The sequence below is a fragment of the Gastrolobium bilobum genome, unplaced genomic scaffold, assembly GCF_033153095.1.
Source record: "Gastrolobium bilobum isolate Gb01-03AN ecotype WA unplaced genomic scaffold, APGP_CSIRO_Gbil_v1 utg589, whole genome shotgun sequence".
In the NCBI taxonomy this organism is placed as follows: domain Eukaryota; kingdom Viridiplantae; phylum Streptophyta; class Magnoliopsida; order Fabales; family Fabaceae; genus Gastrolobium; species Gastrolobium bilobum.
In genome coordinates, this window is record NW_026898229.1 from 284,914 (window position 1) to 429,092 (window position 144,179).

General features: G+C 33.4%; 10 protein-coding genes across 16 annotated transcripts; 4 read left to right on the forward strand and 6 right to left on the reverse strand.

Moving 5' to 3' along the window:
• The first annotated feature begins 23,956 nt into the window (after positions 1-23,956).
• On the forward strand, positions 23,957-25,868 carry LOC133314028 (dof zinc finger protein DOF1.4-like). The gene is made up of 2 exons (XM_061515454.1): positions 23,957-24,019; positions 24,211-25,868. The coding sequence occupies exons 1-2, from the start codon at positions 23,957-23,959 to the stop codon at positions 25,171-25,173; spliced, it is 1,026 nt and encodes a 341-aa protein (XP_061371438.1). The 3' UTR covers positions 25,174-25,868.
• A 16,048-nt stretch (positions 25,869-41,916) lies between these two features.
• Positions 41,917-42,732, reverse strand: LOC133314053 (dof zinc finger protein DOF2.4-like). The gene has a single exon (XM_061515489.1). It carries the CDS (start codon positions 42,730-42,732, stop codon positions 41,917-41,919), a length of 816 nt encoding a protein of 271 aa, XP_061371473.1.
• A 1,688-nt stretch (positions 42,733-44,420) lies between these two features.
• LOC133314037 (uncharacterized protein C6G9.01c) lies at positions 44,421-45,587 on the forward strand. 2 transcript variants are annotated; one of them, XM_061515471.1, is made up of 2 exons: positions 44,421-44,627; positions 44,861-45,587. In XM_061515471.1, the coding sequence occupies exon 2, from the start codon at positions 44,908-44,910 to the stop codon at positions 45,292-45,294; it is 387 nt and encodes a 128-aa protein (XP_061371455.1). In that variant the 5' UTR covers positions 44,421-44,627; positions 44,861-44,907; the 3' UTR covers positions 45,295-45,587. The 2 variants fall into 2 exon arrangements, with proteins under 2 accessions (XP_061371455.1, XP_061371454.1); XM_061515470.1 differs by having other exon boundaries at positions 44,892-45,587.
• Positions 45,588-48,560: 2,973 nt separating this feature from the next.
• Positions 48,561-50,620, reverse strand: LOC133314022 (small ribosomal subunit protein eS6-like). Its single transcript, XM_061515447.1, has 6 exons — positions 50,554-50,620; positions 50,409-50,473; positions 50,027-50,084; positions 49,823-49,931; positions 49,189-49,461; positions 48,561-48,931 (listed from the first exon to the last, which is right to left on the reverse strand). Exons 1-6 carry the CDS (start codon positions 50,557-50,559, stop codon positions 48,693-48,695), a joined length of 750 nt encoding a protein of 249 aa, XP_061371431.1. The 5' UTR covers positions 50,560-50,620; the 3' UTR covers positions 48,561-48,692.
• Positions 50,621-61,413: 10,793 nt separating this feature from the next.
• Positions 61,414-65,156, forward strand: LOC133314055 (B3 domain-containing transcription factor LEC2-like). The gene is made up of 6 exons (XM_061515490.1): positions 61,414-62,037; positions 62,153-62,227; positions 62,587-62,687; positions 62,816-62,862; positions 63,156-63,229; positions 64,710-65,156. Exons 1-6 carry the CDS (start codon positions 61,414-61,416, stop codon positions 65,154-65,156), a joined length of 1,368 nt encoding a protein of 455 aa, XP_061371474.1.
• A 2,737-nt stretch (positions 65,157-67,893) lies between these two features.
• Positions 67,894-71,306, forward strand: LOC133314039 (small ribosomal subunit protein uS5c-like). Its single transcript, XM_061515473.1, has 2 exons — positions 67,894-68,288; positions 70,800-71,306. Exons 1-2 carry the CDS (start codon positions 68,260-68,262, stop codon positions 71,047-71,049), a joined length of 279 nt encoding a protein of 92 aa, XP_061371457.1. The 5' UTR covers positions 67,894-68,259; the 3' UTR covers positions 71,050-71,306.
• A 455-nt stretch (positions 71,307-71,761) lies between these two features.
• On the reverse strand, positions 71,762-77,689 carry LOC133314033 (transcriptional corepressor LEUNIG_HOMOLOG). Of its 3 annotated transcripts, none has more exons than XM_061515461.1 (9): positions 77,522-77,659; positions 76,012-76,284; positions 74,827-74,939; positions 74,606-74,723; positions 73,909-74,003; positions 73,649-73,801; positions 72,722-72,838; positions 72,402-72,602; positions 71,762-72,000 (listed from the first exon to the last, which is right to left on the reverse strand). In XM_061515461.1, the coding sequence occupies exons 2-9, from the start codon at positions 76,034-76,036 to the stop codon at positions 71,824-71,826; spliced, it is 999 nt and encodes a 332-aa protein (XP_061371445.1). In that variant the 5' UTR covers positions 76,037-76,284; positions 77,522-77,659; the 3' UTR covers positions 71,762-71,823. The 3 variants fall into 3 exon arrangements, with proteins under 3 accessions (XP_061371445.1, XP_061371444.1, XP_061371446.1); XM_061515460.1 differs by having other exon boundaries at positions 73,909-74,018; XM_061515462.1 differs by lacking the exons at positions 71,762-72,000; positions 72,402-72,602; positions 72,722-72,838; ... (2 more) ...; positions 74,606-74,723; positions 74,827-74,939 and adding an exon at positions 77,281-77,438 and having other exon boundaries at positions 75,545-76,284; positions 77,522-77,689.
• Positions 77,690-90,181: 12,492 nt separating this feature from the next.
• Positions 90,182-91,125, reverse strand: LOC133314035 (VQ motif-containing protein 4-like). The gene has a single exon (XM_061515465.1). It carries the CDS (start codon positions 91,113-91,115, stop codon positions 90,282-90,284), a length of 834 nt encoding a protein of 277 aa, XP_061371449.1. The 5' UTR covers positions 91,116-91,125; the 3' UTR covers positions 90,182-90,281.
• A 19,555-nt stretch (positions 91,126-110,680) lies between these two features.
• LOC133314040 (uncharacterized) lies at positions 110,681-118,310 on the reverse strand. 4 transcript variants are annotated; one of them, XM_061515476.1, is made up of 6 exons: positions 118,140-118,310; positions 115,379-115,449; positions 113,688-113,760; positions 113,505-113,577; positions 111,854-111,919; positions 110,681-111,032 (listed from the first exon to the last, which is right to left on the reverse strand). In XM_061515476.1, exons 3-6 carry the CDS (start codon positions 113,732-113,734, stop codon positions 110,946-110,948), a joined length of 273 nt encoding a protein of 90 aa, XP_061371460.1. In that variant the 5' UTR covers positions 113,735-113,760; positions 115,379-115,449; positions 118,140-118,310; the 3' UTR covers positions 110,681-110,945. The 4 variants fall into 4 exon arrangements, with proteins under 4 accessions (XP_061371460.1, XP_061371459.1, XP_061371461.1 ...); XM_061515475.1 differs by having other exon boundaries at positions 115,379-115,501; XM_061515477.1 differs by lacking the exon at positions 115,379-115,449.
• Positions 118,311-137,862: 19,552 nt separating this feature from the next.
• On the reverse strand, positions 137,863-140,201 carry LOC133314056 (non-classical arabinogalactan protein 31-like). Its single transcript, XM_061515491.1, has 2 exons — positions 139,820-140,201; positions 137,863-138,158 (listed from the first exon to the last, which is right to left on the reverse strand). The coding sequence occupies exons 1-2, from the start codon at positions 140,199-140,201 to the stop codon at positions 137,863-137,865; spliced, it is 678 nt and encodes a 225-aa protein (XP_061371475.1).
• Between the last annotated feature and the right edge of the window lie 3,978 nt (positions 140,202-144,179).

Consider the following 144,179-nt stretch of genomic DNA (forward strand, 5'->3'; position numbering starts at 1 on the left):
CTCAAACTCTATAAATAAAGACTCAGACCCCAGAAACAAATAATCTTTGGCTGGGGAGAATTCTTGGAGGCTCACGTTGGAGATCGGGATTTCGATGGAGTTGAAGACTGAAGACCATTGATCTTCCATCTTCTTCTTCTTCTTTATTGCTTTCATGAATACTTTTTATTTATTTAATTTGTTTAAGCTAACTATGTCTGGCTAGTTTCTTTTTGTAGTTGGGATCACGGACCCAATGTGAATCCTTTATATTTTCTGTGTTGATATTTTATAAGTTAATTAGTTAGTTTGTTTTATTCTACCTGTGTTAATTTTTCATATCCTGTTTAGAACTAATCACTTTAAATTATAGGGTTTTGAGGGTTAGGACTCACAATAGACATATTGGGGTTTTAGTCTGGATAAGGGTAGAATAACAATTTGTGCATGACCTAGCTAGACATATTGGGGTTCATAGGTCCAAGATGAGAATGAAGAGTCAGAATTTCAACCAAAAACACAAATCATACACTCTTCTAGAATAAGATGACCTTCCTCTAGATACCTTCATAACGAATACATAGTTATTGCTGAAGATAGAGAACCCCAGATCTATTACGAGGTCATGACGAGCTCTTAGAAGAAAGAGTGGGAAAAGGCTATGCAAAGCGAGATATAATCCTTGCACGAAAATCAAACTTATGAGTTGATCGAGCTATCTGAGGGAAGATGAGCCCTATAAAATAAATGGTTTATAAAATTAAGCATGAAGAGAACAACCAAAGGTCGGGATACAAAGCCAAAATCGTGGTGAAAGGCTGCAACCAGAAGAAAGGAATAGATTTTGAAGAAACCTTCTCTGCTGTTGTAAAAAAGACTACGGTTCGAAGTGTATTAGTCATGACAACTTCAATGGACTTAGAAATTGATCAAATGGATATTAAGACCGCTTTTCTTAATGGTGTCTTGGAAGAAGAAATCTATATGGAGCAACTTGAAGGGCTCTGAGCTCCAGGGAAGGAAAATTTGGTCTGCCATATGAAGAAAAGTCTTTACGGCTTAAAGCAAGCACCTCGACAGTGGTACAAGAAGTTTGAATCCTTCATAACGTAGTACAAGTTCATGAAGATAGAGACCGACCACTACATATTTGTTAAATAGGCATGAGGCTCGAGACTTTCTAATATTTCTTTTATATGTTGATAACATGTTGATTGTAAGGCAAGATAAGATGAAGATAGCTGCCCTAAAGAAGACGTTGATTGTGTCATTTGCTATGAAGGATCTCGACCCTGAAAAGCAAATTCTTGGAATTAAAAAGAGACAGCCAAAGAAAACTGTAACACCGCGTATATATCCGGTAATTTTATCATACTATCGTATTAAGCTGCGCTTAATTAAAAATGCGGAATATCTTTTTCTTTTCAATTATGAAGTTATTATCATTACCAACTTGCTTATTAATCAATTAATAAAACATCGCCTGTATGCAATTGCAATAAAATAGCTAGCTGAAATACCTCATTAATTAAAACAACAATAAAGTATGTCTCTAGTCACGGAACTACAACACGTAGACCGAACCAACTATCAGTTTATACAACCAAACTCAAAAGTACAAACCACATAGTGGCATGGACAACTCTCATGCTCACCCAAATAAGGCAACAAAGCCCAACAAAAGTCTCAACATCAGCAACATAATAATAATAATGCGGAAAACATAAACAGCATCCAGCCCAGTCATGCTAGCAAATAAGCAGTAAAATCATCAACTAAGCTCTGGCCTCCTGTCGCCAGAGGCATCAGTCATCATACTACCTGAACCTGAAATAAGCATTCCCCAAATGTGGGGTGAGATCTCTAAACAAGAAATCTCAGTAAGGCAAGGGGTCCTTAAGGATCTTCCACCCAAGCTCACTTACATCTGCAATATAAGTTTAAAAGCAGTTCATCAATATCATTTCTGAAACAGTGTAATGCAGCAGATAATCATGTCATGTGTGTCAATACTATTCTACTGGCCAGAAAAATGCAGGAATAAGTATACATTTATTACCCACAATTAGTGCAAGACGCCACTTGCATTCACCCCATATCACCATATCGTATGACGCCACATACTCAGACTTACCGTCAAGATGAAACAACACATGCATATTAAAAGCCATTACACATAAGGCTCAACAGCATTTCAAATATTCAAAGCATGTAACACAACATGCATATAACCATACCCCCATGGGACATGGTGGAACCACAACATGGTTAAACCGAGGACACGAAAGCTTACCTTGCAAGCTAACACCCAAAGCCAAGAGTCCACAGCTCAAAGTCCAAACACAGCAGATTCACAATCTGTTATGGACCAACAATATATCAATAACATGCACCGCAAGCATAAAATATTAAGACAACGCCTTTCCATTACGTTTTACGTCTTAAGGCTTCTCACCAAGCCATAAGCCCTTGATCACTTGATTCTAACTTACATTAATTAATTACAGAAGTTCAACTTCCTCAAACTAGGGTCCACAAACCCATAGATCAGTTCTGGATGAACAGTACGCTACTGTTCCTCGCAAACTCAGAATATCCGGATATTCCTCGGGGACATATCCGGATATCCAATATCCGGATATCTCACAGGCAATATCCGGATATCACTCTGGCAATATCCGGATATCAATATCCGGATATTCCACGACAAATATCCGGATATTTCGCGACAGAATGCAGTTTTTGCATTTCGCGAAGATATCCTTCCAAGGTTCCATTTTTAACACTTTCAAACGTTAAAGTATGCATATTTGTACTGTTTTAGGGTCACACCACTGTTGGTTACTTGTTTAAATCATTAAACATGCAAAGACCCCTCTTTTACTCATCAAAACACATTATCAAGGTTGGTGACACTTACCAAAGTCTAAAACAGAGGCAAAGGGTTGCTCTTGGAGCTCACAACCAGCTCCCAAACTCTGACTTGGAAGAGTGCACGAAAATGCACAACAAGGTGGTTCCTTTCTTCACAAAGATGACCACTTGGAGCTTCAACGACCAAGAACAAAGCCCCAACACTCCAACCCACTAACTCAGCCCCCTCACAAGCTCAACACAGCCACCAACACTCAGAAGCAAGGCCACCAACACTCTCCCAAGGTCACTCTCACTCACACCAAGTGTTTAAGAGAAGAGAAATGAAAGGAAATGGCTTCAAACCCCAAGAATGAAGAAGAGAAGCAAAAAACAGTGTTTGGAAAATCTGGTCAGCCACCCTCCACGCATAGGAGTCTGTTTTCTAGGGCTTTATGCCCTCACATAAGGCTTATATAGGCGGTTAAGTCACTAACACACAGTATTAGCTTTAATTGATACGCTTAGCATTTTAATCCCAAACTCAGGATTATTAAACTACACAATTTTACAAGAATTATCATATTTTTCTTATCATTTCCCGAGCACATTTCCGGTAGGCGCTTTTCATAGCCAGTATCAGTTTCTGGCACCACTTCTTATTATTTTGACTTGAAACTCGTTTTCCAAGTCCTACATATTATTCTAGTAATTATCATGCACTTATTATAATTTTTCGGGATACTTTTTCGGTACGCATTTATACCGACTAGCAGAACCGGTATCTGCACTTTTCTTTCGAAAAGCGACTTTCAGCATTCTTACTCACTTACTATAATTATTAGAGCCTCATAATAATTATTAGGGTCAATTATGAAATCATTTCTTATTTTCTCATAATTTATTAATTAAATTCCTTAATTAACGGTGCAAGTTCTTACAAAAACTATTATGGTTTTCGCAAGTAAAACACATAGAGAAAATCTTAAAAAGGGATCAAGCTAAGACTGTTTTCAACCCCTTAGACAGACATATAAAATTAAACCAAAGGCAATGCCTGAGGATTGATGAAGATAAGAATGAAATGCTGAAGACCTCGTACAAATCCATCGTCGGAAGCTTGATGTATGTGATGGTATGTACAAGACCCGACCTGGCGTATATTGTTGGACTAGTGAACCGATATCAGTTGAATCCCAGAAAAGAACACTGGGAAACCGTAAATTGGATCTTCAAGTGCTTGAAAGAAACATCAAATCCATGCCATCATTTTGGAGAAGGTAAGGTCGAGTTGAATGGCTTTACAAACACTAATTTAGGGGGAGATGTTGACTCAAGAAAATCTACAAAAGGTCACTTAATGAAATTTGCAGGAAAATCTCTTGGCAATCAAAAGTATAGAAATGTGTTGCACTGTTACCAACCACAACCAAGTAAATAAAGACAATTGAAGCCTATAAGGAGATGATGTGGATAAAGAAGTTCCTCTTGAACTAGGGCATGAGGAAGGCAAGTACGAGCTAAAGGGTGATAATCAAAGTGCAATGCACTAGGAAAAAAACTCGACCTATCACTTTCTTACTAAACACATAGATGTGAGGTATCATTGGATTCAGGATGTGCTTGAAGATAAAAAACTTGAACTCATCAAAGTACACATAGATCGCAATTGGTCCGACATGATGATAAAGCTTGTGCCAACAAGGGAATTCAAACATTGTTACATGGGTATCGAGCTGCTGAAACCGGCGCATTGAAGTCGGAAGAGGAGATTTGTTAGGGTGTGTTCCTCCTTAATGCTTGGTGGCTGAGCATGTGCTGTATTTATTGGTGCATGACTCAATGTCTGAATAACCATCTCATTAAATGTTACCTATCTCATTACTATGGAAGATTCTATAAGGAGGTGAAGAGTTTCATCTCACCTCTATATAAAGAAATGAAAATCCTTTGTGTGGTGCTAGAGACTTTGTATAAGAATCCTCTAAAGAGAAAATTTAAAGAACTATCTCTTAAAAGAAGAATATTGTAATCACCATTGTAAGTGAAGTTTAAGTGCGAACCTATAGTGATACTAGGGAAACTTTGATTATTGTAATCTTACTATTTAATGTGGAAGATTTTCTAAATTAGATCTTATAATTTTTACTCCTCTGCATTAGAGGAAATTTTTCATATTAAAACCTTGTCGTGTCTTTCCCTCCATTTCTCTATTTTAGTATTTTTCTATTTCTGCGTATGAATTGACTTCAGATCGGCGTTCAAGTTCCTAGCTACGAACTCCACTTGATAATGTGAGACTTACTTATGCACTATTTGAGAGACGTCATCCCAACATACTTCTAAGTACGTACATCTCTTAACAGTAGAAGATTGAATCTTGCTTAAGCAATATTGGTTCCTAGCCAAACACAATTAAATATTACGAAGGGTGTTCTTCTTTTATTTTTCACTTTATAATTTCTTCAAAGTGTCTTGTTAAATTGAACTAACTTGCCACCGGTGATTAGCTTAGTACTAGTGAAGCCAGGTGACGTAAATTAGTTCATCTGACGACGTGGGATTGTGTTTAATATTGACGGTGTTTTTCTCGAATCATATTCACTATTAATTTGAATTCAGTCATATCAGTCAAACAGCAAGAGAATCACTTGATGAGGGAAATTATTGTCTCTTTTGCTATCTAGCTTTATCATCAACGAAATTGACACAGAATGTATTCATCACCAAAGTTAACATTGATCCAAAAACTAGTGGGACAAATACTAATGGCTTCCTTGAAAGTTGAAACCACATGGTTTCCCTCTTTCCTTTCCATTTTCTTTCCCATAAGTTCTACAAATGTCCTTTTATTCCAATTTCCACATTTGATGAGATCTCAAATCAAACATTGGAAACTAAAAGTTTATAGAATCTTACCGGCGTCTGGCTAGTCTTTTTTAACATACACGCGTGCTTGTGTCGGTAAAGGAAGAGATAAAGTGAGATTTTAAGTATATAAAAATTATAAAGTATATGAAAATAGAAATATAAAGTGAGATTTTAAGTCTGAAAAGATGAAAGGTTTAAGGGGACGAAAGAACCATTTGATTCTTGTTATTTTCGCTTTGATGGTGACTTCACTACTCTTAATTGCCATGCGTCATTTAGAACTTTGGAAAAAACTACAAATTTTTTAAATATATGTATAAAAAAAATGTAAAACGTTACAAATACCTTGAAGTAAAAAAGTTATATATATATATATATATATATATATATATATATATATATATATATAAAGGAAAAAATATTTGTCCTTTTAAATAAAAGACATAACTTATGTCATTTCACTTTAACAAAGAGGTGTGATCCACACTTTTTTTTTTGTCCATTCTCTTTCCTCCTTTATCTATTTCTTTATCTCTCTTAAAATGACATAACTTTACCTCCTTTAAAATGACACACATTTTTCTAATAAAAAAATGTTATAAATATATGTATAAAAAAAAGATATAAATATTTATAATGATTTCAAAACTTGGGTAATTTTATTTAAAACGATTGAATATTCTTGAAAAGTATTATGAATGACCTAACAGATTTTATAACGTTTTGAAATATATTTATTGGATTCCCGTCTATTTTTGAATGGAGGCCTAGCCTTTTGTACTTTTTTTTTTATATTTATATATTTAGTGAATTTCATGGATTAATTTTCCATTTTTTCAATCATTTGATGTTTGGATCAAGTTGCATTAATCTTAGCTAATATTCGGAACGAAGAACTTAAAAAAAAAATTACTTTTCTTTTTAACTATTTTAGTTCCCCGAATTAAAAATAAAGATTTTTTTTTTTTAAGAATGTTATCATGCACACACTAAGACCTATATTAATTTTGTTAAATTACACTAATAAAGTATTATATGTGTTGAATTTATTAAAAACAAAATACATAATCAATGATTTTTATAGCACCTTCAAATGAATAGCAATATGAGTTATTTTTTATAAAATAAAAAATCGCAATTAAATGTAACTCAGGAGAATTATTTCCAAATTTTAACATGTTCGAACCTAACCCAATCTTTGTGTGAGAAGGTGAAGCAACTTGATTTGTTTTATTTTAATATTAAGCTTTTAAAATGCGTTGAAAAGTCACAACCCCGATTTATGGCCCAGCCCTTTAGACAAAAAGGGTGGTCACTGATCCACTGACCCAGGAGTTTCTTTTCTACTGACTTAGAGGACCCCATTATCGTTCAATATAGTATTGTGGAGCTGCAAGTTGCTCGATAGTACGGCTTAATAAGTGGCTTTCCCTATAATATGAGAGTTTTTATTTTTTATTTTTTTGTCACTTATGAGCTAAATATAAAATTAACTAATTAAGGAATATAGCTTTCTATTTAGGGACATGATTCATTTACAAATTTTTTTGAATTTTTTTATAATTTACACTGTGTTCTTCCGGAAGAAAACAGTGTAGTTTATAAAAGTTTGTATTCTCCCGGAAGAATATAGTATAGTTTGTAAACAAAATTTTTTTATAAATATAACCTACCCCTTCTATATATTGCTCTATTATTATTATTGACCCCACACACTCTCATTTCTTAAAAGCTAATAAGCAGAGAATTGCTGTGGCATGCCAATCTGTTCCAGCATTGCTTATTTTATTAGGTTCCTAAATGTCGCATTGTGGTTTTCCCCATATTTAAAACTTTGGGAGGGCAACCTGGCACTATAAATCAAAAGTGGGAAAATTCTATTTAGCTGTTTGGATAGGGCACCAATGATTTCCTCGATGGAATGGCAAAGCACGATTCCCACTATCGTTACCATGACGGGACAAGTAATCTGTTTATTATATTTCCAAAAAAAAAAGTAATCTGTTTATTATTAAATAAAAAATTAATATAATTTATATAAATAGATCAATATTTCTTATATTATAGAAGATAACTACTCATATAAAAGTATATGACTCCATGTTGGGTCATATAAAGAGAAGAGAAAAAAAAAATAAGTCACGCACATTTTTATGTGTGTAGAAGATAAATTTATCTCCTACAACACGAGAAATACTAATCTTTTATACAAATTGGGTAGACTAGATTAATAAATACTAATACATTTAATGGAAAATAACTATTTACTGCATAAATTTGTATGCTTATGTAATAAAAAATAAGAATATGTCATGCATTTATTGAATTTATAATCTATATAACTTGAGTAAACTATTTCTCTACGATAACTTCTTATATTAAATACAGAAGTTGGTGGCCTGGTGGGTGATTGAGAAGTCAATCCCTACTTTACTATTTCTGCACGAGAAACTAGCAATTATGTAAGTAAATGTGTATATATTTTAAATTAATTTTAAATATATTATGATGTTAATTTTTTAAATCATTTAAACAGAAAATAATTTTTAATTTTTTTTTTTTCATAAATGTATTAATATAATGGCACTTACTCGTCTCGTGGTTAAAGAGAAATTTGGCCACCTGCGTTCCTAATGCACTATACATGTTAATATGGAGACTAGCGTAGCATCTATGTGAGTTAATTTCGATTGACAAAAAAATGGCCCAAGAATAACCTTAACATAAAAAGAAAAATTACCAACAAATTCCAGCATAATTAGTAAATAGTTAGGTTTCTTAAATATTCTGACAGAGGTTCGATTTTTGGTTATTGGTATGAAAAAAGTTTTGTTGAGAGAAATTTTTTCACTTAATGTGATCTACTACCTTAAAATGATTAGTCTTCCGCTGTCGGCCAGAATCTAATATTGATTGATATGTAAAACAGAGAAGTACTTGTTCACGTCACCATACCTCAAATATTTAGACAGATTTGGTGGAGTGTTCATACACAATTGTAATTGAGAAGGACTATTTTGGAAATGTATATTTCGTAAAACTCATGGGTTGGAGAAATTTATTGAACTTGAGGTAGGCAATTAGACTTTATCGTCAATAGGGAGGATAAGAACAGATTCTTAAGTTGGACCTGTTCATGAACAGATTTGTTTGCCATAACGGTTCATATTGCAGGCATGCAACTACAGAACCAAGTGCTTGTATCTATCTGTGGTTCATGAGATTCCAGAGTCCGCACCTTCCGGTTATAAAAATTAGAAGTTCTCCTATGCAGAAAATATGATTAGAGTCCGAAAATTTAGAACATTACAACTTAATAATTACTTAAGAACGATGAAAAGACTATAACCTTTTTTATACTGGTCATAATCTTCCTAGTCTTTTACTGGTTCTTTTTAACAGAAAACAATTGGAGGATTAAAGTTAGAAGGAAGTCTGGGATTAATGAAGTTTATCACAAGACATAGGAATATATGAAGAAAACTACAGTGGTGGACTGATGGGAGATTCTATGGTTCAACCTCAGTAGCGGAGCAAATTTAATTTTTTAGTGTTGTGGACCGGCGACAGCCCAGTCCTATTGTGGACCGGCTACAGCCCAGTTCTATGAGCCTATCTTTAAGGCTCATATAAGTGGTCACTTTTTTGTATTATTAAAGTGAGTTTTTTTTTATATATATACAAATAAAAATTAAACACATAATCTATTACAATCTATTCAAATATCTTACTATCAGACTAATCCTAATGATTTAAAGTGAAGTTTTTATACCTTCATCATAGAGAATTTCATTGAAGCACAACTCACACCTTACGTTTTAGGTGAATGTGCTTGTTTCACATATAGTGGAACCCACTAAAACAATCATTATGTCCCATTCTTTCACTAAATAACCCTTCATCTTCAGCCATTGAAGAACTCCATACATGAATCAACTCTTATACATATTCCCCGTTTACTCTCAATCTTCGTCTAAGATCGTATTAATGGTGACTCTTGACTGAGCTTTCTATAACACTTCTTTTTTATTGTTGTTACATTGGAATACTACACCTCATATATAGAAGGTGTTCAAGAAGACTCTCCTAGTGGGTCCCATAGCTTCTACATGTAAAGGACTAAGATAAGTGATAAACATAGGAAATAAGAGATATAATCTATTATCTTGCCTCCTAACAGTTTGATTCTCCTTAGAATTCTTCATCTAACCTTATCTATAAATAATGGGTTAAATCCTATGTTGCACCGACATCGACACGGGACATGGAATACAAAACAACACGACACTCTGACACGTTAATTCCAAAAAATGTTAAATTTTGATACGTTAGGACACGTTTTAATATTATATAGTTCTAATTTATGTTGTGTATATTATATTTAGTATTCAATAATTTAAAAAAAAAATAAAGCTAAACTTATAATACCCATCAATTTTGCAAAGAAACATAATATATCCCAAATGTTTATATTAGACTCAATAAAATCATAATCGTAATCTAACGAATCTAATAGTTAGAACTCAAAATGCAACGCAACGTAATCTTTGAACCTCTTTTGAGTTTTTGCAACGAGTATTGGAGTGTCGAGAAGTGTCGGAGCGTCGGTGAGTGTCGGGAAGTGTCAGACACGACACGCTAGGATTTTTGAAGTGTCAGTGCTTCATAGATTAAGCCTCTTAAATACACATCTTCTAATCATCGCTCTCTTAGTTGTTATGTTGTTATTGTACACAGATCACATGCCTTCGACTTCGTGCCTCATCACCATACACAATGATTTCTCACCTTTATGGAGTCTGTTTCATATATTACCGAAAATGTATAGATTCCATATTAATCAGTGACCTTCTGTAATACATATACTATCTACCCGGATTAATTTGATTACAAAATAGGTTAACTACAAAGAGTATAATTATTATGAGGATGATAGAGAATTTGTAATTTGATTTGCATCATGCATGTAAACATGAAAATTATAGAGAATACTATTCTGGGTTGCGAATTTCTTTTATGATTTGAAACCAGTTTGCGCAACTGTGCTTGGTTCGAGGTACAATTAATGTAATTATATGTGGCTTTTGTTAACAATACTTTTAGAAACTTAAGAGGTGTATGGTAGATGATAAATTTTTTTACTCAAAAATCATGATTTTCATAAATAAGTTGGGAAAATTTTTTCGAATTTTTTTACAAAAAAAAGCTGTTTGATAGATTGATGCTATGCTTAGTTAATTATAAAATATTGATGAGAATATGTGTCATTTTACAAAACTAACCTTCCATGCTTGTCATGTTATTCGAGCACGATATAGATCACAAAATACAGAGCTAGGTTTTCTACAACTAATGGCTTAAAGAAAACAACAATGTCTCGAGAAAAAAAATCACAAAGCTAAACATTTCCCATTTCCCTACACATTTATTTAGTCTAGACAAACACTACATATCGAAAAACCCACAAAAATAAAAGCAGATACACAAAATTTTCCATTTCCACAAGTGAGATTTTCTCTTCAGAAATTACAAGTGACATTGATCATTCATGTAAGATTTTCTCCTTCCAGCCTCATTATTCGAATGACCCATTTTAATTACAATTGGATTTGTTCCCAAATAACATGATCCACTTCCTCTGTAAAAATAGGCAGACGCGAAACTGAAGGAGAACGTTGTTGAGATGTCGGATTACTTTGTCCAAACACTCCTTAGTATAATCCACGCCATTCTTCCTCCCAAGTCCAAGGATTCGAAGAAAGAGAAAGAAAGCTTCACTGACAAGAGCAACAAGTTCAAGGCCTTGGCCATTGCAGATTATGGGGATCGAGTGAAGGAGCTTCAGAAGGAGATAGAAATCGAGGAAAAACAAAAACATGTGGATGAAGAAGATGGTTACAGTCTTACAGAGATAGAGATAAAAGAGAAACAGTGGCGAAGCCAGCCTCTGATTTTAGCCCGGGCCAAAAAAATTTACATATTAAATATCAAAGATTATATATCAAAGCAAACATAAAGGCACTAACCTTTTCGGTAAGAATTTCAAACATAAGAATTGCATTTTCCTCTCACATCATAATGAGTAATGAATCAAGCATTGCCCTAAGGATATGAAAACACACAAATATAATAATTATAGGTATAATAACATTTAATAAATAATTTAAAATATAATAAAAAATTGCATACCTAAAATTGTAAGCGACGCTATTTTAAATTAACGAAATCTTCAAGGATCGAATCTGTAGTAAAAGTTTCAGCAATATCTCTTTCAACATACACAACCAAATTATTTGCAAGAAAGTCATCCTGCATTTTGTTTCGAAGCCTTGTTTTCACAATTTTCATTGCTGAGAATGCACGTTCACCACTTGCTGTTGAAACTGGTAGTGTTAAGATAAGACGAATTAGCCTATCAACCAAATGATAAGAATTTGACTTTCCTGTCTTAGCTAATCCTTGACACAACTCAGAAATTGAAGATAAATTTTAAAGTTTTGGATGTGTTGGGATGTCCTTGTGGAAATGCTTCAATTGACAATTCAAATTAATTCTCTCTTTCTCAGAAAAATCAAGAGGATAATATTTCTCTGCAAGGCTACAAATATCATCAACATTAAATGCTTTGTAACCATTCTTCGGATCTAATGAAGAGCTAAGTGATAAAAGTTCCATTGTTTGCTCAGTAAACCTTCTATTTAATTCTTGTAATTGAAAGTCAATGGTTGAATTAAAGATATCAAAATGATAGTGATGCTCAATAATTATTTGATTATGCTGTCGACGGCCACGACCTTCAATATATTAAGCATTAAGATCTGGAACATCTATTTCATGAAACTTAGAGAAATTAACAACACTTTCAAGTATTCTTTTCCAACCATCATCTCGCAATTCTTGAATAAGTTCCTTTGTACTTGAAACTAATTGCATAGCATTCAAAATATCTTAATATTTTTGTTGCAATGCTTGACAAAGAATTTCAGTGATGCCCATGATCTCCTTCATCAAAAGTAAATTAAAGATAAACTCAAAGGAAGTGATCATCTTATAAGCTGCAGTAGCATCTCCTCTTTGAGATTAATTTGAGCCTTCGCTACGAATTTTTTCAAGTACTGAACATGATTCATTATACCCTCGTTGAAGACTACATATAGAATAAAAATGAGAACCCCATCTAGTATCACTAGCCCGCTTTAGTGTACCTACTTGGTTAGAAACTGTACTAGTTTTAAGCTCACCAATAGTCTGCAAACGTTCAAATTCAGAAATTTGGGCAGCTTGGAATTAATCATGACGTTTAGAAGATGCAGTGATAATATTAAGGATGAAATTTAAATTATGAAAGAATTGATAAATCGAAGAAACTTCCTTAGAGGTAGCAATCAAGGCTAATTGTAATCGATGAGCAAAAAAATGCACATAATAAGCACAAGGACATTCATTAAGAAATAATGCTTGCAATCCATTCCATTCACCACGCATGTTACTAGCACCATCATATCCTTGGCCACAGATATTCTGGATATCAAGGCAATGATGTGAGAGTATTTTACTAATAGCATTTTTTAGTGTCATAGATAAAGTGTCTTGAACATGATAAATATAAAAAAATCTCTCTTTTATGAAATCATCTTTGTCAACAAATCTCAAGACAAGAACCATTTGTTCCCTTTTAGATTCATCACGTGCTTCATCAACAATAATACAAAACTTAGAATCCCCAATATCTTTGCGAATCTATTTTCGCACTTTGTTTGCTAGAACATATAAAATCTTCTTTTGTATTTGAGGTGAGGTATACTTGGCTGTCAATGGAGCATTCTTTAGAACAACATCTGCAACTTTTTCATTGTAAGATGCCAAAAGTTTGATCATTTCAATAAAATTATCCCTATTTCTTGAATCAATAGTCTCATCATGCCCTCTAAAAGCATATCCTTGAATAGAAAGCCAACGAGTAACATCAATTGAAGTCTTAACACGCAGCCTGTTTTTTCAATTTGTTAGGAGCTTTGAGCATGCATAACTTTATCAATATGGCAAGACTGATTCATTAAGTCTACACATGAGATGAGTGCATTAGTATGTTGTGAACAAGGATCATCTCCCATGTGACTTATAAAAACACAATCCTTTCCACTATGAACTCTTTTCCAACTATTAAAACCTTTGATTGTGAATGTATCCCACCTGTGTCGCCCACCGACCTTTGTATTGAAAAGATAGCATGGTAAACAAAATGTAGCATCTATAGAAGGTGAATACTCAAGCCACGAAGAAAATTCTTTGAACCAAGAAGCTTGAAAACGTCGAGGATGCTTTTCCTTTGAAAATGGATAAGAGCATTGAGGTTGATATGGCCCAACTATTAAATAAGCTCTCCGTATCTCATCGACTTCATTAGCTGAATATTCCCAAATTGGCTTACGTTTGCCTGGATCACGTTCAAAATTTTTATTTTTGAATGTAATAATGTCATCAGTATGTTCAATTCTATGACACTTGGAAGGAGGTTGCTCATGAGAAGGTTCATCACTTTCAGAAATTATATTTGTAGGAGCATCACTTGATTTACTTTCAGAGACTAGTTTCTTTTTAAAGAACACATCTATACTTTTCTGTTTATCCTTACCCATACTTTTTCAACAGCTACTTGAGTCAGAAAACACACTGAATACAAAAATATAAATTACATTTAACTAACATGACTCAGATTAAAATTAAACAATAATTAACTCACAAGAAAACATAACAAGTTCATATTAAAAAGTACAAATAAGCTAAACCAAGAGTTTATATAATTTCATCTCCATGTAACTTAGCTGATGAATTACACATAAAAATATCTGCCATGTGCCCATTGTCCACTAATAGATGATTTAGTTCTCCCAAAACAAAAAAAATTAGAGTACTTGATAGTTATATGCTAGCATTAGAGTACAATGAGAACGACAACATTAGAGTACAAATATTGAAATCTTGTTTCCTTTTATAACTTGATAGTTATATGCTAGCATAGTTTTTGGTAGGTTGTATGATGTATAAAGGACAATAAATGTTCCTTGGTTATTATATTCAGACCCCATTTGCAAAAGAGATTAGGATTAAATTGATTCAGTTCTAAATTTTCTCCTGTCTGAACTGCAACAAGAAAAGTTCTATATTGGGCCACTTCTGAATTATATCCTAGTTAATTAAATTAATGTTTGTTAACTATCAAAAAAAAGTTAATGTTTGTTTTCACTGATGAATAATATAGGCATATACAGACAACAACTTCATACAAAATGAATTAACTTGTCATCACAAACCAGATATAGAAACCAATATTGGGTATCTGATAAGTGACCAGTGTGACCAAAATGCAGATAAAAGGACGCCATACCCTTGAGGACAGAGCCAATTTTGAAGCTGCCCATTATCTGCTCCTTTGACACCAGACAGAGCAAAGGAATAAGTGCAAAGGGATTTGGACTGACTGAAGAACATTAAGCCACTCATTCAGAACATCTAAAATAAAAAAATAGAGTTAGCATCATCCAATGCAATCCATTTATATATACTTTGTTGACCAATTTGTTGTTCAAAATGTCCACAAGTCTTCAGGCAAAAAGAACAAACAGAAACAGAGCAAAGATTATAATAAGGTCGGTGCCATAAATTAACCAATAAAAGTGATGATAAATTAAACATCTAAATGAAATGCATCTAAGCAGGCTTCAAGTTTCATATAATATGTTCTTCCTTCCTCCATCGCTTTATGCCCAAAACAAAGTAGATACATGTTTTTTTATTTTGGGGGGGGGGGGGGGGGGGGGGGAGGGGAATTGAAATAACAAAAATTCCTAAAATCTTGTTGGGTTAAAGGTAGGAGCCTTAGCTTAGCTCAATTGGCAGAGAAAAAAAGCCATGATACCTGGAGAGAGAGAGAGAGCTTGACCAGTTGACCTTAGAAGTTAGAATAGGGCAAGATAGAGGGATCAACGTGAAGAAGAAATATAAATTAAGAGAGTCAACGAGTGATAATCTTATTATAGATGTTTTAATCTTATTAAATATTTTTAATTTTTTTAATGCAAGCTGGAATTGAACACATAACTTGATACAACCAACGCAAATCCTTCATCAAATATATTTTAATATTAGCCCGGGTCAAATTAAAATTTTAATCCAGATCAAATTATAATTAATTATATAATTATATATAATAAGTAAAATTTGTTAAAATTTAGCCCGGGCCCAGGCACCCTCAACCTATACGTGGCTCCACCATTGAAGAGAAAGGGCATTTTTGTCAATAAAATATTTTAAAATATTCCCACCTCGAATCCAATAATACTATCCTATGAATGGTATTTTTCGGTGATATTATAGTTTATGATTTACGCATAAAATGAAGGGTAATATTTTTCTTATGTTACATAAGAAAAATATTATCTCCTACACTCACATTTTTTTAATGGGTCCCACAAGAATTTCTCTCTCTCATCTCCAACTCTTTTCTCTCTCATATTTATTGTTTGAGTAGGAGATAATATTTTTCTTATGCAACATAAGAAAAGTATTACCCCAAAATGAAATCCTGAAAAATCACTTTCTTGAAAAAAAAATTCTTTTTGAAATATGCTATCAAATATGATCTTCTTTGAATCTTATCATCACTTTCCTAGATATCTTAAAATAATTCTCCTATCAAACACCCCCTTAAATATTAGTAATGAAGAGTTCTTAAAAAATAAATTGAGGATTATATTAGTAAAAAGTGTCACGAACTTAATAATTTAAGATTTTTGTTTATTATAATACGATGTGACCTTGAAATATTTGGTTAATTCGGCAAAAGAAATTCAGAATGGACCAATGCAATATTTTATGGGTTTTATAAGAGTTATGTTGTAGAAATAGTGATCGTGTAATGTTATAGAGATTCGTTTTGCGTGCCGTAATTTTTATTTTTATTTTGTTTCAAAAAATGTGAGTCCCACAAATATTGTGTGTGTAGAATTTTTTTTTGTGTTATGTGAAATGATAAATGGAAACCCCATATTTTGTTGTCAAGCTAGCGTACAGTTTGCTACACTTCGGATAAACTATTTGGTTAGTTCAGTCAAACTTAAGACTCCTATTTTGGCCTATTAATTATCCTATTTTTGTTAGTAGTATCATTTGGAAGGCAAGTTGTAATTTTGGCTAGACAATTCCCAGTCATAAATGGAAAAAATAAGCAAATCACAAATCCTGCTTGATGGAGGGTAATTAACTACCGATTTTGAGAGGATTAATTACACCCCATCATCATACGAGTGTTGGATTTTCAATGGAACCTTGTGGACCTAACTTAATTCGCTCTCCTAAAAAATATATATATATTTTTTTTGGTATTGTAAAAAATCTTTATCCGGGCCCATAGCAAGCTGAAGGTACAAAATTTATTATAGTCTCTAAAAATTGCTCTGGCGACACATATCATGCTTCACAGGTACAGCGTATATAATAGGCGGGAAGAATCCTCAAGTAAAGGGAATGTAAGCACATAATTATGAAGGCATATCATTAAAAATTTGTACTAATTGTTCATATAACTATACTAATAGAAATTTTATATCTGCATATATTACCTTAGCTGTAGACAGGTTGGGAGCCTAGTAACCTTTCTGGCCACAACGCCACCACTGGTCGCTTCTTTTTTTTTTTTCTCCATTCATTCCCATACTATATAATGAACCAACTATCCTATGAATATTCTCAACGACGAAGAACCCCTAACCAAATTGATTTCTACCTCTAGTTTTGAGACTAACATCCGGGACTCCCACGCCCATTCCAAGGGAAAGAGGAAAATATTAAAATACTCGCTTATAATGTATCTCACTATATATAATACTGTAGAATAGTCCCTCCCCAACATTCTCAAGGCCCCACAGGATTGAATACTTGAAACTTCCATAAGCAACAGTCCAAGCCATAAGTGTTTGATTTAATTGGTAGATTATGTTATTAAAAGACCGTGTATGACCAATATTTTATGCTTGCTGCTTGTGGTCCAGTTGTAATGGGAATTGCATCTGCAGAAACGTTTTAGATCATTGCAATTTGGGATATAAACGGATCATTATTGTTTTACTGATTAACCTCTTGATGCGCAGATTTCGTGCACAATCTTCTTATGTATGATTATTCTTCACAAACTGTTTCACCTTAGTAACAGCACGAATAACCTTTGAAGTTCGACAGTAGTAGATCTTTCAGATTATGTCTCAAGGGGAAATAAAAAGTATGTGACCACTCTCTCACTTTCAAAAAAAATAAAAAATAACCTTACCTTAACCTCTGTAACTACCAAGTGAAGATCAAAGAGACTAATGACTATAAATGTAGAATATATATGTGTTCTAAGAAACTCTAGTCCTAAGCTGAATGAATTTTAGTTTTCTTGAACTCTTCTTATACATTAGGTTCTATTGATTTTTAGTGAAAGAGCAAAATTCAACACTAGTTCCTAGGTAAGATTGTTCACTGTTGACTGCTAATTAGTGTTAACTATGACCAAGTGGTCAATTTTTATATTACCGCCCAGATAGGTATCTAAACAATAAACAATAGCAAAAAAAATGTCAATAAAAAAAAATTCCATTCTTATAATAATTTATTAATCAAAAAAATCAAAATCTTGTAACAAGATTTTTAACTCTCATGCATTATCTGAAAGCAATACACAAAAATACAAGTAAGAATATTCCGAAGAAAATTCAACAAGAGACTTAAAGAAGAAAAAATAATGGATGCAAGTGGTTAATTGACAAATTTCCAGCTCTTCTTTTTATTGTTGTCATTGATGGCAATAAAAAGTTGATCGCATAAATATTCTTTATTATTGTATCTTAGGATAAGACTTTTTGTTTAAATAGTTTTTAGGAATTAGTTTTGGGCATCTAAGAGCCCGTTTGATACCCAATGGGTGCAGCTCAGTTGGTAACTTGGCGCTGAGTTAGTGGGGTTAGATATGTGTTCGATTCCCGCTGAATGCATTCTTGGGGAGAGGGCTGAACCTTTAGCCATCACTGTTCCCCCGCACTCCGGATTAGTCCCACAGCCGGCTCAAAGAGTCGAAGCTCGTGGGGATACCAGAGGGAGCCAACTCGTCTCAAAGAGATAATTAGAGTTGGGTAACTCCAAAAAAAGAGCCCGTTTGACATTTTTTTGAGCTAAAAATTACTTTTAACTAAAGTTAAAAAAAAAAGATTTTAAAAAATAAAGTTAAAAGTTATTTAGTGATTGTATAAAGATGTTTTAAAAGAGAAAAAATAAAATATTTATTATTAAAATGAATTATTAGGGTAAAAGATAAAATTTATGTCTACCAAAAAAGAGAAAGATAAAATTTATAAATGTAAACTTAGATTAAGGATAAAACTGTAAAATAAGTATAAGAAGTAAAAAAAATTGACATACATTTTATAGGCTCCCATAGAGCTTTTAACTTTTAATTTTTTTCTTTATTATAAAAAAAAACTTTTTTTTATAATAAAAGCTTTTATAAAAACATATATATTTGACTAAAAGTAAGACATATCAATCAGGCACTAACAGTTATCATGTGCAATACAAAGTCATGTTCGAATCACTTCGTAGTCATATTACTTTCATGGCAGCTATTTTTACTGTGAGGCTCCAGCTTTTTAAGGTTTGCAATGAAATCATATGATTTATGAATTATTCCCTGGGAGATATTCAATGAGTTGAATTATAGTTGGGATTAAAATAAATATTTTACGTAAAAAAATAAAAAAAAAATCATAAAACATATTATAACGTAAAAAAATTATAAAAATGTAAAAGCATTTAAAATATTGATAAAATTATTTTGATGAAAAAAAACTGTAAAAATATAAAAATACAATAACAAATCAAAATTTTAACTATCATAATTGAATCTCCATATTTACTTACCATCAATTTCCAAATTTTCCTGTTAAGTCATCATGAACCATGTCTTTTCCTCTTGTAGTTTAATACTTTTTGGGTTACTACCAGACAGTTATCACCGTCTGTGCATAAGTACTGGAGGTACATCATGTATGAGTCCACCATATGGAATATTGGGCTCAGCAAAAATCTATTCATATACTTTCTTCGACTATCATAAAATTTAAAGCCTTTGAGCGCAAAATATATGCAGAGAGATAAATGAGAACGCAAGATGAGTGATTTGGGTACCTTTAAACAGAAGAATATGACGATTATCCCAGGGGAATGGTCAATATTGTACAAGATCTTGCAAGGCGCAGATAATAGAAAAGGAGGGCAACATAGTCTTTTCACTTGCAGACATAAAAATCCGAAGCAACAAAAGTGGGTGTCCAATTACGTGGCCATAATCTAATAAACTCGATACTGAGCGCAAGATGGAGAGTGAGATTTCTGTCTACACATTGCTTCATGTGCGTCGTGGTCGAAAATTTCTTTGGTGCTACGGATGCACCGTAAATTCGGTGCATTTTTTATTCATATTGTGATACGTGTTTTATTTTTGTCAAATCAATAATAAATAATTTATTTTAAAATTAGGAAAAAAATAATTTAATATAAAATAAGACACGTGTCATAAAATAAGTGAAAGATGCACCGAGTTTTCGATACATCTGTGATGCCAAAGACGCGGTCACCTTTTGATGGGTACAGTTAGCTTGGATTTGATGCTTTGGTCCCCTAAACATCTTCTCTCTCTATCTCTTCTTAACGTGCGCGTTGGGTTTCTTTCATGCTTGCCAAATTGGAATCTCTTGTCCTCTGGTGATGGGTCCTGACTCCTGAGTCACTCACTGGGTGTGGGTAGGCAGGGGAAAATTTTAATATAGTCATATTTGAAATATCTATTTCTGAAATTATATAATATGAATATTAAAGTTTATTTAAAAAATATATATTATTGATTGACATGAAGAAAGAAAGAAAAAATTTAAAATTTATATTATATATTTCCAAAAATAAATAATATAAATATGACCGTCGCATTGAGTTCAATGACGGTGATACCAAAAATGGTCTTGTAGGAACGTCCCATGCCTCTAAATTGACTACCGTCACTCCCTCCAGAGTCTCGCGTGTTCCTTTGTTGTTACTTAACAGTTAACACAGTCACCACTCCCTCTAATCGACTTATTTAATTTGATTTTGGATTTGAGTTTTTTTGGTTCTACGAGAGTTATAATTTTTGAAAATTAAATACATTATTTTTCTTTTTGGACAAATCATATTCTAAGATTTTGTGAAGTGGCTACTTGACCAATAACTCTTAAGTACCACCACTCACTTTCTACGATACTGATATCGATTATTCTATATTAAAGTTTTTCAAACCTAAATTTAAACAATTAATTAAGTCTAAACTAGGATTTTTCTCCTTCTCTGTTATGTTTTTTTTTTTTGAAGACCTTCTCTGTTATGTTAACTACTGATTAGGCGGGTTAAATTATTTTCCACTCACATGAAAATAGTACTGCTTGAATCATGACCCATAGTGGCTGATCTCAATTAGTGAAGATAGTAGTAGTCAATATTTTAAATCAACTTCACCACGTTTACAAAAAAATTATACTGCATAAATAGATTTTTCATATGTAACAAATTTGTATCTCTTGTTGTATTTATAGAATCATATATATATATATATATATATATATATATATATATATATATATATATATATATATATATATATATCTGTGTGTGTAATTAATCATTTATGCGTTTATTATCTTATATTTTGTTGATAATTGTATATTTAGTATTTTATGATGAATGCTTATAATGAATGTACAACCTTGTATATACTTACTATAATCTAAAGTGCAAAATTTTAGAGACCAAATCCAAGGTTTAACATAGAATTTAACCGCTGAAGAATAATGATGGGGAGTTGAGAGGAATAGAAGATCCCTAGGAAGACTACAAAATCTGTTTTTTCACCCATGTTTGTGCTTTAATTTGCTTTATCTTTCTTTTATTCTTTTTCCTTTGGAGATGAGCTTCCTACCACATGGTTATGCACATCAAGGCTCCATGCCTTCATCCGATGACTCTCCCCCTGTCCTAAAATTACCACTTTACCCTTTTTTAATTTTAAAATTATCACTTTACCCCTATCCTAAAACTATACATCAATCTGTCTTCGTTTGACCGTTGTCCAAACCATATACTCGAGTATATGACCTTATACTCGAGTAAATCAAATGTCATGACTCACGAGTTTATACACGAGTATACGACCCAGATACTCGAGTATTTGTTGTTCCATGCAATATAACTTGAGTATATGGGCATGTACTTGAGTATATTGCACGAAAAAAATTTACGAGAATTTTTCAATGCATAGCTCTCGAAAAGTTATGTGGAATAAAAAAAGAAGTACCTAATTCAGATACTCGAGTCAAAAGTTATGGCCTTTTAAAGTTTTATTTTAAAATTTCCAAAATTTTGTAATGCCAAATAGGTTTTGTGATACCCACAGAGCTCCTTCTCAGGTTACCCGATTCAAGTCCAATATAATGAGTATATGACTATAGAAACTTGTTTGATCCAAAAAATCTCGTGGAAATTTTTTTAACTCATTTGTTAGTGTTGGAAAGTAAAAATTTACGGTTAAATTTTTTCCATGAGATTTTTTGGATCAAACAAGTTTTTATAGTCATATACTTATAATATTTGACTTGATTTGGGTAACTTGAGGAGGAGTTTTTCAGGTATTACAATTTTGCGGATATTATAAAACCTATTGGCATTACAAAATTTTGAAAAATTTTAGAGTTAAATTTAGAAAGGTCGTAACTTTTGACTATCCGAATCAGGTATTTTTTTTTTATTCCACATAACTTTTCGAGAGTTACGCGTTAGAAAATTCTTGTACAAAATTTTTGTGCAATATACTCAAATACATGCCCATATACTTGAGTATATTGCGTGGAATAATAAATACTCGAGTATCTGGGTTATATACTCGAGTAAATATTCAAAAAAACCCATATATTGAACATTTACTCGAATACAAGCTCATATACTTGAATATTTGATGTTATACTTAAGTATATAGATATGTACTCGAATATATTTCGCGGTAACAAAAACAAATAAGTGAAATATTTTAAAACACGAGCAATATCGTAAAAAAAGGCCCAATGGTCAATTAGCCCCACTTTCTTACTCTCTGACACACTCTCACTCCACTACGGTTTATTGTCTTTGTTTAAAAAATACATGAACAAAATTCTCTTGGTCAATATGGATGAGAGAAGAAAGAACAAGCAGAGCAAGAAGCTCTTAACTGAAAACCCGTTGTCTTCTTATGTTTAAGCTTGAGATGTAAGCAGCCACATGGTGGCTTTTTGTCCCTTTTATTTGGAACCTTTAGTCCGTAACACAAATATTAAGTTCTCAGTTCTCTGCTTCCTTATCATGTTTTACTTTCTTACTTTGTCTCTCCCTTTATAAATCCCAGCAAAAAAGAGCAAGCATCTTTATTGCCTAATGTACTTGTGTTTATGTACTTATTTATATGTAAATGGTTCATCCAAATGCCATATTGTCTCATTTTTTTGGGTCTAGATTTGATATTAATTCTCTTGACCAATAAGAAGAGAAAAAATAATTTATGACATTAAAATAAATTATATTATCGTTTAGGATTGGAGGCTTGGAGCAAATTGAAGTGGGATTTGTTCTTATAAATGCTTTGGACATTGGGCTCTTAGGGATTCCCTCTATGTAGTTATCTATCTGATTCTCTCTCTCTCTCTCTCTCTCTCTCTGCACAAAGGAATGTTACGTTGAATATATATGTTCTCTCTTTTCTTTTCTTTCTTGAACCACTCAAGATTCATCCCCAATTCTGCTTTATCTCTATGTCCCCTTCTTGGATTTCGAATTTTCTTTTTATATTCCTCTTCATTATTCCAATTACATTATATTAATCCTACAAATTCGATTTTAGACCAAACCCATCACGTGAAACTATACAATTGAGTTTTGAAATATATTATTCGTAGGTGATTTATTAATAACCATTCATCTTATCATGCCAACCCCTTTTTTTTTCTCTGTCTCTCACTCCCTCTGTTTATCCACAACAATTCACATACATACCCTGTACTTCACATAGCCACAACCATTTCAAGCCCATCAAGCGCCACTCAAGGCACCACTTGCTCTTTCCCTGTTCACTCCTTGTTTCAACCATTCCTTTTTTGAGAGCAAAATGTTGGGTAAATGTGAGAAAATGGTAGTCACCCCTCCGACAATGACTAAAAAATGGACACAGGCTCATCTCTCTCTCTCTCTCTCTCTCTCTCTCTCTCTCACACACACACACACTTTCAATTATTAGACAAATACATGACCACCCCAATTTTGTTGTTTTCCTTTTGGAAGAGAATATTTACACTAAAACTCTTTCTCTTTCTTATTTCTTTTTTTCTCATTTTCTTATTTCTCTTATTTCTCACCGTGTAGAGTGAGATAGATGATCATAAGCTCTCGATGGCTTCCTCTAGTAGGGTTATGGAAAAACCAGGTCAAGAGCTTCAACAGCAGCAACAACAAGCCCTCAATTGCCCTCGTTGTGACTCATCAAACACCAAGTTCTGCTACTACAACAACTACAGCTTGTCACAGCCAAGGTACTTCTGCAAAGCCTGCAAGCGATACTGGACAAAAGGTGGAACTCTGAGGAACGTTCCCGTTGGCGGTGGTTGCAGAAAAAACAAGCGTGTCAAACGCCCCACCTCCTCCACCATTGACAACACTGCTTCTCCTTCTTCTTCTTCCAATCCTAGTGCCAATTCAAACCCTCCTTCTCAACCCCAGATCGATAGTACCGCTTCCACCTCAAATCACATCAATCCATTTTTTTATGGGTTACCCACTAACTCTTATGATGTCATGAATCTTCAGTTTCCAAAGTTTAACTCTGGAGTCTCGAGTTCTGGGTATGATCTTCAGCCTCAGCTGAATGCCCTTGGATTAGGTTTCACATCAGGGATTATGTCCAGTGAAGTTAGTCATAATGGTTACCGAAATGGGTTTACTTCAAATAACACTTTCCTTTCTCCTTATAATTCAATCTTTGGTTCTTCTTCAACTTCTATGGTTTCTACTCCTGCTATGGCTTCCATGCTGAACTCTACTCTAGTACAACAAAAGTTCATCAAAGATGGTCCAAGTAGCAACACTTTCCGGTGCTTAGCCCCGCTAGAAGAGCTGCAAATGGAAGGTAATAATATTGAGGCAGGGATGATGGATTCAAAAGAAGTGAAAGTTGAAGAACAAAACAAGTTAGAGTTGAATGGTGCTTGCCAAAATCAGATCGAACATATGGGCCTGTCTGATCCTTCATTTTATTGGAACACAACAACAACTTTGAGTGCTTGGAATGATCAGCCTAATATTGGTCCTTCAGTAACATCTCTGATCTAGAAAGAAGAAGCATCGTTTTGAAATGTCTCTCTCTCCCTCGTTTAAGGTCATGTTTTGGTTCTTTTCTTTTTATTACTGCCACTTTTTTTTCTTTTGGGTCAAAATGGGTTACTTAATTACATTGAGAAAGAAGAAAGATACTTAAAGATGGGAGGAGTTTGGGATCGGAGTGATCATGTCAGCTGCAAATATATTACACTTCAGCCTCTTAATTTTATGTGTCAAGGTTGAGAATTCCTTATATTGCGCTGAGAGGAACCTCGGATCCTCTTCTTCCATCGATCATCGTCTGCACAGTCTTCCCTGTGGAGATCAAAGGAGATCCTTTGATGGATGCAAGTTCTTCATAGTTGAGTAAGTTGGTCTTTCATTAATTTTGTAATGTATATATATGCAATGACATGTCCTTTTTCCCTACTTTCTAATGTATTTTGATTAGTTCGATGGCGTGGGGGATTTACTTGGAATATGCTAGCTGCTGTCCTTAATGAAAGGAGCTAATATTGGTTTCATTTTTGTTAAATTTCTCATGTCTGTTAATGGGAGATTATTGGGGGTATAATAATGGTATAGGGGAGGGAGGTTATTTACTTGGATTTGTGTGATTAATGTAAGTGGGGTTGGTTTGGGGTCATATGTTCAACTTTGTGATTCCTCTCATCTATTGATGATTCTAATTAAGAAACTTTGGTCCAGGCAAGGAATATTGCTATTAATTTATTATCTATTTACTTTAGACAATCCACGTTAAAGAGAACTGCAAAGCATCCTCAAATGGTATATGAACTGTACGTTAAAAACTATTGCGCACAATAGGAATTTAAGCAGGATTCAGACTCATATGTTGTCGTTTAGTGACAGGGGACAATTCGTCCGTAGCATTTCAGGTGTATAGAACCAAGTAATAGCTAGGTGAGAGATTAACATTTCACACAAGAAATTCTCCCCTTACTCGTTTTGTTAGCATGACTTCCACTTATTGGAGAGGTAGGACATACTTCATCACTAGATTTTTTCAAAAAATTTCAAAAAGTTATTGACATGTTAGTTTACTACTTTACTCTTAAACAGATGAGTTTTTTTAATCCTTTTATCTTATTTAATAACTACTTTTTGAATATTATTAAATTATACTTTATTATAATTTTTTCTAGTTCTATACACTGCTTTGCAGATGTGTTGCTAACATTTTCAAGCTTTCATTTTGTTTACATTTCTTCAACACGATGTGCACCCACTTATTGCTCTTCTACTGTACTTGTTTTCTTTCAGTTTTTAAAGAAATAATGTTGTTTATGCACTTTCATGTACACTTTATCTTATATTCGTGCAGCTTTAATTATCCAATTATAGTTAATGTTATTTCATTTTCTATATACCGATATTCTTATTTTATCTGCTTATATAAATACACATATTGGGAGCGGTGTGTTTAGTGTTAATGTGCAGCATACATTATTCTTTGAGTGTACACGAATAATGGCTATATATTTCACCTAGAATCTTTGCCTCTATGCAGTATCCACGACCCTAACCACTTCACAAGTTTAGTCTTGCGTTAAATTTTACGTTTTTCATTTTTGGACTTATTCTCCATTTAATTTAGGACTGAAGTTTACACTTGCATGTTCACAGTACTATAAACTATGGACATGAGGGTGGATGTCGCGTATAGTTGTCGATACGCGCACCATAGGCACAGCAACATACAATAACTTTTCAAAAGCTAGACAAGTTTTTACTTTAATTGTCACTTTCAGATTCAAGTTTTAGGGCCTTTTTGGTTCAGGAAATTTTTTTAGAATAGTAAGGAAATGAAATAGATAGAGAAATGATTGGAAAGATAGATAAAGTGAGATAGGTAAAAAAATGTAAAAAAAAATTGTTTGGTGGGAAAAAACTTTACTGGGAAAATTAGGTAACTTTATGAAATCAACAGTGCATTAAAAACCAGATAACCGGTTTTCCGAAAAATTCCACCTTCAAATTGGATTTCTAAACAGTGCGGATATCTATGTTTCTCATAAATCTAGACAAATTGGATAGATGAGTTTTTGGTGAAAAACGTTGAAACAAACATGGTATTTCTAAAAGTCATACTTGAGAAAGATAGATATCCGCTAAAAAGCTTCCAACCAAACACCATCTTACGGTGTTCGAAATAGGATTCTTTTATGTATAGAACTAGTTCCTTTCAAAATGTAAGGAGTTTAGTGTCATTATGTATCCTTCCTTCAAGTAATGCACTAAATGGTAGATTGTATGTGCTAGTGAGCCCACTAACGATCTTGCATAAACTTATGACCTTTTACGTAATTTAATTTTATTTTAACATTGTTCATGATGAGTAGGTACGGTAACAATTTTTTCATTTTTTAAAAAATAACAACAAAAGTGTCTTCATTTTTAATGAATGAATGTTTTTTTATGAAAATATACCAATAAATGTGTAACACTACTTTTTAACATATTTATAAACTTTCTTTTCTTTTGTTTGTAATTTTAAAAATTCTAATAATAAAAATATTTGAATAAGTCAATTGAAACTGCTTAGTGGACAAAGTTGTGGACATGAAATGAGAGTTCCTGGCTTCAAATCTGCAAATACACTTCGTTTTCTTTTACCCTGGTCTCCTTTCTTATGGGAGCTTTCCCACGATCCACCTTTATATTGTATATTTCTTATATAAGAACAATTTTTTAATATATATATATATATATATATATATATATAGAGAGAGAGAGAGAAATGTTATATTTAACAAAAAAATTTGTTTACAAACTATATTATGTGCTATGGGTAGTACATACCACTTGAGCATGTACTACCCATTATACACAGTATAGTTTGTAAACAATTTTTTTTTTAAATATAACATATCCCATATATATATATATATATATATATATATATATATATATATATATATATATATAGGAAAAAGTGTTTGTCATTTTAAATAACAGAAAGTTATGTCATTTTAAGAGAGATACAGACACAGAAAATTTGAATTTTAAATTTAAAAAAACCACTCACTTTCTCTCTCCCATTATTTCTGTTTTTCTGTGTCTATCTCTCCTAAAATGACATAACTTATGTCATTTAATATGACAAACACCAAACTCATATATATATGGAAAAACATTTCTCAAGCAGCTTGAGATAAATTTATCTCCGGTTACCCCAAAACTACGTCGTTTTATTTATTTATTTCCTTATATTAATTGATTCACCTTTGAATGGTTGTGATTCCCTTTTTCTCTCTCTTCCTTTATCACCATTGTTCCATCTTTGTACGGTTATGATTTAGTAGCTGGAGATAAGATTATCTCAAGCAGCTTGAGTTATATATATATGGGATAGGATCCGTTTACAAACTTTTTTTCCAAATTACACTAAGTACGACCGGTCGTACACTGCATGATTAAAGTATGATCGGTCGTACTTAGTGTAATTTGTAAGAATTTGTAAACAAAAAAGTTTGTAAATATAACATGCCCATATATATATATATATATATATATATATATATAGGAATGTTATATTTACAAACTCTTTTAGACTACACTATGTCTGACCGGTAATACATTTTTGAGCGAAGTATTACCGGTCAGACATAGTGTAATTTACAAAAATATGTAAAAAAAAATTGTAAACGGATTATTCCCCATATATTACAAACTTTTTGTTTACAAACTACACTATGTTCTCCCAGGAAAACACTAGGTTACACTATGTTCTCCCGGAGTACATAGTGTAATTTATAAAAATTTGTAAAAAAAATTTGTAAACGGATCATTCCCCTATATATATATATATATGAGGTTTATATTTCTGCAGCTGTTGTACGTGCAGCAGTCAATTACTTGTCATATATATATATCTTAAAGCATTAAATATGAGAAATTATACCATACAAAAGATGAAAGCATTAAATATGAGGAATCATAACCATACACGTGTCATTGTTGTACGTAAAATGACTGTAGAAATGATTTTTTATATATATATATATATATATTTCGTTAATAGTATATAAAAATTAAATGGACAGATATTCCATGATAATGTTGATGGAAACCCCTTTTATTTAGAATAATCAGATACCCCATTAGCTTATTTAATTTTGTATTGTTTCTCATATCATTTTTTTTAATTATTGTAAAGGAAAAGTTTATAAACTTTCTTGTGGTTTTGTTTTTTTATCATTATTCTATTGTATTTTTTTTAATTATTTATCCCTGTGTTTTTTCATGTACGGTTCATTGAGATGGACTTATATACAAAAAAACATAGGAAGATAATTAGTAATATATATATATATATATATATATATATTTATATAAAGGAAAAAATAATTCTGAAACAAATCATAAGGGATTTTTTTTTAACTTTTTCCAATATACTAATATTGTAAAATTTAGTTTGTTCTCTTTTTAGGGTCATTTACTTTATATTTTTAGCCTTGGTTTTTTTTTAAGAGGTCATATCACCTCATTTTGTAAGAAAATGAGAGGGGTGGGCCGTGGGCGGGATTGATATATCTATGAGTGTCCTATCTACATATCGATTGAATTGAATCGTAGAATTAAATTACTAGGAAAAATATTGTTAGGTGCCCAAGAACATTAAGATTATTCTTTATTGAATAGACTTTCAACAATGAATATCTTAACATTTATACTGAGAGAGAGAGAGAGAGAGAGAGAGAGAGAGAGAGAGAGAGAGAGAGAGAGAGAGAGAAATTGTCACTTGAACCGAATTTAAAAACAAAAGATGTTCTAACTTGATTAGGCCTTGGTCCGTGCCCATATACTTGAGACCTGTATTCAAATCAAGTGAAGTATGAATGAACTAATGAGGTCTTTGACCCAAGATGATAATGTTTAAACGTCATTTTATTAGAAACAAAAAAGAAAGTATTGAACAATGGGAGTGTGGGGATGATCATTGACAGCTTCCCAATCAAGCAAGGCCAGTCTTTTCATTTGAAAAAAAAACAGAGAGAAAAAATGAGACCCGTGTCTGCTTCCAGGTAAGAGGCAATCTTTGACGACAATACTATACCAGGTGCTAATTTCTACAAACAGCATAATGTCATTCAGAAATGAAGTTACACAATAATTTGGCGAGTTACGAAATAGGAGTATTCCAACAGAGCCATTTGCTTAACTTCAAAATTGGAATCCACTTGGTCAAAGGGATTTGCCCCAGCAAACAAGTAGAGGTTGTCTGGCACAGAACAAAAACACGAGTTCGAATTCTAACATTTGTTCTTGCTGAGAATAACGTTCTTACGAACTCGGCAAGTGTACTGATCGTTCCAAATAATAAGTGAGTCTCCACGAAGATTGAGAAATCAAATTTATTATAACTATTCCTTTTTTGTCGGATTAATAAAATTGATTTAAAGAACAATTGTAGTTTGTGAAAAACAAGAACAAATTAAGAAAGTAAGACAGTTTTCAAGATTCTTTTCAAACTCAAGAACACAATATTAATGACTGAGAAAATATTTGAGAAAATATTGCGGTGAAGAGAAACAAACACCTTTATGATTTTCACTTTGTAACTTGGATTAACGTTTACATTTAATTATTCAATTGATCAAACGATCCACTGTCTTTTATTTAATCGATTAAGCCTTAATTCCTTAATGACTTGACCTTATTAACTCTATTAGAATCCTAATCCTTTAGAAATCTCTTTTCAAGTTAAACCTTAGAATCAGTGAATCTTTAATGTTTGCAGTTCATGTAGCCTATTCTTAGTGCATACATGAACAGTTATCCTGCCCTTTGTCAGGAATTAGAATCCCAATATCTCTATTGAAAACCCTAACCCTTGCAATCCCAATAGATTGATCGGTTCTAAAAGAATTATAAGATGAAAAACAAGGCAAGATAAATTCAATTTAAATAAATAAACATAAATTTAACCAAACTAAAGGGTTCACATTAAGGGTTATGACCCTTACCACAATAATAGAAGACTAGCCAGACATATTCATATCTGACGAATTCAATGTAAAAGAAATTAAAATTCAGAACCTAATGATGAAAAATAGGATGACGATCCTCAATCTTGCTCTTGAAATTCTTTAAACGCTCCAAGAACTCTCAAGAATTCTCTCTCTTCTATGATATTTTTCTTCTCCTCTCTGAAAATTCCCCTCCTTCTGTGTTTCTGATCTTCTTATTAGGTTTTGGAAAACCACCTTTCAAAATTACCCTCAAATTAGGCCTTATTCAGTGCAATTTGCATCAGATTAAGAGAGTTAAATATCGCCCGCGTAGATTGCGCCACACTCGCGCGAATCGCACTGCAAAACAGTAAGAAACAAGTGAAATGACGCGATCTGCGCCATTCACCGCGCTGATTGCGCGAGACTGCATTTTTTATTCTCACTTTTTTTACTTCTTTTCTGGTGCTTCCTGCTATCAAAATGAATAATTTGAGTGAGAAAATGACTGAGAAGGAATAATCAATATTTCTAACATTTATACACACTTTCTGCTCATTTATGATTAATTCCTTACTTTTTAAATGCTAGGGTCTAGGTCACCCTATATTGTATAGGCCTGATCCTTTATGGAGGCTAGAAAGGAAATGCGAGATAAGGAAAAGGAAATTTAGATGAAAATCATTTGTGTGGATCGAATATCGTTTTTCTTGTTGAATTTTTTTACTTTTGTTGACACAACTTTTTGTACACCATTTGTTACACCTTTTTTTAAGACTTAAATTTGTTTGGGGAAAAAAATAAAGAAAGAGAGAGAAATAAGGGGTCTGTTTGATTCTTTTCTTTTTTCTTTTCTTTTTCTTATAATTATTTTGTAGAATAGATGAAAATTTATATTTTTTGAGTTTTTTTTATTTTGAAATTTAAAAGTCAAAATATAAAAAAATAACTTAGATATATTCTTTAAATTTGATTTTAAATACAAAAAAAATAGTTATAATTTTTAATTTTTTTTTTTTACAAAACATGTCTTATCAAACACTTTTTCCTTTTTTTCATTCTGAAAATTAAAAACTCCTTTTAAAAACAGGCAAGGATTTTAGAGTTGAATAGCGTCAGTTTCTGTTTATATTTATCAATCATATCATATTCAGGCCTGATTAAATATTGATTAATGACGTACATGCTATCTCTACCATGTTATTGTTTGCATAATGTCGCCTTCGTAAGTTCGTATGACCCACTCTGTTCCATAATTTGACCAACTCTAAAATCCTTATGTATAAAGCTTTCAATTTCATTGGTAAATCATCACAACTTACTTTACCAAATAAATAAAGGTTCCATGTTTTTTTATGTTCACACAAAAAAAAATAATTATATACTACATGTCGTGTATAGTTATAATGGTAAAATTATTTTTTCTTTCCCTGTCATGTCAGCCGACAATATCTAAGAAGAGAAAAAGTAAAATAACTTTAATATTATAAATAGATACTACCCGTAATATATAGTTATTTTTTTTTCATGAAATAATTTTTTTTTCAACAATATAAGAAAATAATTTCTGATAAATAAAAAAGTAAATTACATGAAACCACCTGTTGTTTCAAAAAATCACCCTTCACTTTAGATTTAGTCAATTAACCCCCTTACACTTTTAAATTATAACAATTAAGCATATTTATTAGTTTCAAGATAAAAATACTTCTATCTTCATTTTATTATCCACTATTGCTACAGATGACCCCCATTGTCATTCATGTTGCCATCGACCCACTAATAATCAGCCTCACCATCGTCCACTGCCGACCACCGCCTGATGGCGTTGGGTTTTTTGTGTTTAATGATGACTGTCATGAACGGTGCAATCATGACTATATGTCTATATTCACTCTGGTTTTGTCCATTAAAACATCATTTTTATTTTGAGGTAAAAATGGAATAGAAGTAAAACATTCCCTTTATTCTTTCATCTGTGTAATTTGACAACAGAAGATATGAGTAGCCCACCAATTTCGCTTGTGATTGTAGAAAAAGATGGCTAAATTTCATTTGAATATTCACATAAAATAAGGTGGGGACCATTTCCATGTTCAAAACAACCAAATTTTGAAATATTGAGTAGGTTTTTACAATATTCAAATATGCAATGAGAGTTTTTTCCTCGAAAATCATAAGATCAGAACTCACATTCCACACAAATCGAGCCAACATTCCAAATCTATTCCCATTCAGAATCATCCCTTCCCGCAACTAAACTTGGATAGTATAGCAAATTAGAATTAACATTATTTTTTTTTACATTTTTCCTGTGAGGGGTGACTGATCGCCAACAATGGATAGCAGACGGTAATGGGTGGTGGTGGAGGTTGTGTTGTGGTGGATGGTGGATGAAGATGAGGATATTATTCACACTAAAAATTATTTAAGATTAAACTGTTCCTTAATTAGTTTGATTTCTGACTTAATGGGGATGCATGCTTAATACTGACACATCAATTAATTTCTCATTTGACTTGATTGTTAACAGCAACAGCCTAATTCCATTGTTTTCAACCAACCCAATCTAACATAATAATCCAAAACGAATAATAAATAGCTACTGATTTGAAAACGAGAATCCATTCTATAATAATAATAATAATACTTTCTCTCATTATATAATAATAATATTTTCCCTCAAGTGTAATGTTTCGCAAATGAAAATATAATCTCTTGTAAAGATATAACTCATATAAGTATAAGGAAGAGAATCTCAACCATTCAAAAATAAAAATTGACGGTCATTTTTTTAATGTGATATATTTTTCATAACCATTAATTTATAGGTAAACGACTAATGTTCTCGCGCATAATTTAATATCACGTAGCGAGAGGATTCCCCTAACAAATGTTACTCCTTGACTTTTCTCACACCCATCAAATTCATTAACAACATTTTAGTTAAACATTATTTTATTTTAGAGACCATACACCAAAAGCATTCTCCATGCAATGGAAGCCAAATAGAAAGATGACAACTAGCTACAAACCAGACACGAGCAGTTGTGTGGTTATGAGTGGATGATTTCATCAGAAGCCGCAGACAACAACTAAATATAACAAGGAAGCGCATACGTATGCAAGCGTGTGTGAAGCCTTGTACGTGAATTTATTGGTATGATGGCGTCAAACTTATCAAATCTTCAGCTACAAACAATCGCAACACAAGAAGCAAGAGGGCATTTGAACATGTTTTTGCAAAACCAAGTCAAAACTATATGTTGAAATATGTTGGGGGAGAATAATATGCCTACTTCGTATTAATCGGATCGAATTGATAAATTAAACTATTGGTATTATAAACTAATTATGTTTTTAATTTGATTTTTATTACATTAAGCTAAAGAAAAGAATCGCAACCAAATAGTGGTAGCTCACTTGGTAACAAGGGAGTTGAGTATGTGAAAAGAAAAGAGTTTTGGTTCGATCTCCACATATCACTTTTGAAAGGGATTTAAATATCTTTATCCTTGATCTGCCCATACTCCAGATTAATCTCATAAATGACTCAAATAGCTGAATTTGTGAAAATATAAAAAGAGTCAATTTAGGATTGAGTTAATTCAAATAAAAAAAAAGGATCGCATAAGTCCCCCACCACACCACATACCCATGCGTGCTCTCTTCCTTCGCTTTGGATTTTTGATGGGATGCCTTACTTATAAAGGCAATGCTTACTATTAATTTGTTGGTCCCAACTTCAAAATCAGCCCTGAGAAGCACATACAACTACAAGATACATGCATACAGAATAATTATAATTTAATGTAAAAGATCTAAAGCAGTAAATTATTACTGTTGTTTCTGAATTATAAATTAAAATCTAATAGAATAACTAAAAGGGTAAAAAAAAATGTATGGATATATAATATCTACGTGTAAGCGTACATAAATTAATTAGGATCTATGTCTGACATTTGATGTGAATTTTTACTGTATACATTGAAATTAGAGAAGATTGAATTTTACTCTACTCTAACGTTTTAGTTTGAATAGAGCTTGACGGAGGAATATGTGGCTAATTTGGTGATTATCGTGTGTGTGTATATATATATATATATATGGGGTTTTATTTATCTCATGTTAAAATAAATAAGTTATCTCATGTCATAGAGATAAGTTTCTGGATTTCATCTATCTAAAAAAAAAAAAGGTGGCACAGTTATCGAAAGATATGAAAGAGAAAAAATTACTACATATAACATAAGAATAGTTTTTCTCATATATATATATATATATATTTTATAAACTACATGTATTCATTTCGAGAGACAATTTTATTCGGAACAAATTTTATTCGGGATAATTTTATTCTGGACAAATTTTTTCAAATATAATATTAAAAAGAATCAAATATATACTGTAATCCTTTCGTACTCAGCTCTCGTTATACTAATTGAACTAGTGTTCGTACTCATATATTCTATGTTACCTTATGATGATTACCCCGTCCAAGAAGCTCAAAAGAATCCAAGGGGAGAAAGAGAAAATCTTGGTACAGGTGGGCCTTTTTCATCTTGTGATGAAGAAATTTAGGCTTTTTTCATGGTAACAACCAATGCTGAATTTGTCAAGGGATATTCAGTGCTTGAGTATTTGTTACTCCATCTCAAATGCTTAAAGTTCAAACTTAACAAAAATCATATGAACGGAATTTATGAAAAGAAGACGACTATTCATACCAACCACGAGGTTTGTTTCTTTAAAATAAAAAGGCTCATTACGTTAGCGAGTCAAATCCATTATTTACGTTAGAGTTAGAGGATTTTCACCGAGGAGTCTGAGAAAAACAATACTTAAGTGGCAAAGTTAAAGAATTTTTCTCAAAAAAAGAGTCAAAACTCTACTTTGAAAATTTTGGATGGCCATGGCCCCTAAAATTACATTACCCTCGACATCACTTTATAATATGGAATTATTAGTAAAAGGTATTTTTTTATGTCATAACAATGCTGTATTTTTAGGATTTATTTTTTATGTTCTATTAGTATAAAATTTTTATATTATCGATCATCGTTCTAATTATATGTTACTAAAATTATAAATGAAATTCGACTATTTCACTCACTCTATAAGAAGTCTAAATACATAAAAGATAGTGCCAATATAGTATTAGATAAATAGTATTAGATAAACAAACCTTTATATTAACAATATTTCAAATTAAAGCTCTTATTTTTATTACATTATAGTTTTTGAATGGAAAATAATTTTTCAAAGGCCACAAAATTACGGATTTCTATTTAAACTTCTGATTTCAATTTAAACTTCTGATTTCTAGATATATTACTAAGGCCCTAATCAATACTATATTTTCTTTCCGATAAATGTCGTTGGCCAATGCCAGAAAATAAAAATAAAATCCACACCGAGTTGAAGGGCCTTTGTTTTACATTATTTTTTCTTTTCTTTTTCTTTTTTGGTAAACTTTCTTTTCTTTTCTTTTATATTGTTCTTGTTTTTCTTTGTCTTTTTCTTTTCTTTTTTAAAAAGAGTCTTCGATATTTTTCAGCAAAATAAATTTACCTATATGTGGTTTTGGAATCTTCTATTTTCTCTTTTGCACTATTTTGGAGAAAACTACTCTTTTAAAAGATTAATTAGTACTTATATAATTTTTCTAAGAAAAATACTTAATTGAATTTAAAACTAATTTGTATATTTTACACTCAAATCAAAGATAATTAAATAAATAATAAAACATATTTTCCATATTTCATAAACCGGAGGGGGATTTAACTTTTGGATCGACAAAAATGATTTTTTGCAACAAATAACCTTCAAACTAGGGGTGTTCGCGGTCTGGGTTGGATCGGTTTTGGAAGCAAAACTCATCCGATCCAATTCCTTCAGTTTGATCATGTAATCATCCATTCGGTTTAGATTTTTTTTCAAATCCAATCCGATCCAATTCAATTTTTTTCGATTTGGATTGGATCGGTTTTCAATTTTTTGAATATCCTGAAATTAATTTCATGATTATTGTGCAAATAACATCTTTTGTATATATTGGCTTTGTAAAAAAAAATGAAATACAAAAATATCAGTAAACAATACTATAGTTGATGAGACGTGACTAAATTTTTTTTTTGGTTTAGTTGATGAGTTAATGGGTCTTGAGTTTAGAAATTTTTGGGCTATGATTGTAGAAATGACAAGTAGGTAGAGGATAATTAATATATTGGATCGGTTTTCATCAACCTATCCGAAAACCGATCCAATGCAATTAAAATTTGCGCTTTCCTTTCGATTTCCGATTTTTCGGTTTTCGATTTATTCGGTTATCGATTTTTCGGTTCGATTTTCGCGGTTTGAATCGGTTTAGATCAGTTAATGAACACCCCCACTCCAAACAAACATTAGCTAAAAAGTGACTCTATAATATCCATGGTCCCTGTTAGTTAAAATAATTGGCCAAGCAATGAACAGAAAAAAGGCTGGTCTATGAAATCAGTTGCCCCTAGGATCAGTGATCAAAGGCGAAAGACTCTGACAGAAATTACAAAATATCCTCAAGGATCGCTTGGTACACAGATTTTTTTCAGATTTTCGGAATATTAAAATTTTTAAAATTTTAAATTTTCAAATATTACTGTAAACTGAATATAAAAATTATATTTTTAAAAATTGAGATTTTCAGACAAATAAAAATTTCTTTTGTATTAAACGCTCTCTCAATGTAAAATTATGGGCAGTTGTTATAATAATCGTTTAGATTTAATTTAATAATATTTTTTTTTATACGAATAACATTTTTTTAACCCTACAATATATATAACTATACAGTATTACGTATTATATTTTTAATGTAATAATTAATATACTACTTTAACTGAATCGGGATACGAAGGTATGGATTTGTTTTCAATAAAGGTTAAGTATATATGTTGATATAACGGAGACAAGAAATTCAGTGGTAGAAACTAAAATTCTGTATATATTGACCTCAAGCTTGCTGAGGGTAAAAAAGGAAGGTGAATTTGGGCTATGATTATGACGTGGAGCAAGATTTTTCAGCAAAGTAATAATAATGGTGAGCGAATGGAGAAAATGATAAAATGAGAGCTAAAAAAAAATTATTAGGAATATAGTGGGAAAGTGAATTTGGTAGAAAAATTAAAAAAAATTATTTGGTAGGTCAAAATATTATCGAAAAAATTAGATTAAATTTTTCGAGTTTATATTTAATTGAAGGTAAAATATTGCTGAAAAAATGAGTTGAAATTACGAAAATAACCTTTTTAATTTTTGAATCTAAAAAGTAACCCTTTGCTGGGTTGAAATCTCGCTACTCGCTTTTTTTGCTCTCACCTTCTTTACTATGGCAGACCCATCATGGTTTCACCACCATCTCTCGTCATCTTCGCCTTTCATCCCAATCACTCCATCATCCTCACCTGATCCAGAAGTGAAAATAGAACGTGTGCAACAATGGACAACCAGAAATAGAACATTTGCACTCACTGATTGGCTCAACCAACCATGTATAGAATTTTTTCAACTGAAAGGATGAGACCGGTGCTTGCAAATTATCTCCACAAATGGAGGGTCTCACTTTCTTTCCCGAATGGAGGGTCGTTTTCGTCATGATGTTCGCGGTCCTTTTTTCGTTTAGCGAGTCATTTCAGAATTTCACCTCCCAAGTAGTATTTTTAAACAGTGTTTTTCACTACAATTTATACACAAATGACAAATGTTGGGCAAACCAATTCTCTCGATAAATTTTTTGAAAACTTGTACCGAACATGGACAACTTGAAATACCAACCTAACTTGCCTGGGTATCTATAAGAAAAACTCCTACCAAACGGCCCCTTAATAAAGAAGATGGAGGTTCCCTTCAAATGTGATGTAATAATTATTTTCAGTACTACAAGCCCCACTAAATGTGAAGTAACACATGTATCAGGAAGTCTCGTGCTCATAGTGACCATACCGGACAGCTATTTGAACAGGCTGGAGCTGGACATGACCATTTGGCCTGACCAAAACACTACCCTTATATTACGTACAACCGAATTTGATGGTCCAAGCAATACAAATGTAGATATAGTTTGTAGCAAGTCCCAGTGATACTTGATGATACATTCATGCAAAGTTGCTAAAGATACATTCTCTCGCAGGGCAAGGTGAGACAATCAAACTATCAAAGAGACTCGCTGACTCTCGAATACACATGCATGTACACATCATGTCTAAATCGTTGTGGATTAGATTGTGGTGGACTGGTGGTAAAGCTAGACCGAGTTATTCCTACATGCATGCATTATGGGGAAGAAAAAAATGGTAAATAGACTATAGGGCATAGTAATAGAGTTAACTGTAGTGTGTGGAATAGATGGAGAAGGCTGATGGAGAAGGTTCGCCCACTCCCGCGTTCTTTAATGTTATTATATGTGATCTGAATTCTAACTAAACAACTTTGAATCCTCCAATTACTTCATGTTGAAGTCGACTTTAGACCTGATCTACTAGAAAATTCATCATTTGCGACGAACTTTGCATAAATTTTTATTGCAAATGATAAATTTTCTAGTTGTTAAGGCCTAAATATAAAATGAGTTTAATATTTTTGTTTTTGCTGTGAAAATATTATATATGTATATGGGTTTTTTTTTTTGGTGGAGATGTATATGGGGTTTTAATATTTCTTTTATGTGTGTATTTGGAGATAAATTTATCTTCAGAAATACTAAACTCATATATGGGTGTTCAATAAATTTTTAGGCGTCTTTTGATTAAGAGAAATCTAGTAATTTATATTGTTTAATGTTTATCTTAAGTATATGAAGTATCGTTGCATCTTATTTTAATTGTATTTTTATTATTACTTATATATTAAATAATATAAATAAAATAAAAATTCTCTTATTCCGAAAATAACCAAGAAATTCCTCTTCTATTCCAATGAAAAGAAAGGAAGAAAAAAGAAAGAAGAAACACCCATGTGGACAGTTGCTACGTGTGGAAACTGTAAAGAACCAATTCAACCCAAAAGCTTAAGTTGTTGGGCGAGGTTACATTAATGATGTTATATATCTCAACACGTCTCCTCAGACGAGAGCCCACTGAGCTTGAAAGAAAGTGGGGGGCGACGAGAATCGAACCCGGGACACGAGGCTCTGATACCATGTAAAGAACCAATTCAACCCAAAAGCTTAAACTATTAGGTGAGGTTACATAAATGGTTTTATATATCTCAACACGCCCCCTCACACGAGAGTGGGCTTGAAGGGTGGACAATGCACATGCCCACCTACCTGTACGAACAAAAAAATTTCACTTGAAAGAAAGTGGGGGGCGACGAGGATCGAACCCGGGACACGAGGCTCTGATACCATGTAATGAATCATGGGATACACCACCCTAAAAGCTAGCTCAAAGGGTGGGAGTGCCCAATGCCTTATAAACTTCACATTAGTTGCACGTACAACCAATATGGTTTTATATATCTCAGCACCCGTGAAGTTCCACGCTTCTAGCCCAATGGGCTCTTCTGTGAAGGGGCGTGTTGAGATATATAGTCTCACATTGGTTGTATGTGCAATAATGTGAAGTTTATAAGGCCTCGGACACTCCCACCCTTTGGCTAGCTTTTTAAGTGATGTATCCCAAGTTTCTTAACAGAAACTATGGGGACATGTGCCTTATATGCAATTGACAACTTTGAAATACAAGAACAAATAACGTAGTTTTGCATGTATTATTAGCTCTCTGAGCACGAAGATTGACAATCATATGTAGTAAGCTTGGAAGCTAAATCACAGTAGTAAACCGCATATAGAACTACGGTGAGAATAAAACAAATGAGACTGTAAAGCGAAGAACATTTGGATCCATTCACCCTGCACATGCTCAATATGGAACCATCTTTTCATCCACTTTTTAAACGAAGATGTCACCTCTTTTATGCGAGAAAAGTTTTGGTACCACCCAAACTCGGTGGTACTTTTATTTAAAAGGAATTTTTTTTAGAATATAAAGAAAAATATATATAAAAAAAACAGATAAAAAGAGAATTTTTTTTCCATTTTAGCAAAAAGACCATCTAGTTTTGATGGTACTGGTGCACCAAAACTTTTCACCTTCTTTTATGCATGCCTTTAGCATAAGTAGCCGTGATTCTCGCTAATTAGCTATTCTACTTTCCTTTATAAACTTCTGTTCAACACCATTCAACTAACGAGTCTAAACTAGTTTGCTTTGGTCAAAGGCAGAGGATAGTAAGAAACAAAAACCTCTCAATTTAACTTTACAACTGTATATAATCACATTATATGTAAAGTTTCCAAACCTAGCCCATCCCAGAAAAATCTCTATATAATTGTCTATAACACAATAAACAAAATGCCATGGTTGCTAATTCTCTGTTTACATCGAATACCCACATCACAAAATTCTCTATTGTCCGGCCACTCCAATGTTTACACAGTCAACCATATCAATACACATCCTGCTAACCTATTATTATACCAGAAAGAAATCAAACAGATAGAGCTGTGTGTATTTTCAGGTGCAATAACTTCATGAGGGTTTAGGGAGAAGCCCGTGGCGAGGGACACTATCAATGGACTAAATTACACCAACGGTGGTAAGTGAGTCCGACATCATATCTGAACCCAAAATCTTAAGCATTGAGTTCATAAATCCTTCCACTTATATATTCTTTACTTAGCCCATTACCAACCAAGGAAGTACTCATCACACTTGAATATCTCAACAATAACTCAAAAGAATTATTTAGGAGGGCCATACCGAGACAAATCAGGCCAATGATTTGGGATCAAAGAAGAAGAACCTCTGATATTGTTCTGATCAGAGTTACCACTGATGGAAGCGGTGCTAATAGTACTCCACAAAGAGGTATCAGAAGCCCTGTGGTTAACATTATTGATGAAACTTTGTGGCCAATGATTAGGTTGAGAAGAAGCAGCACTGTTAGGACTCATGCTTGATCGAATTAAGACTTGTTCTGCAGGATACATAGATAATTTTACCCTATCTGTGTATCCCATTTGATAGAATCTCGATGAAGGAACTTGGCTAGGGTGATGATGTTGTGAATCAAGAAAAGTAGCATTAAAGCTAGATAGAAGAGTTGAATTAGAAGAACCCACAACATCACCATCAACTCTCAGAGACTGAGCCAAAGGTTGTGATGGGTTCAGAGAAGAAAAATACCCACCACCACCATCACTACGTTGATAACAGGAGCTAGTTGACTGAACCACTATGGGTGGAGATGGTTTGTTTTGGACCAGTTGCGGCTGTGACGTGGAAGATGAAGAATTTTTGCCACGCTTGTCCTTACGGGAACCACCACCAACTGGTATGTTCCTAAAGGTTCCACCTTGTGTCCAGTACCTTCTACATGTTTTGCAAAAGTATCGAGGCTGAGACAAGTTATAATTGTTGTAATAGCAGAACTTGGTGTTCTGAGAATTGCAGCGTGGGCATTTCTGGTGCTGCAGTGGTTGTTGTGGTAGAGGAAGAGGTTGTTTACTCTCTTGTCTTCCTTCTCCACCATCTCTAACTTCTCCTTCTTGCTCCATATTCTAGATGTCTCTGTGATCTCTAATCTGTTGCTTATGAGGGTGTGAGTGCTTTTCTTGTGGGTGGGGTTTTGCTTTGTATTTATAGTAAGGAATGGTTGGTGGCTTGTTACCTTGGATGCACATGCAGGTCTTTGAGGGGGGATACGAATTAAACTTGTATTTGTATAAATTGTATTTCAGATAATGCTTCTACGTATGTGTCGGTGTAGAGTCTCTTGAGATTCTTCTACACTGACCAAAACCACAGTGATCATCATTACATTGTGCATGTTTTACCACCTACCCGCAATGAACCAAAACATTCTGAGCATATATCTTGAACTTTGTATTGGAATTAATTGACTAGGATCCTATTATATATCTCATAACCTCACCCTCAATAAATTTCAGAGGATTGAATTATTGAGTATACCAAATGAAAAAGATGAGGAAATAGACTGAACGTACGGTCTCAATCTGGGTTGGAGAGAGAGAGAGAGAGAAAGTTTAAAGGGAAACTTGGATTATGGTTTTGGTGAGAGAGATGTCAGAATATGATAAAAATAAAATAAATGGGGTGAGTGTGAGTCCCTACTCTCACCAACCCAGAGGAAATAAAATTGGAACAGAAATAATGGACTGAAAAGTGCTGGGGTTATTCAGCTTTAACTGAAGGAAGCCTTAGAAAAGAAAAGAAAAGAAAAGGGGAACAAATACCACCTGCAACTTATTTCACTGAGTTGATATTTCTCTATCAGTTCTGACTAAAAATAAAGTAAAAGCCATAGGAGAAGAAAACAAAAAGAGTAGTTGTAAAATAATTAAACAAGGTTGTAGAAGAAGGCATGCAAGCCACGAACAAGAGCAGAGGCGGCGGTAGAGGCAACACAAGAGGAAGACTGAGAGGATGAAAGGTGAGTGGGAAGGGGTGGAATCAAATGTTGGCCAAGTCAAACTTGCCAACACACAGGATTTTTAAAAGCTTACTTCTTCTTTTTTTTGTCTTGTAATATAAATTTTATCAAAATAATATAGTTTTTGAATGCAGAAAATAATATATTTTCTAAAACACACTAAATTTTATGGGATTCATATTTTTTCACTAATAAAAGATAGAGTTGTTGTTATCAAAAAAAAAAAAAAAAAAAATAGAGTTGTTTTCATGTGAAATTTTTACATAAAACGATTCATTCTCAGCTTGGAGATTATTTATTATGAACCGAGGTCACTATTTTTTAGGTGATTTCTTAGTGTAAATTCGAACCCCAACTCTTGTGAATGGAAAGTATTCTGTGATCAGCTCTTTACCGCTTTGTGCGTTGATTTGGGGCGAGGAATTAGTCTCATGACTATCAGCTGTGAGACTACCCGAATATAATCTAAAAAATAAAAATAAAAAATTACAATAAAAAATAAAAAAAAATTAATGATGTGAGAGGAATTCCCCAGCACCAACCATATGAAATATTTTCCTCAGCTTGAACTCCCGGTTTGACCCCAATTGGCTAATTTCTACCTTTTTACCACTGCCAATGCACGAAATCTGTCGTACATCAAAATTTATTGGGCCTTGGACATCAAAAATTAGTGAATAAGCCTGATTTCTTTATCTAGAGTTGGCAGGCTAGAGAATTTAAGGGCCCAAATACATTTAACTCTCTAAATTTAAGGTGTAAGCTCAGAACTTTAAAGTGCTAGTGCAACGGTGCGTTGCAGCTTGCTCCATCTCTCGTCTTCTTCCTCCCTCCCATCGTGTTAGGGTTAGGGTTTTGCAGAGTTCCAAGCTCGCGAGAGACAACGCCGGACATTCGATTGCTTATCCAACGCCACACAGAATATTGTAACTCCTCCCTCTATAGTCACGTTTCGGTTACACACGAAATCGAAAGAATCCAACATTGTCGTAGAATAAGGTACTGCTTTGTTCCTTCTTTATGTAAATCTTATGATTTTTCATTTCTGTCTTGTCCACCTTTGACGTCTAAGTGTTATCTCTCAATTCTGTTACTCACGTTAGCATAATAGTAATACAAATTCTCTTTACCGTTTGCCTTTGATTTTTTCACTGTAAAAGGATACGAGACTTTGATGCTGAACTTTCAAAATGTAATGCTTTTTTGTTCTTTATGTTTATTGAACATTCCAGTTCTCACTGAGATTGTGACATCACATGACAGCTTTCTTTTCGCTCCAATGACTAAGAAGAGTTCTAAAATGACCCCAAGTCAATTGCAAGAGAATACTGTTGCGGAAGAGGAAAAATCCTCTCCAGCAACGAAAAAAGCGGTTAGTGAAATTGATGAAATATTTGCTGGAAAAAAGAGGAAGAATTCTGAAGGGGGAAAGAGTGGAAAACCTGATGAAGTAAATAAGAGAACTGATAAAACTAAGAAGAAGAAGAAGAATGTGAAGAGAGAAACTAAAGGGCTTGATGATGGTGAGTTTGTAGATCGGCCTTCTCGGTCAAAAAAGAAAACAGAGGATGGACTTTCCATCTACACTGAAGAGGAGTTAGGTATTGGTAAAACGGATGCTGGAGGTACCCCACTCTGTCCATTTGATTGCTCTTGTTGCTTTTGAGATGGTAGCTGCATAAGATTTTATGCACCCAATTCCTTGCTCCATTTAGTGTTGTAATTGTCACTTACAGTTTTGGATATATGAGCTAGGGGCAATGCTTTTCCTTTATTATATTTTTAGTTGGGCCAAATATGGCTTGAGTTATCTTGTGCTGAGCTTGAATGATTTCAATAGAATTTTGCAGCAGTTTAACATTGGCTCTTTTAGTCTTCGTCCCTTGTAACAGAATTGTTTATGCATAAAGTTTCTGCCAGTGGGTTTGAGTAATTTATTATAAAACGGGCAAATGTCCTGAGGTTCTGGAATCCTGTTACAGTTTGTCTCAGTTATTTTTCATTAATTTTTGCATTTGTTCATGTTTAATCAAACCAAATTTCTTTAGTTCTTCTATTTTTATAGTATTTTTTAATTCTCTTATGGGTATGACTCTTCCGATAAAAACCTGACTTTACTCGCATGAAACCTTGATAGTTGATGTTAGGATGCTTTTGCAACCGCAGAAGTAATGTAGGAATCAACTTTATTATGTATTTTCATTAGCTTTATCCAAAATGGGTGAATGTTTGTCTGATCTTACCATTTCATTTCCCAATCTTTCCTAAGGAGTGAAAGCCATTTTTCCCTTGTCATTTGCTTCAGAATCCTTGCACTGAATCCTTTCTTCGTTTGGTGTAAAATAAAACCTTTAATACCTCTGCTAAATCAGACAAAATGAACCTGTATGTTTCTGTTGCCCATCTCTCCTATTCTTCATCTCTTTGAAATAGAGTACATTCTTGCAGTTCAGCAAACAGAATTGATGCAAAGATATTCCAGGGGTTCCCATGTTCTTTATACACAACCAGACAACCAGTGACATTGAGTTGTAGTTGGTTAGGGTCTCTTTGTCCATATACAGCATTTTGCAGATTCAAGCCTTGACTGTGCATGCCTGCTGCATCAGTTTTATCTTGTACTCAGTCTCGCAATATATTTTTCACTTCAATCCGGATATAGATAATAAGTAATAACTTCTTGTAGGGACATATCCATTCCTTTGTGCTTCGTTGAGTTCTTTTTGGCTCGGACAGTACCGTGATTCCATCATTTGATAATTCAAAGTATTCATTTGATTGGAATCATCTTTTTCTTCACATTTAAAGTTGCAGTAGAGTTCGAATAGCATTTTTTTTTTCTGCCAGCATCTTCTATTACGTTTTTTTTTTTTTTTTTTAGGTTCCAAATTTTAAAAGCATAATTCGTAGACATCGAAAAATTCATTTAACAGTGTATTCAAAATAACATAATAGCAAATGTTGAAAAAAAAACTAGTACGAATAAAGTATGCAATAAAAATTATGTACCAAAAAAAAAGTATGCAATAAAAAAATTTACTAATTAAGACATGCAATGCATCAACTTAAGAATATTTCCTCGCCAGATTTGGTGCAACTAATCTCATAGTTAATACTATCTAATAAGATATAACAGCCACCTTTCGCTAACATTACACTTGACGAACAATGTATACATCTGAATAGTTTGAAGCAGGTTTGTGTGATTGGGCGTGAGGGAAAGACTTTGGGAATCAAGAAGGCGTTTCTGGTTGCGGACATGGTTACCATATCTTTCTCGTGTGGTCGGTTCGGTTTGATTACTATGTTTAGTGAATTTCTGATGTCCAACGCTTCAGTAGTTTATCACAGTTCTCCAATTGCTACTGCGTGTTCGAAACCGAAGAGGGCGATCATGTAGATTCACTCGCGGGACAGTTTGCACGTGTGCTAGTCCCTTTGCCACGTTTTTGTCCTCTGTAATACGTTTTATCCACTTGGTATTGAGCTTTTTCTCCTCTCGGGTGGGAACTGGAATGGGGAATCGTTATCTATGAAGCACCGACACTTTAAAAATCCTGACGTGTCTATCCGACACTCTAACACGTGTTATAGAAATTCAAAAAAAAGTTCAAAGATTGTGTTGCGTTGAGTTTTTATTTTCAACTATTAGATTCGTTGAATTTCAATTACCATTTTATTCAGTTTAATATAAATATTTAGAATATCTTATGTTTCTTTGCAGAATTGATGAATATTATAAGTTTAGTTTCATTTTTTTGTTAAATTATTGAATATTAAATATAATATACACTACATAAGTTAAAAATATTATTTAATATCAAAATGTGTCCTAGTGTGTCGAAATTTAACATTTTTTAAAATTAACGTGTCGAAATGTCGTATCGTGTCACGTGTCCCGTGTTAGTATCGGTTCTACATAAATCGTTATGGCCTACTGTTTCGTAGATTGACATGTCTCATTTAAAGCAAGTTATTGAATGGCTCTAGACTGTTTCGTAGATTGACATGTCTCATTTAAAGCAAGTTATTGAACTTCAACTGCTTGAAATTGATTTAGGCCGCTGCCATCTAAAATTTGAACATAATCTTTTGACATTGTGGCCATACTAAGAGCCTAAGGTGGTGCGTTCAAAGATTCATATAAATGTAATAGACATTGTGGTGTCAGTGAAGTGTAGAAAGCCAATTAAATTTTTTTATGCTTTTTAAAATATAAAATATTTGTGACTTAGAGGAATATAATTAAACAGAAAATATTTGATAATATATACATTATTGACTAGCACAAAAATATTATAAAAAAGTAACGTAAAAGAACTATTTACCATAGGATATTGACACATAATTAATACCAATTTGCTTATGCAAAAAGGAAAATTAAAAATGGTAATTGTTTGTCAAGTTTAACCTTATTTTCCCACCCCCGTAATTGATTGAAAGATAAGCTGTTGTTTGAATTAATTTAAATATTTGAAAAGCCTTATTAATCAAAGAGTACAGAGAAAAATTTTATTCAAAAATTGAGTATTAATAAACGCTATCAAACACGAACTAAAAAAAAAAAAATTCAGGGTCCAACAAATAAAATTAACATTATTTTGACATTCCGGCATTATTAAAAGAGACAAACCGTACACAGCCCTGCATATTGACAAAATCCGTATGATAGACTATTCAGAATCTGTCTATCTTCCTATCATGATTCTGCTGTATTAAAAACTTGCCCCTACAAGCTAACGTAAAAGGTTTGTTTATGCTAATCACGGCATGCACAAAATGGAATGTAATATGCAGATTTAGAGATCCAGACAACATACAAAGATCAATTAAAACTTTATCACAAATGCCGACCACAGATCAAATACATTAAAATTCCAACTAAGGCAAAAATCCGTCACAATTCGATTGCACTCTCACAATATTAAGAAATACGTCAATAAACTTAATGTATTCAAATAGCAAAAACATAAATGTATTTCGTAATCACCCTCATGGAACAAGACTGCCAAAAACTACGGCAAAGTTTAAACCTCACCATATATATATCTCTTTGAAAGCAGCTTATGCTGTGACAGTTGGCTTGGTGGCACTGGATATTTTGGATCTCCTCTTTGCCAAACTCTCACTACGGTGTTCCCTCTGCTCCTTCAATCTGGACGCAAGGAGTTTCTGATAATCCGCTGCCTCTGATTTTGCCTTAGAAATTCTCTTCTTCTTATCTGCTATTCTTGCTCGCTTCCTTTGGAGTGTCAAAGGAGTGACCAGTCGTTGTATCTTTGGAGCTTTGCTCACTTTTTTCCCTGCAACCAAACATCCACTGCTTAAGACTACAATTCTAACTTATAGACTATGCTACACTACACGTCCACATTAGAAAAAAATATGAGCTATGTGATAGGAATTACCATCAAACAATAGAATCAATTCAAACTTACAACAAGGAAGTTAATATGGAATGGGTTACTTCAACCTCTTTTTCTTTCTATCTGCCCCACTCTTCTAAATGGCAGCATAGCATATATATAGAGAGAGACTGATAGAGAGCTTGTTGACTTACCAGCTTTTGTTGTAAAGGTTCGACGGTATGTGTTAACATACTTTCTCACATCGTCCTCCTTTGACAGGTTGAACAGCTTTCGGATTTTGGATGCTCTCTTTGGGCCCCTCATCCTTGGCTTCTCAACATCAGTCAGACCTGGTAAATCATTATCACCCTTCTTCACAATTACCAAGTTCAGAACAGAGAGGTCTGGGCTGACAATGCACCCACGCACAGACTTCCTTCTACGCTCTCCATTACGCCTTCCATGTCCACGGAAACAAGGAGTTCCTGCTCAAGTGCATAATGCAAATTAGATTAACAATGTCTGGAAACAACCTTGGCTATGAGAATCCTGAATCCAGCAACAAATAGGCTTCTAAGGAATGTGCAAAGTCATTGCATAAAGGCACAGACATCCTCCAAAAACAAATTTCTATTACATTCTCTATATAAGAATCAGACAATACAAATTATTAAACAAATAAACATGACACAAGAAAGAGAAATAGTTTCCAAAGTATTCAAGGTCACAGCCAAATGTAGAACATGGAATTGTACCAATGCTATGCACAGCCAACACAAATTATAATTATAATCTGTTTATAATCAACAACTAAAGCAATAAATTAAAGCATTAGAATAATCCTACCTCTATAGAGCAAGAGTCGGACACGACCAGGTGTCAACACTCCCTGTTTCATTGGGAATCCTTGTTTGTCACAACCACCGGTGATTTTGAAAACATAGCCCTTAAATTCCTGTTGGAAGCATAATTATAAAGGTGAATAGATCACTTATTAATGCTCCTCGAAAAATGGAGCATACATTGAAGATTTCCAAATAAAGGGCATACCTCACCCAGAGCATCACCAAGGACCTCCTGTGAGATCCTCTTGTCCCAAAATGCCCGACTGAAACATAAAATAGAATAATAATCTTATAACAGATAAACAAAGTCACATAGATATCCCCTCAAAAAACAAACATAAAAAGGAACTCTCCACTGCAACTACACCGAGTCATAGTAAAAAATAAAATATAAATCCCATGAATATCAAGTCAATTAAAACACTAATGTTCACTGTGCCATGCCTATCAATAAATATACGGGAAACAAGTACCAGATTTGCACTACAGTTATGGGGCAAAGTAAGTATAAAAATATCAAATTTCAATTAAAAAAGAAATCCCAGCATAAAGAAGCACGTAATGAAAACAATTTTTAAATGGATTACAGCTTCAGGTCGTCATCAATTTCCAGCTTCTTCTGGCATCCAGTGGTGGGATTTGCAATGTTAAACTGCAGAAAAATCGACTGTGCATCAACCACAAACACAAGGAAATGTAAGCACGGATGAAATTAGGGTTTGAAAACAACACCTTCATTTTGAAATCTCGTCCTGGTCTCGCCGCGGCTTACTCTCTGCGTGCGTTTGGAACTATGAGCAGCAAGAGGAGATAGGGTTTTACACATTATGGGCTTTTATAGACTCTATTTCACTATGTTGGGCCCCTCGAATTGCTAGACCAACCCAAACCCGAACCCGAACCCACACACATAATTTGGGGTAAAACCCATGAAAGCAAAACATAGTAAATTATATTTCTGCCAGAAAATATTTTTCTGTCGTATCCAAATAAAAATGAAAGGGTTCAATTATGATTTATTAATATTTTTTTCTCTTTTTTTTATTATTATGGAATATATTCATTTTTAGGTGAATATGACACACACAAAAATTCTACCATAAAAGCAAAAGTGGTGCTAACCATCATTTTAGACTTATAATTCTTATTACCTATTTGGTTACGAATAGATCAATTTAAAATCATTGGTAGTTAATGTTTTCTCTTTTTCAACCATTGATTTTGAATTGATTCAACAGTAATCAAATAGGTAATAAGAGTGGTAAACGTAAAATGGTGGTAAATATAACCGTCTTTTTTTAATACAAAAAAAATCATTTAAAAGGTATTTAGCAAAAAAAATTAGAGGATTTGTTCCGATGTTTTTTTATTTTACCTAAGGTATCTCACAAAACTCAATTATTTGATTAGTTCTCTCTCTCTAACTACTTAACCTCTGTTACCAACCTAACCACATCCATTTATTTTATGTATTAGGTACTTTTTTATCGTCTTACATGATGCTGAGTATACGCCATTTATTTATAACACGGGTACTAATCAAAGAACAAAAGTAGAACGTATGTTCTCGAAAACATAGATAAAACTCCGGGGTTTTTTTTCTTTCTTTATTTTTGGTAGTTAACTCCATTTCTTATTTGTTACTGAACTTATGTGTTGCATAGTAATTTTTTACATTTTCTCTTTTTCACAAAATTACATAAAAGGAGAGAAAAAGAGAGAGTATTGTAAACGAAAGAGAATATAAAAAATATTAAAACATAGTTATTTTACTCTCTTTTTTATACACATAGTTATTTTACTCTCTTTTTGTATACACATAGTTATTTTACTTAAAATGACATAAAATTATATTTTTTAAAATAAAAAAAAATATTCAAAGCTAATTATTTACGCAGAAAAAGAATATAAAAAATTGTGTAAAAGAATATGCAATAATGTTTTTTTTCCTTTCTTTCAAAAGAATATGCAAAATTGCGGTATTTCTCATACGTATAAAGTAGAGTCGCTCACTCATTTAATATAAAATTGCTAAGAAACAACAGTGCTTGTAACGGAAGAGAGGAGAGGAGAGTAGGGATTAAGACTATAGCGTATGTTTCTTCTGCTTACATCAGCCTTGAGGTCATTATTTTGGCTTGTCTGGAGTCATGACCGATGCCTGTGGGATTGATATAATTTAAAATAATCAATATTTATTAAAATAGGATAAATAGTAAATAAATTTTAAATAAGGGTAATTTGATCACTCTCACATGTATCTTATTTAATTCCGTTGATTTGTATCCTTTCTTGTGTCTTGTTGTGTCTTCTAAGTGCCTTGTCAAACTGATTGATGTTCAACACTTGGGTACTTCTTTGATTATCTCGAATCCAAAACTCAGACCTGTGCCTTCCTTAGCCGAGGTCTAACACCATTGTAGGTTGGCACTTGTTCGTTTGTTATTTCTTATAGGGTCAAGATGTGCATGGCTTGTATCTAGAGATTTCCTAGTATATATTTTGAGTTGGGTGTCGGGACCTTTGAGGTTACATTAGGTTCTTTTGGTTTTGCTTGCAGTGTCAAGATTTATCTTGACACTAATGTTTGTATCAATGTTATCAGATCCGACTTAGTCATTGAGTCAGTCGGAATACTAGATTACTAAGTCACTAACTAAATCGGTTGAACAGCTTGACCCGAATAAGTACATAAAAACTTATATTTTATACATAAGAATCAACAAAAATACTCGAATATCTATAAGAAATGATATTAGTTCAAAATTTTCAAATATAAAAATTAATAAATTGCACAATAGTCCAATGAGCATATAATATTTGTTTTGTCTTTAAACATTTAACATCTACCGCAAACCTATAACATTAACTCTTGCTGCTATCAAGAGAAAACAATCAAATTAAAATCTAGCACAAAAACATATAATTATGCCCAAGGAGTGAAAGTCATGTCAAATTCATGTTCTCTTTCTTCATCCAATAAGTCCGAAGCTCGCCTGACATTGCCTTGGATTTGGTTTGCATTTTCCATGGTGTTGTCATATGCCTCATCTTCATCTTCATCATCATCATCCAAATTTAATTGATCTAAAACAAATGTCATTTTTCATGTGAGTTAGTAATTAACATGAAGTGATCAAACAATAAAATCATAATCATAATGCAATAAATAAACATACCATTATCATGTGGAGATGGTTGAAAGGAAATATTTGCAAAGGTCATTCTGTAAAGCCTTAATTTCTTCAACTGTTAAGTATAGTGGTGACTCCTCCAATATCTAGTTAGAGTGGTCCTCAAATGTTTCAAAATTTATTGGATCATAATTTTGATGCTTCAGTCGATTTCTATATTTATTAGTTTGTGTAATTTTCAACATTAAAAAATACTTGGAGAAATACTTATATAAAAAAAGTGAATAGTCGACAAACATAATACCTTTGCGCCATCCTCAAGTTATAACGAACATATACAAGATCATTAAGCTTTTGATGCTTTAATCTACTTCTCTTATTCGAATGAATATGTTCAAATGCGCTCCAATTGTGTTCACGACCCGAAGCACTACAAGTTTTGCTAAAAACACGAATAGCCAACTTTTGCAAATTTGGCACACCACATCCATAAGATTCCCACCATTGATCTAGAATATTTCATGTTATAAAATAAATTAGTGTTAATATTATTCAACAATAATAAGAATTAATGCTCATAAAAAAAAGAAAGATATCAACTATAAATTTTACCCGGCATCACGATATTTCGTTCACGTTTAGCATATGGCCTTCCAAAACCTAACTCAACATTTTTGAATTTTCTCATCTTACTTGTCGAATTACAATTTAAATCAGGATCCACATAAGCATATCTCTCAATGACATCTAGATGGCCTGATTGTTTTTCAAATTCTTTAGCATTGTAACGACAACTTGGATTCAACCAATAACCAGCGGCATGAAGATTTTTGCGAAGCTGTAATCCCAATGACTGTCTAAGATGTTCAAGTAAGGCCCCACCTTTTTTTTGTTTCTTTGAAATCTCCTTATCATCTCCTATCTAGATTTGAATATAGCTTGATAAAGAAAATACATGGCAGACTTATCTTCACTGTCAACAATACGCAACACACAAATAAATGGCTTAATAAGTTTCACAATATCAACATATTTTTTCCAAAAATGAGAATCTAAGATTTGTTCTACATTTTTTTTTACTTTGGCATCCTTAGAATAAGCTGGGCTTGTCCAATCTCTAGATGTCACCATGGCTCTTAGTGCATCTTTTTGAGCCAAAATACTTTGCAAGGTAATAAAATTAATGGCAAAGTGGGTTGGAGTTGGACGAAGTATTTCTCTTCGATCCACCTATATATTTTCTAATCAAATGCAATGGATGACAATGATTATATAGATATTTGGTAATTTTAGCAACATGTGACACAACATCACTTACTTCCTCTAACTTTCCAAAGTTATGTAACACCAAATTGATGCAATGAACAACACAATGAGACTAAAATATTTTAGGAAACTCATCCTATAATAACCTTCCAGCAGCAACATAATTTGCAGCATTATCGGCTATAATTTGAACAACATTTTCAGGGCCAACCTCTAACACCACATCTCTGAAAAGCTATTAGAGTAAATTACCCATCTAAGAAGCATAAATAGACTTTGGGAAAATAGTTCCTTTAGAACAATAAACTTGAAAGTTAATGAAAGTTCTCCTACAACGATCAGTCCACCCATCTGCCATAATAATACACCTATTTTGTTGCCAAACAGTTTGATAACTCTAAATAAGTTTCTTGACTTCTCCAACCCACTTGTTTAACAAATAACCACGAACTCTATGAAAATTTAGACCTTTATATCCTAGACCAATGTTATAAATAACATCAATCATTAGCTGATAGTATGATGAATTGACTGCATTAAATGGCACACCAACATCAATCATCCATTTAGTGATGGCAATGTCACATTTCTCCATGACTTCGTTACTTTGCATCACACTTTTTAAGGTAGGTTAAGCTCCAGGAATTGTTCTATGCATAATATAAGAGCTCATGGGATTGACATTCTTCCATATTTGTACACCTTGTTGTTCTTGTCAATGATCTTAGATGTGTCAGCTAAGAGGTTTATCTCGGCAACACTTGGCAAGGAATCAAGCTCTACACAAAAAAAGTACATAATTGGACTATTTTAATGATGAGAAACTGCGAGAAAATATGAAGACTCTAAAATCCTGACCTAGCTAGCCAAGCTTGAGTCAGCAAGGTTTTTGCAAATTTAGTTAGTTAGTTACCTTGAGACTGTCGCTAGCGTCGCCGAATGAGTCAAAGTATATTGATTTGATTCGCTAAAGACGTCGAGTTCCTCGTTAGAGCTAACATTGATGTAGCTGTTAAAGCAATTGCTGAATACTGATAACAAAATCACGAATTTTGGTTATTGGCAGTCCTTAGGAACTGTAAGATGTATTAATGCTAGAGAATTTTTTTGCTTCAAATGAAAGAATGGTAGCTTTTGCAATTTGGGGGTGGGAGGGTAGATGAAATAGGTGCAGGGTAGATGAAATAAGAGAGTAAGAAACAACATAATTTCCTTTTTTTCTTTTTAAATGCATGACTTGCAGATTTATTTGTGAACCGATTGGGTCACCAGTTTTGATAAAAATCGGTCGAGCCGTACCGGTTTTAATAGGGTTCGATACATGGCCAGTCCATTGCATGACGTGAACCGGTTATATCATTGGTTCACCGGATTTTGGGTTGACCCGATCGGTTTGATCCGATTTTGATAACACTGATTTATATTTGGAGGCGAAAGTTTGGTGAATCATGGTGTGATTAGTCACTTCTCGAGATGTAGTGGTATAACCTCCATCTGGTAGAGGTCTATCCATGTAGGTCTTAGTCAGGTATGGTGGTCCTTTAGGATTACATCTAGACTTTGGATTTCATAATTGGCTGAAGTCTATTCGGTGTGCGTACCTAGGCATTGTGGCCCTTGGGGATTACTACCAAAGGCCATAAAACTTCATTGCTTCAGTTGTTTGGGATCATCATGGATTTGATATACTTGCTAAAAATTATCCATTTTGTGCCTTTGTGGGGTGTGACAACTCTTTGAGCTTAAAACATTATCATCTTCGTTCTTACCATAGATAAGAACTGTGATCAGGTGGATTATCCTAATTCTTGAGCATATCAGGGAAACTTTCCTTAGCCAAGGATGTGCCCCTCAAACAATGTTAAGCCTACATGGTGATCAGTCTTAAGGGTTGTTTTACTTTGAGATCTTGACCTAATTAGATGAGTATCCCTCTGACAACAAGTCGATGGCTAGCTGAGCTTGTAGGTGTAACACTTGGGTGAGTTGCATCAATATGTTGAAGATTTCAAGTATGGTGAAGTTTTTGTCGGGAACATGTTGTAATAAACTTGTTTAAAAACATAATCTCGAAGAATGTGTTATTAATTATGGATAGAGATAGGGTAAAGTGCGTACTTAAGGCTACACTTGAGTACTCTCTCAATCTCATCAAAATACTCAGTATTAAAATCCAACAAGTAGCTAGACTTGTTGTCAATTGCATAGCAGCTCATAATCCCAAATCATGTGTGACATACTATACATGTTCAGTCTATGTATGTTTGGTGTGATTATGCACGTGTCGTGTACCTTTGCATACTTGTGTCCAAAAGGTGCCTGAAACCATTGTTGGTAATTTTGAAGTCTTCCCACAAAATACCCTATTGCTAAGATGTCCAATCTTAGTGTGAGATATTGATTTTCTTGATTTTTGAATGATAATAATGGCTAATCATTGCTAATAAACACTCCAATTTTCCTAAGATGTTGATTTCCTTCCTTAGTTTTCTTGAACGAGTAATAGTTTATAGAGCGAGTAATAATGGTAGTAATTATGAACATATGCATATGAGATAATAATGGTGATGATGTTAGTAATTACAAATACTTCTAATAATGGTAGTGGTGATAATAATGATAATAGTCAAAACATTAGTAATGGTAATAACGGTAATTGCTAAGACATTGTGTTTCAATACGTACATCGCACTCCTATTATATGTTGAATGTCATCATTCATAACATGCACGTGCACCGCTGCAAATCCTCTAGTAGCACTAATGTCTTTTTGGCCCCTGAAATTTTGTATCACATAAAATATCTCCTTTATGTTTGGTCTTACTTATCTTTTCCCATTCATCGTGCCCATCTCTTGTCTTTATCGTGGCATCCTTAAGTCTCACTTAAGTGATGGGGCCCTTTCCTAAACTTAATAGAAAAAGAGATATTCAATTTGATTATGGAAATGAACTTCATAGAAATCCATGTGAAGATTCTAGTATCTCATGAAATTAACTCTTCTAAAACCGAAGGTCAACCTTAAACCATGAATTGTCAAAAGTGTTTTTTGGAGTCAAGTTCATGGCACCTTGGATTCAAAGAGGTTGGTTATCTCTTAGTTTTATTATTTGCACCACGTATGTCAACAAATAAATAGTACAAGACAAAATCCTTAATGAACCAAGACTGAGTGATAAAAGGGTAATTATGTCACTTCCCTTCAATGCCTGCAATGTCACCTAAACCTCGATTAGTTGCGATTAATTTGGAAAAGCTCTCATTGAAGTGATTGTGTGGGGTCCACAATAACACTAAGATAATTGCGCTTTGAGAATCATGAGATTCGCATTTATGGGTCCAACCTTAAAGCACCTCGAGTTGTTAATTAGTTATTGAGTCAACTCATAACTCTCATGTCCTTGCTTTGCCAACCTTATCTGCTTTTGCACAGACTCATATAACAACAAATCGATTGTTGTCGTGTACATGCCTAACTGTTCACTACATGATTTCTTGCACTTTGCCACTCGACCGTCCGATTGAACCTAACAAATTTTATTCAACTGTTCATCAGGTCATGCGATCTTCTAACCCACCTGTGATTCACTGTGATATCATGTTCTCCAATATTTTGATCAATGAGGAATGAACTATTAGACTTGAAGACTTTGACCTCTCCCATAGGGGACACATGGAGGATGAACATGTCAAGTCCATTTCATCAATAGGGATGTTGATGTACCTCAACCCATGCCATCTTGTGCTCTTGAGTATTGGAGCCTCAAGAGAAAAGTCTTATGTTTTAGGATGTTGTAGTTGAAGATAATCAGCGGGAACAATATTATCAATGTCGTCTATATTCCGCTTTCAGTGGTTGTGACATTAGTGAGGTTGTCTTTCATGTGCTTCTCATGTTGATAGGGTGAGAATCAAAATTTAACAGTTCTCACAGACAACATCAATATCTAATTGTATTGCTCCTCTTGAATCTTCTTCTATTATGGTTAATGTTGATTCCACCTCGTGTTTTGTTGATTAAATAGGGGTGGTGCACCTGTAAGACTCCGATGCTCAAATTTGTACGAGACTAGGGTGAAGTATATATACAAGTGGAAAAGGGTTTGTAGTTTCCCATGATCATCCCTGACTTTTTTTTAACCTTTTAGTCTCACTTTATGATTTAGGCTCAACATATCTTCCTCATTCAATCCCCAATGCACACAATGGATCGTTTAAATGAATGTGCATGGGATGTATCTTCCATGGCCATAAAGTTAATATGTAGGGAATAAACTTATTGTGATTTGTGGCATGGCTCAATAATATAGGTTTTTCCTTTTTTGTGTGGATACAAGTGGGAATTGAACAAAAAATCTAATACAACTTATCTAAATCCCTCACCACTAGACCAATCCAAGTGACTTAATATAGGTCTTTCCTGCTTTGGCCACCGCGTGTCCACCAACATAACCCACCCTATATCAAAGGCAATCTTTCATCGGCTTGGCTCATATGCAATTTCATAAGATGAACCATTAGCTTTTTTCCTAACCTTTTGGTCTCACACTCCAATATAGGCTCAAACTCCTCTTCTCGCTCAATTCCTTGTGCACCCAATAGTTCAAGATGAATGTGCATGTGACATATCTTCCATGGCCATATGGTTAATGGTGGATCCATTTGGGTGCCATTGTCTGCACCTGCAAACATAAAAAAATTGGGGGGGGGGATTTTTTTCACATAATAGGATGTGTGATTTAGGCCAAGTAAAAAAAAATGAAATTAGGAAGATTGAAAGGAAAAAGGTAAAGAGTGGAGGAGAATCACACAAGATTTTTCACGATCTTTTGTGAAACAAAAGTGGTCAACTTTGGATCAAATAGATATGTGAGTTTTGATCTATTAACCTCTACAATTATACTATATTTTACAAATATCTTTTTGTGGTGTTATTTATTTTTTAATTATCATTATCGATTATTTTCTTAAAACTTTGATTGATTTACCAAAGCTTTACTTTTGAAGTGAGAGCAAAAATTGGATCATGATCTTTTTTTAAAAAAAAAAATCGCAAGCGGTGCCCCCGAAGCTCCGCCCTAAATGTGCAGACATAAAAATATTTTTTTGGGTCCGCCACTGCATATGGTTGATATGTAAATGACAAATTTATTATAATTTATCATTTAACCCGTTAAATTTTCCATAATCGCTTAAGATGATCTCCTTTAAAAAAATATATGTGAGGCAACCTTTTATTTATATTCGTGGCTAATTCAATCTTCATAGCAAATTCTATTTCCGTAACAAATTCTGTCGCAAACCTCGTTTGTGAGGAAATCTGCGATGAAAAATAGTTGCGAGTATGAAATTTACAAGAGAAATTCCATAGCAATTCCACTAAACAAGTTTTTTCCAGTAGTGTTATTTCTCAGGAACCATTAACCTTTTTGATTTTACCCTCTAATATAAGCTCCGGAATCTCTTCGTCACTCAATCCTATGTGCACCCAATGAGTTAGGGTGAATGCGCCGTGATTTATCTTCCATGGCATTATAGTTAATATGCAAGGGACAACCTAATGAATTTTGCTTGTTAGTTGATAGCATTTAATTATAATTCTTAATTTGCGTGCTGCGCTCTAAGTTTTTTTTTAAAAACATTTCATGTTATTTTAAACATTAATTCTTAATTAATGTTAATTAATGTGAAATGACCTAATTTACAATATGAAAAAAAAAGTTGAAATTAAATTGTTTTAGTAAAAAATTGACATGATCGGAGTAATAATTAAAAAATATGTAAAACGTGTATGTATAGTTGCGTATTGGTAATAGTGACAATATTATTTTTCTTGTCTATGTGTACATTATAACAAATTCACTCACTTGTCCGTTTTTGAATGATTTGATATAGAGTTTCATTCAAGGGATTAATATTTGTGTGTAGAAGATAAAATTATTTTTTACATATATAAAAGTATGTGAGGCTTATATAGAACTATGTGAAGAAAAAAAAATGAATCTTACATACTTTTATGTGTAGGAGATAAAATTATCTTCTATAACATAAAAAACACTAATCTCTTCATTTATATAAGAAATTGTGTATGTTCATGAATAAATAAATAAAAATTAATTTCAAAGACACTTTTATAATTTTACATTACACAAATAATGTTTTTATATTATTTTTCCTGCACACAAATTAATCCTTGCAGAGAAATTATAATGGTTTCTTTTATGAGCTTCATTTATTTGTAGTTTTGTTTCAAGTTTCAACCTGAGCTAAAATTGGCCAACTTCAAGTTTCCTTCTTAAAATACCAGCATTTTCGATAGGGGTGTATATGGTCAAATTAAATTGAATTTTTTAAAAAATCTAACCAAATTGATTTAAATTGTTCGATTCAATTTGATTCAAAAATAGATCGGTTCTATTGGAAATAATTCGGTTCGATTTGAAACAGATTCAGAACAACCATATTTTAAAAAGAAAAGAAAATTAAAAAATTAAAGAAATAAAATAATAAAAAATAGTTCAGTTCAGTTCGAAAATAATTTGGCTTTTGAACTTATTATTTAAAAATCAATTCTGTTCATGAATTAATTTTTAAAAACTAATTATTTTAAATTCAGTTTAGTTCATAATTTGATTTAATTAGTTTTTTTTTATTATTCTGCACATGTTTACATCTCCGCACCGACGAAGCCATACTCAAAACCATGCAAATGCAAGAGGCATATATATAGAACATAGTCTATGTTTTGGCTTTATGCCCTTAGATGAAGACAATATCCACCGTGGCACCTTCCATATATATACCTCTTCAAGTGATTCCGGTCACAACTTAAACGTTCGCTTCAACTGCATTTCATGTTTTCTTCTGTGAGAAGAATATTTACTTTTTTGATTTTGAACCTGCATCTACGATTATGTGTATATGATTTTGTGTATCCCAATGCCAATCCCTCCTTCCACCTGTCAAACTCTTCTCATTTGCTTCTCTTCTTCACCTTCCTTACCCTTCCTTCTCTTCTCTCTATTTCACCACCCTTCTATTTCTTTTGACCAATTTTATTCTCTCTTTTCCTACACACCTGTCCATGTTTCACTGGCTCAACCCCTTCTTATATGAGCTTCATATACATCATCACTCTCACTTCACTCACTCCACAACAAAAACCTCAAATTAAGCCAGTTTAGTTTTGATAATGGACAGCTTTTATGCTCAGTTTTCTGCAACAAACACAAACCCATCAACCACAACCATGGCCACAACCAACAGTACTTTCTCATCCTCATCCTCATCCTCATACTCATACTCAAACGTAAGCCTTGCAGCAGAACAAAACATGTTTCATCCACAGAATGTAGTTCACTTCCCCAATAATAGTGAAACACTTGGATTTCCTGCAACTCCCTTTCCCCAACCAGTTACACAGTTCAGCTTTCAATCACCTTATTTCGTACCATATGAATTACAAAACATGCAGTTCCCATCTACACAAACGTTTACCCAAGTGAATCATCATTTTTCCAATCCTTTGCATTCTTTTCCAATGGAGGAAAGTAATGAAGTCCTTTTAAGAATGCAAAACTGTCGTAGAGAAGGTAGGAAGATAATGGAAGCATCTATACGGAGAGAAGCAAGGGAAAGAAGAAAACAAGCAAGACAACAAAGGAGTGGAAGTTCTGCTCCTCCTGCTGTGGCACCTTCAGTAAGTACTGAAGGAACAATAAGGGGACAACAACCTCTTACTAGTGGAGAGTCAAATGATAAGGTGACAGTCACCCAAAACAGAAATCCCAATGTTTTTTGTGCTCCAGATGGGAAGGTGATTGATTTGTTTTATTCAGATATATTGCTTTATTTATGTAGAATTTTCTCTTTTTCTGTCTTTGAAATTATTATTATTTTTTATTATTATTTTTCTAACTGTTTGAGAACAGAGGCTTGAAGAAATTTTGACAAAGAAGTTACAAAACAGTGACGTAAGCTGCCTAGGCCGTATTATCCTCCCTAAGGTGAGGTTTTTTTTTTTTCATCAATGAGAGTACCATTTGAACTTTGAATTAATTGTTAGCTCTCTAATTATCTGTTTGGTTTCAAGAAAAGAAGAAACATTGAAGTAAAGGTGGCCCAATTGATTGACTCTTATTGACCACTGAAACATGATTTGTGATCTACTTTGCCCAATAAGTAGTTGCTTCCTGACATATCGATTTTAGCACCAAAAAAAAAAGAAACGATGGTTCTTTTTTCAGTCACAGTCATCTTTTTGACGCTAATTTGCAAAAAATGACAACTATTGTTGAAATGGATAATTTCCATTACATGGCAAATAAAAATTAAATAACCAAGACAATGCATGTATGATAAATAGAGGGAGGCTGAGGCAAAGCTTCCGGACCTGAGCAACAAGGAAGGAATCGATATTCTACTAAGGGATGTATATTCTGACCTACCATGGACTTTGAGATACAGGTGAGTAAATGATTCCTCTTTAATTTATGCATTTTTATTTATTGGGTTTTTTTTTTTTTTTTTTTTTTTTTTTTTTTTTTGTGGTCCACCATGCATGATGCTGAGTATAGGCTGTTTATTACACACAGGTTCTGGTGTAATAACAAAAGTAGAATGTATGTTCTCGAAAATGCAGGTAAGACTCCGTTTCTTATTTGCTGTGTTAATTACTTTTCAAGTTTTAACATATCAGTCATTTTTTATAAAAAAATAAATTAATTATCATTTTAGAGATTTGGAAAAATATTAACTATTATTTTTAGTTTTATTCTTATTTCTTAATATTTTCGTCAAGTGATATAAGAGAGAATATTAACAAAGAAAAGAATTTCTGAAACTTCTGGATTTTTTAAACAGATAAATAATTATCATTAATTTTAGTAGTCATGATTCTGGCTTCATGTACAATTGTCTCTCCCAATGTAACAGGAGATTTTGTGAACCATTATGGATTACAAAATGGAGATTCTCTAACCCTTTACGAGGACGAATCAAAAAATCTGGTTAGTTTTATGTCCTTGTTACACAATTTAGTAAACATTACTTGAGTATCAACTATTTGGGTGTTTGAGGGGGAGTCATACTCATTATCTTTTCTTTTCTTATATTTTGGGTACATAAGGTTATTTTATTTCAGTTGTAGAAAACGAAAGCATGCTCTTAAAATTTCTACTTGTAATAATGTATCTTAGTACTGTCTTTCAAAGTATACTACAAATTATTAAAGGGACGTTGCTAATAAGCACAAATTAAAGGAGATTTAATATAGTTTGATCTTTATACACTATATACTTTTTTAGGTAGGTAGATCCCCTCGTTCATTTTTAATATAAAATTGCTAAGAAATTAACCAGTATGTTCGATAGTGAAAATTGAAAGAAACTATACCCACATTTCTTCTGCTTCCATCATCCTTCAGGCCAGTATTTGGTCTTATCTGTTCCACATGAAAGAGATTAATTTATCTTATTTTGTTACATAGAACCTACTTAAAAAGAGGGCATATAAAGACAAGAGACGGTTATTGTCTTTAATATCAGCATTTCCTTACCCTTATTTCTTCTTTTCAAGACCTGCATATAAAACCTCTCTACTTTTGTATAGTAATAATATAATATAAAACATTCAAAGTGTTTCATATGACATTTTAAACTTAATTAATTTTGGGTTGAATTGTTTTTTTATATATCTAAGAGTTTATAATTAGATGTATGCCATTCTATTTTTTTAATAAAAAAATTTAATATTCATATTTCATATCTTAAAAAGAAAAGGATTTTGATATGGTGGGTCCATAAATTGTTGACATTTCAATCCTGCTCTTGGTGAAAAGGAATGTGTTAGAAATAATATATTATAAAATAATAAGAGTACCTTCATCTAACAGCTAAGGTTTCAAATTGAATTGGTTGTTTACAACTTTTATTCGATTTTCGCTTCCATTATACTCTAACTTCATTTTCAACTTCATTCATGCACGTACAAGGCATATAAACTGCCATGGAGAATATCAGCATTTCCTTTGCCTCTCAGCTTTTATTTAAAACCTCCAACATACTTTGACTTCATTTCAACCCTCTTTCAACCTCCTAAGAAAACATGTTTTCATCAATTTTCTAGCTGCTTCCTCAATCCTTGCTCTCTTATTTCGTGTACATGATCACTAATTCTTGTGTTTCTGCATGTAATAGAGATAAAATCATTTCATGGGTCTTTACAAATTTAGAAATGATATTTGTACAAATTTATACTCACACTCCTGATATATTCTCAATGCAAATCATTGGATAACACCGTGATCCTACTTTTAACTTTTTTTTTTAAATCGTTGATATTGTGCACATACCTTACATAATTCGTGCAAGTATCTTCTCCTTTACATGGCATAAACCTTCTAGCTAGAGTATAGTTCTGTGATTATTTGATGCACCTGTCTCAAATCCTAATTACTCACTATATCACCAATTTTATGTGAGGGAGCAGTATGTGTCAACAAAAAAGGAGCGAAATCAAGAAGTGCTCGAGCCCTCAACAAACAAGCAAAGGCTGCAAATACATGGCACATACAACTATAGCTACACGCAAAGCAACGATGAAGATGAAGCATCGTTGGCTTTATTGATAGAAGAGCTTAGCAACAAGAGGGAAGAAGAAGCTGCTAACAGCCTGTTGACACTGTGCAGTGGTGGTGGTGGTGGTGGTCCTTCAAGTGGAACTGAATACGTTAAACTACCCAACTATGTTACAGGAGGGTCATCAAGCCAAATAGCTGAACAACCAAACATAGAAGCCGCAGCACCATCCTCCAAGGGCAAGACCAAAGTACTGATATGTGATGATCAACAGAACAGCATCGATGATGTCTACGGGGGTCTTGACAATATTTTAGATGTTGGTCATTTAACAGATTACAAGAAATGGACCATGTAAATTTGAGATGTTAGATATGTCTTGTGACATGTTAATTTATAAATATGAATGCGACTCCATGTTGTGCTTATTAAGGGAAGACATATATATATATATATAAAATAAAATTATTTGTTTTTCTATGAATTTGGCGTCGGACCTTACCAGATCTATAAGGCAAGGTCATAGTAAGTGACCCTAATGTTGAAAATCCAACTTTGAATGTGAGAATAGGCCTTTGTAAGCATGCCTTGGAATTCTTTTGTATATCCAAATCCGCCATGGCATGGATCCCTTGGCCAATAGGAGAATTTGCACCTAATTGAGGCTTTGAAAGAAACTAGAACTTTAGGTAATGGGATTCGGTTAAGTTTGTAGATTGCTTCACAACATTCTTAGCCTCAATATACATCATACCTGTAGTTACTACTCGATCGTACGTATATAGTATTCGAGTGAGTAGTGACCATTTTATAAACGATTAAAGCAAGAAAATTGAAAGAGTTTTATTTACATTTTAGCCTCTCTTTTTTCCAACTAAAGCAGATTAGCAGTGTTTAAACGAAAAAAAAAAAAAAAAACCTTTCAATATAAGCACTAAGTAGTTATTTTTTATAGAGTAAAATGATATTTTAAACCCAAAGATGTATCATAACAGTAATTTAATTTTTAACAAAAACTATGCGTATTACGTTACCATTAAATTATCAAAACTCATTTTAAACACTTTTTTTTATTGATAGATAGACCAAAATATTAATTTACTATTTTAAGGCTCACTCCAATGTATTGAAGAAAATTATAATTCTATTAAATAAGGAAGTTGTTGTAGTGCGTAAAAGAATATTATGTTAAAGTTGAGTTAATAAATATTTATTGGTTATTTATTTTAATATAAATTTTAAAAATCTATAAAATATAATTAACAAGTAGTAAATGATTAAAAATTTATTTTCAATACTTATGTAAAATTGGAAAAATAATATTGGAGCAAAGTTACATATATTTTGAAGTAAAAAATTTATAAACACTCTAAAGTTTAATAGAGTAGCGAAACTCTAAAATGTAGGCAGCCATGTTGGTTGACTTTAGAAACGGGCTGAAAAAAAGTATCAAATCGGCTTAATCGACTAGTATTGATCGGGACATCCAACTTTACTTATTTAATTTTATCCAATCTTTCTGTGATTAATGTCATGCGAATATATTTTTTACTGCTTTATATAAAGGAATGGTTTTTATTTTTATTTTATAATGTTGAAGATATTTTCATATATGTGATACTTATTTTCAATATGATTCTTGTATGAATTTTTTAATCACTTTAGCTATATATATATGATTTTTAATTATGGACAGAGATAGGCAAGGTGCATGCCAGAGTCTAAACCCGAGTACTCTCTCATGTTAGATAATTTTATTTTTTACATTATTATGGGCTACATATTTAGTTATCAATTATATTATGTTATTTAGTTACTGAATAAATTAAATGATCAATTAAAGAACCCAGTTAGATTTCAAAATGAGTATGAGTTAAATGAGTGAATACCCACATTGGCCCAACATGGTATAATAGGAGCCTGGTGGGTCCAATGATAAGGAATTAGGAAAAAGGGTTAATGATCCCTAATATGTCAAATCATTTATATGGTTTTCTCCTCCTCATCAAGTGAGAACTTTCCCATAAGGATTCAGCACTCTAGTGATTTGACTGAGGAAGACCATCAATTTCAAAATTCAAAGGCATCAAGAAACTACAATCATTGCGATGGAATCAAACTAAATATAGATGGTGTTGCAAAGAGAAATCCAGGACATGTTGCATGTGGTGGTCTGATCAGAAATCATAAAGGGCGGTGAATTAGTGGATTCTCTTACAAAGTTGGATACTATTCAATTCTAACGGCAAGAGTTATGGGGGATTCTTAAAGGATTAGAATTTGCATGGTTAGAAGGATGGAGAAGGGTGATCGTTGATAATGACTCAAGTAATGCTAATGCGATGCTCACCAAAAGTGATGATGCTGCTCGTGAGTCCCGACTAGTGACTCGGACTAGAGGATTCGCCTGCAACGTACCTATAGGGTGGCTAACCAAATATGTTGATTGGTTGGCAAATTTGTCACCGGAAAATCTATAGCAGGATTCGAATGGACACCTTCAACATCCCCACCTAATCTGAGACTTCTAGTTTTGATTGATATGGCCTCTGTAGATTTTACGCTTAAAATTGGGATTTGATATCTGTTTGGTTTTTTTTCTTTTTCTGTTGGGCTTATGCCCTTAGTTCACCAAAATAAAAGTATTTAATGTGACTTTAGAAAATTTTGTCTAAAGTTCAATAAAACGATGTCATTTTAGAATTAAAAAATTAAAAAATTAGAATGATAAATATCATTATAACCTTAAAATAAATTAAAAATTACAAATACATCATAATTTCTGTCTTAAAATATTATTGTGTTTCGATGAACATTAAATAAAATTTTCTAAAATAACGTTAGAAAAAATCAACCCATCTAGTAATGCAAAAAAATCAACCCATCTAACGAACTGCAAAATTGTTAAAATTTATTCTTTAATTTTTTTAATAATTCTATGATTGAAATTCATTTCTTGTTACTTTTTATATTAGTTTTAATTTTTTAGAAGAAAAAAAAAAAGGTGGCAAATTGTTACCGGTGTTTTTCATCATAGTTTTTTTTTTTTTTTTGATAACATCATCATAGTTTATTTTCATTTCAGGTGATCGACAACACCGTGGCAACCACACTCCTCCACGCAGTGTTGACGGAGCAACCCATCGTTGAGGATGGCTGCACCATCACTAACTCTCAATTCCCCTCATCGTCTCTCCCTTCGCACCTCTTCTTACTTCTCTCTCCTCCCCACAACCGCAACCAACAAATTCACCTTCTCTCTCCTCACCAACACTCCAAAACCCTCCCTCTTCCACTCGAGACCGAAGAGGAAATCGCCGCCGCGTACGAGGAGCTATAGGGTCCCGCATACAGATGAGTAAGCTGTTGTGGCTGTTGGTGTTGGCAAGGCCAAGGAAGCTGTTATAGCTGCAGTTCAGAAATCAGCTGTTAATGCAAGGAGAAATATCATCACGGTTCCAATGACTAGGTACTCCACTTTTCCACATAGGTAGGTATCTTGCTCAACTCAACTCTCTTTACACCTTGAAAAATGTGATTTTTTTTAAATAAAAAATAAAAAATCATGATAGAGGTCTTAGTTAAATGAGATTCAGAATGTTTGGTTTAGGGAAGAACTGCTGTTGTTGGCTGATTTGGACTTTTTGTTTTGATTAACGAGGTGAGACTGAATTTTGGTTGTGTTTGATCTAATGGTGTTATTCAACATGATGTAAACTTTTTGTAAAGAACCTTGGGATACACTACCCCAAAAGCTAACTTCACATTAGTTGCTCTTCAACCAATGTGAGACTATATATCTCAACACGTCCCCTCACGCAAGAGCCCTCTTGGCTAAGCGTGGATTATGCAACAGGCTCAATCTTTGGTTTACCTTTTTTTGTGCTTCCACTTTAAAGTGGGGGCGGTGAGGATCGAACCTCAAGCTTTGATACTATGTAAAAAACCTTGGGATACACCACCCCAAAAGCTAGCTCAAAGGGTGAGAGTGCCCAAGGCCTTATAAACTCCACATTAGTTGCTCTTCAACCAATGTGAGACTATATATCTCAACACTTTTAGATGGATAATGTGATAAATCTTCACTTCTGTCAGTGTTCGTAGTTATGGCCAGAAGTTGGAAATTTCATTAGATTCTTGAAAAAAAAAATCATTGAAAATTCTCTGATTGCTGCTTCAACCAGCTATGAAGCACCGATACTCCGAATTTTTTTTCCCGACATATCGGATACGTGTATCGAAAACGTATTGTATCATATCGACGAATTAACAGTCGTATCGAAAACGCCTATACCGTGTCGGAGTCGGTGCTTCGTAGTCAACCAGTGACGAGAAGTGTGAGAAACAAGATTTGCTAAAGCAGCAACATAAGCTGTAACTCAATATCAATAACTATACGCTTAACAAATGTTGCGGACTCGTGGCTGAAGAAGTTCTAACTTCTTACTGGATGGACATATTTCTCATGTCGTACTGGGTATAAATCCACATCCATATTTTATGTTTTATCACCAAAGGAAAAAAAGAAGGGGAAAAGGATTCGGGTTGTAACAACCTTGCTTCCGGGGCAAGGATGGTGGGAATGAAGGGAAAACGATTAGAGGCAAAGATAATAGGGAGGGAAAGGTAGGGGAGAGGAGATCCTGTCATTGAGTGAGTTTTGGGGCTGTTGGGCAGGGAGGTTTGCAGACCCGTCTAAGTTATGCAGTTCTATCTTTGTTTTCATGTTTTGTGAGTGATTTTGTTCTTTGTAATTGGGGTTATCCCTATTTCTATGTAATGAAATACTCGGTTACTAACTTACTATCATAGTATTATTAAGTTCTAATGTATTAGTAAATTGTGAATATTATTGTGTTGAGCTGGTACTAAGTGTGCTAGATTTATACTTAACTTGGATTATTAGTATAAATTGGGGGTATAAGGTCAGTGTTATGTTTTGCAGTTAATCAGAATCTCTTTAATGAATTATACTTTAATATGCTCCATCTCTATTTCTCTTTTCTGCTTTTCATTTAAACCCTAAAATTTCAATAGATACTGATAACGATGCCTTTGAAGTAGATATAATAGGCATTCAGTTGCGTTGTGTCTACCAGTATTTAGATGGAGCCAATTTGGGGTGATGGATAAAAGTTGAAACACATGTCAGATGCCATGTGTAAAGTAGCTCAAGTTCGCCAGGCCTAAGTTTAGTTGGGCAATATCTCAGAGATGACAGTCCTATAGGGATACACACTTAATTCTCCCTTGACGTTTTGTGTGTAACCTTGAATTATATTCAATATGCATCTCGTATCTGAACTTCTTCTGGTTATCTGTTTCACAATATTATGAAGCATTCTTGAGACTTGATTCTAATTTTATAATGGTAACTTTGTGTATTGAGGTACACCAAAACTCAAAGTTAATATTTGTTGAACATAATAGAAGCCATACCTATCAGATTAGGTCCTGTGTCTCAAAACGTTATATGGATTCTTCACTATGTTGAAATTGTATTTTTGATATGTCACTACCTCTTCACTGTCTAGCGTCAACTATTAAAAAAAATGGAAACTAATATTGGATAGATGGAAGTATGGACATGCAATTGCTATTAACTTCCTAAGGTTTTACTGGCCCCACTTCACTGCCAATTAGTCAAAAGGTGTCTGTTGGTGGTCTCTGAAACTTGGTATTATGATCACTTAAGCAAGCAATAGTAACTTGTATGCTCATATGCCGTTTGATTATAACCAAAGAAACTTCGTTATGGAAGTTCCTTCACTCAAATAGGAATTGAAGACCTGAGTTTTTTCCTGATGAGAGTTAGAACTTGGAACCTATATTTCAGAGTAGAAGCATGTTAGCAACTTCGATATCTGCCAATCCAGATTGATTGGTCTCAAGTTCTAAGAGGCTAACATGTTATTTATATATGAATTATGTGTTACAAATTATAAATTGCTCTCATTCTAGATAGCTGCTACTAATTGTGTTGTATAATGTGTTTTTTTAGATCTGATGGAGATTATGGAGCAGCAAAGGTGATGCTTAGACCTGCTTCTCCCGGTACTGGAGTTATTGCAGGTGGGGCTGTGAGAATTGTTCTTGAAATGGGAGGCCTTGAGAATGCTTTGGGAAAGCAACTTGGGAGTAATGATGCACTCAACAACGCCAGAGCAACTATTGTCGCTGTGCAGAAAATGAAGCAGTTCCGTGAGGTTGCTGAGGAGCGTGGGATCCCAATGGAAGAATTGTGGAAGTAATGAAATTTGTGAAGCCAATGTGATTTTTAATACTTCAATTTTTGTGATATAGAACTGGTTGTAGTTTCCTCACGGTGTTCCATTTTTGTTTTAAATTTTCTGGAAGGAAACAATTTCTTCCAAAAGCTACTTGTTCAACGTGTAACACTAAAGTTGTGGAGCTTGATTAGGCAAGGAGTCTCATATTGACATTCAGATGGAAATCAATTGTAATTCTATTTGAATATACCCGCACTGAAAATAAAAATATTAGTTTAGTAAAGTACAAATTCATGCTGTATATTCATTGGATTTGATTTACCCTAGGACTTGATAATCGTTATTGATACAAATTATAATTTTTATGTTATGTTACCAAGTTTGGTTTGTTAATTTCTCACTGAGTTATAAATTCACCTTAAATGGTTATTAGATGTTTTCTAGATGAAGTGAAAGAGATAGCTTTTATTTTGCTTGTTTGGTTTGATCGAGAATTTGATATGAATGGCATTGGGGAACCCATTACCCAACTCATTGTTTATGTGGACAATTTTTTTTTATCATAAATTTTGTTTAAAAACCACCTGCGATAATATTCTTAAGAGTTACATCATTTTGGAAGCACCATTTCATGTAAAATAATCGTGCAATTTATATTTTTGACAATTTGAATTAGTTGGACTTGTAATCTCTTCAATTCAAAAGTATGAGATTTGTAGTATTGAAGTTGGCCTCAGTCCAAAGCATGCTATAAAAGTAAAGTTGTGTCTAAACTAGATATTAAACTCCAAAAATTTAGACATAAGAACAGAGACTTGCTCTCGAACTACATTTCCATAGTTTAACACAATGATCATAGCTTGCTGTAGCAATCAATCCATTTTGGGGAGAAGTTGCTAGTCCAGCAATTATATCATTGTGGGCAAGAACGGCCATGGTTTGCTTGCTCTCAGGTATCCATAATTCCAGGTTCTGAAATGAAATGAATTGTAGACAAATTGGTAAACAATTAAGCCAAATCAGGTTTTTGTCTGCTAACATGATCATCCTCTATAAGATGCCCTTGAATAAACTTGAAAACATAATAATTACTCATTTTCCAGAGGAACCCAGTTACACAAAAAAAGAGACTGGAAAGCTATTACCATGATAAATAAATAACCATCTCACCTAAAAGCTCAGTTAGGTGAATGCTACTTTTTGATAGTTTTATATATAATTTCTCTAATAATTACCAACATAAATATTCCTACGCGTAACAGATGCATAATTAATGTATTCATTGAGTAATCAATGTAATAATGAAAGCTTATTAGTAGATATAGAAGGGATAACAGCTAAAACATCAATCACATACTGGAGGAAGAGTTTACCTTATGGCCACCAACAATTACAAGGTTAGGATATCTAGGGTGAAATATGCACGACCGGAACTTGTTCCCATTCGAATGCAATTCATTTATGCACTTTCCGCCAGACAGCACAAACCAGACACGTGCACTATCCTCACTTACAGAGGCAACGTAGTTTCCACTTTCATCCCAACAAATGGAAAGAACCTCTTTGATATGTCCCTAGTAGTAGTAAATGAACTTCAATCATGGTATATTTTGCAAAACCCACATTTCAATCAATTATCTTAAAGTAGGAATTGATAAATTATAATAGACATGAGTTAACCTTGAAGCTTTACCTTTAGATGGAACAGAAAAGCTGAATTCTCAAAAAGAATTATGTTGATAATATTTCCAGTAGCAGTGGCTAAAAGCTTCCCAAATCCAGGCTGGAATCTAATTTGATTACTAGCTCCCTGAAATACATTATTATATAAGTCGTTTCTTGCAGTTATGTAAATGTGATGAGGTTATCTGAACAGATGAATATGATTACTGGCATTCTCAAAAAACAAATATCACAATGTTCTAATAAGTTGTTTAGGAAACCACCCAAAAGCTAGCTCAAAGGGTGAGAGTGCGGGAGTGCCCAAGGCCTTATAAACTCCACATTAGTTGCTCATACAACCAATGTGGGACTATCTCAACACGTCCCCTCACGCAAGAGCCCTTTGGGCTAGAAGCGTGGAATTGCAGAGGCCCAATTTTTGATTTACCTTTTTGTGCTTTTTTATTTTAATTCCACTTGAAAGTTGGGAGCCGTGAGGATGAACTCGTAACTTTATGGTCACTCAAGTTCTGGGAATACCCAAGGCCTTATAAACTCCACATTAGTTGCTCAAAAGATACGTGTAAAACTCACTTTAAAGCGATCGAGGCAAACACGACTATTAACATTCCACACACGAATGGTATCAGTGGCATCACACGAGCAAAGAACGTCCACATTTGTTGGGTGGAAGTCCAATGACATTACTAGTCCAGGATGTGTAAGATCATATAATGATTTGGCGGGCTGTCTCATGAGACATAAACAAAAATTAAATATTCCAAAATCTGAATTGGACTCAAATTACAAATAGAACGTCCACGTTTTCATTTCTATTTATAATGAATAGAAATGAAAACGAGAAAGAAAAAGTAAAAGGGAATGGCTTCCGAGGGTGGATGTGATCCATATTCTAAACAGCATAGAAGTTGTAAGAACGTGACAAGTATCAGCTTACCCTGCTAGCAGCATCCCATATTTTTACATTTGCCTCAAGGGAAGATGTTGCAAATATAGTTGAACCTGGTTTAAATCTAACATCCGTAATATAATGAGAAGATGCAGATGATGTAGTTACATGATCACGAGTTTCCATGTTCCAAATGAAAACCTGTAGTTAAAGACTACAATAAGGACTGAATACATGGCAAACACCTAAGCAGCGATTCAGAATGGATAAACCAAACTAAACTTGGAAAATTTATCGCATTGAATCACCTGGTTTACAAACCCAGCACTCGCCAAAATCTTTCCATCTGATGAAAAATGGCAGGACAAAACCTCGCACTTGCTCGAGTCAAGGCAACCCACCTCTTCAAAAGAAAAACCTTATGATACAAATTAGAATAAGCATTTCATCAACATGATTGCCCAGTGCAAACACTCTTCTCACTGTACCCAAATCCGACTTATAGTACAATTGCAAGCATTCTATTTCAATTTGTAACTAAGGCTTCCATACTTAGTTTCCAACAATAGTACTTGCGGAGCAATCTTATCCAAAGATACTAACAATATTTAGTATAAATCTTAGAGACAAATTCTGCATAAATGTTGAAGAATGTTATTATTTTGTTAAAGCATATATGAAACATGGGGCAAGCCTTTTAGCAGAGTAAAGTTGCTACTTTGTAACCGGAATGTCACGGGTTTTAATCCGGGAATCAACCTCTTTATAAAAATACAAAGGTAAGATTGCATACAATCAAGGGAATCAACCCTCGCTCCTACCCTCACAAAGGTGGGGATCCTAGTGCACCAGAGTTTGCTCGTATAGATCAACACATTGCTATGCATTGTCACACATTTGAACCCAAGATATAGGTATTTCGCTTATACAAGTCTTCTATGTTGTTAGATTCATAACACAAACGATCACTTTCTAAATCTTTGATAAGGGTTGGAGCCAATATACCTTGGGGAAATCTAAGATTCTCGGTATCATTCATTCTTGAAGTTGAAGGTAATAAAGAAGCAGTTGAAGACCCCATTGTCTTGTTGAAGCTGGAGCTGACTTGAAGTTCTTGCATTCTCTGCTCAACCATTGGAATGTATGTATAGGGATCACAAATGACTAGAATGCATCATCTGTCAAGCGAAACTAAGAATACATAAGATTGAGCATTTGGTCATTACCTTGACTACAGACGATTCTTGGTCAGTCTTCTGGAGCATCAGAAGGTAAAGTTTCTCATAGAAATCAGACCAGCATTGGTGTGCTAATCCATCAGGATATGGAGTATCAATCCCTAACACGCAGTTTTTAATCTCATTTAAATAACTTGTAGCGAGGCTTATTCGCAGGACAAGCCTATCAATCACAGCAACAATGAAAAAAGAAAATGCCAAAATACGATGACTCTCTTAGGTGTTTATATTTAGTGTGCTTTACAAAAAGATTATTAAATTAAGAAAATAATAAAAATTATATATATTAAATTTAAAAATATATAATATAATTGGATAAAATGATACATATTTTCTTATTATATATGTAATTTTTTTACTTTCAAATTTTTAAACACTTTTATAAATTATATAAAATAAATTTTATTATTTTATACTTTCATTTTATTTAAAATAATAATAATAAATATGTAAGTGGAGAATAAATTCTATCATCAATTAAAAATAAAATATAACAATATAAATAAAGTAATAAGTTCTCAATATTTGCAGGCAGGTTAAATACATATGGAAGCATGGATGATTGATAATAAAATTCTTGGATATAACTACGGCTCCTGTGACTAAGGTTTTGCTTGATACCATAGTAAAGAAAAGAAAAATAAGTAAATGAGATGTTATTCCCATTTTTTGGTATCATTTGATGAAAAGAAGAGATATTTTCTTCATTTGATTGGTTTTATTAAGAAAAATAAAAATAAAAATATACGTAAATGAACATTAAATTACTTTTGTTAAGAGATTGGTACGTACACCGAATTATACAAGTAAAATAGCGAAGATTTTAGTTAAAACACTAGTGCACAATTATACTTACTACTTAGAAATTAAAATGGATAGATCTCTACAAATTAATTGCAGTAAATTACACTTCTTTAAGTTTTTGGTTTAGTTCACAATGCATACAGAAATACACAAGTAAAGGATAAGTAACAATCAAAATTAAATGTTAGGGTTTGACTTCACTCAACTTCCGTCTGTTCAGCCAAAACTTATACTCATCCAAGTCCTACACATCTTTGAATTAAAGATCAAATTCTCTTAGAATAGTTAAAATTAAATCCCTTGAAACTTCAACCTTTATCCCAAATTCAATGCACGATTGATCAAGAGTGACTGATGGAAGATAAAAACCTTCAACCAAAATGTTTCTTCTCATGAAATCTGGAAGATTTGGATGCTGTTCAATTCACCATGAAGGATTTCAGCAGAAGGTTCTCTCAAACATTTCAAGGAAGTGTCCTCAGAAAGCCTCCCAATCTCCAAAGTACACGACGTCTTCTTTTCTAATGTTTGTAAGAAAATAGTTATTTGCTCTTTCTGTTTTTCTCTAGATGGTCCTTATGCTCTAAGCCCATCTCACGCATTTGATGATCGATAGACACTAAACCGGTTTCTGAAAGAAACCTGCAGAAAAATGTATTAAGCACAGCATAGGAATACAACCAGAGCAGAGCAAATTCTAACCAGCAACTGATCTCATAATTAGATGTCAAAAAAAACCTAATGCATTTCATGAATTTAGTTTTAGGGGAAAATATTTGTCCTTTCAAATTATATAACTTAATGTCATTTAAATTCTAACCGTTGATTTCCGTCAATCAATGGTTAGGATTTATTGGATTTTATTGTGACTTACTAATTAATTAATAAATTTGACCTAATAAACCCTAACCGTTGATTGACGGAAATCAAAAATCAACGGTTAGGGATCTAAAATGACACAAAATTCTATCTTTTAGAAGGACAAATATTTTTCCCTTAGTTTTAACACATGCTAAAATGATAAAACATGCATTTCCGTTTTTTCTTCTCTTTTGCAGTTTCCACAAGAAAACACAAAAAGGCCTATGGAATCGCGATACACTGACTAATCATATATGCACTTTGGTAGTTCCTTTCCATGCTAATGCACCGTGAAAAGCTAAATTTAATTCATGCAAACTCCATGTATTATGACATCATCAATCCATCACAAAGCATGAGACGCACACACTCACACTCCTCAATAAAACATCAAACACACACATGTATATGTTATAAATAAATGACAAACTTCACTCATACTTCAAGCATAAAACTTGATCACGTTACAATAACAAAACTTCCAAGCTGGGTCATTAAGGAACCCACATGAGCAAACTTCACATAACAATGTTTGCACAGCTTTAACACACAATTTCACAAAAAGCAGCATTTAGACTCGTTAGATTTTGGATATTTGTAGGGTGAGTTACTCATCAATCAGCAGCACACACAAAGCAAAACAAAAGACTAGTTGGTAAATATTCAATTCAGACTTCATAAGGATGCAATCTGTATACGAAACATGAATGATGAACGAAACCCCAATTTCAATTTTGACAGCAATTACATTCACAATAGGGATAAGAATGAAAGTACCAGCTAATGAGCAAGAAGAGGGTAAGGCAGATTAGAACAAGGAATGCAACATGGAGAATCAACCATGAATCACTGGAAGAGAATGCTAAGGCCAACATAACACAAAGACAGAGACCCAGCATTAAAAAAGTTGACTTTAAAGTAATCCACGTAGGACCCTGAAGCAAGAAAAAAGAAGAAGCAAAATCTGATGAAAATGGCTATAAAAATGGAAAAGAGAGAGCAGAGTGAGAATACGAACATTAACACCGGGAGCTAAAGCTCCCAGAAGAACTGCTTGGGCGGAAGATACATCTCCACCGTCTGATTCTTCTGCATCGCGATGGTCCATCTTGCAATGCAAATTGGATTTATTTGCTTAGGGTTTTGGAGAACAATCCCAATTCTCTCTGTTCAACCCTTACTCTACCAGTTTTAGCCTTTTTAATTTTTCAAAGAAAAGAAAATAAAAGAAAAAACTATTATTAGGAATTTAATTGGACTGGGCTTCGGATAATTTGGGTTTTAGGACAAGAGGACCCATATGTGCAATATAGATGTATCGCTATTATACATGTTCTTGTTTTTGAAAATATATGACCCCGTTGGTTTTCTTCTTTTTGTGTTGATTAATCATTTGAAAGATTAAGATTTTGTTTATCTTTGTAATGTCTCTTTAATTTGGGATACGACAATTTTCTTTCTCCTATGCCTCAACTTTTAAAAAATTTAAAATATAACCATATTACAGATACATTTATGAATTTTTTTATTAATAAAAAAATTGCATTAAACTATAAAGAATCATTTCAACCCAAAATTTTAAAGCATTAGTTGATGTTACATTAATAATTTTATATATCTCTAATACATTCTCCTATGCTAGAGAAGTGTGGATATTAACACGGCTCCTCACATGAGGGCACAAAACTTAATTAATTATTAATTAAATGAAGAGCGATAAGGATCGAACCTGTTACACTGAGATTCTAATATTATATAAAGAATCATTTCAACCTAAAACTTTAAGGCTTTGGGTGAGGCTATATTAATAATCTTATATCTCTCTAACATAAACCCGAAGATATACAAGACCTTCCAATTGAAAATACAAAAATTCTTCAATAATTGAGACACACTATTTTTTTATTTTCTTATTCTCTTATGCTCGTCATTCTTTTTTGCTCTTGCATTGTCGTTAAGCTTTTTAGAAGGATTAATTTTTATAAGCTCTCTAAGTGGTCAGACATTGGATAATATTTTTTTAATTATTAGATTGAATTTTTGCACCAGATAAAACTAGCACCAACAATCAATATTATTAAAATCGGAAAGATTAATAGGTCAGGATGGTTAAAGGAATTAAACCACCAATCGATCAAATCCAATCAATTTATCCATCAAACAAATGATTGGTGATTGGTTGAAACATGTATCTTAATGAATATTTCTTATAATATTAACCATTGAGTCATAATTATGTGAATATTAACCTTTTGATCTTGACATTTCTTGTGTTTTTTTTCCTCTAGGAGCTACCAAGTTTCAACAAAAAGTCAGTTTTAATTTCTCTCATCCAATCTCAATTTCACTAGCAACAACAACATCTTAGAGAACAGGTTTCAAAACAGTAGATCCAGCTCTAGGAGCTTGGATAGATGGAACGAAATCCTCGTAGAGGGTCTAGATATGACCCTCAAGAATGACAACTCTGGGATGTTGGGTTCTTCTTGTTTGAATCATTTTCATTGAGAAAAATTTGGAGAATTAGGTTTTTGGTTTTCGTTTAACTTCGCTAGTAAAGGAATGGGAATAAAAATTTCAGTAAATACTTTTTTTTTTGTCATAAAAAAAAAATATGGGCCCAAATTAATCCTAGAGAACTGAAATTTCAATTATTTGAAATTGTGGTCCCTCTGAAATTCAGATATGACCCATGTTAGTCCCTAAAAAAAGTTTAATATAAGTACTTTTTTATCTAAGCGATTAAAATGAATTCTGCATTTTTTGTTGAGGACCAAAAATGATATTTACTATAAAAATTTATAGATTTCCACAGATAGCGCTAATGAGTTGTTTGTGTAGGAGAGCTAGGTCTGTATCCCTTGATAGGTGAAATAAATCGATATGGAGATGCTCTTAGAGACTATGGTATAGACCAAAACTCTTGAAGAAGTAACCGTGTGTATATCTTAGAGGCAACTGAGTGAGAAGAATGTGTGACGGTATGATGGCTCAGTATTTCAGCAGAGTAATAACTCATAAAAGTGATGATTGCAAGATGTTTCTCGAATGAATGAAGATGAGTATATATATATATAACAAATATTCGCTAATGATGAAAGAGAGAAGAGTCATAACCATTTTTTCAACTCCTCATTGATGTGATGAGGTAGCACACCACTAATGATGAGTTATATTGTGGAGTGAGAGATCCTCTACAATAAGGTGTACGATTCTCACTATAAAAAAGCTGGACACCTTCAATGAACCTCTAAGGAATGAGTAGGAATTTAGCGCTCTCGGAACACTTTTGATTTGGTGGGACGGAGGAGAGAAAAAGAAAGAAAAACCTAGGGAGAGAGAATAAAAAAAAGAGAAAAAATAAAAATTTATTACAAGTGTCATATTCTTACTGATGGAACCACAGAGTCCGGGACCATATTAAATTTTTCCCTAAGGAATAGCCTATATCTTTGAGCTATAAGGCCATGTTAGAACACATGGATTAATATCTTATTGGAAAACACTTTCTCCTTTAACAGGAGAATTGTTTTCTCATGTTAGTGAGAGATCGTTTTGGATGCAATTTTTTTTATTTTTTGTTTTTGTTTATGGTGGAACCCATTTGAATTATGTATGTCCAAGTATTTTTTTAACCTCATGTTAAATAAGAGATACAAAGCCCATATCTTATACCTATATTTATTATGGGTTCATTTTTCCTGCAGTCAATGTAGATAAGTTATCTACATTGAGCCCAAAACGACGTCATTTTGGGACAAAAATCAAGGTATTTTTATAATTATAATTTATTTCAGGATTATAATAGTCTTTTTCATTATAATTTTTTAATTTTTCAAACCAAAACGATGTTGTTTTAAGAGTGAATGTAGATAACTTATCTACATTCGTTTTAGAAACATTAAAACCATTTATTATACAAAAGTTGTTATTTTGCCAGTGGCAATGTGGTGTTATTCTTTCAAACAGACAAAACTCGATAATTATTATTTTTTTCGTGCCCTTTGTGAGTACTTGTAAATTGTAATGCACCAATCTGATTTCATGTTATTTTTTCATACTTTATAAATTTTCATATTCCATCCAGCTAAAATATATATAATCAAAATTAGTTGGTGAGGTTTGTAATTTAATGCAAGTAATTTTACTTTTTTTAATTCATTTTTGAACTCATGAAGAATTGTATGTTTTGGAATTTAAAAGCAAACAGGTATCTTAAAGGGCCATAAGAATCTCCTTTTCATCCTTTCTTAATTCATCAAAGCTTGTTATTCTTGAGGTTCAATACTTCAATTTTAAAATGAGTGTTTAGATAGAGCCTCAACGTCAACAAAAATATCTTTTACAAATATTCGAACTACTATTCAAAAACTTTTTTTGTCAAGATATTTCTTTATTTTGAGTTTCGCTAATGAGTGTTAAAGAGATAAATTGAATAACACTTAATAAGAAATATTATACTTTTTATTACTTTAAAAATAAATTAAAACAATACTTTGTTTTTAATTCTAAATATATCAAAATTTGTGATTTTCAATTAATAGGTACTATTTTTAATTTTTTAATCGATGCCCATTAGTCAGAATAATTCTTTTTCCTTTTTTTCTCTTTTTTTTTTTTTTACCAAAGAAGGAAAGGGGGAATTTTTTTGACATTGGACGCCACAAAGCTTTGTTCATAGATAAAACTAAGAAAAAACACTCATTTAATTGCAACTCAAAGGAAACAGCCTATTCCATTGGTAGAGTTTTGGACAAGACCCATAAGAGTATAAGCTATTTAGGGCCTTAGGTTCACATTCCCAATTGAGAAAAGGCCCAATAAACCATGGACCAAAAGTTGTGCAGTCTAACCAGAATTAAGCAAGGTCTCTGATCTTCTAAATGGTTCGACGACATTTGAGGATAGAAGAGCATAGGACCTTTGGAGTCCAATGTCAATTTTAGAGTCTTAAATTGCAAATTCGGTTATTATCAGTTAGAGAAACAAGTGGCTTTCAATTTATAGCAACAGCGTCATGCATGGCAATCATGCATTTGAACTAGAAATCTTTACATGGAAAAGAACCAAGACCTATCACTATTTAGCATTGGATTTTCAGTCACTAAAACTAATAGAGAAAAAGGAGGAGCAAAAAACGGGCACTGCCCAAAATCACGTTAAATCACAAACTACATAACCACAATACCTCATACCCTCCATTTCTAATCACTGTCCTATTTTATCCCGAGAAACTAACCTCCTTCACACCTTGTCCCCCCCTATATTCTTTTATTCCCCTCCTCTAACAGGAAGGGCAGGGAATAAAGGCAATCTAAGAGGCTTATCTCATTCTCTCTACATTCAAACCATCAAAGTCACTACCTTCTTACCCATCAAAAAAATGAACTTTAAGCCCTTGCTTGCTTTCCTCCTCCTGGCCATGGCCTTGGCCATGGTGGCTGAATCTTCTAAAGTTCATGACTTGAGCTTTCACGGTGCTGCTGTAGGTGATTTCATTGGTGATGACAATGAGATGTTGCTAGACTCTGAGGCAAATCGTCGAACACTTGCAGGGCGACAAAGGTACATTAGCTATGAATCCCTCAGGGCCAACCAAGTCCCATGTGGTAAACGTGGACGATCTTACTACAATTGCCAGCAGAGGGGTAAGGCCAACCCTTATCGTCGTGGTTGCAGTGCCATTACACATTGTGCTAGAAACACTGATTAGATGCACAAACAAAGCACAAATGGAAGAATATATATAAGGGTTAAAAGTTTTTCTTTTTAAAGATATAACTTATTTTATTTTTGCAATTTATAACTATGTACTAAGTGTAGCACATAAGTACATAGTTATAATATTAAAATTATACTTTTTTTCATTTTTCACGTTCAGCAAATAATGTGAGAAGAAAGAGAAAAAAAATATAACTTTAATATTATAATTATGTACTATTCTTAGTACATAGTTATAAATTGCAAAAGAATATCAGTTACATCATTTAAAAAGACAAATCATTTTCCCTATATATAAATATATTATAATAATTATATATATAGTGGCTGATATTTGTTCTTCGACCATGAATTTGGAATATTCTCGAAGATCATACTATGTTGCCAAACTTTCCTAGGACTCCATTGAACAACTTTATTTTAATTTTCATATGGTAATTTTACTTTATTTGTTGAGGTTCTGCTTAATTAATTGTGAGTTTTGTGTTTTGCTAATGCGATACGGTGCTATTGATGATCTATTCTTGTTTGTGTAGAGAATCTATGTACAACTCTTTCTCTTTATTATATATATTATGGAGGAGGAAAAAGAAAATTTCCACAAATTTTTCTTCTGATAGAAACGTTTCTTATTCTTTTTCAGTTTTGCCTATTCCGCATTTATGTTATCCTATGTAGAGTTAATCCGTTGAGGTTAAATTTATACAAAATTAGAAGCTTTTATTTTTATTTAAAAAAAAACTATATAACTACATGTTTAATGAATAATTATATTCCATGGTAAAATCATAGCAGTTATCTCAAGTAATTTTATTTTTTTTCATGTGATAGATTGGAGCATGAACTTCATGTACTTAGGAGAAAAACTAAAAAACAAAACTGGCTGAGGTGATCACAGACATTGTTTTAACGCTGAATGATAAATTTCCAACGGTTTTGAAAATTAACTAGTGCTACTAACTAGTCATTTAATACTTCATATATAGAATACAGAGATATAATTAAAAAAAATATCCAATACATTCAGAAAGATATATAAAATTGGAGAATTATGAAAATTCATGTTGTTAAAGCTTTTCTCATACACTTTTTCTTTTATGAACTCGCTTAATTTATATTTGTCAACAATGGAAAGCAAATAATTAATGACTGATCATATTTCATTTCATTGTGTATTTTCAGACAAATATATTCTATGCGTTATCCAGTTATCAATCGTGCATATAATCATCTTCCCTTCTTGTTTTCAATTTAATGAACTTTTCTCTGTTTCAATCATACAAAGAAACGTTAACGTTGAAACAAAATTGAACACATTGTTCCTTCATAATACGAGTATTGCACAAGTAAAGATAAATTGTTTGGAATACGTTTATAAAAAAAAAAAAATGCAATAGAGGCTTGTTCTCTGACCTGTAACCCAAGTTGAGACAAGAGCCATAGTGATATTGTTCACTTCTCAAGGGGAAAAGCTAGCAATCCTTGAATATGCCAAATTGCTGGGAAGTGGGAACTCACACATAAAACAATGCAAGTGGAGGAAAGGTAGTGAAAAATGATACACGCGAGATGCGTGTCGTTTTCTCCCTTAGCCATATTCAAATGCAATGTCAAAAGTTGTGGCTGCTTCCGCAGCACAGTTTTGTAACACAGGATAAATGAGGCAATTTTTATTTATTTTTTTAATAAATCACATGTATTATTGACAGGAAACCATTCTAGTTTGGGATGAGCTCATAATTAAAGTTTTAAATTCCTTCAAAAATGGTACTAAGAAGGATCAAACACATATTTTCATTCATGTATGCTTAACTCTCATGTACTAATTAAGCTACCATTATTTAATAAAGGGTTCATTTTTTCTGCAGTTACTGCAGGTAACTTATCTGCAGTAAGTCAATACGACGTCGTTTTGAGACGGAAATCATGGTATTTTTGTAATTTTAATTTATTTCAGGGTTATAATAGTCTCTATATTCATAATTTTTTAAGATTTCAATACCAAAACGACGTCGTTTTGAGAATAAATATAGATAATTTATCTGCATTAACTCCAGAAACATTTTCTCCTTTAATAAATAGGTATTTTGAGAGTTGAGATCGAAGAGTATATTTCATAAACAGATTTATATTTATAAACTTTTTGTTTACAAAATCTTACTAATTATATTACGTATTACGGGTAATACATACTTGTACTACTCATAACACATAATATAATTTGTAAACATTTGTAAAAAAAAAATTATAAATATAAGATACTCCTTAATACATAAAGCAAATTTTAACGGGATAATCTATATTTTATTCTGAAAAGAACATTTTCATATCACAATTTGAAGTACGTTTTAAGTACATTGATTATACATGAGATTTTCACTCAAAAAATGACACATGAATTAAAAAAAAAATATCTCTTTCTCATAAAACTAGCACATTCTTTCTGCAATTTTGATTGGCCCGTTGTATCAAATCAACGGTGCGACAATAGTATCTTAAAAATTTCGCACCGTTGGCTTGGTACTACACATAGATTCCTCTTTGATTATAATATGCGTAAAACTTCTGACCACCACCATTTCTAATTATTATTGCAAGTTAAATCAAGTCACTACTTAGCACTTCATTCGAAAGAAAAAAGAGTTTTTTTTTTTTTTTTTTTTGTTGAATAACAAAAAAGAGAGTTATGTTTTGTCCCTTTCCTTATTGTTCCTCCATCCCTGCCGTGCATCTGAAAAGTGGAAAAACTTCTGCTTTGGCGGCAGATAAAGACTAACCAAATGAGCTACTAGTTTTTAAAGCCATCGTCAGCATGAATCCAATCTAAAATTGCATTGTACCTTCCATGTTGTTGTCCTCTTGCGGTGTTAAAGTACAAATATTAATTACAGTATACATTTTATTGGTCAACATGAATATGACTTAAAATTAGCAATAGCAATCCCAACAGCCGTCACTTTGTTTAAGAAAATTATTATATTTAAAATCATCTTGTCCGTTCAAACCCAAACAACTATTAGCCAGTTGTTTGAGTATTCAATGATTGGGATTTAGTTTTTCTAATGTAAAGAGTATATTTTATAAGAAAAAATATAATTACAGATGAAAATAATAATTATAATCATGACAAAAATATAAACACATGTATAATAAATTATTAAATTATTAATATTTATTCTGTTAATTTTATCTTAACATTATACAACGCACTTTTTCCAGTAAACTCATGTTGGGAAGTTAGTTTGTATCCGCTATCCGGGTACATTCTGAGAAAAAAAAAAAAAAAAACGACGAGTTTTGACATTTTATATTGGCACCACTTTTAGTTGACATTGAGCAACGGAGTTTGGCTTCCGATTGCATTCAGGTTAATTTAAAATTAATCAATTTATGTTTCCAAAAAAAAAAATATATCAATTTAATAGGATTTAACCTTCAAAGTTCAAATGATCGTGATTTTAATTACACTCAAAACTATATGCAAATCATTCTTTTAATTACTTTCGTTGATATTGATGGAGGGGACATATATTTCGAGACGGCCATAAACCTATGCTCTCTGATTTAATGTTCCCACTCTTCCCTCTAGCTATGTACAATTGGTTTAAAAAAAATTGGTTAGGGGAAGATACACTCTCGTGATAAAAAAAATTATATTATTTTTTTCAATAAATAAAATTTTAGATTAAGAGAAGGTACGCTCCCTTGCAATATTAGAAAAATCCACCAATCTCTAATGGTTGGATTATCTATCGCTTCTCAAAAATAAAAACCTAAGGTAGTGTTTGGTTTGAGAGAAAATTTTTTTTACTAGGGAAATGTAATTGATAGGAAAATGGTTGGAAAGTGAGTTTGATAAGAAAATGTAAAAAAAGTTGTTTAGTTGACCCAAATATTACCAGGAAAATTTATTTAAATATGCAAAATCTATGTTCGGGAGAAACTTTGCACCTGTTTTTTCACTTCCTCAGTCATCTCAAAATACCACATCTCAAGTGGTATTCTGTAACAGTGAATTTCATTCAAAAATCAACACAAAAGTCATTTTCCCATCTATCCTATTTGTCTGGTATTTCTTGAAAAAACCTGAACCAAACGTGGTATTTTCCAATATCCACCTACACTTTCCCATCAATCTTAAAATAAACCTTCAACCAAACACTACCTAAGAGTTTCCAAGTTATAATTAATGAAGGCAAAAGAAGTTTGACCAGATATACCAACCTTAATTAGCTACATTATTTTATTAAGAAAAGTACATTGCCCCAATTCTTCTTATTAAAAGAAATGAATATTTTATATAATTTTCCTGTATTTAATATTCCTTTCCAAGATAAAATTCATCCACGCATCCATTCATTTTTCTAACTATCACACATAATTTATTTTTATTTTTCTGTTCTAGATTAGACACCTGTAATAAGCCCCTTAGGATCTCGTTACTACTAGTTGTCGATCAAATTACTTACAATAATATATGATAATATATGAGAAATGTTTTTCTCAAGTTACATAAAAAATTTATCTCATATCACAGACACATCGCAATCCGAGCCAACATTTTTTTTCTTTTTTTTTTTCTTTTAACCGTGAGACCCACCCAATTATATCTCTACACAAGATAATACTATCTCATGTAGCATGAGAAAACATTACCCATAATATATATCAGTAACACATGTATTCTGCAGTCATAATTTTGTTTAAAATCATCAAATCCAAGATATATATGATTTTTTAATGTTAGCAAAAATTTTGTCGCTTAGCACAAAAAATGAGATATGTATGTTTAACAAAACTTCGACCAACTAATAATTTATTAGTAGCTCCTAGTAAAGTTTTAGGAAGCTGTAATCCCAGTGCATCATTGTTCCTTTTAAAAATATATTAAATATTTCTAAAATTTTAAATACTTTAATTATATAGAGCTTATTGTTTCTCAAGCTACTTGAAATAATTTTATCTCCGGTTACTAAATCATAACTGTACAAAAATAGATCAATGGTGATAAAGAAAAAGAGAGAAAAAGGAAATCAAACCATTCAAATGTGAATAAATTAATATAAGAAAATAAATAAACAAAACGACGTAGTTTTGGAATGACCGGAGATAAATTTATTTCAAGTTGTCGGAGAAATATTTTTTCTTATATATATATATATATATATATATATATATATATATATATATATATATATATATAGCTTATCGTTTCTCAAGCTACTTGAGATAATCTTATTTACGGCTACTAAATCATAACCATACAAAGATGGATCAATGGTGACAAAGGAAGAGAGATAAAAAAAAGGAATCATAATCATTCAAGGGTGAATCAATTAATATAAGAAAATAAATAAATAAAACGACGTAGTTTTGAGATAGTCGGAGATAAACTTATCTCAAGCTGCTTGAGAAATATTTTTTTCCATACATATATATATATATATATATATATATATATATATATATATATATTTGGGTAGGGTTCTTTTGACTCTAGAGTAAGACTTTTAAATTTTATCTTCATCTCAGCCGTTAATGGACGGAAATCAACGGTTGTCATTTATAATGTAATTAATAATTAATTAACACAACTTTCTAAACTATAACCGTTGAATGGACGAAAATCAACAGCTAAGATAGAGAGTAAGACTTCCGAAATCAAATGATCTCTCTGCTGTGTATATATATACACACATTTAATGCATTTTGCTTTTACGGAATTAGTTAAGAAAATGCGCACAATCACTCACTTGAATTTTAGGAAGTCGAAATAATTAGTTGTGCCTATGAATTGCCAAACCACCAAGATTGCTCCGTTTCTACCACCACGTTAACTTGAGTCATTCTGCAAAGATCAACTATAATAAGCATTAAATGTGTTCAATTTGTTTTTCAACGATCACCGATTCCCCATGTGAATAATTGTTTTTTTTTTTTACTTTTCATGAGTCTTGAGTCAAAATTAAAGAGGAAGAGAAAATAATGACTACATCTATCTTTTTAAAAGGATAACGCATTATCCACCAATAATAACAAAACAAAGATCGGGTAACCAAAACAAAAAAATTCAAATATACACATAAAGCTTACGTACTCGTGGCTGCTAGGAATTTAAAGGTACCATGATATAGTCATAGATGACATGCTTGAATTTTCTTCATCATAAAATAATTAGATCTATGGACTTTCAACAGGTTATTATCAAATAATGCTTCAAATGAAAACATGCCACATGAGAAATGTTATTATATAGAAAGGGAAAAGTATAGGAGATGGCCTTGATAATGGGCTAGCAAAATGCCACAAGGGTTTCAGAGCAGTGCACATGTTAAGTTTCAAATTCCCAATAAATGCACCACCAACCAAGAGTTACAAAGTCCTCAAAATTGATATTAACCCACACAAACAAACAAACAAAGGAACAAACAAACAACAAACACAAAGGGGTCATCTCAACACCATGTTTTCTGGCTTTCCCAATTCCGTCGCTACCTCCCTTCTCTTCTTTCCTTTCCTTTCATCATCACAAGTCCCACTTCCTTCACTTTCTCTCATGTCCCCATTCACAACAATTGTGGTCTCTTTCGAGTCAAAAAGGATAATTAAAATACTGAATCAGAAAAAGAGGAACTATCTTTGCAACATTGCTTTTTACGGCGGTTCAAAGTTTTCACTCAAGACCCTGACTCAAAACAAATGGGGTCGGTCCCAACTACAAAGGAAAAAACACAATAAAAAAGAGAAAACTTCAACGGCTGAGAGATTGTACTTTTTTCTGCTCACGGTTCCCACCACGAGCGAATTGAATTTATTGCTCTAATCTAAAGCACTAACAAGCTAGTTTGACTTATACTTCTTACATAGCATTGCAACAATTCCAAAGAAAAGAGACGAATTATCACTAAGTTGGATAATCTAAACATGCTAGAAACCAACCTTAATTATTAGAAGGGTTCTTTTTATTTTTCCAATGCAAGTGGAAATATTTATTTTCTACTATAGACATAAAATATAATGAATCATATTACTCATAAAATAAAAAATTATTACACATAATTCGATGAATCAGTAACATAATTCCACTTATTACAAAGTGGTGATTTTTTTATTTTTTTTTCATGTTTGCTAAGGAAACCAATGTGGTGGATGTACCTTATCCTAGCTGGTATTATAGCCTGCGGTGCTTTGGGAAGAGAGGCACAAAGTACGTAGTATATTAAAACCAGTGGATGCTTTCAACACAAGCACATAGAATGCCTGAACCACTTCTTGGCACCTTCCCCTTTACCCGGAAAGACAACAAAAGGGTCAAGATTCCTTGCCCATTCTTCTACTCTTTGTTTGACAGCTAGCCCAAAGCTGCTTTTGCCATTGATGTAAACAAACACTTTTTTTTTTCTTTTTTCTCACACAGCGGTTTTTTCCCAACCATCTCTGCGAGGACTGCACTTTGGTCTATGGTAAACGTTCATTGTTATTATTTTTAATAATTATTTAATGCCCTCAAGTTGAAGCAACTGAATTGTATCACATAATTCAAACTCGGCATTAATGAAAGGATTTGACAGTGTAAGGAAACGGAAGTAAATCCCTCTGAAATTCGCAGCGACCTTGCAGGAACTACATTAAAAAAACACAATGGCCAAGTGTGGAAGCGAAATTTATGGTTAGAAACTTTTTCTCCCATTAAATTCTCAATAGATCCCAATGCCCTGATCGGCATAACTCCCAATAATTGATGAATTTAATGGCGTAAAGTTAGTTTAAGATTCAAACTTGCTTTTTTTCCACAAGCTCAATAATTAGCATTAAGAGAAAGATAAATGAGTCAACAAAGAAGCAAAGGAAAAAAAACCGAAAAAAAAGAGAGAGGGTAGGGGAGTAAAAAAAAATAAAAAATTAAACTTTACATACAATTGAAGCAAGATTCTTCCATTCTCTGCATAACCCATTACAAATTTATCTCTCTCATCCTCATCAATGCCATTAATATATATAAGAATCTTACACAAAATCTAGAAGACAAAAGAAAAAAAAAATGAAATTTAAATAATTCAAGACGATGAAGAAGAACCAGAAGCTCTGGGAGAAGTTATAGGGAACAGGGGAAGCAAGCGAGGTTCAGAGTCCCTGGGAGTGGTTGCCGGAGAAGGGTGAAAGAAAAAGCTCTTCTCTTTGATAGCTCTCTCTTCAGCCTCAGTATCCAAAATGGGGCTCCCAATCGCACTGTACCCGGAAGGGGCAGTGCCGGATCGGTCAAACGGGTCGGGTATGAGGGGAGTGACAGGGCTAAGAACAAGCGAAGGGAAATCGAGGATGCTGGGAGACAGAACCTCAGGCTTCCGAGGAGAGAACCCTGAAGCGTTGTTTGAGGAGAAAACAGGGAGCAAAGGGTTGATGTTAAGGTTCTTAAGGGAGTTTCTACGCTCGTAGAGCTTGAACCCTGATTGGTGCGGTTTCTTTGGGATGGTGGTTTTGATGGGTGGGATGTGGGTTTTGGTTTCGGAGGTTGGTTTGGTGATGGCGGCGGAGTAGGCGGAGCAGGCTTGCTTCGCCGTCTCGGTGGTTCCGGTGAGCATTTGGACAACTTGCTTGAAGGATGAGGTGTCAGCTTGGACGAAGGTTGTCGGGTACGGGTTGGCGGATTCGGATCTCGTGATGGGTTTTGGAGGGTAAGAGGAGGGTGTGGGTGTGGGTGTGGTGGGTGTTAATGGTGGCAATTGTTGAGAAGGGTTGTGGTGGTGGTGGTGTCCATTGCTGCTGTTACTGCTGCTGCTTGAGTTGTTGTGACTGTGACGTGGAGAAGGAAGAAGGGTTGTTGTTGGGTGGTGCTGATGCTGATGATGGTTTTGTTGGTACCTTCTTGGGGATATGGTGTTTGAGTCCATAGCTGATTGGTTTGAGAGAAAGAAAGAGAGAAAGGAAGTGAGAGAGAGAAGAGTAGATGAGATGAGAGCTTTGTAACTTTTGTTTGGTTTGGTAAGAAATGTATTCGTAGGGCCCTTTCAGTCTTGTGATTTGAGGGCCAATCCCTACGCGCTTTATAGGCAGTGTTTGTGTATGCAGTATATGGCAGGGGGGATTGAGAAATAATAAAATTTTCAAAACATTTAATGCAATTTTAATTTATTTGCCATATGTATAAAAAAAAATCTAGAATTGTTGGTGCCCCATTAAATGATTTTTATTTTTTAATATTTTTCTTTAGTCAAAATATTAATTTTTATAATGATGTATTTGGAATTAAAAATCGATAAAGAAAAACCAGATTTGTCAATGCCTTAAAACAAATATATGAGATTCTTTTCATGCTTAAGACTAATTAGTTAACTAAATTAAAATAGAAGGATTCTACCTTTCATATAATATATTTTTCCATAATTGTAGTTGACTATAATTTTTCTTTCAAAACATACCTATCTCTGGGGTTAGGGACTTAGGGTTTGGTTGATTTTATTTTAATACTAATGACAATATTATTCGCTAATGGCTATATTATGCATTTATTAAAAAGAAACAATTCTACATATGCTTAACAACTGTATCCTTCACTTATTTTTCATATGTAAATGGAGAAACAAAATATTAAATGCGCGTCTTTATATCAATTCAATAAAAAATAATTATCTTAAATGCTGCTTTTAAAGTTTATATTTAAATACAACATACATAATTTTTTAATCACTAGAACTTGACTATGCATTAAATGTATGAGAATAAAATCTTATAATATTTAGCAGTCAAACAGTTTAGGAATACTGCGATAATTAGAACATTTATAATTTTATTAACATATTATTAAAATAATGTGTTTAAACTCAAAATTAAATACTAGAATCTGATTTCTCTGTATTAAAAAGAAAAGAATTAATTGTAATTCATTGTGTAAATATATAAGAAATAGATGTTAAAATTTCATATGAAAGAGTTAGGTGAAAATTTTGTGTTTATCTCTTTTTTCAATAATATTTCTAAATTATAATTAAACTTCATCCATTTAATGTATATGAAGACAGAATTAGACTCAGAAAATTCACATCATATAAATTGTTAACACGAGAGGATTTATTCTAAAAAATATACATTACATCTAACAATGGATTATAATATCATTGATCGACATTTTATATAATTAGTAATATGGTCTAACTTATTAAATAAAATGTCAACACAAGATTGAATGGTAATGTAAATTTTATAAAAAAATTAATAGAGCATTGAAATTAAATTATAAAATATACATAATTTATTTTATGATATGATTAATTAGTACATAATATTTTAGAGAGTTACTAATCTCATGTTATTAGAGATAGTAATCTCATATGAGTGAGACAAATATGTGAAGTTCATAATTTAAAATATAAAAAAATGATACAAAATTCTATAGTTTATAACATGAGATAGTTTTTTTATGCAACACGAGGCTTATATTTTTCAATTTTTTATTTTGAAAAAATATTATCCTAAAAATGTATGTCTTCCAAATATTTCTTAGTTTTTTCACTGATTTTAGTTGATAATAATTATTCAAAAAGGGAGAAAAAAAACCTTATTTTGAGTGAAGACTGAAGAGCACTGCTACAGAACTCGGTGGTTGTGTTTCTTGAGTGTAACGGGCACTCACAAGAATGTAAGTTACATTTATTACAAAAAAGAAGAAGAATGTAAGTTACATAGTGTTGTGGGACCCATACACGTGAGACGCACGCCTCATGAGGGTCCAGAACACTGAACTTTGTAGGTTTTTTTATTTTTTTATTTTAAGAGTCTGTAGTATTTTTTATTCTAACAGTAGTATTGTCTAATCACAAGATTATATCCATAAAAATATTTTTCTTATAATAGAATGATATCATAAGTAACATATATATATATATATATATATATATATAGAGGAATAACATCTGTCATTCTAAAGGATATAAGTTTATATCATTTTAGATCTTAACCGTTGATTTTTGTCCATCAACGGTTATAATTTATTGGATCAAAATTATTAATTAATTAATAATAAATTTGGCACATTAAATTTGACCCAATAGATTATAACCATTGATGGACGGAAATCAACGGTTAAGATCTAAAATAATATAAGCTTCTATCCTTTAAAAGGATAAATGTTTTTTCCTATATATATATATATGTGTGTGTGTGTGAAAATAATTTTCTCATTTTACATGAAAATTTTTTCCCATGCTACACTCACAATACATTAGTGGGGTCCACAAAAAAGTGAGAAGACAAAAAGTCAAGATGGGACCCACTCAAGTATTGTGAGTGTAGCATGAGAAAATTTTCTCATGTAAAATGAGAAAACTATTTTCCTATATATATATAGGGAAATAATTTTCTTATGTTGTAGGAAAATGCTTATCTTATGTTGTAGAAACAAGATTGCAAATGGGACCCATACGTAAGAGGAGAGAGAAAAAAAAAAGAAATGGGACCCACCTAGCTTTTGTGTGTGTATGAAATGTAGTTATCTTGTGTAAAAGTAGATAAATATAGTGTTAAATGAGAATTCAATTCTTATGTTGTAGAGATAAAAAGCATGTGGGACCCAGGTGTTAGAAAAAATTATATGTAGGACCCATGTCAGCACGGAAATCGAAGGGTGTGTAGGAAAATTTGAATTCTCATGTTAAATGAGAATTATAAAACCCATAAATATAACCCATATAAATATATAGGGAAAAAAGTTTCCGATGTTACTTTAGATAACTTTATCTAATGTTCATCGAAACGACGTCGTTTTGGGTTTGAAAAATTAAAAAATTAGAGTGATAAAGACTATTATAACCCTGAAATAAATTAAAATCACAAAAATACCATGATTTCCGTCCCAAAACGACGTCGTTTTGATGAACATTAGATAAAGTTATCTAAAGTAACATCGGAAAAAACAAACCCATATATATATGGAAAAACACCTCTCATGTTACATGGGAAGTGTTTTCTCATGTTGTGGTTCTTCAATTTGCGTGTAATTTTTTTTTAATAAGTGTGGGGCTCACCACTAGTTTAGTCACAACATGAGAATTCAATTATCATCCAACATGAGAAAATCAAAACTCATATATATATATATATATATGTGTGTGTGTGTGTGTGGCTTATCATTTCTCAAGCTGCTTGAGATAATTTTATCTCTGGCCGCTAAATCATAACTGTACAAAGATGGATAAATGGTGAAAAAGGAAGAGAGAGAAAAATGAAATCATAACCATTCAAAGGTGAATAAATTAATATAAGAAAATAAATATATGAATTTACATTTCTACAACTGTTGTACGTACAACAGTCAAATACTTGCCATATATATACGTGAAAGTATTAAATATGGGGAGTCATAACCACACAAAAGATGAAAGCATTAAATGTGGAGAATCATAACCATGCACCTGTTATTGTTGTACGTAAAACGGTTGTATATATGATTTATATATATATATATATATATATATATATATATATATATAAGGGATTGCATTTCTGCAGTTGCTGTATGTGCAGCAGTCAAATACTTGTTATATATATACGTGAAAATATTAAATATGGAGAATCATAATTATACAAAAGATAAAAGCATTAAATGTAGAGAATCATAACCATACCCCTGTCATTATTGTACGTAAAATGGCTGTCAAAATGATTTTACCATATATATATATATATATATATATATATATATATATATAGGATAAATCATTTTTCCAGTTAATGAAGACAAGTTATCTCTGGTAAGCACAAAATGACCTCATTTTGTGGCGGAGATCATTGTATTTTTGTAATTCTAATTTATTGCAGGATAATATTAGTCGTTATCATTATAATTTTTTAATTTTACAATCCAAATCGACGTCGTTTTGGACTCACTGGAGATATATCTCCAGTGACTGAAGAAATATTTTTCCTATATATATATATATCTAATATATGCAATGGTGGACCCAAGGCTTTTTGTAATAGGGAGCAAAAAAAAATTAAAATTATAAATATTGTTAAGACTAATAGGAAATATTAACTATTATAAATATTTTTAAAGTATGGACAAACTATTAGTATTAATAGCCTATTGGAATATGTATTTAATACTTTAATAGTTTGATACTTTGATTAACTTGTGTAATATTGACTTGTGAGTGTAATTGATTGAATTATGTTAAGTTATTTTGAATCTTTGTTGATTGATGGTTTAATTTTTTTGAATTTTTCATATAGGATATATATTTATATTTTTTAATGTATAAAATCGGGTCAGCGAAGTGACCCCGTAAAGTTGAACTCGTGACCTGACCTCGGCTGAGTTGATTGCGAGCCGAGTTTTTAAACATTGGTGGTAAATACAACCGTATAATCGCTCCTATATATACAAGGGTGATCCTAATTTTTAATTTTTTGAATTTTATATTCAAAACAATAATTTTAAATAATAATAGGTTATTAATACTAATAGTTTGTCCATCCTTCAAAAATATTTATAATAGTTAATATTTCCTGTTAGTCTTAACAATATTTATAATTTTAATTTTTTTTCTCCTTATTACAAAAAGTCTTGGGCATATATATATATATATATATATATATATATATATATATATATATATATATATATATATATATATATATATATATGAGAAAAATATTTCTCAAACTGCTTGAGATATATTTATCTCCGATTAGCCCCAAAACTATATCGTTTTATTTATTTATTTCCTTATATTAATTGATTTACCTTTGAATGGTTATGATTTCATTTTTCTCTCTCTTCCTTTATCACCATTTCTCAAGCAGCTTGAGAAATGATAAGCCCTATATACATATACATATATATATATAGATATATATATATATATATATATATATATATATATATGATCATTTGACACCAAATCTTAATTGTTAATTTTTTTCAATTTGATGGTTCATTTGACACAAAATCTTAATTGTTAAATTTTGCTAATTTGATGGTTATAATAATTAATTAGTAAGTGCGACCCAATAAATTATAACCGTTAGATTGACGAAAATCAACAGTTAAGAACTTAACTATTGCTCGGACTTTATAATTTAGGTAATATATACGATTATTATTAGTTACTAGCTTATACAGTGAAGTATTGTATTTATTTTCATAATTATATTGTATAATGCAATCAAATTACGTATACATAATAATATTAGGAAGCTACTTTCCTAATTTAATTTTTTACAAGGTAACGATAATAAAGACGAGCTTATTATTGAAAATATTATTTATGTGAGCAACATTAATTACTTGATTTGTAAATTTATAAAATAATTGGCTTAATGAATATTCCAATCGAATGCTTATAAGCCTATTCAATGATAATTTTGAGTTGGGTTTAAGCATCTATAGGAATTAGTTCGAGTTGAACAACGAAGTGAACAAAATTGTGTTTAACTTAAGTTTGTGATAAGAGGCCTAGTTATCACATTGATAATTTGGATTTTGTTAGGCCCTTTCTCTAGCTTATAAAATAGATTATTCCTATAAGTTGTTTTGTTCATTTAAAGAGTTGTTTTGTTCATTTAAAGAGTTGTTCGGGTGAAATAAGTAATAGAGAGAAAGATCTTCACAATTGGTGGATCAAATAGGTCCTGGAAAATGATAGTTCTATTATATGATTTAATTTATTTTTAGTATTTTGATCAAATCTTGAGCTACATATCATAAAATTCAACAATCTTTAATGTTTTGAAAAGCATAGAAAAGAGCTACAACCCTGCTAAGACATCATAAACTAATTTTGATTTTAAAGGACACTAAATAGAGCTCGAAGCTACCATAATGGTGTTGTCATGGGATACAATCCAATTTGGATTTTTTTTTTTTGATATTTTTCTAGGTTCTATGACTTTGGTTCCATGACTTTGGAATTTTGATATTTTTATGGGTTCTATGACTTTGGAAGGGGAAGTGGTGGAGATATAATAGTGGTGGCAATGGTTATGAGTAATAGTGTTATACCACGTACTAATATATATATATATATATATATATATATATATATATATATATATATATATATATATATATATATATATATATATATATATATATATATATATATATATATATATATATATATATATGGGGAGAGATCTTCTGACTCTAGAGTAAGACTTACAAGTCTTACTCCTCATCTCAACCATTGATTTTCGTCCATCTAATGGTTATTATTTATTTGAAATTAATAATTAATTAATGGGTATAGATAACCGTTAGATGGACGGAAATCAATGGTTGAGATGAGGAGTAAGACTTGTAAGTCTCATTCTAGAGTCAAAAGATCCCTCCCCTATATGTATATATATATGAAAAAGTATGTGTTATTTTAAAGGATATAAAGTTGTGTTATTTAAGAGAGAGAAAAAGATAGATAAAGAAGGAGAGATAGTTGACAAACAAAATAAAGGTGTGGGTCCCACATCTTTGTGAGAGTGAAATGACACAAGTTGTGTCGTTTAAAAGAATAAACTTGTTTCCCATATATATATATATTGGTTTTACTTATTATTATGCTTTACATATTTTTAAAATCGATTTTGGGGGAATGACTTCATCATGACACTATACATTAACAAGAGTAAATGTTAGCCTTTTTGCAACATATATTATTTACAAGCGGCAGCGGTGGAGGTGGGTGACATTGTTATGATTATATTTTTCAGGCCAAGAGCGTAACATTGTGATCACACTATATTTAGGTACAGTGACCATTTTGTCGCGTTTTGGCAAAAAAATTACCAAAATGCCATGCGAATAGTAAAATTTCTCAAACTGCCACGCGGTATAATTTGCTACACAGTGTAGCGAATTACTTGCATGCATAATTCGCTGCACTGTGTAGCAAATTATGCAGCGTGGCAGTTTGGAAAATTTTACTGTTCGCGTGGCATTCTAGTAATTTTTTTGCCAAAGCGTGACATTTTGGTCACTGCCCCCTATATTTACATATGGGAAGCCTAATATTGATATGTTAGAGTTCCATTTGAGTACATCCCTCACCTCAATGCATATATATTCTAGTAAAGTATGGATTTCTTGTTTATAGGAATTGACTCAGATTGAAAGTTTACCTTTTAACTTTGCCACTAGATTTTATTAACATTATATTTTGGTACACGATTAATTTATGTTACATATATAACTTGATTTGAGATTTAAGGATTTCTCATACTTATAGTTTGAATTAAATATCAATTTTATATGTTATTACATCTCGCTTGTTACAAATCCTATTATTTACTTATTGAGTTGCATTGCAACTCACCCCAATCTTAATTATATATTTTTATAGGTAATGTTATTGAGTTAACTTTTGATTCCATTTCTCCGGTTTGATCATGGGAGCCTGTCTGGTTATCATGGGTGAGCCTAAAATATCATTTGTGCGGATAATGTTAATATTTTTAATTTTCTTATCATCCTAATAGATTATTATTATTATTTGTTTTGTTATTTGTAAAAAACATGTTAATTGTAAATTTTATAAATTTGAGCGTATTTTAATAAAATTAGGTTTGACAAGCTAACCAGTGATAAGAATAAATTTAACCGCCAACAAAGGTGAGCACAGTTGGCTAAGGGTTTGGTCCATACTCCTCAAGGGCGTGGGTTCAAACCCCGCTGGCCGATGTGAGGACTTTGTTGGTGGGTGATATGTAATCCCTCCTAAAAATCCTCAAAGAGGTTGGGGGGTCTTCCCTGACCCTAGTGAGATACAGGTGTCTAACCCCACTTAAACTTTTTGTTATTCAAACAAAAAAAAAGAATAAATTTAACCTGTGTGACGGTCATGGACCTGAAATTAGGTTGTGACAATAACTAATGTCTATATGATTGGACATGAATTGGCAAAGTTACTGAATAGCGAAAGAAATATCTAGTCGTGTAGTAGTAAGGTAGAGGAGCCTTGTTCTTCATAAATGAAAAAGAGAGAGTATAAGACAGTGGTGGAGCCGACCCAAAAATTTAGGTGGTGCCAAAAATTTTGACATATCAAATTATCAAAATATTTATCGTAATTGCACAAATTTTTTAGAAAAATATTTACTATAAATTCTAACATAGTTATCTAAATTAAGTACTAAATAATGTCACATAATATTAAAAATTCAAATGAGCAATTGTCATTGATTATATATCAAAGCAAACATATAAAAATGCATTAACCTTTCAGTAAACATTTCAAACATAAGAATTTCACTTTCTTCCTACAACATAATAAGTAATGAACCAAACATTATCCTAAGGATATGAAAACAAACAGATATGATAATTATATGTATAATAAGCATTGTCCTTCGTCTCCTCTTTCATTATCTATATTCTTTAAATTTTCAATATCGCACGTTAGAGAACATCGCACATGTTTGCAACAACTATAAGCACGATGGAAAGTTCTCACATTTAGGAATTAGATTTTTGACTATTCTTTGTGTGTGCAATAACCTAAAACATAATAGTTCAATGAACCTTCATATTCCATAATTATATTACTATTATTCATTTGGTTTCATGATTGTTACTTTCAAAGGTTAAGTGTTTGTCATTTTAAAGGACACAAATTATGTCCTTTTAGTTTTTAACACTATGTCTTACTGGTAAGACATAGTTATAACATGAAAAGTTATTTTTCTCTCTCTTCACGTCAGCTGAAGTAACTGAGAAAATAGAAAAAAAGAAAATTTTCATATTATAACTATGTTTTACCGGTAAGATATAGTGTCAAAAACTAAAAAGATACAACCTTGTGTCCTTTAAAAGGACAAACCTTTTTTCCTTCTTTTAAATGAGTTTATTTGGTTTAGTTGGGCTCAAATTTTGAAATAGGTCAACTAATCATTTTTGTGATTAAGTTTAGAAGTCTTTCTTTTTAAATAATAAGAGTAATAATAAATAACATAACTGTTTAGAATAAAGCAGGAAAAAAAAACAAATATACAGGATAAAAAATAAAAAAAGGTAAAACACAAAAATAACTATATTACACATGTTCCTTATTATTTGTTTGCATTTAGATGGTTTGTTGTTACTTTGTATTGAGTATTTGATTTTCTATTTAGGTGGTGCCAAATTATAATTTTTATCTTAGTTAATTATAATTAATTATATAATAAGTAAAAAAATAAACAGATGCCAAGGCACCTGCTGGCTTGGATGTGGCTACGCCACTAGTATAAGATACTCAAGCATGTGGAGGAATGGAAGATGATACAAAATTCTGATATCTATTTATCCACAATTCCGTGTCAAATTAGCCTTTTTTAATTTTCATTTAATCTTATGGTCCAAACCATTTCTATTCTTTTTGCATTCTAATCCAATGCCTTGTATTTGTCCAGCTTAGGGTCTGTCTGGTGTGATGTATAAGGCATGATAGTATAAGCTTATACTATACGTTATGACATTTTTAGTTGTTTGGTGTGACCATCGTATAGTATAAGCTTATACAGTAGGACCCCTTTATACATCAAAATGATGTATAACTTAATCCGGCCTAGGAGTGGTGGATTAGGCCTGATAAGGGGTTGGTGTATTAATATTGCTTACAAGTACAATTCCCAAGAACTAATATATCATTTCAATATTTATATATTAAAATAAATTTTTTTAATATATTAATTTTTAAAATATTGGAGGATATTATCTTATACAATATCATACCAAACGCTGGATAATATTAAAATTTAATCAGGTCTTATACTATCAGGCGTTATCATATATTATGCTGCAAACATGCCCTTATAGTCTATATAGCATCAATACCGACACGTGACACGATACGATACGACACTCAGTCATGTTAATTCTAAAAAATGTTAGATTTCGACACGTTAGGACACATTTTGATATTAAATAATATTTTAAATTTATGTAGAGTATATTATATTTAATATTCAATAATTTAACAAAAAAATGAAGCTAAACTTATAATATCCATTAATTTTGCAAAGAAACATAAGATATCTCAAATATTTATATTAAACTCAATAAAATAGTAATCGTAATCCAACGAATCTAATAGTCGGAACTAAAAACGTAACACAACGCAATATTTGAATCATTTTTTGAGTTTCTACAACGCTTGTCGGGATGTCGGAGAGCATCGAAAAGTGTCAAACATGACACGTCAGGATTTTTGAAGTGTCAGTTCTTCATAGCTTATAGTTTATGCTTTTCTATATGAGGAGACTTTGTCATCGTGACTAATTTTTTCGTATTCATTTTCTCTCTCTTAATTTGGTTCTTTTAATGTGAGAGGCGCCTCGCTTTTTAAGTTGTTAGTAGATTGTTTTTCCTCTTGTGATTTGGTCACTTTTTCCCTTGCATTCCAGACTTCAAGACCGTTATTTCTTTTGATTTTTTTCTGCTTGACTTATTTTGCTAATTTCTGGATTTTTATTTGGGCTTTCACATAGAGGCATGGGTCCAATTCAATCTTCCCATCTTGCCTTGTCATTTACACAGGACAAACTTTATTTTGCAACAAAATAAATCATGATGTCTAAGATTTAAAAATTTAAAATAAAATTGTGGTTATAATTTTCATTGTATTTTAAAGAAATGTTTTTTTTTAAAATGTTTTTTTTTTAAATTTAGCTATTATAATGATTTATTTTTTTCTTAAAAAAATAGCAACCTCTATATTTTTATTTTCATTTTTGAAAGTTTAAATCAATTTGCAACTATAAATTCTAATGTTATATTTTTTGATATTAAACAAATTATAGTGGCAATTTTAATATTAGCTAAATTATTATCATCATTGACTACGCTAACAATCTATGATGCACGGACACTCACACGGGACACGAGACACGAGACACGACACGTTGATACGTTAATTCTAAAAAATGTTATATTTTGACACGTTGGGACACATTTTAATATTAAATAATATTTTTAATATATATAATATAATTTATATTTAATACATATAACAACCCATAATAAGTCATAATCAATCAAATTTTCAAATTTTATAACATAAATATAAACAAAAATAATTTTTTGTACCTTGTTAATTTTTCATGACAAATTTCATAATAGAAAAAAAATTGATTTATAAATTATTTTTTTATGCTCAATGAATAAATTAAAATTAAGACCGAAAAAAAAAACGCGTCGGATGCGTGTCGGAGCGTTGACCGCGTGTCAGAAAAAGTTGACTGCGTGTCGGAACGTGTTGGAGAGTTGACATCGTTTCTTAAAATATTGACCGCGTGTCAGAACGTGTCGGTGTTCGACACGCAAATTTTGCAAAAATTAACGTGTCCGTGCTTGTTAGTTAACAATTATGCGTGCAGTTAAAACTACGACTAAGTGATTTAATAGTGACATAACTTATGGCGGTTGTTAAAAATTTTTAAATAAGAATTTTCATGATATTTTAAATTGTAATAAAATAAATAAATAAATATTACTTTACTCAACATTTGAATTGAAACTTATTATATTAAAAAATAAATCATAGGGAAGGATACTCTTACACCAGTGTAAGAATAAGAATTGTTATTCTAAATTTTGACCATTGATCCACTTGTATTCAATGACTTATATTACTAAAAAGTTAGAGTTGTTAGTTTTAAGTGGGATCAATGACCAAAATTAAGAGTGTAACTTACAGCGGTGTAAAATAATTCTGACCGATAAATCATAGTTATTTAGTTAAAAAACACACGTAGAAGTATAAACATATTATGCAAAAAATACTGTGGTTAAAATAACGCAACGCCCGTTTTAGCCACGGTTTTTGAAACAGTGGACAACTCATTTAGCCACGGTTTTAATCATATTTTGCCACGGTATTTGCCGTGGCTAAAGAACAATTTTGTTGTAGTGAACATACATTATTATAAGAAAATAACAAGAGAACCAAAACATGTGATTATGCCATCTCAGATGAATAGATTTGAAGCAATGTAAATAAAAATCATCTGCTAAAGAAAAATCAATTTTTATAACTGGAGAAAGTAATGTTTCTTGGAATTGAACATAAAAAAATTGTTAATGTATTTAAATTTTAAAGAAATTCAAATAATAAAAATGTATTGAGGGATTTCATTGATGTTTTAAAAAATCAAATTGCAATTGAATTTACAAGACTCTCAAATCATGGTTCAATTGATTTGATTAGTTAAATTTGTAATTAAATCAAATAATGTTTGAATGAAACATGTAAACAGTTTATGATGTGACCATGATAGTCAATTGATTTGGTTTGATTTTTAAAATATTAATTTCTAGACATATTGAATTACTGCCCAAGTCTGTATGATTCATATTGGAAAACTGTTACATATGTTATATTATATTTTATATTTTTGATATATTATATTAAAAAAACAAAATTTGTATTTCTCTCAACCCTTACTCTTAAATTTTATCACTTTAATCAATTATTATAGATCTTACTTATGCTAGTATTGATTATATAGTTATGCAATAATGGTGTATGTTTGCCACCTTCCTCTAGTAGATAATAATTTCATATATCAAAGTCTCTAAGAAAGAGTAAGAAATTAAAATTTGGAAACAAAGAGGGTGTAGATTCATTATATGTTTTGATGATAACAAAGTTACAAAAAAAGAAGGAGAACAACCTTGATCAAGAACAAAAAAAACATTAACCATGTGTGGAGATTGAAGATACGTGATGGAGCAACTCAAGAAGATTAATGACATATCAAAGTACAACGTGAGCTTTAAGGATAACAATAAGTCAAAGGAAAATTGATCAAGTGCAACAAGGAAGAAAAAGAAGAGCAAAGCTAATATCAATGGCAACAAACCATGGGCAATCTTCAAGAAAACCTTAATGTAACAAGATATGGTGAAATTGTGTATTTATCTAGTCCAAGATTGTATCAATTATTGTCATACAAGTCAAAGCATCAAGTTCAAGGGAAGAATCAAGATCCAAGATTGAAAGCAACAAGATAAGTCCAATTCCATATTAGAATACACTTTTAGGACTTAGATATAATTGTAAGCTAAGTCAAATTCTCCACTATCTGGTAGATTGCATTATATGAGTTCAAAGTATTTTTCAAAGTAAACATGTTTTTCAAATTGCATAATCCATAACTTTTAAATTCTTAAAAATAATTTGAAATCTCATGGAAAATGTCCTTGACATGTCTTAGAACATTGAAATATTTTTTCCTAGTCAAGAGCATCATTTGAGAAGGTTTGAAGGCATTAGAATCAAAGGCATGCCATTTTGGACTGCATAATTTGTTGCTTTCAAGAAGGGATTTAAATCCCTCATGAAAATGATTTGAATCCTCCTTCCCATAAAGTAGGGATTTGAATCTTTACTAGTCACTATGTGCATAACGGCTATAAACGATTATAAATGACTACTTTTGGTTAAAAACTTATATATACTCATTGATTACACCTACAACTAACTTTGGACACTTTTGAATCACTATTTGAGCATTCCTCGATAGAGTTTATTACTCCTACGTTTTCATAACTTTTCTTGATCATTTAAAGTCTTCGAGCTTATTACTTGTGAAATAATATATACCCATAGGGTTTCAATTTATATTATCCATACTTTGAGAGTGTAAATCTTTATTCAAACACTTCTTCAATTGAATTTTCGATATAAGGGTAAAAAAGACCAAAAAATAAAGGTTTCTAAGAACATATGAAGCTTATAATTTGTAAGGTTGCTAAGCACCCGTGAAGTTTAGTGGAAAGGTTTCCAAGCTCACAGAAGCTTGGAGTTGTAAAGGTGTCAAACACCCATAAAGTTTGACCAATAATGGAGAATTGTTGAGTTTGGATATAAGTCACAAGTGGTGGTGAGCGAACCAAGATAAATTGAGTTTGCATTTTTCTTAACCCTCAAATTTTATTCTAGCACTTTAATTGCTTCTTGGATATCGTGCATGTGCTAGTATATGTTCTATAATTGTGATAGATTATATGTTATGGATTCTTTGAATGAATGCATTAGCTTTGCATATGACAAAGTTTGCATGAAACAATAGCATAGAAATTAGAATGAGACTTTTGCAAAAAATTAGTATTACTCAATTCACCCTCCCTTTTGAGTATGGAAACCACATTTTTAACACAGGAGACATATGTGCAAACTTTAACATACTCAACTCACCCCCTTGAGTATACGGTCCACAACTAGGGAAGAATATTGTAAAATCAAATGTGGGTGGTGAAGTCCAATATCTATTAGACTTGAATCAATCGAGGAGTACCTTACAAGTGAAAAATACGCATTAACTCATAGTCTTAAGTTTTAGGCTGAAATATGGTGTTAATCCATTTATTATAATTTGTTGCTTAGCCAATTTATACGAAGAATCCTTTGCAAGGGTTTTATAATCCCCTAACCACTTAATATGATAGAAGAGTTAATAGTTTGATTGAGGCGAATATTTAAAAATGCTTGTATAATTGAAGAATTCCTTGCAAGAATTTTAGGCTACTTGTACCACGTAACATGAAGTCACAATTTTTTATTTTTGACCTCTAGCACAAAATGATAAATTTAGGGTAAGTTGTAATATATTTCTTATGCTATTTTTCTTAATGATATTTTGTTATAACTTATTCCTTATGAAAGTATAATGTTACAGTGTATTTTATTGATGGCAATTACATATATATATATATATATGTGTGTGTCAAATTCTACATTCTTATTATTTTTTAAATATCACATGATTATAATAATTAAGATGGATAAAAATTCTGTTAAGATATCAAGTCAAACTGTGACAGGTCTCATTCGCAAAAAAAATCATTTAACCAAGTAAAATATGGAGTCAAATAAGAACTTAATGATATAAAAAGTAAAAAGATAAAAACAAAAAAAACTGGAGGAACTGAAACGCGCCTATAGAGAAAGTGGGTTTGGATTTAAAAGGTACCAAATGGTAATGTTGCATTGGTGATATTAAGAATTTTAGACAAACATGAGTGGGGCTGTTGTTATGACAGAGAAGACAGAAAGCGTCAAAAAGAGTTTAATATTTGGCATTGACTCTCAGGCTGAGCCCATGACATGATGACTCTGACTACGGCAAAGCAAAGGCAATACATCCTTGTGCCTTGTTTGAGACGACTCATATTATCATTCACTTTTGCATTAATGGTAACAAGTCTAATTATACAATTCAGGAAACTGTCTAACCATAATTATATTTTGATTTGATGCATCCTATTCATTCCCATGTCCAATGTCAAAAATCCACTCTTTATTATAATAATCAGATTATCCCTTTAATTAAGCATTGAATTTCCACATTTACCCCTGACAACTAGTACTGGTACATGTCCCACTTGTTCACTGCAAACATGTGTATATATATACAGATTACGGTGTTCAGTCTAGTATAAATTTATTTAGTACATGTCAGTTAAAGATTCTTAGAATTTAATGTCCCCACCCTCCTCTATGATATCTAGATGATAATTTAATTACTAAAGTTTGTAAACGAAGCTATATCTGGTTTTGTTTGGTGAAGATGAAAAAAGTTGTGAATTGGGATATAAATTTAAAACTTTTCCAAATTAAGATTCATAAAGATTAGAATAGACAAATGTATTGGTTGATACTTCCATGTTAAGGTCTTGCAGAGGAGGAGGTCCGAATTTGTTTTTATATGTCAAAATGTTAACGCTAGTAGCAGTCACTTTCATAGTATTACAACAGTATTAGAAATACTTTCCTTCTAAATTAATAACCATTAGTAAATTTTTTTTTGAAAAGCTAACCATTAGTAAATTAATAACCATATGAAGGGTCAAACTCTAATAGTAATATCTCTTCAAAAATTTAGTTGGGGTGTCGATGTATAAAATGATTTCTTTCTATTTTTGGTCTTCGGTTTTAGTTGTCCAACAAAAAAATAAAATAAAATTCCAATCCTGTTTTTTGAGTTTAGAGTAGAAAGGACTTTCTATTATTTTATTATTATGTAACCAATAACACTCTGAAAGAAAAAAAAAATATTGACTGTTGGAAAGACAAACTATTTCTCAAGTTCAAATTCCAAGTTCAATTAGATCATTAATGGCTTTGAGAGTGGGGGGTTGAGAGTTAAAGGACATTCTTTTCAAATACCTTTGCTTTTCCACAAGTCAGAGTTATTGATGCCCACATTGATGTTGATACTTAATTCCCAATTCCAGAATCATAAGCTACAAAAAAAAAAAAAAGAGCGAGTGGTGAATCCAATTCCCCAATTTAAGAAACTAAAAGCTAAAAGACTACAAATGCTGTAAAATGGTGGGAGAGAAAGGAAGGGACCACCATCTAAGTGCAACACCTAGCACAATATCGAGGTGTTCTAATCATAGAAAAAGACTCCATTTATATTTGGATAGTGCTAGATGTAGCCACAAAACACGTTTTACCACAATCTTGATTTCATTGAATTGACAAGCCCGCACGCAGTATGAAAACATTAAAAAATTCTTTATTGTTGCACATGGTCATTGTATATATATATATATATATATATGACATGATATTTTTACACCGGTATAAGTGAAATTAATAGTCAAGATTGAGAGTGTAACTTACACTGGTGTAAAATGATCCTGACCCTATATATATATATGGGTTAAACATTTCTGCAGCCACTTTAAAGAAGTTTATCTACAGCTACCCTTTATAACTATGTTCTCCCGGGAGAACATAGTTATAACATTAAAAATTACTTTTTTTTCTCTCCTAATTTACTTTTCAGAACCTGTCTGCTGATGTGGAGAGAGAAAAAAAGCAACTTTAATGTTATAACTATGTTCTCCCGGGAGAACATAGTTATAAATGGGTAGTTGTAGATAAGCTTATCTAAAGTGGCTTCATAAATATTTTTTCCTATATATATATATATATATATATATATATATCTGGATTTTAATGTGTCTCATGTTGTAGGAGATAAAATTATCTCTTACACACACATAAATTATGTGGGATCCTTATTTTTTCTTTTTCTCTTTTTTCTTCACATACCTCATTTTGGTCCCACACACTTTTATATATATATATATATATATATATATATATATATATATATAACTGAGTAGGTGGGGAGAGAATTTAATTTCGATTTCTTAGAGATGGATGAAGAGCTTTAACTATGACTAAGCCTTATTCTCATAATCAGTTCAAAAATTGAAGCTTGTAGGGGTAACAGGAGGTCAATTTGACTCAAAGAGATAATTGAGGTCCGTCTTAAAAAAAAAAAAAATTAAGTTGAGGACTAAGCAATAAAAACCATGTTAGTGGACAAATTAAAAAAAGTTGTTGGATACGAAGGTCATTCGCATTTTTTTTTGTCAACAATTACTATTAATGAAAGAATATTATATAAAAGTCAAAATATTGAATATTATGCAACTTGAATTAGTATTCAATCATTCCAGGAAATATTAGTATTCAACTTCAACCCAAAAAATGAGTTTTTAACAGGCTAATAGCCTAATAGAAAAACATATAGAGGAGTTTACCGAAAAAAGAAAAGAAAAACATATAGAGGGAACTTGATTATATTAAGTTTAAATTATTTATGACAATACGATACGGCAGAAAAAAAATTAAATTAGAAACGTTTTGAATATTTCAACCATGAAGAAGATGTTTGGAAATGGCACCTCTGTTTTCTGTAAGAAGATACTAGCATGCCCAATTTTGGCTACAAGATAAATATAGTTCTGGTGAGAAAAACCAATCCTATGAAATTTAGGGTAGAAAGGTAGATATAAAAATTTAGGAAAATTGAATACACCTTAAACTTTATCTCATTTTGAAAAATGGGAAAAACTAGTCTTATGCTACATGTGATAAATTTCTTTCCTATACACCATTTGGTAACTGTGCCACCTTTTTCTTTTTATTTTTTAGGTGGTGGAGCCCACAAGTTTATCTCTATGACATGAAATAACTTATTTCCTTTAATATGAGATTAATAAAACTCTTGAAAAATTAATCAAAACTTTCAAATTCAAGCGAGAATTTTTTAATAATTTTTTATAACTTGCAAATGCACCATCTGTCTGCTAATTAAATTAAAATCGGTCAATTGCCAATCGTCATAGTTTCACCTGCATGATTAATACACATGCGAAATCTTTTTTATTTTTAAATATTTATTTGTAAAGGGCTTCCCTAAGCCCTTAATTAAGCATGATTAATCCATACGAAAATTCCCTAAATTGGTTACACAGTCTTCGAGCCCAAGAGAAGTAATATCTTGGAAACGGTGAAGATACAAAGCTCATACATTTGACTAAAGACATCAATTTTCGATAATTGGGTTTTGCCATCCAAATTTTTTGGTTCTATCCCGAGTTAGGGTCCGTTTGGATGAACTTTTTTTTCTTCAAAAGCTGCTTTTTTTTAAGAAAAAAAATACTTTTCGTTTTTAGTTCGTTTGAATATCTGCTTTTAAAAAAAAGAGAAGTCACAAAAAAAACTAAAAACTTACTTTTTTCAGAAGCTAAAAATTTTAACTTCTAAGAAAAACAGAAGTCAAAAGTTAAATATTTTTTTCAAAAACTAAATATTTTTATAAAAATATAAATAGTTTTAACTTTTGTAAAAAATACTTTTAAAACAAGGAAATAATAAAAGTTACTTTTTTTTAAGAAGCGAAACAAACGACCTCTTACGTCTTTAGTTGTAATGATAAAGTAAAAGGGCTTATGTCAAAGCCCAAAGGTAATGCATCCGCAATGACTATTGACTTAGCAAAATTTTTTCTACCAACACCTTATTAGCTTTCCTCGATGCGTTTAAACTACAATCTGTATCATCGTGATTTGTTTTTTCCATCTTCGTTTAAAGCTTCATATCGCATTTAGTTCATAATTCCTAGGTTTTCGAGGAAATGCATAATTGAGCCGAGCTGAACACTAAGAAACTTGAGTGTCAAAGAGCCCAATCAAGAAACAGTTTTCTAAATTTTATAATTGTTATATTTTTTTAATAGTAGATAGTAATAACGATAAGTTACTCCCAATACTAACGATCATGACACCAGTAACATGCCTATGATTTCAAAAGATAGATAAAGATCCACACAAAAAATCACTTACAAGAAGACACTGACATAAATAAGCTCTAGATGATAGGAAATACCCGTGTGAGGAATGACCACCAAACAAAAACAGTCACATATAAGCTAAACTCGTTTAATAGTATGAGGCCAAGTTAATATGTACGACTAAATGGTGTAGAAGGAATTTTGGTGGCCTCTTAAGCAAGAAACATTTCCATTTTGTTTGCATTGCACGATCAATGCTTCCATAAATGATGGAGCTTACTTTCTGAACTGTGTACTTAGGTTGGTCTACAAGGCTAGCATCTCCACAAGTAATCCATCTCATTCTGTATATTTTGTTGAGATCGAACATATAGTATGTATAACAGGGCGAACTACACATTTATTACTTAAACAGAGACATTGTCAACAGGTATCAACACATAGAAGACCAATGCCCTCCTTACCCAAACAAAAGGCGCAAATCTTTTGTACATTAGATATAATGAAGTTGAAAATTTTATAATTCTTGCGTTCCGAATGGTTTTAGTTTCATCAAATGTTGCACAAAGAAAAACAGAAAAAGGCTTTATTTCATCCCCCTAAGACAGTTTGGTCTTTAGCCCGAATCTCTGAGTGAATCAAGCAAAATTATGTCGTTACTGTCCCTTATGCGCTGCATTGACTACCTCATTGGAGTGTTCAGTTCCTGCAGTATTATAGGAAGTGTTGGAATTGCCATCATTCTGCACAGAAGTTAAACAAAAGTGGAGTTGTCAAAGCAATGTATATAGCTCACTTGAAGCTAAATAAATATATCCCAAAACTTGAGCACACCTCCAATGCTTCCCTGCTCCTTTCTGTTTTTATTTGTAAGAGGTCAGGGAGGGTTTTTCCCCCCCTATGGGAGAGGTGTTGTAAATAAATGCTAGTGAATAAGTCTTTGGGAAGAGACTATACTTTAAAATTTGTGCTAGCAAATAAATAAATTAACAATAATTCTATATTGTAAGAGATCAACTTGACCTATTCCCACCTCTCCATAGAATTAACCAAAAAACAAAGCAGTAAGAAAGCGGGTATACTGCCTAGTGAAAACTATCACTTGGGGACAAACTCATTTATTGTCCAACCATATTCAAAAGAATCAAAACTCTAGTAATTGATAATGCATTCAAACAGAGCATCTAATCAATTCTTCCATTTGAATTGATTTATTTCAATCTCCTGCCTCATACGATTCTTTAAACTTTACATATAGGTGACAGATCTAAAATTTAGAGAGAGAACCATCCTCACAAACGAAGTAATGAACTATAGTCAGATATATTGGCGACTATTACTATATAATGATCCCTGTCATTTCTTTTAAAGGTTTTGAATAAAATATATAAAGCATCTTTTTAGTGAGAATTACTACATTTTAAGACAAACAAATACCAAACATCATCAACATCATTAACCAGATACCAAAAAGGTGAACTCAAATTATAGTTCAATCTTTAGCACAAATTACGGGAATGCTATTTTAAGAGGCTGGAAAATTAGATAAAGCAAATCATCGTACCTGTTTAGTGAGACCATGAGCTGACATAACTTCATAAAGCTTGCGCATAAGCATTTCTTCTTCTACCTGGCAACCAGAACTCCAAAATTTAGGGGATTCAAGATTTTGTAGGTATCACATAAATTTACGTGTTCAGCATAAAGCTCATCAAAGAAAAATTTGACTTTAGTTAAGTATTTCTTGAATATTAACACACAAATAAACCAAAACTATCCTGTACACATGACAGTCAACAACATAAAAAGGAGGAACAAATTATACTGTGACATAGACAGGGTGCCAAATCACAATATTCAAGAGTATGAGCCAGCCTAAAATTACAGCTACAAAACACCCAATTTTTTAAGGTTTTCCACTCTGCCTCCATTGAATGAACATGTTAGTAATTAAGGCAACTGAAAGATCGCAAATGAAATCATAATCATATGTGGCTTCCCAGAAAACTGCCTAAAATGTGTCATAAATATATCAAGCAGAAGATAAATCAGACAATTGGTTGATAAATCGATAGGCAAGAATATTTTGCTGCAAGATATTGAAATCAAATGGTCAAGATTCATGGAATAATGATTTTAGCATCAGAGATTAACATCACATTGCAAAGACAAAGGAGACATCTGCATTGTGATATAAGTATCTCATGTAGAAGATAAATCAGACAAGGAGATTATAAATCAGTAGGTATGAGGCAATGATCACATTGCAAGGACAAATTATACTTATTAATATCGGATACCGGCGCGTAGGGCTGACCCTCCAAACTGCTATAGTGCTATAGAGGGTAGCGCTACAACGCTATGTGCAACATAATTTGATATACCCACTACAAAACTATAGTAAACTCATGATTTGGGGTGGGTTTATAATTCAATGAGCAATGATTTCAAAGCATATTATTATTTAATACATATAAAAAGTATGGATAATTAATTTTAAAATAAAAAAATTTGAATTATAAAACATACATAATTAATTTCAAAATATTTAAATTAAAATTTAAAATAAGAGAAATTGAGGATAACATATTTTATTTGTTCCTTGATTAGGTTAGCTTCAATACAAAAGTAACACAAAGCTACATGGGCCACATCTTCAGAAGCCCAAGATTTGTTTTTATTTTTTTTTAAATACTTAATATTTCTTTTTCTATTTAGATTAAAAAAAAACAACAGCGACCTTCTCCTTTCTCCGTGTGTTATCTGAAAACCAAGAGTAGCAGTTGCAGTTAGCGTCTCTAAAAAATCCATCTATAGGGTAAATCCTTTCTTCTTCCCCAAAAAGCCCAACAATCCATCTTTTTGCAGAAACTACTATAGCGCCGCAATTCAACCACTATTCAGCCGCAATAGTCACTACCCTCATCTGACTGTCGCACCGCGGTCTGTGGCGGCCGGCCACCGCACCGCGTCGCAACCCCGCTATAGCGCGCTAAAGCAGCGCTATTCACAAGTATGGGACAACTTAGTTTTCTCTCTTAAAAGCATCAGTCACATTTCATATTGTCATATTTAGCAAAACCAAAGAATTGATTTTTCCTATATTGGTAGGACAATAAAGCAAGTATAAGGCTAATATACACAGCGAGTGGTGTAAGACTACAAACCCAAAAAGTCAAGTAAAGGATTATGTAGCTAGGGCAAAATATAACAACCTGAAGTTTTTCCAATTCATGCAACATTGATTTACGTGCTTCCACAAGGACCTCATTCTGCTTGTCCATATGCCTGTTCACCAGAATCATAGAAATAGAATCAATTCAAAAAAATTTCAAAGGAAAAAGAAGCAGCAGCTAAATCACATTATGAAAAGCACCAGAAGTAGAAGGGACATGTACTTCAATAACTCTCCAGAGTATCTTGGGTTATCTGTTCCACGTTCCATTCTGATACAATAATTGAAGATCAAATCTGAAAACAACCGAACACGTTCTCAGTTCTTCTGTAAATCCAAAAGTCAAAAGGATATGATGGAACTGTATATAATCAAAGTGAAAATCTGATTGCACATTCAAAATAAGTTGACAAATTCAACGGAAGATAACCCAAAATCCTAGATAGCGAGTTAAAGACGAGTACGCATTAGGAATAAAAAATAAAATAAAATCGAACTGGGTGTATCAAAGATAAAACAAAATTTTAAATTTCAATGGCAGAAAAGACGAACCAAAATTTGAGGAGCGAAGCGAATTGGTGACAAGAATTGAAGTGGGCATGTCAAGAAAAACAAACATATAACTACGGATAAGGAAAAATGACAAGTGACTCATGGGAAAGCTTTTACCTTTGTTGCTGCTCCGATCACGTTATAGGTTATCGTTTCACTCCCCGAACCTAACGCCCTAGACTAGGTTTTATGTTTATGAGACTACTTGATCAACGAGTTGCCGTGAGCATTTTTATTTACCATCTTTTGCAATTTTATTGTTCGATATAAGAAGAAAAAAAAAAAAAAACGCTTATTTGTAATTTTCCCTTTTAAATAAAGTTTTTGAGAAATATTACTCTCTTTTTTACGTAAGATAATTTATTTCTTTCATGCTTTCTCACTTCGACGATTTTCGTATCCCCACATTTTTTTTCTTTTTCTTATAATGAGGGTACCATTCATTTTCTCTCAGTAACATTTTATGTGAAATGAGAATAATAAAGCCAATTTTTTTTTATTTATCTTTTTCTTTATAAAAGCATTGCAAAGGTATTTTATTAAAGGATATTTTCTTCTTCTTTTTTTGTTTACTAACTTCAATTTATACCAGTAACTAAATAAGTTCTTTACCCGTAAATTTCTTGCTCTTGATTTTAAGGATACACAAATTTCCTTTAAGCACTTGAACTCAATCAATTGGCTTACAAACAATGTTGAAAAGGCGATCCGAAAATCAGTAAATCGGTCATATGATTGGTCCAATTTTCATGTTGGATTGACTAAGTAACAAAACCAATGCAACCCAACCGGTTTTTTTTAAGAAAATTGATGATCCAATCAGTTCAATCGGTGACCCAACTTGGTTCATAAAAAACAAAATTTCAATTTTGTTTTCATAAAGTGTTACGAAATATTAATGGATGACATTTTTGTATTATGAAACGGTAATTCAAAATCTGAAAACCGTTGGTATTTATCTCCGAATTTATGATTATGTAACCATCACATGATGATGTATTGAATTATACTTATTTCTTTGTTCATGTATAGTCTTACATGAGGATATGACTTCTATGTAAATGCAATGATAAATAATTGTGAATTAATGGGATTGATCTACCCCTTCTTACCTATTTTGACAACTTAATCACAACAATGGAAATGGTAATTTGGCTTCGTTGAGGAAGGCTGGCCTCACAGCATATTGAATACAGAATCAAAGACAATTCAAGGCTCCCCTTAATTTCCTATTAACACTAACATCAGGCTCTGCCTACGTGCAAGGCTATTTGAAATTTATTGACTTTCTGAACCAAAAGCTTGAATATTATTTTAGCAATGGTGGTCCAACTAATTGCTTCAAAAGTTACCAAATGTTACCTGTATATGGGGAACATAATTGTGATGTGCGTCCTTCCTATGCAACGATCCTCTTAACATCCGGCTGCTACCTAATAGATCACAAAATTTTAAGCTCCTTTTTGTCCATTTTAAAGCAACCACCTAAAATAGAAATTCCACCATGAAATCAACATAATAATCTATGTGAGGAACCAAGAAATCCATGGGATGATCTAGTAAATTCTTGCCCCTATACCATCTCATAAATTGTAACTCACACAGAACCATTATTAGCAAAGACAAATGCATTTTTGTATTAAGATTTACAAGGCTAATGCTGACTATAATAAAGATTAGAGGTTAATAAATGCTAATGACTAATTTTTCTTATGATTCAATGTAATAGTTATGTGGGACCAAATAAGCTTCAAGTGACAAGAAAAGCATTACCAGCCTAACAATTACGCAGGGTAATTTGATTTGGATCATTAAAAATTTTGGCTGTTAAGAAGGCAAATGTCTTTCTTACTACACCTAGCTATGTGTTCCAAAAGGGTAAAGCCTAATTAGATCTTGACTTTATTTTTCCAAGGAAAGAAATACTCTTGGTGACCAGAAGCAGCCTTAGGCCTATATAAATTGAAAGGCTGTAAGAAGATAAAGTAAAAAAGAAAGAAAAGATGGTTATCAAATCCTATTTAAAGGCTGTAAGAGTTTAACATCGATCCTATAGTTTCTCATGGCCATCATCATTTAATTAAAGTTACTTCTTCGTACTCAGATTTACTCAAGCTACACTAAGAAAAAGGTTGACTTGGTTCTCAATCCCAAGTTCCACACATCAATTCCCAAATTTCACTACACCATATATTAACTTGCCTTTCAAAGGTAGTGTCTGCTATACATGTTATCTCTAACTTACGACACAAGCTTCTGAAACATGCAGGGTTCTATCAACAGGTTCAAATAGAAATGCTCTTGTCAATGATAAAGAGAGCTTTAATATATTAGAGTAGCAAGCTAACGGTAGCAGCCAATCATAAGCACATTGGTAGATATACTCAGAGATTATCCTTGTGACCTTGAATATGGTAAATTGTTTTAGATCTTTAACTTCATGATTGATTCTTTTTTTTGTTTTTTTTTTTGTTTAATGTGTAGTCTTTTAGTGCTGTTTGCCTATCTTCATTGTGTTTCTATCTAGACCATACACTATAGTTATTTCTTCTTATGCAGAAACTAACATTTAAGAGTAAGGGGATACACTATTAAATCTTGATGACCCTTATTGTTTACCCCAAAAAAAGAATAAAGAAGGTTCACCTCTTCATTAAGTTTAGAAAATGGAGTTTCAAAGGTTTTCCATATTTTTGGTGGAATATGAGGCCGTCGACTCCTATGTACTAAAATAATTAAGTGAAAGAGAGATTGCTCAATTAACATGTCAAGGTATGTAACAAGTTTGAACGAGAGTTAGACACTTACCCTACCAATAAAGAATAACAGAAATCAAATCTAAAACTTTTATAAGTTGCCTTTCCATACTTCTAATAGATGAACTGACCCTTATTGGCTTTGGAAACAGCAGAGGAAGCTTGAATTTCAGCTCCATACACATCTATAACACTATATGACCATGGTTCGAGTTTGTTGTAAAATGAAAAGACTCGAAATCCGCCAACTATATTATTAGCAAGCAAGCAAGATTTGGATAATTTATTTCAAATATGTTTAATATGTTATAATGATATTCATGCACCATTTCTAAAAAAATTAGATTAATTATATTCTCATGCAGATTGTATTTATCAATTCTTCCTTAACATCTGGGAGTTAAAAGCTCGATCCTTTTACCTCTTGTTGATTTAATACAAACGCAAGTTAAGCATTCTAAAAATAGCAAAAAGAAATGAGATTAAGGGACTACCATAATTTCTTGTGTGTTCTAATTAGGGGAAGAGAAAATGAATATTGAGAATACGTGCTAGATAAATTAAACTTAAAAGACACATCAAGATCTTCATTATCTTTTACTGGATAGACAGATAACGCAATCAATAACAAAATGTGAGTACAATTTAAAAACATTAACAAAGAAACGCAAGACATTGTTACTCCATTCAGCTGCATGCTGTCCAAAGTTTCTAGACAGATAGCACTGTTATTCTACAAATTATTCAAAAACACGAAAAAAAGCATTGACTTTCATGATGGTTACAATGGTCAAAATTGCACATATAGTCAACTAAATTGATTTATCCATTTTTCACATAATCTAACTTACAACAGCCATTCAGCACATAATTGTGAACCTTTAATCCAAACAAGAAATAAAGCCGAACACATACAAAGCATTTCGCAGCAACCATTTAGTTATAATTTGAGGAATGCAGCAAGAAAAAATCATCAACACCTTCAACGTTAGACCAGTTCTAACTCTAAGAGCTCGTTTGGATAGGCTTTTTTTTTCTTCAAAAACTGCTTTTTTTAAGAAAAAAAGGCACTTCTCGAAAAAAATATGTTTGGATGTCTGGTTAGTCATAAAAAAAAGTCAAAAACTTACTTTTTTTCGGAAGCTAAAAATTTTAGCTTTTAATAAAAACAGAAGTCAAAAGTCAAATATTTTTTTCAAAAATCAAATATTTTTTTAAAATTCTAAATAGCTGTACCAATCGCGCTCCGGTAAAAAATCTCAATATCGTATTCGTTTAGAAGAAAAACAAAAATTACGTTTTCAATGAAAAGCCAATACAAACGGGCCTTAAGACAAGGGAAAGAGGAGAAGGACTTCTAGACTTACCACATGAAGCACTCGTATGGTTTCTTTGGCGTAGCCCCTCCTCCTTCAAACCAAAAGTGGCTTGATTTGTTTCTACAAGACAACACGGTAGCAGAATTTGGAAGGAGATGCACCTCAAGATTAGGGTGAATTTGGATGAGGATATGGTTGAAAATTTATTCCTATCCCTTGATAATCTATTTCTGTCAAAATCCCGTATAAAAGCATGTGGGGGTGTTTGGTTGAAATTTTTTATTTGGTTCCTCGTCTATCTTGAAGTGGCATTTTAGGATTGTTTTGTTTGGTATAAAGATTAAAATTTTTTAGCTATGCTTCTCTTTTCTCTATCTTTCACAAGTATGTACAAAATCAAAAGTAAATCATGGTAGAACTTTACCATTTAGGATGTGGTATTCCTAGAAAATTAGTTAAAATACAAAAAGGTGAATGAAGAGTGTTACCATATTACCCTCTTCTAAGTACACATGTCTACATTTCTAAAATATTAAGAGTTATTTTTGGTATTTGAACACATTTACTCATTATTATTTCACCTTCAACCAAACAAAGACTCACAAAATTTAACTCAATTTTTCTGATAAAATTTTGACCAACCAAACAACTTAACTTTCCTATCAAACTCACTTTCCTACCATATTACTGGTAATTGCATTTTCCTAAGGCAGTGTTTGGTTCGGGAGAAATAGTCATTATCCCAGGGAAATGGAAGTGGGATTCCCTGGTCTCTACGTTTGGTTGAAGAGAAGTTGAAATTTATCCATCAATTGAGTTCCCCAACTAAGAAGATATGCGTGTAAACAAGGAGCAATTTCACTGTTCAGGATGCCTTCTCTGGCGGTATTGTTGGGAAAACCGGCTAAACGGAAAAAGGGGATAAAAAATGTGACATATTTACCCCCAGCTGCTGCTTCAACTTTTGGTTTGTTTCATGCAAAGGTTTCTTGCTCAATACACGGTTTATCTTTCTGTTCATCTCATTCAGTAAGTTAATTCGCTTCTAGTATTTCTGATGTGATGCTGGAGAATGACACACTGTCTATGACTTCATATTTGCCTTTTCAAAACTGCTCAATGACTTAATAGCCTTCAAAATTGATGAGTTCTTAGCTTTACATATGTGCCTTTCATTTCTCTCCACTCTGGTATTTGGTTTGAATCTGTTGTTATGAGAATCTTCTCGTTTGTATTTCCCTTTGACGATTTTAATTGTGGGATATAGTGTTGCCCACAAGTATCAAATAAGTCATGAAAGATAAAATTTGGCGTGAAATGCCTCTGATATCATCTGTTTGATGTTACTTTGCTGCCATGAAAATTTTCCCATTTCTTAATTTTATTTATCTATATAAGAGAGTATTGATTCTTTCTCTTTTCATTTGTTTCAGGACAGAATTTCTGTTCAAATCAATGTCAGATATGTTGATCAAAGATCTTGTAAGCCGCAAACTGAAGTTGAAAGATGAAAGCCATGGGACATATACACAGATAACATAACCCAGGTCCATCACAAACTGGAGTTCATGAGGAAGCTCCATGGAAAAGCTTTGGGACATCTATGAAACATATTTGTTTTGGATCTGTTGCCAATTCCTGTTTGACTTCAATGTTTCTTATAATGGCCATTTTTTAATGAAATTAAATGAAATGAAATTTCAATTTTTGTATTGTCTCAGTCTTTGAAGTTAGAATTAATCATTCCTTCATAGCTCCTACCCTATTTACTTTGTTCTTCATCTTAACGCAACGAAAAAACCAACTTCCATTCGATTTAGTGATATTAATTTGAATATATTCCGTTATTAAGTACAGACACATGAACGAACCAAATCAGAATTGAGATCACAAAAAATATTAAGTTAATATACTCAATAACAATGTGGATCCGTAATATTGAAAACAAGTACCACCTTTTTACTGTGATAAAATTATCCCCACATATTTGTAACCATATCAAAAGAAGATGCTCCATCCCAAATATCAAAAGGTTACTTTCGTAATTTCAATTTTTTTTCCATCTATCTTTTATTTTCAACCAAACATACATAAGGATTTTTAACTCAATTTTCCCATCAATATTTTGCGGTACCAAACAACTTTTTTTAAACTTTCCTACCAAACTTACTTTCCTTCCATTTTCCTATCAATTACATTTCCCTATCAATTACATTTCCCTAGTAAAAAAAAATTTCTCTCGAACCAAACACTACCTAATAAAAAAAATATCTCCTCTACAAAACAGAATTTTTTCCAGACTTTTAATAGTGTATTTAAGTCTTTTTTCATGAAATTTGAATATAGTGGGAAAATTATTTTTCCAAATATATTATCAAAAATTATTTCATAGGTTAAAATATTATCTAGATTTTGTCCAAAAAAAAAGAAAGTGTAAATTTTTTTCAATACATGAAATTCCAAGTATTCTTGGATGGTATTTTAGAAAAAAATTATACTTAAAACAAAATTTCAAAAAAATCAGATTTTCCAGAAAATTTTCAAAAACTTTATACCAAACGTAAATAAATAAGATTACCATTATAACTTTTTGAAAAATCTCAAAAAAATTCCTTTACCAAACACCCCTTGATGTAACGACAGATCTTACCTTTTTTTAACTGTTTATAGAATAATGAACAAAATGAATTTTTTTTATTTTAAAAATTAAAAGTCAATATACAAAATAAAAACTATTGGAACATATTTTTTAAATTTGAATCTAAAATTAAAAAGCAGTATAATTTTCAAAATTATTTCTACAAAGAAGGTATTATAAAATAGATTTTTTTATTCTAAAAATTAAAAAAACTTTTTAAAAATAGAATTCAAATTTAGTTTTGATCATGAAGAAAATATATAGCATCTATTTCACTCAGAAACTTCCAAAATTCAGGACGGAAAACAATAATAACAAATAGAATTAGACACGGCAGCAAATTGAACAAAAGCCATAAACAACATTTTATTACACTTAATTAATTATTATTCTTACGAGAACCATCTATCACGTACAGTGTCACTCTTTATTGTATAATAATAATAATAATTCAAACACAGAAATACAACAGGAAACACAAGAAAGTAGAAACAGCAAGGTAAAAATAACACAAGTCAATATAAACGAACTCAGAATTATCTATATTCATATTTGTTTAACGAGGGCATTTGGGCTCAAATGCAAAAGGTCCAACATCAAACAGCACATAAGGAAGTTTCAACGCCTGGCTTCTCTGGCTTGGGGACAGCTCCAGGGACACCATCATTGAGATTAGTGGGCTTTATGCCTCCGGGTGCACTTACCAAAAAGACATAACACTTGTGGGTAGGGGTGGTGAATGAAGTAGGAACTTTTCAGATGTGTTTGACTCGCCTCATTAAAATCTTGGCTTCTATATTTAAAAGGGAAAAGTTCACCAATGTCTCTGTGGTTTACTTCAGAATCATTTATGCCCCTGTGGTTTTTTTCTTATCACATATGCCCCTGTGGTTTGTAAAAGGGTATGTTTTTTATCACATATACCCCTGTGGTTTCTTATTTTTTACAAAGCACAGGGGCATATGTGATAGAAAAAAATCACAGGAGCATAAATGATTATGAAGCAAACCACAGGGGTATCAGTGAACTTTTCCCTATTTAAAATTAATTGTTGGAATCAAGTTTCAATTTAAAAAGTCCACACATAGGTTACTGGGCATGCCAGTTTTATATAACTCATTTGATATCTACGCATCTGCCAATTTGTACGTGTTATCGAAGCATTGGAGTTCCGCATCGGCACCTGCAATTTCAAAATCAACACAAAGGTCGTTAATCGTTTACCTTGAATTATTCATAACGTTGTTATTTCATTGGTGCAAAAGGTCCCAACAACGAGAGAATTTATGGTGGATTGAGACCAATATTTTTTAGGTAGTCCCTTAGTGTAAATGAGAAGGTAAAATTAAAAAAGAAAAAAAATAATAAGGATAAAAAAAGAAAGAAAAAATTATTATTATGAAAAGAAACACTAAATTATTGGATGATCCTGAAACATAATAAATATTTCCCCCAACAACATTGTCGTATACTCGGTAAACCATGCAGATGCAGCTTTAATTCACTAACAGATTACATTTCATCACATGCTCAAATACAAGTGTCCTAACTACACTTTGCAATACTCCATCGTTTCACGTCTTTCCACACACAGATACACTGTTCCCGTCATCATAAATAAATACGAAGACTTGCACTCTTCCAGATTTACTTTCCCCCTAAAAAAAAAAAATACTGAAAAGAAAACATTGTAAGCTTTGTGGAACCTTAGGCTTAGCTAGATTAATCTTATATTGAAAAGGCTGTAGGGACAAACTGTGGTCTACCTATACAAGGATAAATTTAGATCTACGTACATACTAGCCAAAAAATATTTAAAGGTGAACAACAGTATATAAACACAAATGAGAGTGAGATGAGCTTAGTTTTTTTCATTAATTGATCAATACATTAGAATTATAAAAAATTAAACGCGTGATGGATTAAACGGCTGAAATGCTATTGACAGAGTTGAGTTGACTCTACCACAAAAAAATCATGTAAACCATTAGAAGTAGGGATAAAGTGAAGAAAAAAAATAGCAAAAGTTATGAGATCTGAAAACAAAAAATTATGTCTGTGTATATAACATTTTACATAAACTGAATAAAAAGAAAAAGAACTCAAATTTCTGTACTAGTTTATGAGAAGACTGTTGGGAGTTCCATGAAGGACTGGTCTAAGAAGCTTGATGATTCTCTTTGGGCATATCGTATTGCATTCAAGACGCCCATTGGCATATCCCCTTTCCAGTTATTGTTCGGCAAGGCTTGTATTTGTCGGTTGAGTTAGAGCACAAAGCATTGTGGGCTATCAAGTACCTTAACTTCGATTCGAAGTCTGCGACAGAGAAGAGACTCCTGCAACTGGATGAGCTTGATGAGTTCAGACTAACTGGGTATGAAAATGCAAGTCTCTATAAAGAGAAGACCAAGAAGTGGCACGACAAGAAAATCCTGGCTAGAGATTTCAAGGTGGGACAACAAGTATTGTTAATAATTCCTGCTTGAGACTCTTTCCGGGAAAGTTTAAATTAAGATGGTTTGGACCCATTGTGGTTAAAAAGATGAGACCTTATGGTGCGGTAGAGATTAGCCCTATTGATTTTGGCATGAGCTTTAAAGTCAATGGGCAACGATTGAAACCATACCTCGGAGGAGAAATCGATAAGGGAACAACCTCTGTTGCCCTTGTGGAAATTAAGTAGGCCAGTTACGTCAGGCTCGTGACGTTAAACAATCACTTGTTGGGAGGCAACCCAACACTTTACCATTCTTAATTTAGTTATTTTAGTTTACTTTTCATTTTAGTTAAATAAATAAAAACACTACTAAAATATATGTGCTAGAACGATCATCAACAACATGGACAGTGCCAGAATGAACATTGGCAGAAATAATTGTGTTGGAATGACCATCTGTAAGAACCTGCACCGCTAATTAAGGAAATTAATTAATTAATTGAGAGAAAGTAGGAAATAATTCCATAATTGACCCTAATAATTATTATGAGACTTTAATAATTATAGAAAGTGAGGAATAATGCTGAAAGTCGCTTTTCGGAAGAAAAATGCTGATACCGGTTCTGCTAGTCGGTATAATTGCGTACCGGAAAAGTATCCCGAAAAATTAAAATAAGTACATGATAATTACTAGAATATTATATAGGTATTGTAAAACAAGTTTCAAGTCAAAATAATGAGAACTGGTGCCAGAACTGATACTGGCTATGGAAAAACGCGTACCGGAAAGGTGCTTGGAAAATTATGAAAAAATATATGATAAATCTTAAAAAAATGATTAGGTTAAGATTACAAAATTTGGGATCAAAATACTAAGCGTAGCTAATTAAGCTAATACTGCGTGATTAAGTGGTAAGTGACTATAAATAGACACATTATGGCACAAAACCCTAAAAAACCTAACCTTGCTACGTGAAATTTGGCTGACCAGAAGTGGGAAGCACTGTTCCATTGCTTCTTCCTTCCTTGTGTGAGCATTTGACACCTCTTCTTCCTCTTTTTGCCATGTAAACACTTGAGTGTTGGTCTTGTGAGGATGAGGTCCAGCTTGTGCTGAGTGAGGGTGCTGGTTTGGGAGAGTTTTGAGGGCTGAGCTTTCTGTTTGTGGGTGTTTCCCTTGGAGTGAGCCATTGTACATGCCATTGGAGGCTTAATGGAGTGATTTTTGAGTGCAAGAACCCACCTTTGTCTCCATTTTCGTGTTGGGAGTCAAGTCAGAACCTTGGTGGTGATAGTGAGCTCCAAGAGCATCACTCTTTTCTGTTTGAGGCTTGGTTAAGTGGTTCAACCCTTTGTTCTTGAGTTTTGTTGCTTAAAGATGAAGTCTTTGCATGCTAAGGGTTAAAACGAAGTAACCAACACTTAGATGAATCTGTATAGACCTAAAAATGTATACTTGAACGCTGGAATGGATTAAAAATGGAACCTTGGGACTGGATATTCGCGAAATGCAGAAATGGATTTCTGTCGCGAAATATCCGGATATCTGTCGAGCAGATATCCGGATATTTGATATCCGGATATGGATATCCGGATATGGAATTCTGGATATCCCGATATGAGATATCCAGATATGACCTTTGAGATATCCGGATATTGGATATCCAGATATGGCCTGTGGGATATCCGGATATGAGATATCCGGATATGCCCCGTGGATATTCGGATATTCTGGGAATTCGTGGAACAGTAAGGTACTGTTCATACAGAACTGAGTTTGGGGTTTGTGGACCCCACTGTGATAAAGTAGAACTTCTATAATTAATTAAACTAAGTCTAGCCAAGGGGTTAAGGGCTTATGGCTTTATGGAAAGCCTTAAGACATAAATCGTTAAAGGAAAACGTAGTCTTTATGTTGTGCTAATGAGCTAGGATTATTGATGAATAATTATTGGTCCTATATCAGATTATGATCTGCTTTGATTGGACATTGGACTAGTGTGGATTGGACTTGGATAGATTCCTTAAGAGGTAAGCTTTCGTGTCCTCGGATATTACCATTGTTTGGTTCCACCATTTGCCCATGGGGGGAATGGTTTATATGCATGATGTGGTTTTCATGTATTTTGATGAAATGCCAAGGGGCTGTTATCTGCAAGTGTTGTGTGATATTTATGTGCTTTTGCCTTAAAGGGGAGCCAAGGGGTGGAGCCTTTGGGGTGTGTGTGCGGCAAGGGCCGATCCAGCAAGGGCTGGTATGTGTGGGTAATAGACGTATTCCTGCACTTCTCTGATCAGTAGAAATGTTAGAACACACATGACATAATTATCTGCTGCATTGCACGATTTTGGAACTTATATTGTATATCTGTTTTCGAACTTATATTTGCACATGTAAGTGAGCTTGGGGTGGAAGTTCCTTGAGGACCCCTTGTCTTACTGAGATTTCTTGTTAGAGATCTCACCCCACGTTTGGGGCATCATTTCAGTTGCAGGTTGTGCTAGTGTAGATGCCTCGGGTGGCAGGAGGCCCGAGCTGAGCTAGTTTGCTGATGTTTATGCTTTCTTGCTGGATATGTTGCTGCTATGTTTTATTTGCTTTTGTGATTATGTTATTGGATTTGAGACTGTTGTTGGGCTATGTTGCCTTTATTTGGTGAGCATGAGACTTGTCCATGCCACATAGTTCTGTTATTTATATTTTCAGACTATTGTTGTATAATGTATCAGGATATTGTCCGGAATTCGGGTTGTGGATCCGTGACTTAGATACACACTCTATGTTTATGTAATGATGTATTTCAGTTAGATGTCTTGCAATTTACATACAGGCAGTGTTTTTATGAAAATGAATTAAGTAATTCAACTTGGTAATGAAAATGACATCATAATTGAAAAGAAAACGATTATTCCGCATTTTTAAATTAAGCATGGCTTAATACGATGACGAGTAACAAACCGAGTTAACACGAGGTGTTACATTTTATGGTATCAGAGCACTTTCTAGGGAAAAGCCTGTATGTATTGCATAACTTAGGATGTTTGCTGTGAGTCTGTGTCTTGTGTTCTCTCTAATGGGTTATTATTGTGATAATGCATATGTGACCACATAGCGTGGGCCTGATCAACTCATTCTTTGTGTAACTTGTGCAAAGTCATCGTGAGAACTCAGAGGAACCAAGAGACTGCTGAGCGTCAACCCGACCCGATCCTGACTGCATTAGCTGAGATACAGGAGGCCGCGAGATTGGCCAACGTGGCGATGATGGATGCTGCTAGAGAAGCAAACCGGAAAGCCACGGAGGATGCGCTTGAGACTAACCGTTTGGCGAACATGGCTATGATGAGAGCCATGTTGGAGGAGATGAGAGCTGTTCCTGCTGCCGGACAGTTCCCACCGCCACCTCCACCGCTGCCGCCACCGCCGCCGCCTCCACCTAGTCTGCATGATGAGACTCAAAGCCGTGTGGAGGGTACTGGTCACTTTACTGGGGTGATGGATTGCGGTACCTGTTGAGGATAGAGATGAGATCGACCTCCGGCTGAATGCTTTCCGTAAGCATAAGCCACTTTCTTTCGATGGGTCTTCTGATCCCATTGTTGCTGCTCGATGGTTACAAGCTTTGGATAAGATTTTCAAGGTGATGCAGTGCACAGAGCCACATAAGCTTATGTTTGCCACTTATATGCTGGAAGGCGATGCCCATGAGTGGTGGACGAACACTTCGCATGTTTTTGAGATGCAGGGTCATGTGATGACGTGGCCATTCTTTGAAGATTGTTTTTTGGGCAGATATTTTCCTATGGATGCATAGGAGCGGAAATAGGGAGAGTTTGATCGATTAGTGCAGGGCACTATGTTTGTGGATGAGTATGTGGCGAAATTTAATGAGCTGGTCAAGTTTTCGCATTTCAGGATGGCGATGCCTCCTCAGTCATTTCTGGCTGCTAAGTTCCGTAGGGGACTTAGTGAGGTGATAGCTGAGCATCTTGCTGGAGCTGCTTCCCGAGATTTTGGTACACTGGTACAACAGTGTAAAGATATTGAAGATGTGTGCATTAAAAGCAAGGCCAACAGGGCCAAGATTGATGAGCCGAAGGGAACAGGTGGTTCCACTTCATGGAAAGATAAGAAATTTACTGGCAAAGGAAAATGAAAGCAATTGGCTGCTAGGCAGGCGCCTGGGCAGTTCAAGAGGACTTCTACTCCAGGGGGTATAGCGAGACCCACTCCTCCCTGATGCTCGGGTTGTGGGAGAAATCATTTGGGGCCGTGTGCTTCAGGCCAGACGATATGTTTTCAGTGTGGCAAGGAGGGCCACTATGCCAGAGATTGTCCGTCAGGGACGGCGCGAGCTACTGCAGTTCAGGCAGTTCCACTTCAGATGGTCCCCCTTCCACCTACAGTGGCACCTGTTGTGCCACCTGCCATGGGGCGTGTGTATACCTTGGATCGTCAGCAGTCGAACAGGGCTCCGAACCTTGTGAGAGGTACGATTACAGTTGGTGGATCTTCTATTAATGTATTGTTTGACTCTGGGGCTACACATTCATTTATTGCTACCCCAATTGCTGTGGGGCTTGAGTTGCCCATGTCTGTGCTTTCTCCACCGTTGCGAGTGACTACCGCCACCGGAGAGAGATGTGATGCTTCCACTGTTCATCGCGATGTGGCGTTTCAGTAGGATGGCCGTGAGTTCTCGGTAGATCTGATAGGATTGCCGATGGCCAACCTTGAGATTATTCTGGGCATGGATTGGCTGTCCAGAAATTGTGCATTGATTGATTGTTGTGCTAAGACAGTGGTGATGTCTCCGTGTGGTCCACAGCCAGTTCCTCGCCGTTCATTTCAGTCCTGCAAGTAAGGAAGGACTTGAGAGCAGGGGCATATGGCTATGTTATGCTGGGGGGTTTGGTGGGTGGGACACAGGAGGATCTCACTGGCATTCCTGTGGTGGGGGAGTTCCTCAAGGTGTTTCCTGAGGAGATTCCTAAGGTTCCACCACAGCGGGAGATAGAGTTCTCCATAGATTTATTGCCTGGTGTGGGGCCTATTTCTTTGACTCCATATCGGATGTCGCCACCGGAGTCGGCGGAGCTTAAGAAGCATATTGAGGACCTTTCAGGGAAAGGCTTCATCCGGCCTAGTGTGTCTCCATGGGAAGCGCCGGTTATTTTTGTTAAAAAGAAAGATGGAACCATGCGATTGTGCACCGACTACCGACAGTTGAACAAGGTGACAATCAAGAACAAGTATCCACTTCCACGGATTGATGATCTGTTGGATCAGCTCAAGGGAGCTTGTGTTTATTCGAAGATTGATCTTCGATCTGGACACCATCAGATTCGGGTGAAGACAGAGGATGTTCCGAAGACCGCGTTTCGCTCGAGATACAGTCATTATGAATATTTGGTGATTCCGTTTGGACTTACCAATTGTAAGAACCCGCACCGTTAATTAAGGAATTTAATTAATAAATTAGGAGAAAATAGGAAATGATTCCATAATTGACCCTAATACTTATTATGAGGCTTTAATAATTATAGTAAGTGAGTAATAATGCTGAAAGTCGCTTTTCGGAAGAAAAGTGCAGATACCGGTTCTGCTAGCCGGTATAAATGCGTACCAAAAAAGTATCCCGAAAAATTATTGTAAGTGCATGATAATTACTAGAATAATATGTAGGACTTGTAAAACGAGTTTCAAGTCCAAATAATGAGAACTGGTGCTAGAAACTGGTACTGGCTTGGAAAAGCGCCTACCGGAAAGGTGCTCAGAAAATTATAAGAAAAATATGATAATTCTTGGAAAAATATGTAGTTTCAGATTCCAAATTTTGGGATCAAAATGCTAAGCGTAGCAATTAAAGCTAATACTGTGTGTTAATCTTTAAGTGGGCTATAAATACTCTCTTTAAGGGCACTCAACCCTAGAAAACAGAATTTTGAGCGTGAGAGTGGCTGACTAGAACCTTGAAACATTGTTCCATAGGCTTCTCTTCTCCTTTCTTGAGGCTTGAAGCCATTTTCTTCACACTTTCTTCTTGTAGACACCTTGAGTGAGTGGGAAATTCTATAGTGAGTGTGTTGGGAACATCATTCTGAGTTTTTGCCTCTGTTGGAGGGTCCTTGTTTGCTGACTTTGGGGGTTGAGAATGTTGAGCCTTTGTGGTGGCATTTTAGGAGCTAAAAGGAGCTTCCTTGTGGTGTAAAAGAACCACCTTTGTCCACTAATTTCGTGTACAGTGAGAGACAGAACCTTGGAGCTGTTGTGTGATCTCCAAGAGCACCCCTTTTTCTGAGTTTGAGCTTTGGTAAGCTTCATCACCTTTGATCTTGAGTCTTTAAGCTTAAAAATGGAACCTTGATGCATGTAAAGGTTAAAAGATGATAACTTAATGTTGGGGTTGGTCAAACACACATAGAAATGCATGTTTAGGTGTTTAAAATCGGTAAAAACCCAACCTTGGAAGGATATCTTCACGAAATGCAGTTTCTGCATTCTATCGTGAAATATCCGGATATGTGCTCGAGCAATATCCGGATATGTGATATCCGGATATGGGATTTGGACATCTAGATATTAGATATTCGGATATGGGATTCTGGATATCCGGATATTGCATATCCGGATATGTCCAGTGAGATATTCAGATATTGCATATCCGGATATGGTCCCGAGGAATATCCGGATATTCTGGGATTTCGTAGAACAGTAGCTGTGTTGTGTGTACGGTAGGCTATTGGGGGTTTGTGGACCCTAGATTGAGGAAGTTGAACTTCTGTAATTAATGAACTAAGTCAGAATCATAGTGATTAAGGACTTATGGCTTGGTATGGAGCCTTAAGACGTAAAATGTAAGGAAAGGCGTTGTCTTTAAGTTATATGCTTGTGTTGCATTATTATTGATATAGTATTGGTCCATAACAGATTGTGAATCTGCTGTGTTTGGACTTTGTGTTGTGGACTCTTGGCCTTGGGTGTTAGCTTGCAAGGTAAGCTTTCGTGTCCTCGGTTTAGCCATGTTGTGGTTCCACCATGTCCCATGGGGGTATGGTTATATGTATGTTGTGTTACATGCTTTGAATATCTGAAATGCTGTTGAGCTTTATGTGTAATGGATTTTAATATGCATGTGTTGTTCCATCTTGACGGTAAACCTGAGTATGTAGCGTCATACAAGACGGTGATCCGGGGTGGATGCAAGTAGCGTCTTGCACTAGTGTGGGTATTTGGCGTATGTAAATCCTGCATTTCTCTGGCCAGTAGAATAGAATTGACACACATGACATGATTATCTGCTGCATTGCACTATTTTAGAACTGATGATGATATCTACTTTTAAACTTATATTGCACATGTAAGTGAACTTGAGGTGGAAGATCCTTAAGAACCCCTTGTCTTACTGAGATTTCTTGTTTAGAGATCTCACCCCACGTTTGGGGAGTGCTTATTTCAGGTTCCGGTAGTTTGGTGGCTGATGCCTCTGGCGGAAGGAGGCCAGAGCTTAGTTGATGATATTATGCTGTTTTGCTGCCATGACTGGATATGGATGCTGTTTATGTTTTTCGCTATTCATGTTTATGTTGTTATTGAGACTGATGTTGGGCGTGTTGCCTTATTTGAGTGAGCATGAGGATTGTCCATGACACTTTATGTTAGTGCTTTTGATTTGGAGTTGTATAAACTATTAGATGGTCTGGTCTACGTTGTTGTAGTTCCGTGATTAGAGCCACACTTTTATTATATATGTTATGAGGTATTTTCAGATAGCTGTTTTATTGCAATTACATACAGGCGATGTTTTATTAATTGATTAATAAGCAAGTTGGTAATGATAATGACATCATAATTGAAAAGTAAAAGATATTCCGCATTTTTAATTAAGCGCTGCTTAATACGATAGTATAATAACATTACCAGATATATACGGGGTGTTACACCAATGCACCCGCTGTGTTCATGGATTACACGAACAGGATTTTCCAGCCTTATCTGGATCAGTTTGTGATCGTCTTCATTGACGATATTTTGATATACTCCAAGACGGAGGAAGAACATGCTGAGCACTTGAGGATCGTGTTGCAAGTGTTGAAAGAGAAAAAGCTTTATGCAAAATCGTCGAAATGTGAGTTTTGGCTCAAGTCGGTGAAATTTCTGGGTCATGTTATATCTGCTGAGGGAGTGGCAGTTGATCCGAACAAGATTGAGGCCGTGTTAGATTGAGAGAGGCCCAAGACGGTCACCGAGGTGAGGAGTTTTCTGGGTTTGGCCGGCTACTACAGGAGGTTTATCAAGGGATTCTCCATGCTGGTCCTACCTTTGACTCGCCTTACTTGGAAAGAGACGCCTTTCGTGTGGACTCACGAGTGTGAGGAATGCTTCTAGGAGTTGAAGGAGAGACTGACGACAGCACCTGTGTTGGTCCTTCCTGATCCTGCTGAGGAGATTGAGTTGTATACTGATGCCTCGGGAAAGGGGCTGGGCTGTGTGTTGATGCAGCTGGGCAGAGTAATTGCATATGCTTCGAGACAGTGGAAGCCACATGAGGAGAATTGCCCGACTCATGACTTGGAGTTGGCTGCTATTGTGTTTGCCTTTAAGATTTGGCGACACCATCTGTATGGCATGAAGTTTGCTGTGTTCAGTGATCATAAGAGCTTAAAGTATCTTTTTGACCAGAAGGAGCTGAACATAAGACAGCGTAGATGGATGGAGTATTTGAAGGATTATGACTTTGAACTGAAGTACCATCCTGGCAAGGCCAATGTGGTAGCTGATGCTTTGAGTCAGAAATCAGTGGGTCTATCTAGTTTGACCATGGGTGATTATGACATCATTGAGAAATTTCGAGATTTAACAGTAACCTCTTTGTTTGGGGGTGCACTTCTTGAGATGGAGACCGTGCAGATTGAAAATGAGCTAATGGCAAGAATTAAGGAGGCGCAAGTGCAGAGACAATCCCTCGACTATGTGAAGAATCAGTATGGCATATCCTGGAATGAGGATGGTTTGTTGACTTTCCAGAAGAGGATTGTTGTTCCTCGAGGTCCTTTGACCGAAGAGGTTATGGCAGAGGCCCACAAGGGCCAGTTTACGGTCCACCCTGGTGCTATGAAAATGTACCAGGATTTGAAGAGAAATTTCTGGTGGCCGGGCATGAAGAAAGATGTAGCAGTTTATGTGTCCAAATGTTTGATTTGCCAGAAGATTAAGATTGAACACCAGAAACCGTCTGGTAAACTTCAACCTCTTGAGATTCCTGAATGGAAGTGGGACAACATTTCCATGGACTTCGTGGTGGGATTGCCTAAGACTCAGGCTGGTTTTGACTCTATTTGGGTCATTGTGGACAGATTGACCAAGTCTGCCCATTTTCTTCAAGTGAAGGTGAGCTTCACGACAGAGCAGTTGGCCAAGCTTTATGTTCGCGAGATTGTGAGACTGCATGGTGTGCCCGAGAGTATCATTAGTGATAGGGACCCAAAGGTCACTTCTCGGTACTGGGAGGCGCTGCAGAAGGCTTTTGGTACGCAGTTGAGACTGAGTACAACCTATCACCCTCAGACTGACGGACAGACTGAGCAGACCATCCAGACTTTGGAGGACATGTTGAGGGCTTGTTCATTGGAGCAGGGTTCAGCAAGGGATAGGTAGCTGCCATTGGTGGAATTTTCGTATAACAACAGTTTCCATGCTAGCCTGGGCATGGCACCCTACGAGGCACTGTATGGTAGGAGGTGTCGGACTCCTACCTGCTGGTCTGAGGTTGGAGACAAGGAGATTTTCGGCTTGGAATTTGTCCAAGAGACTACCCAGCAGATGCAGATGATCCGGGAAAAGTTGAAGCAGGCGCAGAATCGCCAAAAGAGCTACTACGATGACAGGCATCGTCCACTGGAGTTCAGTGAGGGTGAGCACGTGTTTGTGATACTTTCACCTGTCACCGGTGTTGGTCGGGCCTTGTGAGTGAGGAAGCTGAGCCCGTGGTTTATTGGGCCTTATCAGATTCTTGGTAGGGTAGGACCTGTTGCCTACCGGCTTGCCTTACCTCCGAACTTGGCCAACATCCACGACGTGTTTCACGTGTCTCAGCTTCGGAGGTACATAGCGGATCTGTCGCACGTGGTGCAACCATATGATGTGGAGGTTCAGGAGAACCTAAAGACTCCTGTCGGACCACTCCGAATACTCGATCGCGGCGAGAAACAGCTAAGGAGAATGATCATTCTGATGGTCAAAGTGCAGTGGGCTGGACGTACACCTGAAGAATGCACGTGGGAGCGAGAGGATGAGCTTCTCCGATAGTATCCCGATTTCGTCGACAGGTATGATTCTGATTTTGAGGACAAAATCCTTAAAAAGGTGGGGTGAATGTAAGAACCGGCACCGCTAATTAAGAAAATTAATTAATTAATTGAGAGAAAGTAGGAAATAATTCCATAATTGACCCAAATAATTATTATGAGACTTTAATAATTATAGAAAGTGAGGAATAATGTTGAAAGTCGCTTTTCGGAAGAAAAATGCAGATACCGGTTCTGCTAGTCGGTACAATTGAGTACCGGAAAAGTATCCCGAAAAATTAAAATAAGTACATGATAATTACTAGAATATTATATAGGACTTTTAAAACAAGTTTCAAGTCAAAATAATGAGAACTGGTGCCAGAACTGATACTGGCTATGGAAAAACGCGTACCTGAAAGGTGCTCGGAAAATAATGAAAAAAATATGATAAATCTTATAAAAATGAGTAGGTTAAGATTCCAAAGTTTGGGATCAAAATACTAAGCGTAGCTAATTAAGCTAATACTGCGTGATTAAGTGGTAAGTGACTATAAATAGACACATTATGGCACAAAACCCTAAAAAACCTAACCTTGCTACGTGAGATTTGGCTGACCAGAAGTGGGAAGCACTGTTCCATTGCTTCTTCCTTCCTTGTGTGAGCATTTGACACCTCTTCTTCCTCTTTTTGCCTTGTAAACACTTGGGTGTTGGTCTTGTGAGGATGAGGTCCAGCTTGTGCTGAGTGAGGGTGCTGGTTTGGGAGAGTTTTGAGGGCTGAGCTTTCTGTTTGTGGGTGTTTCCTTTGGAGTGAGCCATTGTACATGCCATTGGAGGCTTCATGGAGTGATTTTTGAGTGCAAGAACCCACCTTTGTCTCCATTTTCGTGTTGGGAGTCATGTCAGAACCTTGGTGGTGATAGTGAGCTCCAAGAGCATCCCTCTTTTCTGTTTGAGGCTTGGGTGAGTGGTTCAACCCTTTGTTCTTGAGTTTTGTTGCTTAAAGATGAAGTCTTTGCATGCTAAGGGTTAAAACGAAGTAACCAACACTTAGATGAATCTGTATAGACCTAAAAATGTATACTTGAACGCTGGAATGGATTAAAAATGGAACCTTGGGACTGGATATTCGCGAAATGCAGAAATGGCTTTTTGTAGCGAAATATCCGGATATCTGTCGAGCAGATATCCGGATATTTGATATCCGGATATGGAATTCGGGATATCCCGATATGGGATATCCGGATATGGCCTTTGAGATATCCGGATATTGGATATCCGGATATGGCCTGTGTGATATCCAGATATGAGATATCCGGATATGCCCCGTGAAATATCTGGATATTCTGGGAATTCGTGGAATAGTAAGGTACTGTTCATACAGAACTGAGTTTGGGGTTTGTGGAACCCACTGTGATAAAGTATAACTTCTATAATTAATTAAACTAAGTCTAACCAAGGGGTTAAGGGCTTATGGCTTTATGGAAAGCCTTAAGACACAAATCGTTAAAGGAAAACGTAGTCTTTATGTTGTGCTAATGAGCTATGATTATTGATGAATAATTATTGGTCCTATATCAGATTGTGATCTGCTTTGATTGGACATTGGACTAGTGTGGATTGGACTTGGATAGATTGCTTAAGAGGTAAGCTTTCGTGTCCTCGGATATTACCATTGTTTGGTTCCACCATTTGCCCATGGGGGGAATGGTTTATATGCATGATGTGGTTTTCATGTATTTTTATGAAATGCCAAGGGGCTGTTATGTGCAAGTGTTGTGTGATATTTATGTGCTTTTGCCTTAAAGGGGAGCCAAGGGGTGGATCCTTTGAGGTGTGTGTGCGGCAAGGGCCGATCCAGCAAGGGCTGGTATGTGTGGGTAATAGACGTATTCCTGCACTTCTCTGATCAGTAGAAATGTTAGAACACACATGACATAATTATCTGCTGCATTGCACGATTTTGGAACTTATATTGTATATCTGTTTTCGAACTTATATTTGCACATGTAAGTGAGCTTGGGGTGGAAGTTCCTTGAGGACCCCTTGTCTTACTGAGATTTTCTCTTAGAGATCTCACCCCACGTTTGGGGCACCATTTCAGGTACAGGTAGTGCTGGTGTAGATGCCTCAGGTGGCAGGAGGCCCGAGCTGAGCTAGTTTGCTGATGTTTATGCTTTCTTGCTGGATATGCTGCTGCTATGTTTTATTTGCTTTTGTGATTATGTTATTGGATTTGAGACTGCTGTTGGGCTATGTTGCCTTTATTTGGTGAGCATTAGACTTGTCCATGCCACATTGTTCTGTTATTTATATTTTCAGACTATTGTTGTATAGTGTATCAGGATATTGTCCGAAATCTGGGTTTTGGATCCGTGACTTAGATACACACTCTATGTTTATGTAATGATGTATTTCAGTTAGATGTCTTGCAATTTTCATACAGGCAGTGTTTTTATGAAAATGAATTAAGTAATTCAACTTGGTAATGATAATGACATCATAATTGAAAAGAAAACGATTATTCTGCATTTTTAAATTAAGCATGACTTAATACGATGACGTGTAACAAACCGGGTTAACACGGGGTGTTACACCATCAACAACATGAATAGTGCTCCCCCTGAATGAGGAATCAAAAGCAACATATAGAGACTATAAATAAGTGGGGTTTGTAACAACTCTACAACTCACCCTAAAGAAAATAACAAATATAATAAACTAAAATAAAATATCATCTATATCTCGAATACTCCCCCTCAAGATTGAGGGTGAAGATCATATGCACTCTATCTTGGGAAGAAAGAAGGCTAAAATGAAGCTGCACAGAACATAAGCTGGAGAAATCGATAACACAACAAATCAATTGAAATGAACATCAGTCTGAAAAGCTGGGAAAGACATCAGCCTAAAGGGATGGGAAAAATACAATGTTGTAACTGTGATACAATCCGACAGAGCCATTGTAACTGGAATAATCTGTAGACCAGGCAACAACAGAGATAAATGCTCCCTCTGAATGGGAGGCCAAAGTAAAGCTAAACAATGGCAAAAATAAATTAAATACAAGCCATATCAGACTTGAATAACACCACAAACATATGTGGGAATAAAATGAAATTTGCCAAATACAAGCCACAAAAAAATCAAAATCAAAAAAATAAATCAATCAGCAAAAGCTATGACAGGAAAATGGGCATCTGGACGAGGACAATGATGGTGGTGGCAGCATACAGATCGAAATCCAAATCACAGATCTAAAATCGACTTGCAAATAAGGAAGAAAAAAATAGATGAAAAGGAGATACGATTAGAGAGCGGCTGAAGAAGAAGAAAACATAGCTGGAAAAAATAAGATTCGGCCGAAGAAGAAAAGATGATGAAGCCAAAGGAGACATGATCGGGAAAGAAAGTGCGACCAAAAAACGAAGAAATGAAATCGGAATAGGCGGATCTGTATGTCACCAATAACGAGGTCAAAACTACAAGACCAGATCCAAAACCGTCTCAAAGAAGGGAGAAAAACCCAATCGATCGCAATCGAAAAAGAGGTGTCGTGCGCCGCCACGCGCTGGCTAACAGAAAACCACATGCGAAACTTTGAGACGTGCGTGAGGGCGCATGAGACACTTTCTTGGGACGAGACCTGGAGAAAGAAAGACAACGAACATTCGATTCACAAAAAAAAAAACGGATCAAAGAGAGAAAGAAAGACAATCCTTCACGGTGGGTGATATTTCTCTACTACCATATTAAAATTATGGAAAAAAGAAATAAGGAAATGTGAACAAGGATTCCTCTTGTTAGACTCTGATACTACGTAGAGAAACAAGAGAAGAAAGAAACATTGAAATAAATCTATATATTGAATTTACTTAGGAGAGTATAATATATAAAGAAACACTAATGAGCTTAACTCAGACATAATCCAAATTCTAATGAAATAAGGAAAAAAATATTTATAAATAATAAATATATTCTTTTCAAATATATATATATATATATATATATATATATATATATATATATTAAGATTAAGAATATGCTATCTGATATCACGGTAGATCTTACGGAAAACAAGGTCTTCAGTTTTGACCACGAATAAATAGCATCTATTTAACTTAGAAACTTCCAAGATTCAGGAATGAAAACAACACTACTGACAAATTTAATTAGACGCGGCAGCAAATTGAACAAAAGCCATAAACAACATTTTATGATACTAAAATTAATTCTTACGAGAACCATCTATCACGTACACAGTATCACTTTTTATTGTATAATAATAATTCAAACACATACATACAACTGGAAACAAAATAAAGTTGAAACACAAAGGCGTAAGATTAAAAACAACATAGGTCAATATAAATTAACTTTGAATTGTCTATATCCAAATTTGTTTAGCGAGGGCATTTGGGCTCAAATGCGAAGGGTCCAACATCGTAGAGCACATAAGGAAGCTTCTTCCGTTCAACACTTGGGAGCTCTGCCCTGAGGACACCACCAGTGACACCACCATTGAGATTAGTGGGTTTCAGGCCACCAGGTGCACTTACCAAAAAGATTTTGCAGTTGTGAACTCCAGAAGTGGTGATGCTCCTTGGGACTTGAAGTAAGAAGTAACCTTTCTTGTCAGTCTTGGCTGGTACGACATATTTGTGTTTGTTGATGTAGCATCGCAGCTCCACAACGCCACCTGCAATTTCAATATTAAGTTGTTAACACATTGGTCATTTGTCGTTTAACATGAAGGATTCATAACATTGTTATTCCAATGATGCAAAAGGTCCTAACAACGATGTCATATATTCTCGGTAACCATGAGGTTTTAATTAAACGACAAAGTAATTTTAGGGTAACGCTTATGCCACACCAGCATTTCTCTCTCTCTCCGACAGTATGTAAAGAATCATTTCAACCTAAAAATTTAAGGCGTTGTATGAGAGTCTTTTAAATGATTTATATTATTCTCTAACACATCCTCTCACGCAAGAGTTCTTTGGACTTGAAGTGTAGATATTACATAGGTCCAATTTTTTTTTATTTTTTTTATTTTACCTCATGCTTATTTAATTCCACAAGAAAGTGGGTAAGATAAGAATCGAACTCGTGACCTTGTGTCACTAAAACTCTGATATCATGTAATGAACTATTTCAACACAAAATTTTAAGACGTTGGGTGGAGATTTTTTTAATAGTTTATATTATTCTCTAACAAATACAAAAAAGAAAACAATGTTAGCCTTGTGGAACCTTAGGCTAGTTAGATTAATCTTATATTCAAAAGGATGTAGGGACAAATTGTTGTCTACGTAAACAAGGATAAAATTAGGTCTACGTACATCCTAATGCTAGCCAAAAAATACTTGAAGGTGAAAAACAGGAAAATAAAAACGAATGAGAGTGGAAAGAACTTAATTTATCTCATTCAATACACTAGAATTATAAAAAGTTAAATGCTATATGGTTTGAACGGCGAAAATGTTATTGATAGAGTTTACTCTATCGCGATCCACTAGGGTTAGCCTAGTGGTGTGGGGTGTATATGTTAGGAGTGTATGTAGTGTAGGGTGTTGTGTTAAATTCCTTGTAATCTAAAAGAAAAAAAGAGTTTACTCTATCGCAAAAAATCATGTGAACCATTAGAAGCAGGAAAAAAGTGAAAAATAAATAAATTGTGATGTGATATGAAAAAATAAATAAATTACATTTGTATTATTTTTCTGGATAAATCACATATATATTATGGGAAAAACGTTTCTCAAGCTGCCGGAGATAAAGTTATTTCCGGCTACCCCAAAACTACGTCGTTTTATTTATTTATTTCCTTATATTAATTGATTCACTTTTGAATGGTTATTATTATTATTTTTTCTCTCTTCCTTTATCACCATTGATCCATCTTTGTACGGTTATGATTTAGTAGCCGGAGATAACTTTATCTCTGGCAGCTTGAAAAATGATAAGCCCATATATTATTTACAGGAGACAATCTTGTTCGGGGAGAGTTCAAGGTTAAGACTTTAAACCCCTTTCAAAAAATGATACTGAAGATATCAAATACAAGCTCTCATCCCTACTGCTTGCTCAACTCTCATATGCACCACAACTGAGCTATCATCATTTGATAAATTATATATATATATATATATATATATATATATATATATATATATATATATATATATATATAACATCATTATTCAAACTAAATAAAAAGGAAAAGAACTCAAATTTCCGTAATAGAAGCTTGGGAGAGTTAAAATATGTACTTTGATTTAACAGCATGCAATTAATAATGTAAACTTTTTATATTTTTTTCCAGGAGAAAGAGAAAGCTTTGGAGTTGAGACCAACCAAGTACTGGTGAGCCTCCCGTGAGGGTGTCAAAGTTAGCATACTTGCATGACTTAACATAAACAACACCTTGAACTTCCAACAAGGGATTAGGGAAGGGACGCCCTCGTGGGCGAACAGTGTAATGAGGAGGAGGTGGGGGAACATGAGGCTTGAATTGGACATGAGGAGGAGTAGGAGGGTGAAAAGGAGCATGGGCCGGTGGGTGAAAAGGGGACGGTGGTGGAGGATGAAGTGGGGGTGGTGGAGGAGAGTGGGCGTGAAGTGGTGGTTCAACCGGTATGTGATGAAACGGCGGGGGTGGAGGATGAAGTGGGGGTGGTGTAGGAGAAGCAAACACAGTGAAAGAACTTGCTAAGAGAAGCAACAATATCACACCCATTGTTGCTAGAGAAGAGGAAGCAAACTATTTTAAAGAGTGAGAAGGAGAAAGGAAGTGATGTTGGTATTATGTGAATTTAGGGAGGTTCATTTATAGGGGTCGATCCCCAGATTCTCTGCGGTTTTTGTTCATATATAAACAAAATTTGTGAAAAAAAAAAAGTATTTAACTATGGATTATTGCTAACTAGCGCTTGATATGGAGGTTGGAAAGAGAGTGAACTAGGGAAAGGGCTATGTGAGACAGGAGAATTGAAGAAGAGTAATCCGAAAAGAGGGAATTGGATTTGACTATTGAGAAATAATATGTTAAGATATTACTATTCGTATGCAGATTTTTTTTTAAATTTTAAAATGTTAAATAATTTTTTAAATTGTTTAACTTTATTTTAACAATCAATACTTTAAGGCAGTTGTTACTAATGTTTTATTAAAAAATAAAATGAATTCACTATTCAGTATTTTTAAATTATTCATAAAATTCTATAAAGAAAATAGATAATTATTAACCATGATCGGAAAAGAAAAAGAAAATGATATCTGGCTAGACAAGTGGCATAATGAGTGCACATGATAGGTTCTCGTTATCTAATATTGGGAATTTTGCACTTCTTGCAAGGCAGAGGGAGGAGTTTCCAAGGACTTCTGGAATAGCGCTGTATTTTTTTTTATTACAGAATAGTCTTGCTTCAAAATAGCACTTATATTAGTAAAAAAAAGAAAGAAAAAGTATTGACCTTAATCAAAGTAAAACCCCATTAAAAAGCAAAGTAAAGCAAAAATCTGAAACATCAATCAGGCGATGTAGAAAAAGGTCAAAAAGCATAGAAATGCAAGAATAGATGTGACATGTGGAGAAAGATCTTTCTGTCCGGTATTTGGAAAGTGTGAATCTGAATTAAGAAAATGGAAGATGAGGGAATATGGTACTTTTAATCGCACAAAAAATAGTACGTCAAGTTTAGATATATTCTCTCAAAATATTTTTTAAATATTTAATGAATATTTGAATAGAAATTAGATGTATTATTATTTTTAAAAACATAAAATTCAACGTTACAAAGATTGAAAAATATTTTTATACCTTACAGCACAAGGACTCGGGCAGATTTGCCTTTCTTTTTTTCGGTATAGACGCAGATTTGCCTTTTACTTTAACCTTTTAGCTGACGAACAAAAATGAAAACTAGGATATGCATTTGGGATTGTGTAATTTATAATCCCCCTTCCTGTGAAGAAGATTGTTAAAAAGCTGTATAACTTGAATAATTTTAACTAAATTAAATATTACTTAATAAAAATAAATTTTTTTTATACTAATAACATTTTTCTTTCTCCAGCATTTTTTGTGTAGGTTGAAATGGGAACAGACGTAATTACAAGGAAAAAATATTGTTGGGCCACAGCTGGAATGGTCTTAAAAAAAATTGCAACACCTTTTTTTTAATAAATAACACTACTTTTGTTCACCTATCACTACAAAGAAAAGTGGCATTTAGTTAGATGTGTTTTGCCACATTTAATGAAACTATCTAACAATATAAAAATACGTATGAGCAAGATGAATCCAATATGGAATTATGGCACAAAAGACTTAGTCACATGAGCAAGAAAGGACTCTAAATACTGACTGACAGAGTTTGTTCACCAAACAGGCGCTTAGTTAACAACTTAACACGGATATTTGTTTTATGTCAGAAAGATGACAAGGTGGTACATACTATTTTGTTTCTTTATTGATGACTTTTCCTAGGAAGTCAGGGGTGTATTTGTTGAATTATAACCACCAGTTACTTCAAGCTTTCAAAGAATTCCATACCCTGGTTGAAAGAGAGACCGGGAAAAACTATAGTGATCCAAGCTAACAATGGAGTGAAGTACCGATGCCCTTTAGAATCTCATTGCAGGACGACATTATTAAGCTGGAAAAGACGTCATCCAAGACACCACAACTAAATAGGGTATCGGAGAGAATAAACTGACCCATAGAAGAACGAGTTTGAAGCATGATTTCACATGTCAAGCTGCCAAAATCATTTTAAGGGAAAAATTGTCAAACTTTTGTTGATCTTATCAATTTATCACCTTCTAGACCACTTAAAAGAGAAATTCCAGAAGAAGTATAGACGAGCAAGAAAGCTTTTTATGGACACTTAAAAGTCTTTTGATACCGAGCTTTCATTCATATTAGTAAAGATGAAAAAACTAAACTTGATGCAAAAACAAAAGAATGTGTATATCTCAAATATCTGAGAAGAAAATTTGAATTCAAACTTTGGGACCTCGTTAACAGAAAGATAATAAGAAGCCAAGATGTATTATTCAATCATGACCGAAAAATTGAAGATATCAATAAGCCCAAAGTTCTGGTTGCTTCTCGCGTAGACCTCGTTGCTCCTATCCGATTTGAAGTATGGGGAGAAACTATTATACCGAACAATAAATGAGTTAGTCAACAACAAGAAGGGCCACCAAGTATAGGTGAAGGAGAACAATAACTAGGTTGTCTAGAAGTTTGAGATGAAATCTAATGAGTCAGACTCTAAGCATTAAACTCAAACTCGGCATTCTACCCGAGTTAGACGACCTTCTACAAAGTGTCCACCTAATGAATATGCTGATGTTGCTTAAGATGGAAAACCACAAAGCTACTGAAGAGGCCATAACGAGCTTTGTGAGCAAAGAATGGGAGAAAGCTATGCAAGGCAAATTGTAGTCTTACATAAAAATCACACATACAAATTGGTCGAGTTAGCTAAAGGAAGACGAGCTCCTCAAAAATAAATGGGTGTTCCAACTTAAAGCTTAAGAGAATAACCCAATGCCAAGGTACAAGGAAATAATTATAGTCAAAGGGTTCAATCAAAACAAATGTGTGGACTTTGAAGAAATATTTTCTCTCATTGTGAAGATGATATATCTATTTGCATTGTACTAGGCATGTTAGCTTCCACAGACTTGGAGTTTAAATAGATAGGTGACATCTCTTCATGGCGACCTTGAATAAGAAATCTATATGGAATAACTTGACGAGTTCAGAGTTCCAAGAAAAGAAAACTTAGTAAGCTGACTTAAGAAATGTATCTATGGATTGAAGCAAGTACCCAGGCAGTGATACAAGAAGTTTGAATCCTTAATGATGGAATATAGCTTCATTAAAATGAACACATCAAACTTAGTTAGAAGCATTGTTGGATTAGTGACAAATACAAGGACAAAATGTTTATTATCCCATACTAGCTAGTCATTGATAGCTTAATGCACGCTATGTTATATACAAGACTTGACCTTACCTATTCTGCTAGTCTGCAAAACAGGTTTCTATAGAATCTAGGCAAGGAGTATTAGGAAGCTATCAAATGGATCTTTAGGTACCTCCAAGGTACAAACAATTTATGCCTTTATTTTGGAGAAATTAAGGTCGAGCTAAAAGGCTGCTCTGATGTCGATATATAAGGAGATACCGACTCCAAGAAGTTGAAGACAACTATCTGACTAACTTTGTAGGGGGAGATGTTTCATGCCAATAAAAACTTTAAAAATGTGTTTTTCTTTCGACTACCAAGGTCAAGTACATCGTAGCAACAAAAGCAAGCAAATAAATAACGTAGATGAAGAACTTGCTTGAATTCAGCCATAAACAAGAAAGGTATGTGCTAACGTGCGATAACTAAAGTGAAATTCATTTGACAAAGAATTCTACCTATCACTCCCACCCAAAACACATTGAAAATTGTTACCACTAGATTCATGATGTTATAGAAGAAACATATCTTCAGCTCGACAAAGTGCATGGCGACTTCAGTTGGTCTGGCATGATGATTATGCCAGTGCCAGCAAGGAAATTTGAAGATTTCTGCAAGGGTGCAGGATTGACCAACCTTCGAAGTTAAAAATCAGAAGGAGAGACTTGTTGGGATTTGTTCCTCCTTTTATACCTTCGGGGTTGAGCATTAAATTCGCAAGGCTCTATATCTTA

Excerpts from the sequence above, each read along its gene's own strand:
- LOC133314028 (XM_061515454.1), top strand. The coding sequence starts at position 23,957 with ATGTTGGGTAAATGTGAGAAAATGGTAGTCACCCCTCCGACAATGACT. Across the intron at positions 24,020-24,210 it reads TGACTAAAAAATGGACACAG|AGTGAGATAGATGATCATAA; the intron begins GCTCATCTCTCT and ends CTCACCGTGTAG.
- LOC133314053 (XM_061515489.1), bottom strand. The coding sequence starts at position 42,732 with ATGGAGCAAGAAGGAGAAGTTAGAGATGGTGGAGAAGGAAGACAAGAG.
- LOC133314037 (XM_061515471.1), top strand. The coding sequence starts at position 44,908 with ATGACTAAGAAGAGTTCTAAAATGACCCCAAGTCAATTGCAAGAGAAT.
- LOC133314022 (XM_061515447.1), bottom strand. Across the intron at positions 50,085-50,408 it reads ATTGATGACGACCTGAAGCT|TCGGGCATTTTGGGACAAGA; the intron begins GTAATCCATTTA and ends TTTATGTTTCAG. Across the intron at positions 48,932-49,188 it reads AACCTTTACAACAAAAGCTG|GGAAAAAAGTGAGCAAAGCT; the intron begins GTAAGTCAACAA and ends GTTTGGTTGCAG.
- LOC133314055 (XM_061515490.1), top strand. The coding sequence starts at position 61,414 with ATGGACAGCTTTTATGCTCAGTTTTCTGCAACAAACACAAACCCATCA. Across the intron at positions 62,228-62,586 it reads GCCGTATTATCCTCCCTAAG|AGGGAGGCTGAGGCAAAGCT; the intron begins GTGAGGTTTTTT and ends TATGATAAATAG. Across the intron at positions 62,863-63,155 it reads GTATGTTCTCGAAAATGCAG|GAGATTTTGTGAACCATTAT; the intron begins GTAAGACTCCGT and ends CCAATGTAACAG.
- LOC133314039 (XM_061515473.1), top strand. The coding sequence starts at position 68,260 with ATGACTAGGTACTCCACTTTTCCACATAG. Across the intron at positions 68,289-70,799 it reads TACTCCACTTTTCCACATAG|ATCTGATGGAGATTATGGAG; the intron begins GTAGGTATCTTG and ends GTGTTTTTTTAG.
- LOC133314033 (XM_061515460.1), bottom strand. The coding sequence starts at position 76,036 with ATGAGAAGAAACATTTTGGTTGAAG. Across the intron at positions 74,724-74,826 it reads AAGAATCGTCTGTAGTCAAG|AGAATGCAAGAACTTCAAGT; the intron begins GTAATGACCAAA and ends ATGGTTGAGCAG. Across the intron at positions 72,603-72,721 it reads CTTTTCTGTTCCATCTAAAG|GGACATATCAAAGAGGTTCT; the intron begins GTAAAGCTTCAA and ends TACTACTACTAG.
- LOC133314035 (XM_061515465.1), bottom strand. The coding sequence starts at position 91,115 with ATGGACTCAAACACCATATCCCCAAGAAGGTACCAACAAAACCATCAT.
- LOC133314040 (XM_061515477.1), bottom strand. The coding sequence starts at position 113,734 with ATGGAACGTGGAACAGATAACCCAAGATACTCTGGAGAGTTATTGAA. Across the intron at positions 111,920-113,504 it reads ATGAATTGGAAAAACTTCAG|GTAGAAGAAGAAATGCTTAT; the intron begins GTTGTTATATTT and ends TCTGGTTGCCAG. Across the intron at positions 111,033-111,853 it reads CTCATGGTCTCACTAAACAG|AATGATGGCAATTCCAACAC; the intron begins GTACGATGATTT and ends ACTTCTGTGCAG.
- LOC133314056 (XM_061515491.1), bottom strand. The coding sequence starts at position 140,201 with ATGGGTGTGATATTGTTGCTTCTCTTAGCAAGTTCTTTCACTGTGTTT. Across the intron at positions 138,159-139,819 it reads GGGAGGCTCACCAGTACTTG|GTGGCGTTGTGGAGCTGCGA; the intron begins GTTGGTCTCAAC and ends TTGAAATTGCAG.